Source organism: Spodoptera frugiperda, chromosome 25 (genome assembly GCF_023101765.2).
Source record: "Spodoptera frugiperda isolate SF20-4 chromosome 25, AGI-APGP_CSIRO_Sfru_2.0, whole genome shotgun sequence".
Taxonomy (NCBI): domain Eukaryota; kingdom Metazoa; phylum Arthropoda; class Insecta; order Lepidoptera; family Noctuidae; genus Spodoptera; species Spodoptera frugiperda.
In genome coordinates, this window is record NC_064236.1 from 20,683,170 (window position 1) to 20,827,348 (window position 144,179).

At 36.9% G+C, this 144,179-nt stretch overlaps 2 protein-coding genes, 2 long non-coding RNA genes and 2 pseudogenes across 4 annotated transcripts in view; 1 reads left to right on the forward strand and 5 right to left on the reverse strand.

Annotated features, from left to right (window-relative positions):
- Positions 1-12,586: 12,586 nt before the first annotated feature.
- On the reverse strand, positions 12,587-23,087 carry LOC126912441 (uncharacterized). Its single transcript, XR_007707161.1, has 3 exons — positions 13,902-23,087; positions 13,292-13,483; positions 12,587-13,000 (listed from the first exon to the last, which is right to left on the reverse strand). It is a non-coding gene; the product is annotated as an uncharacterized LOC126912441 (long non-coding RNA).
- A 17,663-nt stretch (positions 23,088-40,750) lies between these two features.
- Positions 40,751-44,631, reverse strand: LOC118268526 (uncharacterized). Its single transcript, XR_004783036.2, has 3 exons — positions 43,365-44,631; positions 43,131-43,263; positions 40,751-40,925 (listed from the first exon to the last, which is right to left on the reverse strand). It is a non-coding gene; the product is annotated as an uncharacterized LOC118268526 (long non-coding RNA).
- Positions 44,632-57,534: 12,903 nt separating this feature from the next.
- Positions 57,535-120,247, forward strand: LOC118268408 (alanine aminotransferase 2-like; annotated as a pseudogene).
- Positions 94,970-97,450, reverse strand: LOC126912436 (uncharacterized). The gene has a single exon (XM_050704555.1). The coding sequence runs from the start codon at positions 97,288-97,290 to the stop codon at positions 96,520-96,522; it is 771 nt and encodes a 256-aa protein (XP_050560512.1). The 5' UTR covers positions 97,291-97,450; the 3' UTR covers positions 94,970-96,519.
- A 14,166-nt stretch (positions 120,248-134,413) lies between the features above and the next one.
- LOC118281374 (uncharacterized) lies at positions 134,414-135,288 on the reverse strand (annotated as a pseudogene).
- Positions 135,289-139,921: 4,633 nt separating this feature from the next.
- Positions 139,922-144,179, reverse strand: part of LOC126912434 (uncharacterized) — an 8,159-nt gene continuing 3,901 nt past the window's right edge. The window contains exon 2 of the mRNA XM_050704543.1: positions 139,922-144,179. This exon is cut by the window's right edge and continues 2,559 nt beyond it. Within this exon, the coding sequence (XP_050560500.1) occupies positions 141,217-142,194 (978 nt within the window). The 5' untranslated portion in view covers positions 142,195-144,179 and the 3' untranslated portion in view covers positions 139,922-141,216.

The following is a 144,179-nucleotide window of genomic DNA, read 5'->3' on the forward strand; positions in this document are numbered from 1 at the left end:
GTAGTTGCTTCTCAGTTCATCCTTTGCATTAGATAGTGGTACAAACGTGATGACTGACAAGAAAATTATTGCCAGAAAGATACATCTCTAGTTCAATTCGCTATTACAAAATACTATGGACGTCTTTTTATAGGTATTTCCAATCTATATCTTGCAGGCTGATTGTATAATCCGCCATATTACATTACGGATAGCCATTTAGAAAAGCAGGGAAAGTTAGGGATACGGCGGCTGAATGATTAGCCGGATTTGTCGATGCGAAACGTTTTACAATATGGCGCACAGCTTTATTGGTATTATTTTCAACGAATGGTCTGAGTGACCATGAGCATGAGCTGGCATGCTTTGGCGTTATATATATTCACTATAATTGGCCCATCGTCAGTGTTAAGTGCAGATCTAGTGTTTTTTAAAAAATCTTTGTTTTTAGTTGACGCTTTGAAATCTACAGTATTTTTTTTATTTATAAAATTCAGTTGCAAGATTCCACTTCACACACATAATATGTAGGTACTGTACATTCATGTATATAATTATATTCTGTATACCTATATGTATACTTAGGTACATACATACATACATTGCATTCAACATAAGAGCTTTTAAAAATAAAATTTCCATTAATTGAAATTATCGTATTTTATTATTCGTTTGTACATTTTCTTTTCATATTTTCAACGGAGTGATTTTTCTTATAAATATAAGCGCCCTAAACACTGACATACTAAGTAGATAGGTGCATGTTTGAATTTCTTATATTGGGTAACTTAAAGGTATTTAGTAGGTAAACCATTACACACGCACACATTAATACACCGTCCTTGGTGTAATCACATTTTCTGAATGAGTTGAAATACTAATTTTTAAATAGTAGTAATGTAATTAGATCAATTTTTTAATTAAATTTATCTTGTAGTTTTTGGGGTTTAATTTAATATTTTTAGTTTTCTACAGTTTATTTATGGCACATCTACAGTTTAGTTCGATGCTGTGGTTGGCAACACTGGCCATCACTGGCCTTAGCAACATGGCATAGAGTATAAAGTTTAACGTATCGATCGACCACTGTTTGATTGTGACGGATTAATCGGATTATTGATTAGTCTTGGTAATCTTGAGAATTGTTGATATAAAACTTAGTATCTCTATCAATTGTTGGCATGGCGGGTGGAGCATCGGAAATGTTGTGTTCAACAAGTTTTATCTATTTAGTTTTAGATCCTTTTTGGCTACTTGTATACCAACCCTGGCAAGAAATAAATTTGTAATTGGAATGTGTGTTGTCAGGTAAATATACACAGGAAAAAAATGGAGACAAGGTTTGAAGGTTCAAAAGAAAGGAACATTTTAAACAATATCTTGTGACGATAAAAGTTTGTTACTGCATCGCGGAAAAGCCTCTAAGAGTTCACTACGATAGGCATTGTTGGCTAGGTGTCTGTCTTTGTGTCTCTGTCTACTGCGTCTTGTTCAGAAAATATTGTGCTGCGGCCCTGCGTCTTAAGCCCTATTCAAAATCAGAACATTAAACATCTGCATTTAATTATGCTCTGATCACAATACTTATGTATGTTTGTGGTTGTGCTGAGGACTTGAAGGGTTAAAACTAATTGTGTTTTACTTTGATTTGGAATGTATTTCCCATGTCCCTAATGCATTGTTGTCTGGTAGGTATCTCAGGAAGCTCAAGGCATTTCCACTGGACCATTTATTTTTTATGCATGACGTCAGTTTGTCTATTCCTCTGTTGTTCATCTATTTCTGAAAGATTAAGCATACTCAGTGGAGACATTAAGTGCTTAAAATTTTCAGGTTACATAATTGTAATAGGGTAATTTGTGTGGGAACAAACACTAATGTTCAGCTAAATCTTTGCCTTCTCAATATTTGCCAACAGTTATAGAAATGAAACATATGGTTAGTGTTAAGTAAATTTTTATATCAGGTATTAGTTACGTACAACATTTGGCAGCCAAAAACTACTACTTAATACACACAAAATTAACTTAAATTAAAAATAAAAATAATTGAAAGAAATAATAAACAAAATGCCATTACATAAAGTCTCTTGCAATACTACGGGCAATCTGATAAAATCTATCCAACACTTGAACAGGTCTTTTGTCTGATTAGAATTCAAGAAATACCTAATTGCAGCTAGAAAGCGAAAGTATTGGTAACTTATTAAAGTGTTATATGTATATAAATTATAATAAAAGTACTAACTACAATACAATAAGTATAGGTAATATTTTTATTTACATTGTAAATGAAAGTGTTAATTTATTTAATTATGTATTTATTGTAAATGTATGGGATAGTAAGCTAAGATGTATTTTTTTTGTATTGATATTTTTGTGATGTGTTTGTCCATGTAAGATACCATTTGTTTATGTGAGTATAAATCTGTCCATGAGTATAAGTCAGTCTGAATTTACTGTGATAGACATAGTTGGATATATGTTAAGTCGTCAGCAGTGTCTTGTTGTATTGAAGGAATCTATTGAGTCTTGTGTGCAATAAAATTCTTTGTTGTGGTCTGTCTTGCTTGTTGTAGAAGTGTTGACATTGTCAAAATATGACAAGAAACATTGTCTTTTTACTTGCAAAATGTTGAATCATATTATAGAGTAAGATCCCAGAGCCGTCAGACATATTATAATATTTTTATAAGCATATAACCTTCGGCTTACAGTAGTCTTGTATATACTTTTTAATGCCTGAATGTTTGTAGAGCTTGCCATTAGACTCACTTAACATAAATTTTTATGTCTGATTTTTATATTATATGTGTTTTATAGAATATTACTCTGAAATCATATTAAAAAAATCAGACACTTTCCATTGACCAAAGCATTTATCAGACGCTTTAAAGCTCTAAAAAATAGTGCGCCTTACAAAATTGTAATAGCAATATATGGTGCCCCTGTAATACAGAACAGTAGTACAAATCATCATAGTTTTACCAAATGATTTGTATGAACGTGGTTACCTTCGTGAATGTTATAAAACTAATTATTTGTCAAATCAAACATGAGCTAAGTGTTACTATTCACGAAATAAGCACTAGTTGAAAAAGAAAACGTTAAATGGCGGACCCTGTATTTACAATTGTTTTGTATATTATTAATGTTGCCTAAAAAAGTTCCATGTGTTATTGTCTTACTGTCCTGTTTCAGCCCTGTAATCTCCAGAATAAATAAAAAGTAAGCGGAAACTGCTTCTCTTTTTTCTTATGATATATATTTCTGCGTTTCTTCATTGTATTGTTGTATATAATAGTCATCGACAGATATAATACATTACATACAATTAACAAAATCATACACAGGTAGATGAAAATTAAAACCTGAAACAAAAAATGAAAATAGCAAAGATTAAAAAATCAAACACCTATTTTTGATAGCACAAGAGTGAAATGTCAAAAATTATATCAATCTAAATTTTTATTTAATTATTTATTCATTTAATGCACAATGTAAATACATAGAGGCATTATATGCTACTAGTACAGTACCCTGTTAGGGTGTAGAAATTAATCTGGTAACTAAATAATTATCTAATTTAGGTATTACATATTATACTAACTGTTAACTTACTTACTATAAGTTTATTATCAAGCCAATGCTGCCATGAAATGCAATTTTTTGAAATAGCGAGTTAAGATATTTGCTTTAGACAAAACAAGGTTTTGTTGTAATGGCATTATTAAATAAATACATATAATAATAAATAAATCAGTTTGCACAGACATTCTAATTGTTGTTGATGGTTTAGTTTGTTTGATTTCTTGTTTTAGTAACAGACATTTTCCATTTTCTTAGAAGCTTTGGACCCTCTTTAAAGATGGTTTTGTTGTGTTATGCCAATTTTCGTTTCTTTTTATGGACAAACATATTGCATAATAATATTGAAGGATATTTCCTTCAATATTATGCAAACAGTTTTCATGTATTCACCCTAGTTCAAGAGAAATATTTAGGTTGTTGAAATTGAGGTTATAAAAATGTGATTCTCCAAAAGGTTACTTCTTCTAAATATGTATTCATTTACCATTCTAATGGTATATGGTATTGCGGTAAATGTTACTGGTTGGTGCCTTCAATACACTTTTACAAACATTTTAACGTAATACCACCACCTCGTAAGTGGATGGGGACAGGGCTGGGCAAAATACTTGCATTGCTTTAATTGAAATACAAATAAAAAAAAAATAACTTTTCTTTATTTTTATTAACATTAACAACCTATGGTAACTATTCAAATAAAAATTATTCAAAATAACATATATAATAACGTATTAACATCTGTTACACTTAGAAAGTACTATGTTTTAAGTAATCAACGATAACAATAACCATTTGGGTAACATATTATGGTTTATGAAAAACAACATAACAATTATAACAACAATCATTTGCATTATCTTCAGAGTAATAAAAAAGTATCAACTATTTTCTAATATAATAAATGATAAGACGAGTAAAATCAATCGGGAAATTGTAGAATGGCCTAGAAAACGTACCGACTAATGTAGGCTTTGGAAGAATATATTTTATATCATTTTCCTTCACAAGGGAAAGATCCGGTTTAACAGGCATATGGAACTTATAAGTACTAGCCTTGCGTTTCAAAAATGATACATAATATTCAAGATCATTATTTCTTTCTTCTATTACCTTCCCAATAAATAAAAACCTCTGCGAATAGGATAATAGGAGAATATGTTATAGTATTCTCTTTACTTGGGTGGATGAGGTAATGAATTCTTTGAATCTTTTTCTCTTAGAATATTCTCATTACTATCTTGATATGCTGGTGATTCAAGCCATCCACCGTCATTGTCGGATTCTGCTAATTGAACTTCATCAAGGCCCTCTGTTTCGTCGTCGCTATCTAATATTATTAGTATGATTTTACTTTTCTTTGCATCGGTCTTCCTTTTAACCGCATTTTTTTGCTCTCAAAGTTTTCTCCGGCGTGTTGGTAAGTATCAAACTACGTCCAGGCTTCCTTCGTTTCCTGTTAGTGTTTCTTGGACCAGCTTTTATTAGTCCGGTCAAATTAGACATTCGGTGCTACATAAATTCGCAACAAGCTGAATTTCGGTACAATTGTTCAAAACACGATTATAAACAATAGCTGAAAGTTCCCCATCATTCCCGTGTGTGGAAAAAAAATTATTCAAAGTCAAATGTCAAGAAAATGAGTTTTTCGCGATTTTCAGCAAAACGGTAAGATTTATCAGAAAAATACCTTAGACTAAAAAATTTGGAGATCATTAAATTATCTATAAAAATATATCAATACTTTTTTCTTTTACAATATCTATACAACGTGTAACAAAATACCCATATACATCAAGAAGCACTGAAGAATACAGGTTTAATAGAATTTCTACGCAGTTTCAGCTTAAAATACATTAAAAAAAAACTTGGTACCAAATTCTTGGTGTCGTATGATTCTTCATTTTAAATCATACAAACGTGTCACAACACTACGGGGGTCAATGACATTCTATGACACTCGCTTGTTTACGAAATATTTTATCTGTAAATCTGATCGCCTAGTACCTGTCTACCTAATTTTGATATAAGTGAGAGCGAGATTGCGTGTGTACATGAGACGCTTTGTTTGCCTAGTACCTGTAAAAATTTTGCCATGTAAATATTAAAATGAAAAATAAATTTAACTTCCTTTTTTAAAGATGTGGTTCGATGTGAATGCACAAGTCAAAGTCAAAGCATTTATTTCAATTAATCCTAAATTAGGCACTTTTGAAACGTCAAGGTGGCTCGCTTGTGCATAGACAGCTGCACATTGCGTAACATGTCTGGTGTTACTGTCCTGAAAGCAGCTTCGATGCGCTCTTTCATTTGCACCACTGTATCACACGGCGTTGCATACACAATGTTTTTTATGTACCCTCACAAAAAATAAATCTAGAGGCGTTAAGCTACGTAGCTTGGCCGCCGCGATCCCCAGACCTAACCCCAGTCTGCTACCACGCCCGATCCACTGACGAAAGCGCATATCGAGATGATCCCGAACATCTCGTGCGTAGTAGTGTGCTGGTGCGCCGTGTGTTGGATTGGAATACCAAATTATTATCCATTACAAGATTGGCGTAACCTATAATGGATAACTCTGTGAGCGCATCATCCAAATAATTTCTTAAGAAATTTAAATAATTTTGAGCGTTTAAACTATGCGGCAAAAAAATTGGTCCTATGACAACATCTCCCACGATACCAGCCCACACGTTTAATCGCCATTGGTGTTGAAATGACGATTCCGTTGAAGCATGAGCATTGGCTCTCGTGAATGACGCTTCGTCTGTCCACAGCACCCGTGAACCAAAATCTGGCGAAGCTTCTACCTGACTGCTGTACCACAGTACCATTCGCAAAAGGTCACGCGAGGCAAAAAATCTGCTGGTGTCAGCTCCTGAGTACGGCGAAAGTGGGTGCGGGTGCTGACCGTCGTTGTGCAACACTCGCCATACTTGCATGTGGTGGTTAGATACACCCAATGCTAATGCAGCTCGAGAGCTGGTACGTGGGTTAGTTTCAAAATGCTGCAGTACGGCTTCCTCAAATTCTGGATTCCTAAACCATAAGCGTGTAACGAACCAGTTTGGTGCAGACGATGTATCATACGATGAAAATATGCCACGCAAGGAAGCTGCCGACGCTCAGCTTCTGGCCTACCGTCGATAAATCGGCGACGATAAAGTTCGCGAGCAGCTCGCACATTACCGTCTTCTCTACCGACACACGACATCATCTCATAATATACACTATTATTAAAGGCCAACACACACGATTGTCACAATCACAATAAATTGAAATCACAAGCACCGAAATGGAATAGGCTATTAGGAATAAGTGTTTTATAAGCTGCATACGTAAATTATGAGTTTAAAAAGCATTACGGAGTAAAAAAAAAACTTCAATATTTATAATGATTCAATTAAAAAACCCTAATTAGTAATGGTTATTTTTATACCCCAACCACGTGACACAAAACAGTCAGGATCGGTCGAATCGATTGTGACGTAACCTGCCTATTTCCTGTCATGATCTTGTTATTGTTTTGGTATTTATTTTCGTCGGAAACTGCTTTAAAGGCGCATTAATAATACAAAATCCAATTATTATTTTATTTTAAATCGCAGAATAATACATTTATCAACATGAAAACTTGATGTTGGTTTACTTGTTGATAGGGATGTGACATCACTTGCTTATGTGGCGCTATCCTGCACGAAGAAATGTTTGCGCGGGTTATTCAAATAATCAATCTTGAATTCGAATTTTTAAGGCCAAATTTTATCAGATGTGAAAATAACTCATGTTATTGGGTTCTGTAGTAACTATTAGGTAATATGAAACAGTTTTTTAAATCTTGTCAAATAGCCTATTATGCAATTGCAATGTTAGCAAAGCAAAGGTTACTAATAGTATAGGATCCCGGTATAGAACGACCTTCACCGAGATGTTTATTTAATGAAACATGTTTTTTTATTAAAGTTAACATCTCAATAAAGATATTGAAAATGGGTTGCATAACAAATTTCAGTCCAGACTAAGATTAATTCATTATTGAAAAAATAAATGTTTTAGAACATTTCACCAGTGTGATTTATTAAACAAATTCTATACATATCGAAAGTATGAAGTCCATAGAATATGCAAACGTTAGGTTGTCTATTCTTTTCCGGTCACAACTATTGGGTTGCCTAGTATAAACCAGGGGTAAATCGATACTACAAGCATTTTGCACAGGTCTGTTAATCAAATAAAATTTTTTCGTGATATGTTCCTCTGGGTACGTTGGACTTCATAATTTCCCGTTTCTCCGGCAACTTGCACGACTTTCCAAGCCTGTTTCTCTGTACTGTTCCAAGACAATAGATACCTTCGTTGGTCAAGTAATGTAGCAGAGGAATATTCGTATAAAAATTGTTAAAATCTATACTAATATTATAAAGCTGAAGAGTTTGTTTGTTTGATTGTTTGTTTGTTTGAACGCGCTAATCTCCGGAACTACTGATCCGAATAAAACATCACGCTATGACCAATAGGAGCCGAGCAGAGCGGGTGAAACCGCGCGGAAGAAGCAATCGAATAACTGTATTCGATACAGCTCCGAGGTCTGGTTCGCCAGGCAAACGGTCTATGTCTTTAGCTCCTGAGTAAATCTCAAAACTGTAGGCATACCCAGACAGAGAGCATAAAACATATAATTTGAATCCCCAATTATGGGGCTTGTTGGGTAAGTATTGTTTGTTTTATAAAATGTTAATTTTTGTTGAACACATTTGCTCGTCTAGTAATAGACGCTGCTCAAATGGTATATATGTATAGTAATAAATTTATTTTTCAAATAGTCTATCACTGGTTTCATTTATGCAGTCGGCCGTGCTGGGGATGATCAATGGGCAAATATTTAGAGTTGTCATTCATGTGAAAAAGGTCAATGGGCAAATAGTATGGGAAAAATACCCACGGAGCGGCGGACAGAAATGAAATTGTGCGACGGTTTAATATTCGACCGCACTGGTCGGCTGCTGCACGACAAGTGATCAACACGCCGCTCAGCCGACTTGTTCTTGGTGCCTAGCCCAGGATTAAAAATAAACGATGCTGGCAATATGCGCGCAGCTCCCGACGGTACGGCGGCCGTGTATACAGGAACAGTAATAGTTAGTCTTCAACAATTTGTCTTCCTTGTATTGCTGTGGGTTTATTAAAATATAAGTATAGTATTGTCGTGCTCTGACATGTCGCGACTGAATTCGTCCTCTTAATAATATTTTATTGTTTAATAACTCTCGTTACCGATAGAGCTCTATCAAGTAAACACCATTTGGTCTAATGTGCTCATTACAGTAAGACCTAGCCAGTCTTAAATGATAGCTGTCCAAGGTGAATAATGTTTGGCTGGGCAACACTTTCATCCCAGCGCCTTGAGATTGTGGGCCCTGTGAGTTGGTGTGCCTCAGTTTTTGTAAAAAATCGCTGTTGCGTACCGCCGATCCGCTCGACGTCGCCACGCGCTTCTCCACAGATCTTCTAAAGTCAATTGTAGGAAGTCTTTATAATCTGGATAGTCCATCTAATGGGAGGAAAGCATTTTTTTTTGTCGATTCATGTTGTTTTCTATAACGGATTGCGCCATTCCGTTTTCTACCCATTATATCATTGGTAAAATTTGGTGAAATTTGCCACTACTAGCGCCATACATAATTTATTCAGTCAGTCACTTAAAGTAAGGTTAAATTTTATGCAGAGTATTTGTTTCGTTTAAAACTGACAATGTTTTCCAATCTAAAGCACTCGGCTAAGAATTTATGATTCCATATTACTGAAGCACTATTCAGGATAATGTAAGGAAGACTAAAGAGGAAAAAATAAACATTTGTAGCAACAAGAGTCGAAAGACTGGCACAGGGTGTACTTTTTCGTGGATGACACATAAGTCACTGTAATTTAAAAACTGTAGGACCTACAAAAAGGACCATGCCCATATTAGTATGGAGCTAAAAGTCAGCACTGTCATGCGATGCCCAAATTGCAGCCCTATGTCATATGATAGCCTTTTAATAGTATTTTTATAATATCTAGATTTTATGTCATTTAAAGCACCGATTCACAAGTAATTCTATATTAAACATGATAACTTACTACTGATATTTTATATGCATTGTATCGTTTACGGACAGCAATGCTATTAGTTTTTTATTAGGAACTTCATGATCATCACTTATATTTAAGTATAAAAGGACACTGATCTGGCCTACGTCTACCTACTAGTCTGGTTTCCATAGTATAGTGTCAATATAAATGTGAAAACGATTAGGTTCGATGCAAAACTTGTATTCGAGTAAACAGAACTCAATATGGAAAGAGACTAATGACTCACAACAAATGGGTATTTTTGATGAGATTATAAAAGCATATTGTGATAAAATAGAACGGGTTGTATTAAACTATATTTGTATATTTGACATCAATTAACTGCTTGACTTAAAGGCAAATAGAAATACCAACATTTGTATTAGGTAGGTACTGTCTGATCTGTAAGCATTTACAATAATTATTTTATTAACAGATCTAATACTTAGGTTGTTTCAATTAAATGGGGTAAAATAATGTTCTCTGACTGATAAAATACTGATCTATTGCTGCATTCAAGGTTTGTGGCGATTGAGTACAAGTTTCGAATAAAATAAAAAAGCAGTATAAGTGTTAAATGTTTTATTCTTCAATTACAAGTAATATATTGTCTAAGAATGATGCTGGCGGCGATATATTGTCTTGGTGTCTAGCCCAACCCAAATACCATATTATGGCCATAACGTGGCAACAGCATCCCACTGTTCTGTTACCCACGAGACATTTGCAACAGTAACCTAATATTGCATCTAAGCAATTACTACTCGAGGGCTGAGTGTCAATTAAAATATACGTAAAATATTTACGCCGACCAACATGGCGCGACTGGATTCGACCCCTTAATAAATAAGGTCTATTTCCTCCAACGGCCGCAACCATTTCTTCAGAGTGTTCCAGCTCAGGACATATTTCAATTTCATACAAGCCATTTTGTCGAACATGTTCGCCATAATATGATCGTGCTTGTTTTACCTGATATGGGCCCAATGCGAAAATAATCAATTCTGAGTAACTTAATACGGGAAATATATTTAATTGAGGAAACCTGCCGTCTATGCGTCTAAACATAACCGATCGCCTGTTTAAATTATAATTTGTTACAAATTCTGCTAAGTAATTAGGAGTATGTTGATACCTCAAGGCTCTTTCTATAATAAGAGAAGCATCTGGCCGATCTTGAAGCGTGGGGTGAAATCTGTTAATTAATGAAGCTGCAATTTTAAAATCACTCATTAAATGTGCATGAGCTCTATTAAAAAAATCCTGGCGAAATAATTTAAAGTCCCTTTTAAATCGTCCGTTGACTACTTCCACTACCCATCGACATACTGTCACTAATCGACTTTTGTTTGCCTGAATAGTTGTTAGTTGTCGTTCTCCCTCATTTAACGACTCAGGCTTCTGCACATTATAATTACAGGCCTCCAACAGTGGGATCGCATCTCTGAATCCTCGGTCGAGTATAAATACATCTCCCTCTCTGTAAAATGATCGCATGGGTCCAGATTCATCAGTAAATAAATCTTTCATTATTTCTGCATCGGTTTGAGTGGCAGCATAAGGGCCGATCACATCAATAATGTGCCCGTCTGTACACACACAAAGAAATGGTTTAACGAGGTTCACATATTTGTGTAAACTATAAGTTTCCTTTTGATAGAAATAATTGGAACTCTTTTCAATATATATGTAAGTGCCATCACATATTGTGATTGCAGGTCTGGTTTGATCAGAGCCATTTGGATTGCCAAACAAAGCATTTGGAATACTCAGATTTCTTCTTATGACATCTTCTCTATTAAGATGCTGCAATCCAATATGTAATGGTACAAAATGTTCCATAAAACATAAGCGTACAATGTTCATGTGCCTCTCCATAGTTGATCGAGGTATATTAAATAATGAAGACAATCTCTTGTTACTGTCCCCTGTCCTCATTTTAATTAAAAAGATAGCCATAGCAGATTTTGGTGATGGTACCTGATTAGCTAAAGGTAACTCATTAAATAAAATAATGAATTCAGACACTTCCAGTCCAGTCCAATAATGGCATATGTGGTTGGGCATTTCTTCAACACATTCAAAATTAAATGTGACAGTTTTTTGTTTTGCCATATTAACTAAATCTTCTATTTGATTTATACTAAAACTTGATATTGAAGATCGACACCAGCAATTTATACTGCGCTAACTCAAAAAGCGTACTTTACAGTAGAGGCGTTTAAAGGGAAAAACGTGATAACTTTTACATTAATTAAGATACTTTTTTGAAATTTGGTATGCTTAATATTTAATTTATTCATTGTAATATCTCATATTTATATTTCCTTAATTATTTCTATTTTTTGATTTAGTGCAAGTTAGCCGTATATAAACGTAATTCATCAAAAAAAATTACATCTTATACACGTCTAACTTATGTTAGCGTAGTGTAGTACGGGACGTCGTAGTGCATGATCAATCATCTGATGCATATTTCAATATTTTTATAAAGAACATGTACTTACTTACAAAAAAAATAGTCAACGTACCATTAATAAACTAATTAATACGTTAACACATAAGTATTTACTATGTAAAAGTCGCTAAGTCGTTCATTTTACAAACGAACAAGTATACACACGAACGCACAAAACTACGCTAACTATGAGTTAGTGCAGTGTTGCACGGACTTTGACCAAAGTGATCCTCGCGCACACTCGCTAATAATAGTTGGCGTAATATAAATCGAGTGATTTCAAAAAGTACCTTTACTTAGCGTTTTATAGATTTGTAACTTTCTTATTTTTGCATATTTCATCTCAATTTTTTTATGACGTATGTAAACACACATTTTAAGCAACTTGGCATAAAAAAAGATTTTTCCAAATTTCGAGTTAGCGTAGTATAAATTGCTGGTGTCGAGATGATTGTTCTGGTAATTCACGCCAAGTATTAGAATACAAATGGTGATGGCAAACACGTGAATACCGGGGCACATAATAGTTGTAATCTACAATTAACATATTTTTAATAAATGTTGGTATTAAATGCATAGGTACATAACCGCAGTCGGAATAAATGCAGTGTCTTGATGTACTAGCAGCTCTCTTGTAATGAGGTAAATTGACCATTCCAACTGATCTCTGGCCCAGCTGAGAGGCAGAAGCAGGTGCAGGTGCCGGGACAGGGGCAGGTGCCGGAGCAGGGGCAGGTGCTGGAGCAGGAGCAGGTACAGGTGGCAATTGTGGTATAGCCATTTCTCATTGAGAATCTTGTTCAAATTGTCGGCTAGCTCGCCGCCAACAATTATGACAAACAGCATAGCTATCTCTTCCATTCTGAAAATATTTATCATTGTTAAAAATAAAGCAGTGTTAAAAAATATAAAATACACAATCTCTTGATTTACTAAGTTGAATAAACAATATAATGCAAATTAAGAGAGCTCTGACATTTATCATACTTGAATATATTAAAAAAATGCATAAAATGATTGTCATTGTAAAAACTATTACCACTGATATAGTTATAAGGATTATTTTCCAAATTGTTATAATTATGTGTCATTACCATTAATCATATTCAATGTAAGTAGTACTTAATAGGTGTTTAAGGATTTAGATAAATACCTGTACTGATCTAATCCATGGAAAAAAATCATATAATGGTCCATTTTCTTCGAGAGAATGAAGTCTAGCTTCATTCAAAGAACAGCCACAGCCAGCACAGATATTAGTATGACCTAATATTCTAGGTGTGTTTACATCAGCATTTTGTAAGAATACATAACATGCATGACATATTACATCTTCCATAGGGAGCTGAAAACAAAACAGTCGGTGTTAGTAGGTCTCACATACCATAAGAAATGATTAACTAAGAAAACAAAAAAAATATTTTACACGTCCACGATAAGAGTTGAAGTTCGACTGTATTAAGTAATATATTTTTCTCGCAGTCACGTTTCAAGTTATCGTGCATGCATATTCTATACAAGGTATAGTTTTGAAGTTGCACGATATTTCAGAAGGTAATTATGTTAGTTATTCTGAAAATCAGTTAAAATTAGAAAAATAAAATAACAAGTATTATAAAGTATTATTGATTTTTGACGAAGTATCGTATTTTTACATAATTATTTATGAGTTTTATTACAATCTTCTGATATATTGTAGTTTCAAAACTACACCGTGTATAACCGTCCTGCAGATTCTAAATGTATATAATAATGATACTTACATATTCAATTCTAAGCCAAATAGACAAGATAATTAGCAACTCTTGAGGCAAAGTTGTAACAACATGCCTCTGTATGCGTTGAACGCGTAACCCACAGTTCAAGCAACGCAACATTTTGTGTCACAAACGAAAAGTCCAAATCACAAAACACAACGAAGTCCGTATAAGAAAAGCCGAAGTCACTGAATAAAACGACACTATCAATATCCATAAAACGTAGCCGAAGTAGATTTTAAATTGAACGGAAAAGCACAATCGGAGTAAACGTAAACACAGCAGCAGACGCAGAGTGAATGAATGAATCAGTGTTGCCAGTCTTAAAAGATGTTAAAAAAAATAACGTTTCATATTTTTTACTAGTAAGATAATTTACATGCGGTTACTTATTATGAAGTTAATCTTACCGATAGTATCATTAATATACAAATAAAACAGCAACACTATAATACTAGTTTATCATTATTCAAAATAATTTGTAAAAACACAACGAGTGAATAAACCGGCCAAAAGACATGATTCCAGACCGTGATAAATGCAAAAAGCATGAATGAAACATTATTCTGTCAAAAGCCCCGATCGGTGGTCAACAAAAAGTCGTATTTTTTTTATTTTTTATCCAGTGCTTCTTAGGACTTAAAATTAACAATTTAATTCAAATTTTTATTTATTACCTCAATCTTGTAATTTACTTTATCTGGGCGTTTCTGGGGCAAAAATGGGCATGGTCCTTTTTTCTGATAATAGTTGGAACCTTCCATATCATCTGGTGCCTATTGGACGTCGACTTCAGGTACACCCTGTATAGTAAAAATTCTTGGATCTAATGTGTGATTCTGAACCATATTATATTAGACAGAATCTGCCATTCGATCCAAGAATTTCAAATTAGAAGATCATCAACAAATACTAGAATATATACTGGATCTTTGCTTGTACTATTTACAAACAAACAGTAATCATAGTTACTTCTTACAAAGTTTAATTTTTCAATAAATTTATTAAAACAATCATACCATACCCTCGGGTTTTCTCTGAGACCATAGAGAGCCTTTTTCAATTAGTAAACTTTATTATCATCAGTTTCATAATGTTTATGTTGAATAATTAAAACTCTTGATTACGATTATCCAAGATGAGTTTAATTACGTATTAGATTACAAGTTAGAATTATAAGAAAACGTTAGCTACAATTATTACAAAATGTTTGGTTTATGACAGCGCTGTCATGGCCGCCGGCATAGGGACGGGGGATGGTCGATGATAGTGTTGTGTTGTGTTGGCGTTAACATCCTCCCGCGCCTTGAAACCTCCCGTTTCAATAGTCTTCAAGAAGTGGGCAGATGCGGTTCACTGCTCGCCGCAAACAAAGAATAGGTATCGGAATCGGAAATGTCTAGAAGGTAGGATTAAGGAACGGGCACACCTTTTACTGATGTAGCTTGCTGCCAGGCCCTGGATTCCGCTTCTCCAACCTCGACTGGTCCGTAACTCCGTTGGTTAGGTATATAGCTTCGTTTTCTGCTTCCGCGCTTCCCGCACAGAAGCGTCCTGTCACGGTCGCCAAAATGTTTATGTTGAATAATTAAAACTCTTGATTACGATTATCCAAGATGAGTTTAATTACGTATTAGATTACAAGTTAGAATTATAAGAAAACGTTAGCTACAATTATTACAAAATGTTTGGTTTATGACAGCGCGTGTGGTCGCGTGCGCGCTGGATGGTGGAGTGGCGGTTGGCGGGGCCTCAGCGACGCGGCTAGCTCGCGCGCTGTCATGGCCGCCGGCATAGGGACGGGGGATGGTCGATGATAGTGTTGTGTTGTGTTGGCGTTAACACATAACGTTTTAGTTGATTAATAAACACTTCTGACTTTATATAACTATTTAAAAAAGCCGTTTCAACATCCATTTGTTGCCTACTGGTGAATAAACATTTGTTGATGTTCCTTTTGCTGAAACCCACGTACAACCAATCTATCTTTATATGTATTATTACTTTTCTTTTTAAAAACCCACTTGACATCAATAACCTTTTTATCTTTTGGACGATCTACAATTTGCCATGTACATATTATATTTAGTTATACTATTGATTTCATTTCATCGCTATTTGCCATTGCTTACATTCATTTGAGTTCATCGCCTCCTCAAATGTATTTCATACAATTTAATTCATCAATACAATTTATATAAATAAAATGTGATACTGGGTTACCATATCTAGAATCTGGAGTTATCTTTCTTTTTGACTTTTTTCTATAGCAAGTGTGTCTTGTTTTCCACTTAAATTTTCATCATTTACAAAATCCTGCACAGCATTATTAGAGTTATGATCACTAACAAAATCCTCATCAATGTTAGTTTTAATTACTTTATTGTCTACATCTGGAGTTTCTTTACTTTCCAAATTTCAATCAATTTCATCATCAAGTTTTTCTAAACAAATTAATTTAGTATTTTCTTCGACTACCTCAAAGTCATTTATTTCAAATAGACCAGGAAGGCACTTTTGAACGTCAAAGCAAATATAATAAGATTAATAACGTCTGTCTGTCGGTCAGTCCTCTAGTGAAGCTATTTGCTCGTTCCAAAGTGTAGATTCCTATGGAGAAGAACGAGCAAGAAACTCCATAGGTTACTCTTTTTTCAATCAGATTCACAATACAATTCTTGGTTTGTTGTTTCGATTATTTCAACTATGTGAGAACAATGTAAAAAAACTAATATTCAGTCAAAGCCATAGAAAAAGAAAATAACCTAGAGGACAATTAATGCAGTTATTCTCTACTGTATTTCCGTGGATCGAAACCACGCTCTGCTACCATGTTGAAATAATGTTAAACTAAGTGGTTGTTAATATATTAAGACATTTTATATTTTGCAGTAAATACGTTTATTAATAAAAACGAGAGGCCATGACAAATTATTTGTAATGCAGTATATTTTGTTAAATACATTTTATCGAATTTTGATATCATTTCAAATGCCGTTTTGCACTCACTCACATATTCTAATTGTTTATCTGATATCGTACTCATTATAATAGTTCTTGCTTTTAAATATTTCTTTTTCCAATCCGCTTCTGCTGTTTCAGTTTTAATAGATGCAAATGGCTGCCTTGTGGCATTCTTTATATTCCAATAAAGTGATCAACCTTAACTTCTAACTTGAATAATTTGCGCCATTAAATATAGGTAATATTATATCTTCAATCTTCCCGTTTGGGGTACTTTGTTCCCGTTTTGTCAGTATTTATTGAGATCGATCCGGATCGTCAGTTAAGTTGGTCTCGTCGTAATTAACAATATTACAGGACTCAATATTTGCCAATGAAACTTCTAACTCCCGAAAGTAGGCTCTTATCGTGTCCGGTGAGACTGCTGCCCTATTTTTTTTTTTATATTCTGGCTATTTCTTTGTGAGATGACATCCTTATGTCTCCTAAGAAAGCTCGCTACAAAATCAGGTCCCGGGAAATTATTTTTAAATATTAATACAGTTCTTCCTTGTTTATCTAAATAACTTTTCACTAGGTATCTTAAATCTAAAGAATCTAGCGGGTAGCTCCAATCTAGGGTTCAACTCTTATAACGGAATTACCATCTAATAAAAAAAATACCGTTTCTAAAAAATATTAACAATTGTAACCCTCAAAAGACTGGAGGTCGGGCCAAAAAAACTTTCTTGGTTTTGTCTCCATTCACCCCACGAATTCTATACAACCAGTTTTACGATATTTTTAGTGTGAGATGGAATAAATTAAGCGTGTTGTAAGGTCGTGCATTGCCAAGTGTACAAACGCCTATGCTATAAACGGTACAAACGCCTACGGTTCAAGCCATGGTGCGGAGCGGCTGGGATGCCGTCTCCTCCTGCGAAGTAGTCATGCTAGCTAAGGAGGAGCCGAGGCGCGTGAGGGAACGAAACTCCTTACGCCCCAGCCGTCGCGAGAGACACTCCGGGCGTCGGGGACCGCGCGACGATCTCCGGCCATCAGACCACCACAGATGGGGCCCAGTAGGGCTGATGCCTAATCCGGAGCTGCGGACTACCTAGCGGCTTTACCGGGGCTCCGGCTCGAAAAGCAGGAGTAGGAACGGGGTTGTTTTTTAGTCAGTAAGAATTTGACACTCCCTCTCGCCTCGCCCAAAGCAGGAGAAGACATTGGATGATTTTCCACTCATGTGTATACAACGTGTAACAAAAAGGGGGTATACACATCAAGTGCACGGTTTCTAGATAACATAACAAACTATACGGGAAGGGTTTTTTAAACTCATGTTTGCATGGAACGAAGTTATGAATTTTTCCAATACATAAGATACATGAAATCCTACATTTGGAAATGAAATCATTACATCACTTGCAAGAAATCAGCTGATCGGTGTCAGTGCAAGTGCACTCAATGTACTTAAATAAAATCAAAACCCTTACTCCTGGTATTTCTTCGAATAAATGAAAAAAGGGTTCCGGATATTTATTTTTCGTAACATTTTTTTTCTTCTTAAATATTCTTTTAAGAAGAAAGGTTTTCATAAAAAACAAAGAATATGTTTGTAGACAAACTAAGTCAAAACCTGTTTTTCTCATTAAGACTAAACTAACTGCTGAGCTTTTCGTGAACTTCTGTCAATCTCTGTCTCCTATCTCTCTGTTGTGGGTACACCTACTCTTACCTAACTTACCTAGTCTTAATGAGAAAAACTTGCAAAAGTACCAGGAACCCATATGTAACGAGAATTGTTATTACATACATTGAAGACGTTACGAAAAAGGGTTTCATATCATAATATTGTGTTCAACTGAACCCTAAATATCAATTCTATGCAAGATATGTGTGTCCTAGTACAAAAAAACTCAAAAAACCTAAAATCTTGACCTTTGATCCCGAATAACTTTTGAAGCACATATGGGATTGATGGGGACTTTTAATATTTTAATTTTTATAGTAAAATAAAGGTCTATACCAAAATTTAGCTCTGTCGGAATTTTTGATATTTCTATATCGTATATTGACCGGACTATGCATATTCCTTTTTTTTTCCCATGACTTGATATATTTTTGATCATAGTGCCTTTTTCTGACCTTTCGTGGCGGAGTTTCTGACCTTTTACTCGTGTGCACCTTCTCCGCCACTATCATGGGCATCGCTGCTATCAGAATCCATTACTCTTTAAGATAGACTCTATCACTCTAGGTTGCTAGAGGCAGAAGAAGGTCCTAACAACTCACTCACAAGTTGTGAGAGTTGTGAACTTGTGACTCACAACTCTGTATTAAGTAACAAAATAAAATAATAACAAATAATATCACAATTATTACATCAAATTGAACTCAATATTTTGCTGTAATACCAACAAACAGCTCGAATGCTTCAAACGCGCGCGGTTTACGCGGTACTGAAGTGTCAATGTCAAGTTTGTCAACTGTCAATCGTAAGTGTTTTTATTCGCCGTTGAGCTAAGTCACAAAGCCATACTCATCGTTTAGTACGAAAAAAAAGATTTCAATAAATCAATAATGGCGTTGAAAAATTTTTTTTTACTACACATTAGAAAATGTTGAAAAATAGGTAGATTTGAGGCTTAAGTTGGTAGACAGGTAGACTGAGGCCAAAGTTGGTAGATCTACCTAAAAGTTGATAGATGTGGCAACGCTGATAAGAGCCGAAGTTTAGCGTTGGCGATAGAGTTACGCCCAGAAGCTCAAGATGATCCGATATTTGAACGGATACATTTCGGAAAGTAGGAGCCAGCGGAAATTGACTCCGTTTGGCAGAGAATAGACACGCCTGGGTTTTGGTAGCGTTGAACCTGACCAAGTTGGCGTCACCCCAATCGGAGACCGCCTTCAAGGACGAGTGCAACCGTTCGACCATGGATTCTCTTAGAGATTGGATCTGTGTTCCACTAGATAAAGAAAGAGTAAATTATTTCGCGTCGCTTATTCTAAAAATGTAAACATAACCTAAATAAATTGATGTTATTTCAGGAATCCTGGGATTTTCAAAATTTCTTGTGGGAGTGCCATGCTAAGTGTGGGAGAGCCATGCTTCGGCACGAATGGGCAGGCTCGACCGGAGTGATACCACAGCCTCACAGAAAACCGACGTGCAACAACGCTTGCGTTGTTTTTCGTTGTGTGAGTGAGGTTACCGGAGGCCCAAATCCCCCCTTCAAATAGTAAATATATCGTTAGAGGCGTAAAATAAACCACCCATGTCTCTTAGGTCTATTAATTTGTGAAAGATTTGTTTCTCTGTTCTGCACACAAGTTCTTTGTACACTGTTCACACTTTAGTTTTTTTACCAATTTACTGACAACGAATCCCGAAATATATCCTATTATTTGCTGCATAACACAAGAAGATGGATTCTCATCCAATGTAGAAGAAAGTTTATTGCAATTTGTTTGATATTTTTGAAAACTTTCCTGAACGTATGTTATTTAATATTTCAGATTCACTTAAGTTTCTCTCTTCACTAACTTCAAGACGATATCCTATCGAGGTATTATTAATTTTATCGAGTGATTGAGCTCCAGATAGTATTGGTATATTATCAAGTGGAAGACAATTGCCAGTAAATTTTGAACTCAGTTCCAAATGAGACAAAAGTTTTTTAAAGCTTGCTTTGAATTGTCGACTGTTCGGGTTATTATTATGCCTACCTTGACTTCTAATAGCGCCAAAAAAGAGCTCAACATGATCCTGACTGAATTTTTAGGCCAATAAAAATAAAAGTATGTCAGTTTCAATTAAAGTCATATATAAATATGTCAAGCTACTAATGCACGTCAGTAATCCCAGCAAACCAGTATTATTTTGCGTTTTAATTAACGGTAGGTACTAATTTATTCGAGAACACTGTTCTTGATTCATTCCCAATTTTAACAGTTTTTTTTTTGTATTGAACTTTAATGGACAACGATAGCAAATACTCTTTTGCTTTTGAAAAAAATGACAACACTTGCAAAGAATTTCTTTTACTAATGGGCTTTTTAAAACCATAGTCTTTCAAATTCCGTGAGTTTAAAATATCAAATAGATTATTCAAAATAGTTATGAATTCATTCAAACGATTGATTTTGACGAAAAATGGTTTTAGGAACCATGACGTATTTTTAATGTCCTATCCATAGACACCCATCACGGATAGGTTAAATGAAAAAAAAATTTTTTCGAAGAGATGCAGTGACCGCGCGCTCTTCGCCCTATATCTCGAAAACGGTTCACCGTATAAAAAAAAAAATTACACAAAAGTTGTAGAGAATTTTGTATTCTACAATTTTGGTATTAAATGCAAATACCAAAAACCCATAGGAAATGAGATATTTCCAAAAAACCGCAAAAAAACTATTTTTGGCACCTTTGACCCTGAATTTTAAGGGTTGCTTACACCCTACCATATGTAGGTTTTGAGACAAGTTTTAGGTGTCAATATATAAGTATATACAAAATTACAGCTGGGTATCTCGCATTCCGAGATTCTTACCTAATTTAACCTTATTTGACTGGACTAAAGGAAAATGTACAACTTTGTAGAAATAGCTCATATTATAAGATGTTATCTCTAGGTGTACTCACCGGCGTAATATCCATTTCAGACAATAACTTCTTTTCAAACGAAGTCGTAAACAATAACACTCAATCATCAACTCTTATTTAATGACCTTTACGAAAAAGACAATTTTGCCAATAACACGTGCGAATTCATAAACTATCAAACGCTGAAGCGTATTTAGCATGAATTACCAGTAATAGAATATTATTTAGCTTCAACTCTTATTTTCAAATCTGCACTCACGAATCGCATCCTCCGAAGCACTCCTCAGTCGTTCATTGCACTGAGTACTTACTTGTCCAACCCTGTCGTTCTCCACTCCAGCGGCAGAAGCGGTCGGTGTCACAAAATGTGACACCGTAAGTGTTTGTGCCACCTCTTGTGGTGAGGCGGAGACGACACGGTTGCGCAGTGCTTCTGAGCGTAGCCGATCAAGTGCAGCCTCGTCCAATCTATGATTGCGTTGGATGACCCGCACCTGATCCGAGAGTCGTTGAGCCGAAACGTTGACGGATGGTTCGAGTACCTGAAACATCGACAGCATCCTTTCAGGGTACGCAGTGAGGTCAGTTCCTCCCTCTGTAGCACCGTAGTACGCGCGCATGACGTTCTCATTTACAGTTTGAGACCATTTCATGCGCCGCGCACAACCACCGGTAGCGGGGACCCGTCCCGGGGTCTGTTGACCCCTGGCTCCCAAGCCCGTCGGTGGCCGGCCTCTCCACGGCCGACGTACAGGTGGTGGCGACGTCCGTGGGGAGAAATAGTCGTCGCTCGAGCTCGACGCTACTACTGTCACCGGTTCGTGGTTGGGTTCCGGCGACGGCGAGGCGGAGCTGAGCGACGAGTCCGGGGATGGTGGGGGTGCGCCCCGTGTCCTCCTGGCTCTCGTCAACATGTTTTTAGTTATAGTTCTCAAACGGTGTTGATCCTTATTTGATTTTAAAAACAATATGAGATATATATAATATTTAGATTGGTTCTTTAAGCAATTAAACAAATATGTGATTCATCTAAAACATAAAAGAGAATCAACAATATAATGTTCATGCTTTCCTTGCCCTGAATCAACATAAATTATTTAATTATTTCTTAAAATATAAAAAACGGAGATAATGTTTGCTGTCATTGTCAAAGTCCGTATCAAAGAGTATAATAAGTATAGGTCAGTATAGATGACAATCTATGCTTTCATATATATATATCTTTATATATATAATTCTTCTGTGCGTGTGTATGTCACTGAACTTCTCTTAAACGAGTGGACTGATTTTGATGAATTTTTTTGTGTGTGTTCAAGGGGATCTGAGAATGGTTTAGATTCACAATTTTGTCCGCTGGACAATGTTTTTTTTATTAATTTTTAATTTATTAGTAGTTGTTGATTTTGGAATGTTTTACATTGGATCCGGCAGACGGCGCTACCATCGCAGTGTCAAATATAAATGACGTTAGATTTGTCATAACAATTGAATAATAATTTTCATCAAAATGGTCAAGAAGGTTTTAGCTTATTAAAAAAAGATTAAAATTTTCAAATTAAAGACGTGTAGACAGGACAACGTCTGTCGGGTCCGCTAGTAAATTATAAATATAAAAAGCAGACAGAAATTTTCCATGTTGACGTCTTGGTGTTGCCAGGAAGATAATTTATAATTGTGATTATTAGAGTGATTTAATTATAGTTATTAAGTTTCTTGTTTTATTATAAATATAACTTTAATTTTTGTTACTTTTAATTCAAATAAATCCTAATCATTATTTATAAGTTTTTTTACCAATTGTACATTCAGAGAATGCCATTGTTTTCTGCAGTAATATCTCTCTTTATGTTCCTGCGGGCGAATATTATTGCAACATGGGTGCAATCAATACAGCCCAACACACCGGGCATGCCAAATTTACTATAGAATCTGAAAAACAAAGTTTATCTTAAATAAGAACCTGGTTAATACATTTAAAGACTTGAGTCACAGATATCCCCCCAAAAGAAATGATTTTTCATTGTGTCTTGTTTCAGTTGCTTGAGAGGTTATGTGATATCAAATAAAGATTAAAAATTGTTAAAACAGATTATTATCTTATTCTTTTTCTTGCAGTTTTTTGCCACACTTAGGCAGTTTTAGTTAAGGCCTATATGGTCACTATTTTGTAAACATGCTATGAATATGCCTGGTGGTAGTAGTGGAGTACATGATAAAAAAAAGGATGTTTTTTTAAACTTATTTTACAACATTAGCACGGCGTTCTGCTGATGATTGTGGCCACTTAATATATTTTGCCCTTATTTGAGGAAAATTCAATAAAGTTGTAATTTCTTTAATCACAACTGAAACTGTTGGCTGGGAGATGGAGTGTGAGTCAATATCTCTAATGGGACGTTTGGTAAGACCCAGTCGCATAAAAAGATGATGCAACTAAAACCTAAAATGACAAAACAGTTAGTTATGGCCGGATTTGTTTGAATTGGTGTGTAATTGTTTAAATATGAATGTTCAACTAAAGATATTAATTAAACATTATTTTTTTAATGTAAAATAATACCATATATGTAAACACATGGCTCTTTTATTTAGTGCACTAGAAAAATAAGCAGCTTGGTACCAACCTTAGTCTCTACAGACAAATCTGTTGATTTTTTTGGCACAGACATATGAGGTTTAAGCTCATTACAAAGATTCCGTACTAAATCCTTGGTAAGCCTATACCTTTTGATAAATTCCCGGTCTTCGGTCGAGAAAGGATCACATTCTTGGCGTATTTTACGACTTTTGACCATTTGGTGCCTAGGCTCCTCGTCACTACTGTCATCACTGATTAATAATGGTTTATTTATAATCAAAGAAATATAGGGTTAATAACAAACAAATATTTATTCTTTGTTTAATTTAAATAATCTTATCTAATCTAATAATCTTATCTTATAATAATGACACACATGCTTCCACAATTTCCTTTGCATCTGCAGAAAATTAATTTCATGAGATCGGGGGGTGCTGGAGGCTTGGAAGCTTGTTTTGGCATCAAGATCTTTCCATGCTTTTTCCAGTCCCAATCTTCAGGATTTTGATATCTTCCGAGCTACGACTGGACCTGGTGATATACTCGGAGACTGTGAAAACGAGCAGCGTCTTGTGTTGGAGGCAGTGATGATAAATTGAATGAATTTTTAGTCACTGTCTTGGAAAATCGTTTGTATCGGATAGTATTTAAACGCAAATCAAAAAATATCATTTTTCTATGCAATAAAATTCCGAATTCTCATCAAAATTACTGATTGCGCAGCAAATTCAACGCAAAATATAACTAAACACTACAATTTATTTTCGCAGCGTACAGCATTTTTTCCTAAAGCAAAACCTTTTTTAGTAAAGCACAGCTAATAATCTTAATGCACATCATACATGTTAAATATAGCTTCTTCTTTTCAATATAGCTTCTATTTTTATATTATTTACAGCAGTTTTTCTAAATAAAACAGCATTTTAGTAGTCACAGTCGTCTTATTATTTATTTATTATCACATAATGAGATCAGCAAGAAAAATATAAAATTACTAGCTTCCGCCTGCGACTCCGTTCGCGCGGATGTCGGTATTCGCGTGGAAGTTTTATTTCTCAATTTTGAGTAACTCTGACAATGACATCTTATAAATATCTATTGGACCTAAATACGGCGAGGCCCATAATAACTAAGGAGATCCCTCTATTGAGCTACTGCTGTTGAGCTCACGTTCTGTAGAATAAAACTGTAAAATAAAGTTTTTTTTTGCTACGTATTTTTCCAGGATAAAACGTATCCTATTTTAGGTATAGGTATACTTATACCTTATTGGGCATAAGTTTCATCGAAATCGAACCCTTAGTTTTCACGTGATGCCTGAACATACAGACAGACAGCAGACAGACAAAAAATGTTTTAAACACATATTTGGTTTTGGTATCGATCCAGTAACACCCCCTGTTATTTATTCTTTCAATATTTTCTATGTACAGAATTGACCCTTCTATAGATTTATTATAATATAAATAAATAAATAAATGAATGAATGAATGATTAAATGAATGAGAATGTTACAAACGTTAGAGTAGACAAATATAATCAGAAAGCCCCGAACTGCTAAGCTATCGGGAGTTATACGTGTTATTGTGAGTCAACCATAAGAGATAGACATTTGCTGTCATGGAATATTTTTTAAACAATTTTATGGAGAACATTTCTGTCATACATTATTTCTGTGTAGCTTTAACCATTAAGGATGCACACGCGACGGAAGCTTAAAAAATGGAGTAAGTTCTTCTGTTTTCCCAACATTTCCCTTCACTGCTCTGCTCCTATTGATCATAGCGTGATGAAAAGTATACTATAACCTGCCCAGGAGTATGAAGAACAATTGTACCAAGTTTCTTTGAAATCTGTCGAGTGGTTTTTATTTCTATAAAGAACATACAGACAGACAGACAGACAGACAGACAGACAGACAGACAGACAGACAGACAAAAATTTTTCTGATTGCATTTTTGGCGTCAGTATCGATCACTAATCACCCGCTGATAGTTATTTTGGAAATATATTTCATGTACAGAATTGACCTCTCTACAGATTTATTATAAGTATAGATATACAAAATTGTATTATTACTTATCACACAAAAATATATTTATTTTCAATGTTATATTGATGTTTTAAATTTTCTTAAACATTCGTTACTCAAATAGTCGTTAATAAGGATATGCTTAAGTTATTGCGGCATTAGGAGGGGCATGAGGGTGGTTGGGTTAGGTGGAAGGAGCTACTAAGGAACCCCCATTAAAAGAAAAAGACGAAGAAAATTCCTGTTTTCTTTTGTTTTTATTTTGTGGTTAATTTACGACTCGGCGGCCGCAGCCGCGGCACCGCTCGCTACGCTCGCGCGTTGAGTGTCACAGTTCTAACATAACCTAATCTATCCAAGTCGGAGTTGACCAAGTCCCTCTAGCACCGTAAGGGTAACTAGTAGCAATAGGGTATGGGTAGTTCTTCGAAATTTGATTCTTCGACTGATTCATATGGCCAAAATTTAATTTCACTTTAAGATCTTTTTTTTTTTTTTTAAATAAACGTTGCCCCACACTAGGATTTTCTCCTGTGTCGTGGGTGCGTTTACAAACATACAAGTTCACATACACATGACACCCAGACCCGAAACAACAATTTGTGGATCACACAAAGAGTTGCTCCGTGCGGGAATCGAACCCGCTACCCGTTGCACGGCAGCCAGTTGCCCAGCCACCGCACCAACCGTGCGGTCAAATCAGATCTGTAACACGTGTTCATATAAAAATAGGTATACCAAATAACGTATATATGAATGAGGGACTCGTTTTTAAAAAATAGTTTTCGAGATATCGACGTTCGAATATTTTCTGCCCAGATGAATCAGAAATAGAAATTGGTACAGATGAATCAGAACTCAAAATTAAAACGAAAAACTTTATGTAAATGAGCTCTGTATTTATTTTATTATATCATGTTCTTTTAATTTCTTTTTAGTATACCATATTCGAGTACTTCCTCTGCTTTTTTCCTAGCTATTTTTTGTTGTTTGGGTGTCAAATTCTGAAAAAACGTCTTATATATAATCGTCTAACCACCATCTGACACTAACACCGGTTGCTAGGTAAACACTTTTTCACGTTCTAAATATAAATTAGATACTTTAAAACGTTCCCATACCTACATTCGGCCATTCTGCTCTTTTGTCAGTCCTAAAGACATCCTTTTCATCTTCCACAGCTTCCATGCAACCTAAAACGACTTTACAAACACAAGCCAAACAAACATAACGCCTTATTTCCATTAGCAGAAAAACAATCTAAAGAAATGCAAACAAAACACCACTTATTTGTAAATAGTAACAAATCTTACAAAAATAAAATAATAATAACCTAAAATAACACCTTTAAACAATTACAACTATTACACATTTCCTAAACATAAACTCATACTCCATCATACCACATTCACACATCATTTTCATACTTAATACCCACCTGCATCAATCCTTTAATGTCTCATCTCCAACTGGCCATCTTTTCATGTTATCTGCAGAGAGCGACGTACAATTTGGACCCTCAGCTGACCTATCTACCTTCTCCACCTCATAACGATCCTTTGAGCAAACCTTTGTTATCTTGTAAGGGCCTAAAAACTATGGTTTTATCTTTAATCCTGTTCCAAATTGTGTTCTCTTTATCGCCACTAGGTCTCCTATCTCGTACTACTGACTATCTTTTCTCCTCTTATTGTAGTACTTCTTATTTTCCTCTTGAACTGTTACTGTATATTTGTTCTTTGTCTTTCTGACGTAGCACTTCCCTTTCACTATCGTACTGCTTAGCCGCTTCCTCTTGGAGTAATCTCAACATTTCAACATCCTCCTTATTTCTCATCTTAGTACCAATCAACAGGTTAAAAGGTGTAATACCTATGCTTCTCTGAAAGTTACTATTTATTGCTCTTTGCAACTTACGTGTTTAAACCATGAACCAGGGCTTTCAATACACAGCTTTGTAAGCATGGGTATTATAATTTTATGGATTCTTTCGACTTGTCCATTCCCTCTTGGTACTCCTGTCATGATCACCATATGTTGAACATTCTCTTCTTTGCAATATTCTTCAAATTCATGGCTTGTAAATGCTGTTCAACGATCCGTTATCAATCTGCTCGGATTCCCAAAAGTTTGTTGGTGGGTTCTTAACTTATTCAGCGTTTCAGCACTAAGGTGTCGTCTTGGTAGGGAATAGCCATACAAATTTCGTAAACGAATCAATCATAGTCAGGATGTAATTGTATTGCTTTTTGGTACTTGTCATTGGTCCAACGTGATCTAAATGCATCGTGTCCAATGGAATGCTTTCTTTTTCAATAGGGTATAAAAATCCTTCTTGTTTTCCTTCCTTCTTCGTTGCCAGGAGACTAGGAATACACGCTGCAATAAATTCTAACTTTCTGTCCAAATCTTTGATGAAATAATCTTGCTGTATCAGCTCCTTCATTTTCTTCTTAGAAAAATAACCATTAGAATGGATTCTCATGATTATTTCCTTTTCGAAACATCTAGGTATAACCAACAGCTTTCGTGGTCCCTTGTAGAGTATGTCTCCATCTAACGTGTAGTCCTTGTAAGCTTTCTCTGTTAGTATCTCTTTGATCGCTTTAATACCATCGTCTTGATTCTGTGCCTGCTTTATTTGCTCTCGCAGCATGGTTACTGTAGCTACGTAAGGGTTCCGGCTTAGAGCATCAACATGGGACATCTTTTCTCCAGCTCTATGGTCAACTTCAAAGTCATATTCATTCAACATCATCACCTATCTTGCCACTTTTTCTGTTAGATTCTTCTTCATCAGAGTCTGCTGAAAAGCTTTACAATCTGCTACTAACTTGAATCTTATTCCGTACAAGTAATGACGAAACTTCTTTATACCTTCCACAATTGCTAATGCCTCCAGTTCATAACTGGAATACCTGCTTTGAGCTTCGTTAGTCCTGTGACTCATAAACTGAACTGGATGCAAACCAGTCGGATGATGTTGCATGAGAATAGCAGATATTGCAACCTGAGAAGCATCAGTATGTAACTCCGTCTTAAGGTTAGGGTCGAATGTCTTCAAAACCGGATCTGGATATCAAGTTATATTTCAAGTCTTTGAAAGCCTGTCGTTGCTCCTCGTTAAACACAAATGTAAAAAGGATGTAGAATTTGTGTTTTGCTATGGAAGCATAACCTTCTGTGTACTTTTTTAAATATGAAGTTAATCCAAGAAAATTTTTAAGCTGCTTACCAGTTTTCGGTTCTGGAAACTTCATCACTGCATCTGTCTTTTCTGTAGTCGTCGTACCTCACCATCTTTGATTACATGACCCAAGTACTCAATTTCCGTCTGTAGTATTTTAGCTTTCTTCCAGTTGATTTGCAGACCATACTGTGGAGAGAGCTCCAGTACTTGTTTCAGACGTTGCAAACCTTGTCTTTCATCCGCGGCTGGTATGATAATATCATCAATAAAAATCATCATAAACTTTTGAGCTATAAGCTCCCTAAATACCATGTTAACAAATCTCATGAAATATTTCGGACTGACTGAAAGACTAAAGGGTGCTCTCAAAAATTCAAACTGTCCGTGATGCGTCACAAATGAAGTATACGGAACTGACTTGCTGACCCTCAAATGAAAGAAACAGTTCTTCAAATCAAGCACACTGAATACTTTAGCCTGAGATAACCTATCTATGGAAATACATAAAAGACAGACGCGGTGGTTCCAGCGCCTATCCCTTAACTATGTCTAACGGGCACGTAACGACATCCGATCCTCAACCATCTGCGACCTCTTCGCCGATCATTTCTCATCAGTGGCGACTGATGATGAAAATATGATCATCAATTTAGACTCCTCTCTACTGCATTCATTACATATTAATGGTCAATGTTTAACAATTCCAACTATTGATCACGATGGTTTGTGTAAAAAAAGGTAATTTAAAAAACTAAAAACCCGACTGCGTTTCTTTATAATATTAAAATGAAAAAACCCTAAAACAAGAAAGTCATCGTAAAATTGAAGCAGTCGGGACCCATTCTAAATATGGGTACATACGGCTGGCTTTTTCTTGTTTTAGACTTTTTTCATGTTCATATTATATAAAGAAACGGAGTCGGGTTTTTTAGTTTTTAAATTACCTTTTTTTATTTTATTTCTTTTGGTTTTATTATTTTTGTATTTTGATATATTTAGTGTCACTCTCACATTCAATACGAATCAAACGACCCCTATCAAGCGGAAATCCATCCAGGCTAGAGAGTGAGAAATATTCGAATTTGACGCCAAACATCCGCCATTTTGGAATCTAACGACACCTCTCAAGTTAAAATCCATCAAGTTGTTTAGGCTAGAGAATGAGAAATATTCGAATTTGGCGCCAAAAATCCGCCATTTTGTTTTTTTATTATTTTGATATACCCAGTGTCACTCCCCATTTTCGTATCTGCTTGTGCATCAGCTCTTACAACTCCACTGTACTATATTTATAATAAGTCATTAGAATCAGGCCAATTCCCGCGCGAATGGAAGAAGGCAAAAATTGTGCCAATACATAAGTAAAAAAATAATGAACTTATAGCTAATTATAGGCCAATTTCCATTCTTTCTTCTTTTGCTAAAGTCTTTGAGTCTCTGATTTGCCCTTATATACAACAACACACAGGGTTATATCTTAGCAATCGACAACATGGCTTTGTGGCACGTAGATCTACCTCGACGAATTTGACATCGTTCATGGAGTCAATAGTGCAAACACTGGATGTAAATATGCAATATGACGTCATTTACACAGACTTTAGCAAGGCCTTTGACAAGATTTCACACAAAATCCTGCTATATAAACTAGCAGCATACGGTATCACGTGTCCCCTTTTAGAATGGTTGAAATCATATCTAACAGGAAGAGAATTTTTCGTTGTAATTAATGGTTTTCGTTCAACTAATCGAGGTATAAATTCGGGCGCCCCCCAAGGTTCTCACCTCGCTCCTGTCTTATTTAACATTTTTATAAACGATCTGCCGGAATGTTTCCACTTTTCCGAGTGCTTTCTATATGCTGATGACCTGAAGTTCGCTAGAAGAATAGAGTTCCCAAAAGATAGCGAACTATTGCAAGAAGACATGAACCGGGTCATAGAATGGTGCAATAACAATAAAATGCAGCTTAACACTGAAAAATGCTACCATATAAAATTCACCAGGAAAGCTAAGTGTCTCAGTTCAGATTACTTCATAGAAAATAACAAGATCCAAGAAGTAACAACCATTAAGGACTTAGGAGTCACCTTCGATATCAAACTAACCCTCCTGCCCCACATAGAGAACATAATCAAAAGAGCCAGTAGAATGCTAGGTTTTGTCATAAGAAACTCCAGAGAATTTAAGAGTGGCACGAAGATCCTATTGTATAACAGTCTTGTACGAAGTACCCTAGACTACTGTAGTGTTGTGTGGAGACCTCACTACGCGGACCACATACTTCGTATTGAGCGGGTACAAAAAAGGTTCTTGTGGCACCTCGCCTACTCAACGGGTAAAGCTAAGCTTCTTAAATCCTACACTAGCCGACTTCAATACTTCAATACATTCACTATCATCTCGTAGAGAAGCATATGATGCGTTATTTTTGTTTAAACTGATTAGGAACCAAATAGATTGCCCCGATTTGCTCAGTGTCCTAAGGTTTCGCGCTCCCTCGAGATATCCCCGCCAACCAATAACGCCACTGTGCCCACCACTGAGAAGGACAGTGTTGGGTGCAAACCATGTAATACCCAGACTGTGCAGAACTATGAACGGCTATAGTGATGTGACTGATGTGCACAGTGACAGTGTTGGTCAATTCCGTAAAGCTATTTTTACTAATATGCTCTGTAATAGATCATTTTATTTTTTTAGTATTAGTGTTTTTTTGATATTAGTAATTTTTGTAACATATTTTTCTGTCAGTTTGTTTTCTACACCGTTTTTTTGTCACAAATTATCATTTCATAATATTATATCAATAAGTTATTGTTAACTGTTACTATTATGCATGCTGTGTTAGCCTTTAAGTGATTTTATACTCGCACATGTTTATTATCTTTTTAGTTATAGTTATGAATTAGTGTAATAATTGTTGGCTAACCTATTTAAATAAATAAATAAATAAATCAAATCGTCAATTATTGGTAAAGGATATTCATTTTTAGCTATTTTACTATTAAGCTTCCTATAATCTACGCCCACGCGTGTACTGCCGTCCTTCTTCTTCACCAACACCAGAGGGCTACAATATTCTGAATGACTCACCTGAATAATCCCATCTTTAAGCCATTCATCGATTTGCCTTTCCACTACACCTTGCTCCACATAGGATTACCGTCGTGGTCGATGAGTCACTGGCACGTCATCCTTCAAAACAATCTTTAGTTCCAGCGGAGCTTCTTTAACCTGGACTGGGTGGTAAGTATCGATGCACTTATTCGCCTCCTGCTTGACCACTGGATCCTTAAGGACGCGTTCTCAAATCTGACGTAAATAAGCTATTTTTCGGTACATATTACGACCAAAAGAAACCTAACTGAACATAACTAACAATTACAATAGATAGATCACTTCTTTATCTCCAAAAATATTGATTTGTAATGTGAAAAATATATATTTTATTATTGCAAATACGATTTTTCTTTACCTCTTCACACAAAATTGACAAAAAAGGGTTGAGTTTAGGAACATTTTACTGCTACTACACGCATAATTCTGAATCTCAAAAAATATCCCGGGGAAGCAGACATAATCAAAAATTATACTATTGGAAAAAAATACGAAAATATTACAAATTGAAGGTCTCAGCACACATATGGGATCGGAAAGGGATCGTAACCGTAACGCCTTTCGCCTCGCTGTCAACCAGGCGTCAACCTTACCCTATGCACGTAACAAAAGCGTATCAGCAGCGCCTGTACGTCAACTCGGCTACGGCTAGGCGACACCGACTAGACTAACACGATAGTTAGTCGGTACGGAGAGACGTAAGCGCGGGGACGGAGAAACGTAAGCGTGGGGACGATGAGCCGTAAGCGCGGGAATTCAAGTTCGGAGCCTGTTCCGAGGCGAGGCGATTACGTTATTATTCCGATTAGTGTGCGTTGCAGTAGGGAGTTTAATACAAACCATTCTGAACGGCTCGAGGCGATACGGTGACGATCCCTTTCCGATCCCATATGTGTGCTGAGACCCTGACTCGGAAAAAAATAAAAGTTCCCGTTTAATTTTTTCTCTTACTATTTAGATTTATTGGATAGAAAATGTCTAATGAAATTTCAGTCTGCGCTCGAGCGCTGTCGTGAGTGTACGCTGTGTCGCCTGTATACAGAAAATCGCCTTGAAAAAGATCGCTGTACGAGTACAAAATATTTGATATTATACTTCACAAACCAATCTTGATATTTTACACATTCTGTACGAGCTGTAATAAAAAATATCTTACCTTGTAACTTGACAAGGTAAGATATTTTTTATTTTACTGAATATAGAATGTTTCGTTATATTATTTTGAAAATGAGGTTAAATCAAAATTCAAGATGGCGCCGGCAAGATTTGCCAACTTTACATCATGGGTGTCGTTATCAAGGTTTTCGGGGACGCTTATAGCGAATATGGAGTCAAAATCAAAATCCAAGATGGCGCCGACAAGAATTGCCAACTTTCCATCATGGGTGTCATTTTCATGGTTTTCGGGGTCGCTTATAGCGAATATGAAGTCAAAATTAAAATCCAAGATGGCGCCGACAAGATTTGCCAACATTCCATCATGGGTGTCATTTTCATGGTTTTCGGGGTCGCTTATAGCGAATATGAAGTCAAAATTAAAATCCAAGATGGCGCCGACAAGATTTGCCAACTTTCCATCATGGGTGTCATTTTCATGGTTTTTGGGGTCGCTTATAGCGAATATGGAGTCAAAATTAAAATCCAAGATGGCGCCGACAAGATTTGCCAACTTTCCATCATGAGTGTCATTTTCATGGTGATTGGGTCCTTTATAGCGAATATAAAGTGAAAATCAAGTTCAAGATGGCGCCGACATAAATATATAAATTTTTCGACATGAGTGTCATTGTTGTGATTTTTGGGGTCGCTAATATCGAATACGGAGTGAAAATTAAATTCCTAGATAGCGCCAAAAAAGTTTTTTTGACAGTTTTTTATGGTTTTCGGGTCCGTAATATTAATACTAACAATAATTTTAATATTAATACTAACAGTGGGCGGAAAATTTAGTATTGTTATGATAATAAATAGTATAAAAGATATGGCGAAAAAGTGCTCATCACGCTGAATATCTTTTCTTAAGAAAGTATATTCAAATCTCTTGAGGTTCGGCTGGGTTGTTAGGAGTCCATGTCAGGGATTCTAGATCCTTGATTTTCGCATGTCGCTAAAAAGTGCTCATCACGCTGAACATCTTTTCTTAAGATAGTATATTCATATCTCTTCAGGTTCATCTGGGCTGTTAAGTGTCCACGTCAGGGAATCTAGATCCTCGATTAATTTCTACGAGGTATTAATTTGCCACCAGTCCTTGATAAGTCTACAAAGTTTGACCGAAATCGGTCCGTTTAAAATGGGTAAATATCGAGTTGGAAGAGGTTGGTTACATAGAAACATACAAACAAACAAGCACACATACATACATTCTTCACATATGAAGCTAAATAAAAGCATGTAAAAAGTTAGTTTTCCGTTGGCACCATTTGATTTTTGATTTCGAACGCTAACGACGAAAACTATGAAAATGACACCAATCGAATAATCCGAGCCCAAACGATATATCGAATCGCGACATAGTCCGGGAATTTCGCCCTTTTACCTAACTCCTTCATTGACAACATATATTGTAAAAAACTTTCATCCTTTGTTTTCTTTCTGGATGCCATTAACTCGTGCATTTCCTTGGTGTTACAGGCCTCTGGAAATTCTTTTTGTAAAGCTGTTTTCAATTCTTCATAGGTCTTGAACACTTTTTCCGACCTTAACCAAAGCGCCGCCGTACCGCACAAGGATTTCTGTGCTATTATTAATTTTTGCTGGGCGCTCCAGCCAAATACCTCTGCGTTATCTTCTATATCTTGTGCCCACTTCGTAGAAGAATACGTTTTGTCTTTACCGTCGAATGGCACAATACTTCCATCTAGGAATGATGCCATCGGCACCATTGCTGATACGTCGTTCGTAGTCATCGTGAGGCGAACCTCGTAGCTCTCGTCGTCGTAGATACGTCTTACGTCGTTTAAATTTTGCTTAAGTCTTGTAGTTGCTGGAACGTCGTCTTATCGTCGTTTTATCACCGTCCCAACCCAGCACATCCCGGACGAGCCCCCAAAATTGTGGGAAAATGGGCTGCAGAGGAGAACGCGTGATAATTTTCAGAAATCTTTATTAGTCTCAGCAAAACGTCTTATATAAAATCGTCTAACATCTGACACAAAAACCGGTTGCTAGGTAAACACTTTTTCACGTTCTAAATATAAATTAGATACTCTAAAAGTTCCCATACCTACATTATTTTACTATTCTCAAAAAATATTATTTTAAGATTAAATGTTAAAATAATTTTAAACTCCACTGAAAATATTCATTTTGACAGCATTTAGTTCAGGGATAAGGGATTTAGATGGAGTAGACGGTACGATTTTTGTATCTATGCGCTGTACTAAGTGTGACGGGCCAGCGGCCAAGTTTGTTTTGTTTGACATTTGTTGTAGTGTTGCTGTTGCATACAAAAATAAATTCAGTCACTAATACTTTATATTTTAATGGAATTCTAAATAATATGTTATTACATAGAATTGTTTAGAATACGTAACTTTATCGAGATTATATTACTCATATAAATTTGAGCGAAGGCTGGTCATACCAAACAGTCAAATGCATGACTGTTTGCACGCCATCTTGCGTACTTAGTAGAACTACGTAGTCACAAATCTTGAAACACTGCCATCTCTTAGAGAGTTTTGTAATAATACCTCTATAAAATGTAACCAAATGAAGATGTCAGATTCATGTGCAAGCCGGTAGTGAGTGCTTCTGGTGTTCAATCTTATTTTGCATACTTAAACTAATCGCACATTTACCCGCACCGTACGCGCCGCATTTTGTAAAGTGCGGTAGGCATCAGAATTTCGAAGGAAGCATTCTGATGACGTCATATAACGCGGTGCATACGGCGCGTGCGGCGCGTGCTGATAGTTAGTTTTGCCTCATTCGGGCACGTAGAACTGAACGACTTGCACGTACCGAACGTATACGCACGAAATGGACGAAGTGGCGTTAATATCGTTTGTACAACAATACGACAAAAATTGTTGGCAATACTCTCAAGATACGAGTACGGCGCGTACGGCGCGCACGCGAATGTGCGAGGCTATCAAGAAATGCGGCGCGTTCGGCGCGTGCGGCGCGTACGTTGCTGACAAATGTGCTATCAGCTTTATATGAGAACGGTTACCCGTTTCCCAGTATTAAGATTGTCAACCCTGAAAAACTTCCTTGGTTTATTAGCTACCCAGAAACGTCAAATTATTTATAAAATTCAAAAAAACAATAAATTCATTGATAATATGTAGTGTATGATAAATATTAAAAGTCTCTCACAATAGAAATATATATAATTTATTTTTATACACAGAAGTTGTCACAAGAGTTCAACGCAACACCAGTATAGTTTGTAGAAGGAGTGAAAGATTAGTCGAGAACAGATATAATAGAAGCGATAGTTGGATAGCACGGCATTACTTACTCGTATATAGAAGCGCGGCGAAATTATATCGGATCAAAGTTAGTTCATTAAATCAGAGTAAACAGAAGCCTAAAGCAAACGCGACTCGCCGATGGTCTACGTGCGACCCTTGAAATTTATTAAGTCACTTGACAGGAGTCGCCACTCCAAAGAGTATAACAAGTGTAGGTCACCACAGTAGAATGAAAAAAGAAAAGGAAAATTACAAAAACATCTCAATTTGCATTTGCAAATTTTGTTCAAAGTGACCTCCCCTACGACGAATACATGCCCGAATATGCTTCATTCTCTTTATGACGGTCACCTTTGGACTGAATGTGCGTCTTTTTCGTCACTATCTTCAAATATGTTTCGGAGAAGAATTTCGATACACGGCCAATTCCGTCCGCATAAACAAGGGATTTCATGTAAAAATCCACCGTCGTCAGATTCTGTCGTCACTTCCCGAATTCGGATGGAGCGGTATTTAATTTTTTTCTATTTTTAGCATATTCTCTTCCATTTCCAATAGGTTTCATTCTACTATATTTTTTTTTGTTCAAAACTTATTTGCACTGGCCTAATACGGTACCTCATCTGCACCCACCCTACCTCAGTACAAGATGTTTAGTCGAGTTGAGTCAAGAATATGATGATCCAGAAATTAAAGAAATAATATCACATGATTGGTATGTTGATGACCTAATCTCAGGATGCAATGATGAGGCAAAGCTCATTCAAATTTATTAGAAAATAGTAGACAAACTTGACTCAGCTTGTATGTCTCTCAGAAAAATCAAAAGTAATTCCACTCTATTTCTCAATTTTATTTCAGTTAAAGTTAACTGTAATCAAGATAATTTAAAAATAATTTCTTCACCAAGTCATGCATTAGGAATAGAATGGAATCCTAATACTGATAACATACTTATAGTTTCTTCTAAATTGCAGGATTGCAACAGTGGAATGCCATTCACTAAGCGTTCCATTCTATCTATTATTTCTAGTTTTTTTGATCCATTTGGTTTAATTAGCTGTTGTATTATTTCATGCTAAATTATTTTACAATCACTATGGTCTCTGAAATTAGGCTGGGATGATGAAATACCTGTAGAAGTACAAACATTATGGAACAAATTCATTGATAATGTTCATCACTTGCAAACTACATATTAAGATTCCGCGGCATGCTCGTTGTAATAATTCTGTAAGAATAGAATTTTATTCTTTTTCTGATGCTAGTTTAAAGGCTTATGGTGGCTGTGTATACTTGAAGTCTACTGATGCTTTAGGTAATTGTACTGTTCTACTATTATGCGCTAGAGCCAAGGCAACACCACTGAAGACTACAACTAAACCCAGACTAGAGTTAAGCGGTTCTCTGTTAGTCGCAATACTATGTAACAAAGTTGCAAAATCATTTGTTGTGAATAGCTTGTAAAACATTTTGGACAGATTCTAAAATTGTAGTAAGTTGGTTGTGTACCGCTTCATTAAAGTTAGAGACGTTTGTTGCACACAGAGTAGCATCAATTCAGGAACTATCTATTAATTATAAGTGGCTGTATGTCCCCACATCACAAAACCCTGCTGATCTAACATCTCGAGGTGTAAATCCCAATGAATTACAATTTTTAACATTGTGGTGGCAGGGACCTACCTTCATACAAAAGGGGGTGGAACATTGGTCATTGCAAAGTACTTATGTAGCTCAACCAACAATGCCTGAAGTACTTGTTAACAGTTCATGTGTTGACACATCACAATCACACAATTTAGTAATTGATATTACTAAATATTCCAGTTTTCTGAAATTGCGTCGCATTGTAGCTTACATATTCCGTTTTTATAATAATACTAAAAACACTAGCGGACCCGACAGACGTTGTCCTGTCTACACGTCTTTAATTTGAAAATTTGTCGGATCCAATGTAAAACATTCCAAAATCAACAACTACTTATAAATTCAAAATTAATTAAAAAAACATTTACAACACAACAAATTTTGTATCTAAACCATTCTCAGATCCCCTTGAACACACACAAAAAATTTCATCAAAATCGGTCCAGTCATTTAAGAGAAGTTCAGTGACATACACACTTACAGAAGAATTATATATATAAAGATTAGCAATCAAATTAAAGGCAATTTAACTGTAGAAGAATTAGCAATGGCTGAAAGTAAGTTAGTATACCTTGCTCAAAGAGAAAGCTTCCCAACTTCGAAACACAATGTAAACCAGCTCCCCTATTAAGTTTGACTCCATTTGTTGATGATAAGGGACTAATAAGGGTTGGTGGCCGTCTGGAAAACTCAATGTTTATTTATATTAATAATTTTAGAGTCTAAGCACCACTTGTCAAGACTAAATTTTCATTATTTTCATGTAAAACATTTGCATGCAAGTCCTCAACTACTTCTTTCTCTAATACGAGAAACTTACTGGCCCATAAGAGACAGAGCTTTAGCGAGGCAGACATTTAGAAAATGTACTGTTTGTACTCGTATGAATGGAGTTGTGGCTAAACAACTAATGGGAAATTTGCCATCTGGTAGGTTAACTCCAGGCTATCCCTTCGAAATCACAGGCACAGATTTTGCCGGACCATTCCTGATAAATGATCGAAAGGGACGTGGATCTAGGTTAATTAAATGTTATTTATGTATATTCGTATGTTTTAAAGTTAAGGCTGTTCATTTAGAATTAGTCGGCGACCTCAGCACAGAGGCGTTTATTCTAGCATTACGTAGATTTATAAGTAGAAAAGGTAAACTTCGACAAATTTGGTGCAACAATGGCTCCAACTTTGTCGGAGCTCACCGTCAAATAGGTAATTTTGTAGAATCCAACTGGACTTCTGTGTCAAAGCCTTTTACAGAGGAAGGCATTAAATTCAAATTTTCACCTGTTATATTATTCTCCTAATTCCGGTGGACTCCATCTGTCTCCTCTCACCCAAGGGCACTTCCTGATCGGTAGATCAATGACGTCACTGCCAGCGTCTGGGTGGCCTGCTTTGCCTGGGTCTGGCCTCACCGAAGACAACCGAACCGAACACCGAAGGCAGCCTGCACCGGTACGCCCAAATTGAGCAGGGGCCTTAGACAAAGTAACAATTTAAAAACGATAACGAAGTTAGAAAAGACTAAAATGTATGGAGGTGCGTTAAGTCACGTGGTCAATCGTCATCGTTATCGCAATTTGGTAGACAATGTTACATTTCATAACGAAACCATAAAATAACGAATCGTTATCGTGTTTATTCCATACAAATGCGTAGACAAGCAGCACTTTCAGTGTTCGTCTTCGCCTCGTTCGTGATCGCCATTAAGGATAACGAAACGAACGCTAAAACGTTGTAGTTATCGACTAATATCGACACAATTTGGCCGGATTTCATTCTACAGCTGATTTTTGACCTTGGTTGATGACATACTCTTGAGTATTTATTTTATGTTAGAGGCATTACTGCAGGTTAAATAAATTATAAAATGCATTCTCTTCGTTTATTGTGGGCTGTGCACAATGTGAACGCCTGGGAGAGGCGTCAAAACCGATTAAATCAGCGACGGCTATTGGAAACAATTGGAGAAATGCCTGAATTGTTGTTCATCTAACATTTCAGACTTAATAAAAGAGAATTTAGGAAATTATGCAAGGACCTAGAAGCTCATGCACGATTAAAATATTCTTTTGAGATTCCCCTGGAACTAAAGGTAAGAAATATTACATTAATTAAACAATATAATTATAGGTATATTGCAGGCAACCAGATACTTATGTTGTTGGTTGTTGATCCTAATAACTTGAGTTGAAGCATTATTCGTCTGGTTAGTTTTATATATTATAGGTACTATATAACAAAAATATTGTGGTACGACACAATACTTTATTAACTGCTGTAGAGGTAAGTAAAAATAAAACCACATAATCTAAATCTGTATTATTATAATTTTCAGGTGCTGTGTGCTCTTAGCTTTTTAGCTACTCGCTTGCCGCTGTCTCGAAGGGGGTCGGTGCATCAACGGCGGCGGGCGCTCAAACGAGGGCGGTCGGGAGAAACAGCAGACTGCGGTGTCGCTGGCGATCTCAACCGCGGACGACGCCTGGTGGATGGAGAAATATTATTTATATTAAATATTTATGTATAAGAATATTTATAAATACTAATTCATCATTTATATGTATAATAGGTAATATTTATAAATAATAATTCATAATCAGATTAACCAAGTTAAAAACTAATTTATCAAAAAATTAAAAGGTGTCTTTCATGTAAGTCAAGTTACTTGGTTGACCAATGTTAATAAGAATATTTTATACTAGCTTTTGCCCGCGACTTCGTCCGCGTGGTTGTGTTAGTGCTTGGTGGTCAAAATTAAAACGTCTTCTACCCCTTTTATTCGCTATTACTCATAGATCTAAACACCCCTCTCCCGCACGCGCACCCCTGGCCTTGGCGACGTCCACATCGCAACGGGCCGTGCAGCATATTTTAATTTCACCACAACTTCAAAACCAAACGTCCAATTTTAATCATTTAAAGACCAAATATTATCAACATAAACTGTACTTATTGATGGAATAATTTATTTTGATAAAGATTAATAGCATGAGTAAAATAAACGCATTTAAATGTAGTCCAAAAAAATTCAAGATTTTTAAATAAAAATGTGGTTGTTGTGCCTCACTCGACATAGATAGGTATAGTGTGTCGCGGACTTTTTTGTAGATATTTATAAGATCTACAATTAATTGTAACATTTTATTGTTCTATCTTTTGTAGTTTAGGCAGCGTACGCAAAATAAGTAACTTCTTTGGTTGATTTTTTTCAGTTTGTGTCCGAAAAATTCAAATATCTTACGGAACCCTATTTTTTTCCAAAATAAAATATAGCCTATGTTACTCGTGGATAATGTAGCTTTCGAATGGTGAAAGAATTTTTAAAATCGGTCCAGTAGTTTTTGAGCCTATTCATTACAACCAAACAAACAAAGTTTTCCTCTTTATAATATTAGTGTAGAAAACATTTTGATTTATTTATTTGCCATCTACCTGCTAGAGACAATTAAGTAGCTCATTTTTGAGCAAGACCTTTGAAGGTGTATATCTAGTACTTACATTAAATCCTAGCTTTTCTATAGTCTTGTTCATAGTTATAAGTATGTGTGTATATGTTATAAGTGTAAATGAGATTAAAAAGCCAATTTGGCAAGAACTTTTGAAAATAACATATCCCACCCAAAACATAAATGTGAAAGGCTGCCAAGTTCGATAATATTGGAATGCTTCGCCTATAAAAGAAGTGAGATCTAAATAAGTACCAAGTTCCATACACAGACTTCAGTTAAAAATGATATAACTTGGCAAGGATTTCATTTATTTTTGTAAGGTTTATTTTCTTTTTTTACTTTACTTTGACCAAATACAAACCTTCGTAACGAATTTTAGGTCGGTACAACCATTGGAAGATATAGATAATTTTTTTGTTTTACTTCCTTAGGGGTATGAATTTACACCTTCATTATTTTTAAAACCGACTCACACTTGGCCATTTTCAGATTTTTTCCTTTACCTTGACCTAAAGACCTACCTCCATGCCAAATTTCAAGTCAATACGACCATTGGAAGTGGTCTAGGTTTTTGATGAGTGAGTGAGTCAGTCAGTCAGTGAGTGTATAGTAAAAATAGCGATTTTCTGACGTCGATATCTCAAGACCTACAATAGGCACATTTATGAAATTTTGTATTTTAGATAAGTAAGTAGATCTCGACAGATACTAGAAATTTCATATGCGTAGATAAAATAGATTTTGAGTTATAGGTGGGTCGAACTTGGCCCGAAATGGTTCGTGTAATATAACCCACGGCCGGTGTGTCGGTTTTTTGCTCGAACTTGGCGGACACACTGCCGTGTGTCTAGATGCATGTTATTGTTCACCAAAGTATAGCTTGTACTATATATGTACTTGTTTGACTTTTTGTAGTAAGAAGGTTAATGTTTAGTTGTTAGTTTTCTTTTAAATATTTACTTAAAAGCAAGCAAATCTTAAAAGAATGCAAATATTTTATGGTATATACCAATAAACATATCTTGTTTCTTTCTTACTATGGGTGTCAGAGATTAATCATCATCATCATCATCATAATTATAAAAAGTCCCCAGTCTAGTTATAACAGAGAAAATGATTACAAGCCAATTTTCATAACCACAAGGGTGTGTCCACTTATCCAAAACCCTTTAGAAATTAGCTTACCGCACTCTACACTTTCACACCAGACTTTCCAAAAATGTTCATTAGATCCTTACTTTTTATCACTTGTCTGTAGTCTTGCTGCCACCACCACCAACAGCATTCAATATGTTTGTCAGTTCAGTCCACAGTCAGTCTGACCGTACCCAACCTAGTGATGCAGCAAGAGGCCTCGCCGGGTCACCATGACTATAACAAAAACAAACAACGATTCAGTATAAGTACTTCATTGTTAAGATTGCATCATTGTGTACATTGCATACTAGTGAATACAACTTGGATTTACTTACTTTGCCATATCCTTAAGCAGCGTTGACAATTGTTGGGACTTGTTCGCACTCTTGATTCCATGGAATCATTCCCATTTGTCCCCACCGTCCATGTCACCACTGGTGACAAATGGGAATTTTTTTTTTAAATATTCCCATTTGTCCCCAGTGGGGACGCTCCAGTGGTGACAAATGGGAATGACTATTACTTTTATTCCCAGTTGTCCCCAGTGGTGGCAGACGGGAAAAATAAATTGATTTGTCCCCACTAGTGACGTAGTTTGCTCAGATATAAAGCGAAGTTGTATCCGTTCAAGGGAAAACATATTTTCATGTTTTTTACTCACATCGAAAATAAGACAAATAAAACATTTACAAGTATCTTAAAAGACATATATATTTTCACAAATCACACTGAGTCAAGTAATTGAGATCAAAACAAGGTACTTAGGTTACAGTTACTAGTAATAATATTATTAAAGATCGTCTGATTATTTACTGTTAACAACTTAGGTAGATATCATAGATTAACACAATATTACCTAACAATAGTACCTAACGATAGTACCTAACGATTTTTTTTACAGAATAATCAATGCCTTATTTACAATAATATACATTTCTTTGTTTTATTACAGATCAACATATTTACAATAATTTACTTTTTAAACTTAAGGTTTATAATATTGTTATTATTCCTATCTTTTTAGGTTTCTATCACAGAATCAATCTCTAAGACAAGTGCATGTTTGCATACTAAATTATTTTGAATAATTTAGTATGCAATATGCAATACGCTATACCTAAAACCACATACATAAATAATATAAAAAATCACAATAGTAGCTAGAACTTATACCTGTCTTTTTAGGTTTCTATCACAGAATCAATCTGTGAGACAATAATTTACTGTCTTTTTATCACATATTAACATATAGCTTTTGCCCGCGACTTCGTTCGCGTGGAATAGTGACTTCCGGCAAATTTTTGCTTTTAACCACATAGTTCCCGATCTCGCGGAATCTCTTCAAAAATGAGATGTAGAAGATATTCCAGGGAACTCTTCAAAAATCAACATAATGAGCTCTGCGTTTGAATTTAATAGATGTATACTCACTTAGGGCATTGAAAAAAATAGTTTAAAAACGGACTTAAACTAAAGAAATATTATAATCTTTCCGAACTTAAGATGAAAACTAACTTAAAACTAAAGAAAGCTACGAATTACGAATTTATAACAATTAAAAAAGAAATTATATTACAACCTATCCTCTATGCTTATAATAACTAAGCTTAAACTAAATAATTTAAAAGAAACGACTTAAATCTAATCTATCTAATTAATTTAATGAATTAGACTTACAATTTTATTAAAAAAACTAACTACAGTAACTACTAATAATCGATATCAAACTAAACCTACGTTAAATAATTTAACCAGAAAACCAGGAAAACCCAACAAATAAACTTATTAATTGACAAATACAACGAAACCAATTTATTTAGAATATACGAAACAGCAGGACCACTACAGACAAATAATCATACGACTGATAATACACTGCACGCTGCGCACTCTGACTGCACGGTTGGTGCGGTGGCTGGGCAACTGGCTGCCGAGCAACGGGTAGCGGGCTCGGTTCCGCATGGAGCAACACTTTGTGTGATCCACAAATTGTTGTTTCGGGTCTGGGTGTCATGTGTATGTGAACTTGTATGTTTGTAAACGCACCCACGACACAGGAGAAAATCCTAATGCGGGGCAACGTTTAAAAAAAAAAAAAAACTTCTTCTACGATAGTACCGAAGCGCTCGGCCGATACCCAACCAAATGAATGTAACGAAACCATAGCGCGATCTATTTCGATCCCAACGCCATCTATCGAGGATAAAGACAACTTGGATTATTTATTTATACTCTTAGTACTATTGTAAGTCTAATTCTAAACTATATCTGTACCAAATTTCAAATAGTTGCGGAGATTAATGGTATAAGCATAGAATAGTGTTCGACGTGATTCTTTAATTTGACATAACTTTTTTATTTATGAACCGATTGACATGAAACAAACACTAAATGTAAATTGAAGCATACCACAATATATTCGTGAAAACCGCATCCAACTCGGATCAGCCGTTTCTGAGATTAGCGCGCATAGACACACAGACAAACAGACAAACAGACAAAAAAAAGTTAATTACATTTTTGGGTTCGACATCGACATAACAATAACCCCTGCTATTTTTTTATTTTTATTTTCAATGTACAGACAGCACTTTTCTACGATTTTATTATATGTATAAGATTATTCAGAATAACGGATGTTTTGAAATTTCTTAAATTTCAGGTACCGGTAATCAGTACCGCCTTAAAGTTTCTAAACAATGACCCACTGTAATAATTCCATGCAAGAGCTCCATTTGGGTTTCTTGAATGAACTCATCATTGAGCACATATTTTTTCTTCCTTTTTTTAATGGTTTCATTTTGTTTGTAATCATATTATTACATACACTGTAATAGGCCGCATCTTTGACTAAGGTTTTTAAAAAATGTATGATGTTAGGATTTTTTTTTCCTATATCCTGATTTAATTTATGATGCCATGATTCTGAAAAATTCGTTGTTCGATGCTGCTCACCGTAAACACACCAAACTTTGATGTACTCGTCTGTCAGCCACTGTTTTTCCATATACGCTCTAAATTTTCTAATATCATCGTCTTGTTTATTCTTGCGTGTAATATACATCCAGCCATTTAAGATTTCATTGGGTGGCAATAGTGGCAACACGGCGCTTAAAGCCACTTCTCTTATCTTATTTATATCATTGGATTTAGTAATTCCGAGCTTACGACCCTTATCCCAAATTGATTTTTTAAAATGATAATAACAACCTGAGATACTCGCAGATGGAAACATTGCAGTTATAGCATTCATTGCCGCTTTTTCATAATCCGTTTTATACTTCTTTGGATTCCACTCAGGTATTTGAGATTTTATTAAAGAAAATAAAATTTTATAAGATTTCGTCTTCCGATCGTTCATAAGTGCGTATACAAGCGGTATTATGTTTGTGTTATTCACAGTACTACCCAAATCTCCGTGAATAGTATACAGTTGAGTAAAAGGCGAGGGACAACTTTTAAAAGTTCCATCACTATAAAAAGAATTCACTTCACTCATAGCCTTTCTTGCCTCTTTGGTGCAAAACGCTATGATGCGGTTGTCACCGTCTGAATAGTCGGCCAAAACAAAATCTTCAAACTCTGGAGGGACTTGTACATCATTTGCTTTTTTGGAATTTAGATGATTTACTCCGGCTGCTGCATTTCTAAATCTATATAATGATGATTTTACACTATTGAAGCTCGGCACTTCGCAAATTAAGTCTAATCCGCTATTTTGGAATGATCCAACCATATCATTGTATAATGTTGGCACCGCTGGGTAATTTCCTTCTATTAATTGTTTTTTACAATTGTACAGTCGCTCTTCAATTTCGTTTTTTGAAAAATCAGGTGTACATAAATGTGCAGTTTCTTGAAGGACATTGTTATCCTAAAACAAAGAAATACTTGCAGAATATGTACAATATTTACATACCTGCATTAGGTATATGCAAAATACCACCATTTTAATTAGAATCAGACATATTTCAATTGGAATGCGAGACATATCTCAATCAAACAAAATGGCCGCCAAACTAGCGGCCATTTTGTCTTTCATATCGATATTTTATTTTAAATTAACGTTTGAACCGTTAAAAAGATTTTATCAAAACTTTAATGAGTGAATTCATGAAGAAATAAATATTAAAATAATAATAGATTACAAACATATTTAAAGCAATAAATCAATAGATTATCAAAATAGAAACTTACTTGAATCTTTACTATTCCTTTACACTTGTTTCTTCGTTTGGTGCATTCCCATACAACTAAACCACTTTTATGTTTCCTTTTAATATGGTATTGGAATCCTGCACGTAGCAGAATAGTACCTCGACGTCTTTTTATATAAACTAATGAAACTGCACCAGAACTACACGACGCACTTGACCCTGACATTGTTGGGAATGCACTGATAACGACATAAAGGGATCAGTGGTGCCTGTTGGAAATTAATGTGGTAAATGAAAAATATTGTGGATATTTCAGCAGATTTAATTATACTTCAACCGATCATAGAAAATCTCATCCCATCAAAAACATCCTGTAAAAAACCCAAGTCTCGCAGCTCAGTCTTTCTACCGTCAAAAGTTGTGAGATCCATGTAATACCAAGTCGGTTAATCTATTTAGTGTCTACTTGAAGGACCTTCTGTCTTAAGTTATTACATAAGTTATTATCATGCCAATATTAAAAATATTTAACGTTTTAAACAAATAGATCGACTTGGACATCGCTTGATTTGATTATTAGTATGTATCACACTACACAGCACGACGGGCCAGCGACCAACAGGAACGAGAGTTTCAATCGCGTGAGGCGCGAGAGACTAAAGAATCTAATATAATATTGTAATATTCATTTTGTTTTCATGCGATGTCCAAGTCGATCTATTTGTTTAAAACGTTAAATATTTTTAATATTGGCATGATAATAACTTATGTAATAACTTAAGACAGAAGGTCCTTCAAGTAGACACTAAATAGATTAACCGACTTGGTATTACATGGATCTCACAACTTTTGACGGTAGAAAGACTGAGCTGCGAGACTTGGGTTTTTTACAGGATGTTTTTGATGGGATCTCACTTATTTTTGTAGAGCCTTTCTTTTTGATACCATCTACTTCTAACGAATTTTGTTAAAGGTCTTATGATATTTTCTTATTTTTATATGTAGTCTTCCTCTTTTTCTTTTCCGGTACTACTTCTTGAGCTTCAGCCACAGTTTTTCTCAAAGCCCACTCCCTGTCTCATAATATATTGTTTTATTAGATTTTCGTACTTCAAGACATGTCCAATCATGTGTTTTTCATTACGTCGACCATTTTACAAGTAATAATGTTGTTCAGTTTCATGGGCTAAACACACCCTTACCCACCCTATACCCCCTCCCTTGCCTCATATGGTAGGTACCTATCTACACCTATTAAATTTATAACCACCACCAACCACCAACTGCATAAATAACTTTGTAATCCCATATATTTATATGGGATTACAAAGTTATTGATGCAGTTGGTGTATTTGGAAAACTGGACTGAAATTACAAAATATTTAAGTTTTCCCATGATTAAGACACTAAACTCTATATGTATTCCAAATATGAAGCTTCTAAGTCTGCTAGAAGTGCCTTGGACTTTTGATGATCGGTGAGTCAGTGAGTGACAAAATTTAGAAACTTTAACAAGTTGTCATTCTTAAACTACTGGTTCAAATTGACTGAAATTTTAAATATTCCGTGTTTATACAATGCCGGATTAGTTACTGAAGATTCAGGTTTCTTGCTTTATCCACAACCGAATTATAGGGGGTCGAAAAAGGCCCGAATTGCTTCGAGAAAAGGATGGTACGGCCGTGCCGCTTTTTTTGCTCGACTTGGCGGGGGCACTGCCGTGCCCCCAGATACGAGAGACACGAGAGCAAACAAAGGAAGAGAGCCGGCTGTCAAAGATGACAATTAACTTTTTCTACATAGTGACCAGTTATACTTTATAATAAATATAGGTTGTGTTTACAAACCAGAAAAACAATCTTTCCAACAGTGCCCACCGGCACCGCACCCCGCGCGCCCCCCTAGATTACCGCCATCGGGGTGCAGACAGACAGAAAACACGGAAGTTATTATTTATCATATTTATCTACTGTGATTTTTTATATTATTTATGTATATGGTTTTAGGTATAGTAACTGCAACCTAAGTACCTTGTTTTAATCTCAGTGTGATTTGTGAAAATATATATGTCTTTTAAGATACTTGTAAATGTTTTATTTGTCTTATTTTCGATGTGAGTAAAAAACATGAAAATATGTTTTCCCTTGAACGGATACAACTTCGCTTTATATCTGAGCAAACTACGTCACTAGTGGGGACAAATCAATTTATTTTTCCCGTCTGCCACCACTGGGGACAACTGGGAATAAAAGTAATAGTCATTCCCATTTGTCACCACTGGAGCGTCCCCAATGGGGACAAATGGGAATATTTAAAAAAAAAATTCCCATTTGTCACCAGTGGTGACATGGACGGTGGGGACAAATGGGAATGATTCATTCCATGTTTCATCACTATCACTAAAAAATATAATAGATTAGAACACCAGTCATTTATAAAAATGAGTCTCAACGTCAATGTCAAACGAGCGTGTTTGTTGAGGTTATTTTTATGAAAGTAAAATCTCAAAATATTTAATAGTTAATGAAATCAATTTGGAAGGCGTATTTCTTATTTTGTGCTAATTAGCTGACGTCGGTATTGTGTTCGTTGCGCCCGGTGATCTTGGGGCTTGGTCGACGAGTACATTACTATGAGTAATCTTGTAACTCATATTATAAACGATGGCGGATAATAATAAACAAATAAGTAGTGAAAGTATATGCCTTACCAACGGATCGAGCTACAATTCACTTAGTGAGAATGATATTAACGAAAGTATAGAACAATATCATGAAGAGGAGGAGATGAACTTTGAGATGAGTAACGATACAAAATCCGGGAAGCGAGTTAGATCCGATACAGAAGAAGAGACTGATACAGAATGGCGAGTACAAAGAAAGGGAAAGAAGATGAAAGAACAAGATAAAATTGAATTGTATATTTCATGGAATGAACAGTTACCTAAACAATTCGCGTTAGCGAAACTCTTTAAACAGGAAGACATAAAAGATATTATAAAAGTTAAGTATATAAACCAGTTCAAGGTACGAGTTGAATTTAGTAATGAGTTGAGCGCAATAAAGTTTGAGCAGTGTAAAACTTTTATTGAGAAAGGATGGAGAATTCATAGGGCTATGGAGAAAAGTTACTCATACGGAGTAATAAAAGATGTCGATATGGATATTTCTGAAGCCGAAATACTAAAAAGTATTACTTGTCCGAATGACATACAGTTGGTGTCAGCTCTTCGACTTAACAGACGTAATAGAATCAAGGATTCGGATGAGCGATGGTTACAGAGCGAAGCTGTTCGACTTTGTTTTAAAGGAACGAATATTCCCGCTTACATTTACGTCGATGAACTAAGAATAAAGGTGGATCCTTACATATTCCCAGTTACACAATGTACAAGATGTTGGAAATTCGGACACTCAGTAAAAACATGTTCGTCGAAAATAGTTTGTCCGAAATATGGCGATAATCATGAGAATTGTGTTACTGAAAATTTTAAATGTGTAAATTGCAAAGGAAAGCATATGGCTATGACGAAAATATGCCCTGGTTTCTTGAAGGAAAAGAGGATCAGAGAACTTATGGCTGAATTTAATTGTACTTATCGAAGAGCCCTTACAATGTACGTGCCTCCTGTCAGACCGACCATGTCAGTCATGAAAGAAAAGGAACCAGATAATGTAGACATTCAAACTGTATCAAATACTCAGCAAAATTTTCAACTTGATTACCGCAGTACACTATCATTTGCGGATGTTGTTAAATCTAAAGCAATTGTTGAAATTCATTAAGAAGAATCTCCAAAATACATAGCCAAAAGTTCTAAAAAGCCGGTTAAATCAGAGATACCAGAATTTAATTTTCAAGAGGAGTCTCCTGTAAATAATCAAAAACCCGTCAACCCCCTAAAGATACAACTAAAGAAGAAAAACATAGAGAAATACATTTTCATGAATTATTGTTTAGACTAAAGGAGATTTTATTTTTAAAAAGTGATTCATATCAAACTAAGTTTTTTAGGATGATTAAATGTTGTGTTGAATGGGTAATTTTAGTTGTTGCGGATAACATTGCAGACTGGCCTATAGTTAAAAATCTTTTTGAATTTGTTAATGGCTAAAAGTCATCAAAAGTTAAAGATCAATATTATCCAATGGAATTGTCAAAGTTTAAGGCCTAAAGTGTTGCTATTTGAAAATCTATTGTTACAAGAAAAGATCCACATTGCTGCGTTAAGTGAAACATGGTTAGAACCGGAGAGTTTGCTTAAGGTAAGTGGTTACAATGTATTTCGTAAAGATAGGGATGATGGTTATGGAGGCGTAGCTATACTCACTCATATGTCAATAAAAGCCCAGTTACAAAGTCTTCAAATTAGAAACTCAGGGATAGAAATTATTAGTGTCAAATTATTTAACTGTCAAGATATCACCAATGTAGTTTCAGTTTATTGTCCTCCGTCAGTGTCTACCAGTCAGAATGACTGGGATGAAATATTCTCTATTATGCCTAAGAACACATTAGTATTGGGTGATTTCAACGGACATCATAGAAACTGGTCGTCTAAATCGGATAGTAGGGGTAATCAGATTTTCGACGCATTAATAGACCACCCATTTATTATTCTGAACAACGGAGCACCTACCCGCGTGAAATTAGTTAATAGTGTACTCCAACAATCTTCTCCAGATTTATCATTAGCATCTTCTGACATAGCATTACAATTTGATTGGACCTCCTTCAATGAAACGTTAGGCAGCGACCATAATGTGATTAAAATGTCTTCCTATATTGAATGCTTAGCGAAAAGTACGTTACGTAGAAATTTCAAAAACGCGGAATGGGATGCGTATAAATACATACTATTAAATCTTTTTAATGAATTTAAATATTCGGAAAGTTTACAACTTAGTTATGATCTTTTCATTGAGAATATTAATATGGCAGCAGACATATGTATCCCTTTTATCAAAATTTGCGAAAACCCGAACTCAACCTTTTCTCCCAAACCGTACTGGAATGCAAACTTGTCGAAATGTGTAGCTGAACGCCGGTTAGCTTTATCAAACTTTAGGAGGAACCCAACTCCGCGGAATCTTGAAGTATTGCAACGAAATATTAGTATCTCACAAAAATTAATTCGTAATGCTAAAAACAAAGCGTGGCAATCCTTTTGTTCCGCTTTAGACGAAGCAACTTCTCCAAAGGTAGTTTGGTCAAAAATGAAATGGTTGAAAGGATACAAATCTCGAAAAGAATATGTAGATACATATAAAGTCAATCAGTTGCTTCATAGTTTAGCGCCGGATTTTGTAAATCCATTAGATCCGTCTTTTTATTCTCGGAATCCTACATTAGATGTTATTATTACAAAACAGGAGCTAGATAAAGCCATTAGATCTAAAGATACTTCACCAGGTCATGATAATATTTCATACTCAATGATTAAAAATCTTCCAGATAATGGAAAACAAATATTACTCTATTTTTATAATCAAATCTATTTGACAGGTTTTGTGCCTAAACAATGGCGTGATGTTACGGTGGTGCCAATACCAAAACCCGGCCGCGATCCCAACAGTCTTTCTTCGTTGCGACCAATCTCGATGATCTCTTGCATCTGTAAAGTTTTTCATACCATTCTAATGAGAAGGTTAGAGTGGTTTATTGAAAAACACAGCATTTTATCTGATGACACAACCGGATTTAGAAAGTGTCGCTCAACAATAGATAATTTAAGCAAACTATTAGTAAAAATACAAATAGGTTTTGCAAGAAAACAGTCAACGATTGGATGTTTTATAGACATTAAGGACGCATACAATAACATCGACATTACCTCCCTGTTACAAATAATGGATCGACTAGGCGTAGGAGATAAAATGTGTAGATATATTTGGAACTATTTAAAAGAAAGAAATCTTAAGATTAATGTAAACAATGTGTTGTTGGGCCGTAGGGCGGGTCGGGGATTGGCACAGGGTGACCCACTGTCGCCTCTATTGTTTAACATTGCCACATTTTCTTTGTGCAAGGATATAAGTCTTGTAAATATATCACAATATGCTGATGATTTTGTTTTGTATATCACTGGCAGTAATATTTCAGAAACAGCTTGTAATTTACAATTAGCCTTAGATCAGTTTACAAATATACTTTCAGGTCTAGGATTAGAAATTTCTACGTCAAAAAGTAATATTTGCATTTTTAGAAGGGGTTTTAAGAAAGAATTAGCAGAAATTAAAGTTAAAAATATGTTATTGCCAGTGGTAGACAATATAAAATACTTAGGCCTGTGGCTTGACCGATCTCTAAGATGGTCTAGACACATTAATGAAATTAAAGACAAAATTTTGAAACATGTTAATATTTTCAAATTTCTTGTAGGTTCTAATTGGGGAGTACATCCGGTGCATTTAAGACGCTTATATATATCTCTAATACGAAGTAGGATAGATTACGCTAGTTTCCTTTATGACGATGCTAGTGATACGCATTTAAGTAAATTGATTAATGTGCAAAACGTAATCATGAGACTTATCGGTGGTTTCGTTAAAACCACTCCTATACATATCATGGAAAATGAACTTTATCTTCAACCATTGCACATCCGTAGGTATTATTTAGCAGGAAAGTATTGGCTTAAATCAAAATCTTACACCCGTGATGCAGTCATTTCTTTGTTAGATAATTTGAGTGATATTATTAATGATAATAATTCATATTGGTATCGGAAGAAAAAACCTTTGTTGATAACTGTTCATCAATTCCTTAAGACGAAGGCGATTTATGTAAGTCCAAAATTAGAAATGTTTTCTTTAAACACTTGGGTCAGCAATGTGGATTTATCTAATATTATTAGACTAAAGATTGAATCTGTAGACAAATCAAAAAGATGTTATAATGCCTATAATCTTCATCGAATGTGTATGCAGTATATTAATCAAAATTATATTAATTATGGTATGATCTTTACTGATGGTTCAAAAGATAGAAGTGGAGTAGGAGCAGCGTTCTTTGATCCGCATTCGAATACCCACGTTAAGCTTAAAATAAAATGTAACATTAATATTATGTACGCTGAACTTATTGCAATAGCAGAAGCTTTGTCATATATTAACTCCCTTGAAAGCGGTAATTACGTCGTGTTCACGGATTCGAAGAGCGCACTCCAACATCTAGCTCGATGTACCTCGAACTTTCGAGGTGCACCACCTTTGTGTGAACTTGTGGATAGGAATAAAAATTCTGTCGGAATGTGTTCGGGGCGAAGTCGAAAGAAAGCTAATTTTTCCTAAATTAAATTATAATGTTGGCAAATTTAATAGTATTTTGTCTGTACCTTTATCAGACATAGCTAAAAAAGTATATTTACTAGTTAAAAATATTTTTATTAATAGAAATTAAGTTATATATTTTGTTAAAGTTCCTATGAGGGTGACATAATCATTGTGTGATTAAACCCTCCAACATATGTATTTAATAAAGATTAAAAAAAAAAAAAAAAATGAGTCTATTTTAATTATCTTTAAGTCTAAAACTTAATATCAAATTTAACGATAATTAAAACTTAATATAAACAACAATTTAGAATAATAATCCTCTATTCACTTACTTACTACTATAAAGTTTTGTTTTTATTATAATTTACAATACTTTAGCTACTCTTTATTTCTATGATTTCATTGAAGTAAAGCGACTTTACTTATAACAAAGAATATATTACTTACTAGAAATAACGTGGACTGTCTTATGCGAGGGCTAGTTCGAAATTGAACTAATAAAGTCATATTTCTCCTGGGAAGCACTTGAGCCTAGCAGTTTTCGGATATTTACGTCTGGGCTAAGGGCATCGCAGCACAACCACTTGAAACCCACCGGCGCAGCGACCACCGTGCCGATCCCGTGACGTCACCCAGCATTCCAACGTCGCTGACTGTGATAACATCACCCTCACGAAGTACGGCAATCGCCAATAACTCACTTATTCTTATCAGTGAAATTCGAAAACAGTAATAACTCGCGGGAATAATCCGATTTGAACTTCTTGGGTGACACTGACAGCTAAATTTTCGTTACCATAAACAATATTTTTGCTTTTTAGCGAATAATCGATTCGACACAACGATCACGATCGCGATGTTACTTTGGCTAAGAAATGTTTGTCGTTATCGTTGAGACGATGACGAATTTAGATATCGTTTCGCTACTAAGCGATGTTACTTTGTCTAAGGACCCAGGTCCGACAACACTTTTGGCGACGGTGGAACCAAGAGTACATCTGCGAGCTGCAGCAGCGCACAAAATGGCTGAAGCGCCAAGGAGACCTCACACCAGGCCAGCTAGTACTCGTCAAGGAGACGTCGCCACCGTTAAAGTGGCCCTTGGGACGTATCGAAGCCGTGTATCCAGGTTCAAATGGAGCATGCCGAGTTGTTGACGTCAGAACTACAAGAGGCTCCCCACATAGAGCGTACGTAAATCGTACCGCGCGCACGCACACAGCTGCGCGCCCGCCATGACAGCGAGCCGGCGTTCCGAGGCCGCCCGCCGCCAGTCAGTGCGCTTTCCCTATACTATACTCTTTGCAGCGGTTGCGTGTTGTAGCTAGACGCAGAACAAACCTCAAGAATCTAACAACTCTCAAGAATCTCAAATTATAATAAACTCAAGCTTATGTAAAACGCATAATAAATATATTTCTCAAACACGGGATGATTCATCAACTCGTCCCACATACCTACGGCATTTGAGACGACTTGCAGAAAATCAAAATAAATATTATTTTCATTCTGCAACTCGTCCCGCGTTTAGTTTTTGACGTTGAAGTATTTTGTATTTAAATTAAATGAGGCTTCAAAATACGTTTTAAAATTTAAATACATTTAACTTCATTTCGAAAGATCACTTTTTTTTTCAAAAACCTTTAGAGTTAGAGTACACAGTAAGAACTTTTTTCCTGGAACCTGTTTTGTGAAATATTCAAGTAAATCACGGAATTACTGAATGCCTCTTTTTTGAGGGGGGAAAATCATCCAATGACTTCTCCCACCTTGAGCGAGGCGAGATGGAGTGCCAGACTCTTACTGACCGCCAGATTAGTGCGTGGCGGAATGAGCTCCGGTGCGATCTCATGGCGGAATGGAAGCAGCGACTGTCGCAATCGAGGGCTGGGCTCGCTGTTATTGCAACGGTAAGTCCCCTCTTTGAGGAGTGGCTAGAGAGGCGTCACGGCGTCCTCACCTACCGCCTGACGCAGGTGCTTACCGGACACGGAAGTTTCGGTAGGTTCCTGTTTGTGATTGGGCGGGAGGAAATGACCGGGTGTCATCACTGCGAAGACCGCCCGGAGGACACGGTGGAACATACGCTTGCGGTCTGCCCTGCGTGGGCTGAGCACCGCCGTGTCCTAAGGGATGTGGTCGACGACGGCGCCCTCTCGCGTCCGGCACTGATACAAGCCATGGTGCGGAGTGAGGGGAACTGGGATGCCGTCTCCTCCTTCTGCGAAGCAGTCATGCTAGCTAAGGAGGAGGCGGGGCGCGTGAGAGAACGAATCTCCTCACGCCCCAGCCGTCGCAAGAGACACTCCGGGCGTCGGGGATCGCGCGACGATCTCCGGCCACCGAAAGTGCGGGTCTGCGGACGGCGAGCAAGGGTAGCTCGCCGCCCGACCAGAACCAGACCCGTGCGTGCGGCGCGTCGCGTTCTGCGCGCGCTTCAAAGACCCATGAGCCCCAGTTAACCCGCTAGGTAGTCCGCAGCTCCGGATCAGGCATCAGCCCTACTGGGCCCCATCTGTGGTGGTCTGATGACTGTTTGAGGTGCGCGCAGAACGCGACGCGCCTCACGCACGCATCTGGTTCTTGTCGAGAGACGAGCTACCCTTGCTTGCCGTCCGCAGACCCGCAGTTACGGTAGCCTCGGAGATCGTCTCGCAATCCCTGACGCCCTGAGTGTCTCTCGCGACGGCTGGGGCGTGAGGAGGTTTGTTCTCTCACGCGCCCCGCCTCGTCCTTCGTCGCCGACCACATCCCTGAGGACACGGCGGTACTCAGCTCATGCAAGGCACACTGCCACCGCATGCTCCACCGTGCCCTCGGGGCGGTCCTCGCAATGATGACATCTGGGCGTTTCCTCCCGCACAATCCGAAACAGGAACCTACCAAAGCTCCCATGTCTCGGTAAGCACCTGCATCAGGCGGTATGTGGGGCCACCGGGGCGCCTCTCAAGCCACTCCTCAAAGAGGGGACTAGTGCTGCAATTATAGCGAGCCCAGTCTTCGGTTGCGACAGTCGTTGCTGCTATTCCGCCATGACATGGCGCCAGAGCTCGTCCTGCCACGTACTAATGTGAAGCGGCAGTTTCACCCCGGCGATGCGCGTCGGCGCGCAAACTAAAACACGCACGAGCACCTTCGCCTCCAAATCCCACGGCGTTAATTGTAGCAGCACTTGTGTTAACATATTTTCAAAACTCTTTTGATTATAGCAGCACTGGCCACTTGAGCCAAAGAGTATAATAAGTATAGACTCGAGCTTTGACACGTTTGTCAGCTCTCTTCTTTTATTTTTCAAATAATTTTATCTTATTCTAAAATCACTAAAATAGTTTGTATTGTATGATTTTCTTCTAAATATAATATCATATAATATCAAAAAGTATAATTAGTATAGGGGAAGTATATAAGTAAGTATATATAACTTTTTTTTATGGACCACATGTAGATACCACAGGGAAATTAAGAACAAATTTTATATTAATACACACATACATCCTAAAGTATATTGAATTTGCAGTTCAGTGAAACTCACAATACGACTGTGATCTTTGTTTAAAATAAATTGTCGTCGAGCGCACGTATCGATTGAGTTCTCGGTCCTCGGCAAAATAGCGATAAATAATATTATCTCCCAGTGATCAGTGTTCATTTGCGTTTGTGAGTTGTAATATATGTGTAAACCATTTGATTTTTAAAGTTTTTGTTATAAATTAATTTGTGTACTCTATTTTTGCGGTGCGCAGAACCAGTGACGTAAGAGTAGTCCGATTGATTGCCGACCATGTCGCAGATAAAGTTGATAAGCCGCGCTAGTCGCGGGTTGTCCGTGTCCGGAGCAGCTGTGCGGACAGAGTTAAGCGGAACGGTTCTACAGTCACAAGGAAATCATACTAGCATTAGAACCATGGCGAGCGACCAGAAAAAAGCTCTTACTTTGGAAACGATGAACCCACACATTAAAAAATTACAATATGCCGTACGTGGACCTCTAGTCGCCGCTGAATTACAAAAGGAGATTGATAACGTATGTTCTGAATATTTTTTGTTTATTAAAGTAATGACAATATTCATAAATTAATTTCTTTTGATATATTGATAATTTTATTAAGCACCGGTAAACTGTGGCAACTTTACCAAACCCTTGGCAACTTTACCATACTATAGGTATTCGGTATAAACTCATTTACCTGAAAAATCTACCCACTAGAATTATGTTTTGTAATATAAAATTCTGTCAGCAATTGCTTCTTTAATTTATTCATAAGTAATCGCTTGGTGTTGCTGTTGCATGTTTCTTCAGGTTAGGTAAAGTTGCCACTGACTGCTTTGTAGCAACTTTACCTGCAGCTAGGGTTGGCACTAAATCAAGCATACATGTTTGTTTCTTGTTTGTGTGTATGTAACCATTTTCGAATACTTAAATTTCACAGCATAATGAATACATAATATCCTGGATGATAAGTTATATTGGGTCTGTGCGCATGTGAGCTTTAGTTAATACCTTTTGTTTCACAGCCAATATGGTTCAAAACTCCATGAAACAAAACCGCAGAAAACTCGGAGCTAGGCAATATAATAATTATACGGAAAAGATGTTAAATTTGGCTATGGAGATCGTGAAGTAAAACAATTAAAAATTCAAAAGATTTGAACAGAACTTAGAGGGTCGGCTTCAGAGAGATATTATACACAAACACAAACACCACTGTTACTGCACTCACTTATTTATTGATACCACTTTTTCCCGCTAGGGGGTTTGTTTGTACTCACCGGACGTCAGATTGACGCCGGACCTAACTAAATTGAGGTAACGAAACCATAGCGCGATCTATCTCGATCCAAACTCCATCTATCGAGCCTCCTGACAACTTTAAATAATAATAATATTTTAATACATATTTTGATCGCGCTATGATTCCGTTACTGCTCTGAACATACCGCCCACCAAGGACATATTCATTAAATGTCCTTAAAAATGTACCGCCCACCATGCCATATGTGCTATATCCCCGATGACAATGTTATACGTCCTTGACGATATCGATATGTATACAGTAACAAAACCCCAACAACCAATACAAATATAAACAACCCATAAAATTAGTTACATATAAACTAATAACAAAATATAATAAAATGCTTCTAAATTACAGTTAACAACCTCAAAACACATAATATATAGATACCTATTGCATGTTACAATATTCTTGGTAAATAGGACTTTCTTAATATATGGTTTTCGACCCTAGAATGCATAACTGTAATATTAGATACAGGATTAGTATCTACGTCAACCATCCCCGACAAAATCCACCCCAAAGCAGTGTTCTGCGCCAAAAGTGTCCCGCTTTCGTTTTTCTTTAACCCGTGCCGAATAAAGGTCTCAGCACACATATGGGATCGGAAAGGGATCGTCACCGTATCGCCTCGAGCCGTTCAGAATGGTTGGTATTAAACTCCCTACTGCAACGCACACTAATCGGAATAATAACGTAATCGCCTCGCCTCGGAACAGGCTCCGAACTTGAATTCCCGCGCTTACGGCTCATCGTCCCCGCGCTTACGTTTCTCCGTCCCCACGCTTACGTCTCTCCGTACCCGCGCTTACGTCTCTCCGTACCCGAGCTCACATCTCTTCGTCCACCCTTTCCCCTTTCCCCTCCCGCGACGGGACTGCGAGGCGTAAGCGCGGTGTCGCCTAGCCGTAGCCGAGTTGACGTACAGGCGCTGCTGATACGCTTTCGTTACGTGCATACGGTAGGTTGACGCCTGGTTGACAGCGAGGCAAAAGGCGTTACGGTTACGATCCCTTTCCGATCCCATATGTGTGCTGAGACCTTAACCTGACTATACACTTCAGCTCCCAATAACATGTCGATGTTATTCGGCCTAAAATATTCGGGATCAGCCAACTCGCTGTCGCGCACTTCTAACCCCTGAACCCTGGTGACTCTAACAGCCGGAATAAACGCAGTAACTGATTTTAAAACATAAGCAGTTACTCTAAGTTTTAAATTTGGATTTATTCTAGACCCGATCCTGACAACTAACCCAAACCGTATACCACATTTTTTAACGGAATTTTCCTTAACCCCAATGACTGGACCAAGGATTCCGATATAAAGGAACCTTGTGATCCCTGGTCTAGTAATGCCCGAACCGCCTGGTATTTCCCATGTCTCGATTCAGCCTTTAACAAGGCTGTGGTTAAAAGCACCGTTTGCTTATTACCTGTCGAAGGACATGAGACCAGTGGTTTATTATCCGCTGGTACGGACCCGCCTACCTCATTGACCGATGAGGTTCCCTTTAGAGCAGCCGTTCTGCTCTTCCCAACAGCCGACCCAGAAACACCCGAGGGGTGTATCAAAGAATGATGGCGGCGTTTACACACCTTACACCTGAGAGTATTTTTGCAAAACCTAACCGAGTGACTACTACTGAGACAAATATAACATAAATTCTTTTCTCGTACGATATTTCTACGACCTTCTGCTGACTCTCGACAAAACGTAGGGCACGAAGAAATCCTATGACCCGCGCAACAGTACTCACATGTAATAGTTTTATTTTTAACACCCTTTATTGCATGAAACGATTGAGTACCTTTAGGAATTCTTTCACCTTTACTATCTAGATTTTCTAGACCACGAAAGCGACTTATCAGAAACTCGTTCAATTGATCGAATGTTGGCAAGTCGTCTCTCGAGTCAGAAGCAACCTGCAAATCCCATGCTTTGCGAGTCTCCCGGTCTAACTTGGAAGTAACTATGTGTACGATTATTACGTCCCATGATGACACATCGATACCTATATTTTCCAACGAACTTAAGCAGTCAGATGTTGTACTGATCAGTTTCTTAATATCCGTAGCTCATTCAAATAACAACGTCTTTTGCCCCAACAGTCGTTTTAAAATACAATTGGCCAGAAATCTTTTGTTACTATACATAGAATCTAATTTTTCCCAGCTTGCCTTGTAGTTGTCAGCAGTTACATTAACATTTTTTAGTAATACCTCTGGTTCCCCGGATAAGTATCCTTTAAGATAATACATTTTTTGTGCGTCGTCTAACTTGTTGTTGTTATTAATTAGACCGACAAACAAATCCCGAAACGTTGGCCATTCGTGATACTTACCCGAGAATATAGGTATTTTCACATTAGGTAACTTAAAACTACATCCTTCATTATTACTTCCCGAATTATTAGATATATTATTGCATTTTAATTTTGTTAGAATTTCTTTTAAATCACTTTTGAATTGGACATATATTTCCTCTACTTCATCGTACACGCCATCTTTGTGATAGCTGGAATTGAACAGCTCGGACCGTTTTACTTCCCCAATAATTTTGGCGTGTGTATTATAAAACATATGCCAATTTTGTTTCAAATTTTCTAAACATGTCTCAATATAAGACACGTTTAGTCGATCTTTAGGACATTTTTTCACTAATGACCGCGCCTTTATAATTTTAGACTTAACGTCCTCTTGTATCATACTATACCCTTCCATTGTAAAAAAGAAGTACCCAAAAATAAACTATATTATAAATAACTACTAATCACTTAGTCTCTAAACTTAAAGTCTCTAACCCGGTTTTCACTTTAGTAGCACTGATTCACTCACAATTCACTCACGATTCACTCACACTAAGTTGATAGATCTTAGCTGCCTCAGCTCCAAGAGGCAGCTCCAGATCCCCGCTGTCGTCTGGCTGCCTCAGCACCAAGAGGCAGTTCCAGATCCCCACTGTCGTCTGGCTGCCTCAGCACCAAGAGGCAGTTCCAGATCCCCGCTGTCGTCTGGCTGCCTCAGCTCCAAGAGGCAGTTCCAGATCCCCGCTGTCGTCTGGCTGCCTCAGCTCCAAGAGGCAGTTCCAGATCCCCGCTGTCGTCTGGCTGCCTCAGCACCAAGAGGCAGTTCCAGATCCCCGCTGTCGTCTGGCTGCCTCAGCACCAAGAGGCAGTTCCAGATCCCCGCTGTCGTCTGGCTGCCTCAGCTCCAAGAGGCAGTTCCAGATCCCCGCTGTCGTCTGGCTGCCTCAGCTCCAAGAGGCAGTTCCAGATCCCCGCTGTCGTCTGGCTGCCTCAGCTCCAAGAGGCAGTTCCAGATCCCCGCTGTCGTCTGGCTGCCTCAGCACCAAGAGGCAGTTCCAGATCCCCGCTGTCGTCTGGCTGCCTCAGCACCAAGAGGCAGTTCCAGATCCCCGCTGTCGTCTGGCTGCCTCAGCTCCAAGAGGCAGTTCCAGGCCCCAACTCCCCGGCTCCGCCTCCAACTCTTGTTGAAGTGGCAGATTGTTAGACACTGGACAGCGGTCCGCCCGCCGCCGTCCAGCCTTTTAGGATGCGGTCACTCCCGACACTAGTGACCGCGCAAAAAACTCTCGGGAGTACGATGTATCCAGCTCTCTAAGGACCATGAACAGAACTCAGAGGGTCGGCTTCAGAGGGATATTATACACAAACACAAACACCACTGTTACTGCACTCACTTATTTATTGATACCACTTTTTCCTGCTAGGGGGTTTGTTCGTACTCACCGGACGTCAGATTGACGCCGGACCTAACTAAATTGAGGTAACGAAACCATAGCGCGATCTATCTCGATCCAAACTCCATCTATCGAGCCTCCTGACAACTTTAAATAATAATAATATTTTAATACATATTTTGATCGCGCTATGATTCCGTTACTGCTCTGAACAAGATTAAATATTATTTTGTAGCCTTTTTACAATATTAAACATAAAAACTTACCCTTTTAGATTTTGAATTGAATTTAATTTGAAACGGAACAAAATTTATGTAAAAAAATTGTGCGTTTATTTTTTATTTTGGGTATAAGGTTCATAAAATTTTATAAAATATATATTTAATAAAAAAATCTTCGTTTTTTACAACCCTAAGCGTTACAAATTATTTGTATGTAGATTACCATGAAACCCATGGCAACTTATAACCTGCTATCTGTGTACCTTTATTGATTTCCTCATATTCTTTTCATTTTAAAAAGAAGTAATCCTGGGTTGGGTACACGCTACCCAACTGCTCGAGTAGTCAACAACCGACGGCTCAAGCAGTCCACGCCGACCGCTCGAGCGGTCCGTGTATGTCGCTCAGCCGCTAACTGCTCGAGCAGTCCGTGTACGGCCGCCCTTAGTGTCACTATCTCTTTCTGAGTGCAGTCGGTAACAAAACTTTTCGTATATTTCGTTATTACTGTTGTTAATTTTTATTGATAAGTTTTTAAGTATTTTGTTAGTTTTTGTTTAGTGTTTAAGTTTGCAATTAATTTGTGCAAATGTCAGTTGGCACTTATCTATATATTAATACGTGATGCAAAAACTTTGGACCACTTTTTACGATAATAGCGCGGACGTAGGAGCATAAAATTTGGTACACTTATAGTTTATGTGTAGGAGAAGTGCATAGCGCTAATATTTTTCAAAAATAATGCTTATAAAGTACATTAAATCAATAAATAAAACATTACACACACATGCATAGTATCTGATCGTATTTGACAAAACGTCAAAATCGATAGACATTGCGATGATATTCTCACGTCTCATATGAAAAGAGTTTTATAAAAGAGTTTGAATTAAATAAAAATTATCCTTCAACGTACGTTAAGTGGTATTGTAAATTAAATCATATATGGTCGAATTTCGGCCACTAGGCGACCACTAGTATTATTAAATATGCCACCAAAATACAATAGAGTTTTAAATCGCCAAGCGAGAAAACTCATTTATGATTTAACACAGTTTATGAAAAAATATTATATTTTTGTTTTTTTGTACTTCATCACTGATTAGGGAATTTTATTAGTACATTAGGTTTATAAAAAATAATATTGCAGTAATAGTTTTCTTCACGAATGTACCTGCGCGAAAGTTCGCAAAGCCTAACTTCAGACCTGCCAGGTCTCGTTGACAGCACTGTACTTACCTAAGTATTGATCAATTTCTCCTGAAAGTGTTGTGTCCCTTAGTCTGTGTTTGTATGGTAATAGTAATATATTTAAATTGTGCTCATATTAGGCAGTTCTAGGCACTAGGTTTCATGTCATTTAGCAATTTCCTGAGAATTGGTAATTGCCATAGGTTTGTTGTAAACAATTAATGTGTGTCACACCAGTGTATCATCTCAACATTATATTCTTACTCGTATATTCATACAGAGTATGACAAAATAGTTATGTGGTCATTATTTATTAAACATAAATAGGTTTGTATTATATTTGTATGAGTAATATCAGCTCTTTACTCGAAAATAACTTGAAGTGTATTTTTTTTTTATGAAACATTAATCGTTCAGACTTATTACCTGATGGTAAGCAATCGCCGCCGCCAATGGACACTTGAAACACCAGAGGCATTACAAGTGCGTTGCCGGCTTTTTGGGAGTTAGGAATTTAAGGTTGTTGTTCGGGAATCGGGGATGGGGAAGATTGGGAAGGGGGGAATTGGGCCTCCGGTAACCTCACTCACACAACTAAACACAACGCAAGCGTTGTTTCACGTCGGTTTTCTGTGAGGCCGTGGTATGACTCCGGTCGAGCCGGCCCATTCGTGCCGAAGCATGGCTCTCCCACACTTAATATTATAGTTTTATCTGATAACCGTGGCAAATCTTATGTGTAATAACAAAATAAAACATATTTTTAAATACTCTATCATTTTTTTTATAATAGTTTGCTTTGTAACGGTAGTCATGAATAGGACAAATAATTATGTAATAATTCGAGGTCGATGCTATAGTAGGATTATATTTGACTAACTACTGATGATTAAATTGAACTATAAATTTATTTAGTTGGGTAATCTTCCTTTCTACTACAGTAATTATTCACAGCTTTCATCAAAATAATATTTTGGGAAATATTCCGCGTGGAAGGACAAACTTTGATGTCAAAATAGTCATTATAAATGATTTTCACCTTTATAGGATGAACATATACATATTGTGAATGTCCTTAAAATAGATACGCAAAGGAGTTGCCGCAACTGGTACTTTGTATGCGAGAATTAGTATCGGGCGAGTATCAGGCGCTGGGCCAGTGCAGTCAAGTTGCACAATATTTAGAGTTCCATCAAAGTAACTATTGGGGCGCGTACTCTGTCCAATTTACAATCAAGAGTACTACCGACTGTGTCTCTTGCAAGTTACAATTGTGTTTTAAGTCATTCATTACTTTTATCAACAACGACGTTTGCTATCAATAGCATACAAGACAAAAATTGCACAATCCATGCGTAGTAACAGAAGCATACGTTGGAGATCTTTAGGCAATTAAGTAATTTAGGTAGGTTAGGTAGTCGTCCATTGCAAAATGTTATTAAATTGACATTAATTTACAATTGTGGTTATTGTATGTCGGCAGGGAGCACAGAAACCGTTCAAGCGAGTGATCAAAGCAAACATCGGAGATGCTCACGCCATGGGACAGAAACCGATCACCTTCATCAGACAGGTAAGTGGACATCTGCCGCAACTTGTCAAGGCCAGCAAAACATAGGTACCGTGTCAAATTAATTAACGAGTTTTACCTAATCAAGCAAGAGTAGCTAGTTTTTTTAGGCTTAGTTCATAATGTATGATCGCGTGAAGCCGCGCTGAACTTTCGACCGCGCTGTACAAGAACGAAGTAAACAGCTAGTATTGTCTACATCACCTCGCGGTACACGCGATACCGCTCGTCGCGCTCCGACCCGCGCGCTAGTTCTTGAACCGCGAGAAACCGCGCGGTAATTACAATTTCTACAAACTTGTACCGACCTGGGGCAATTGTAATAGCAGATTAACGGCGCATTCCAATAACCTACTTATCGAGAGGTAGAATTTTGACACATTTTGTATGGAGCTTATGTCAAAATTCTACCTCTGGTAGGCAAATCTACCGATAGGTAGGTTATTGGAATGCGCCGTAAGGCCCCTGTTATGTTGATACGGATAGACATGTAGGGTCACAAATGCTTCACTGCGAGGACCGCCCGGAGGACACCGTAGAACATACGGTGGCGGTGTGTCCTGCGTGGGCTGAGCACCGCCAAGTCCTCAGGGATGTGGTCGGCGACGGCGATCTCTCGCGCCCGGCACTGGTTCAAGCCATGGTGCGAAGCGAGAGGGACTGGGATGCCGTCTCCTCCTTCTGCGAAGCAGTCATGCTAGCTAAGGAGGAGGCGGGGCGCGAGAGGGAACAAGCCTCCCCAGCCGTCGTGAGAGATACTCCTGGCGTCGGGGATCGCGAGACGATCTCCGGCTACCGTAAGTGCGGGCCTGCGGACGGCGAGCAAAGGTAGCTCATCGCCCGAACAGAACCAGACCCGTGCGTGCGGCGCGTCGCGTTCCGCGCGCGTCTTAACCCTTAAATTGGCACTGTACTCCACTAATACCATAAACTTTAAAAAAATGTAATGACCCAAATATTTAAAAAAACCTAAATTTTTTATATTAAATAAGTAGCAATAATTGTCAATCTTGGTAGAAATTTATTGTAAATTGTGATAAAATCGAAAATAATTTGTCAAATTCAAAATTTTTTCGAAAGGGTCTGGTGTCTCTGCGACTCTGGTAAGGTTTTTATTGTTTTCTTTACTTTTTCGTTAGGGAGTTCTGGGTTTTTGGCTTTGAGGCACAAGGGGGCCTAACAAGTAACATAAAATATTCGATATTATTGCTCTAATTTACGTAATAACAATATTATAAGCTAGAATCAAAGTATGTACTCCGTGAATACCGTTGCCAGATCAGTACGAAATAGACTTTGGTATACACGAAGTACATTGCCAAATGCATAGTGTTAATCAATATGTATTTTATTTCTATATTTTATATATTATAATAACAAAAGTTGAGTTTTTTTTTATGTTTGATGGGTTGACGTTTTGCTGCTATCTCGTCTGTTCGTACGCGATGATGCGGCCTACGATGGAGCACGTCTGCCCATAAGCAACCTATTCACTCGGGCTTTGAAGACACCCAGGTTATACCCATCAGGAAACACAGATTTCGGCAAAGAATTTCACTCCCTAGCAGTGAGCATAAGGAAGCATGAAACAAAGCGCTTGGTGCGAGTGGGTGGGATATCTACCATGAAGCGGTGGTGCTTCGCAGATTGTCTTGTGATTCGATGATTTAAAGGACTAGGGGGAATCAAATTGTGCAATTCCACCTCGCACTTTCCGAAATAATCTTGCAGAGTATGAACGTGACTGATGACGTCAATTTCATACTAAATAATGTTTGTTTGTGATGATTTTTTTATAAATAAAGTAATAAATTAACAAAATGAGCATTAGTGATATATTGGCAGTGTGCTACACGTAGTACAAACGTAGTTTACACTATAATTGGCAATGTACTCTCTGAAGTACACAGGTTTTCGCGAAAACTGTAATATACAGATTTTTTCTATAATTTTTTTCACTCCTCTGGGATCATAATAAATACAAAAATAACATTAAAATGACAAATTTAAGAAATTAAAGTGCTTGCCAGTTTAAGGGTTAAAGAGCCATCAGACCACCACAGATGGGGCCCAGCAGGGCTGATGCCTGATCCGGAGCGGCGGACTACCTAGCGGGTTTCCCGGGGCTCCGGCTCGAAAAGCAGGAGAAGGAACGGGGTGGTTTTTAGTCAGTAAGAGTCTGACACTCCCTCTCGCCTCGCCCAAGGCGAAAGAAGTCATAGGAAAATGTGACTTATAACCTACTCATTGGCAAATATATAAATAAGTAGTTTATCATTGAGGAGGACGTGAATGACCCGGTGTCAATAGCCATACAAGTGATTTCAGGCCAGACTACCATAGTTTGATAATATTTATTCCTTTGCCATGCAAAGAACTTTCAAAGTAAACAGGTTATAATTTAATTATTGTTTATCGCTCCTACGCGACTTTAAATTTACACTCTAGGGGTTTTGTAGCAATTCAGTTCTGTCACTTAATTTTTTACACAGCATATTCAATTTTTAACCAACATTATTATTTAATTTTTACAGGCACTATAGCAAATTAGTTTGATTTGAATTATGTATAGGGCACTACAAGTTCACCACCACCATTTCCTACATAAGTCATTAGGCCTACTAACGTCAACATTTTAAATCATACAAACTTATCACAACACTACAGGGGTCACTCGCTAATATTACGAAACATTTCTTCTGTAAATCTGATCGCCTAGTACCAGTATCTACCTAATTTTGATGTTCGGTTTCTGGAATTTTATGTATTGGAAAAATTCATAACTTCATTCCATGAAAACATGAGTTTAAAAAACCCTTCCCGTATCGTTTGTTATGTTATCTAGAAACCGTGCACTTGGTGTGTATACCCCCCTTTTTGTTACACCGGTATATGACCAGTCATTAAGTATAATAGCTATTTAATCAGTAGACTGTAACATATCGATCGTTCATTCAAACTTTTCTGTGCACAGGTCGTCGCTTGCGTGTTGGATCCAACCCTGCTGGAGTACGACCTGTACCCATCGGACGTGAAACAGAGGGCCAAAAGAATACTGGCTGCTTGCGCGTTAGTGTTTTCTACCAACTACCTACATGTATATCTAGGCGTTTACTTACGGTACCAATTAGGCAGCACATGGGTAACGGTTATAATTCACTGTTACAGTGGCCAGTCAGTGGGTGCGTACACAATGTCGTACGGCATCGAGCTGATCCGGCGCCACGTGGCGGAGTACATCGAGCAGCGCGACGGGCACAAGGCCAACTGGCAGGACATCTGCCTCTTCGGCGGAGGTACCGGCGCTATCAGGAGCTGCCTGCAGCTACTGTGCAACCACAAAGTCGACGGCAAAGACACCGGTTAGTTGCTGTCACACTGTCCTATACCTTTTGCCTTGATTGGGCGGGAGGAATTGCCCGGGTGTCATCACTGCGAAGACCGCTTGGAGGACACGTTGGAACATATAACTTATAGCGCACAGGGTATAACATATATAACATCAGAAACATGAACTCCCATGTATGTACAACACACATTGTTTGTACACGTGGTGGTGCAGATGAATAATACTTTGCGGCGCTCGTACGCCAAAAACTATTGATTTTATGAAAAAGTTATTAATACATAAATTGTAGGATTTTTTTTCTAGTTTAATTTTGTAGATAAATATATTTTCGTAAAATGCGTCGGAACGGACTGCACGGTTGGCGCGGTGCACAGTGTTTTTTAGACCCAAAAAAAATTCTCTACTCAGATTATCGCAGTAATCGATCAATCTAACCATTCTAAATACCCGACGAGAACACCCGAGTGACAGTTCTAAATAATTTATTTTATAAAAAATTGCAAAGTTGACGTGACCTTGCTAGGGGTACCATACAATAATTCATAGAAAAAAAACACAAGTTATCTATTTCAATTAAATATGTTCAGATAGAACATACTTAGGCGCATATTTTCAATATTTGATTATTCCAATCCGCCGCCAAAATTGGGCGTAAAAAATATTTTAACGATTTTCTTTTTTATTGTTTTTCTCCATAATAACAATAAAAGGCAACATGGGACTAGCACAGAAAAAATGTGTTTATTAAGGACGCGTTCTCATAATTGACAGGTATCGAATCGCATCACTACATTGACACGACTCTCGACAATACACACATACGCACGGATAGCTGCGGAAATTATGACAAAATGAACTTGATACTCGTACTTTGAAGGTTTGAATATATTTTCTTACTTTCTTTTTTAATATTTTTATTTTGTTTAGTGCGTGCGTAGACTCAAATGTTTTGTGTTATCTGTTGTTCAATTCCGTTCAGTGCCGAATTTGGGCTCGGATTATTCGATTGGTGTCATTTTCATAGTTTTCGGAAAGTAAGCGTTCGAAATCAAAAATCAAATGGTGCCAACGCAAAACTAACTTTTTACATGCTTTTATTTAGTTTCATATGTAAAGGATGTATGTATGTGTGTTTGTTTGTATGTTTCTATATAACCGACCTCTTCCAACTCGATTTTTACCCATTTTAAACGGACCGATTTCGTTCAAACTTTGTAGACTTATCAAGGACCGGTGGCAAATTAATACCTCGTAGAAATTAATCAAGGGTCAGGAATCCCTGACGTGGACACTTAACAGCCCAGATGAACCTGAAGAGATATGAATATACTATCTTAAGAAAAGTTGTTCAGCGTGATGAGCACATTTTAGCGCCATACGAAAATCGAGGATGTAGAATCCCTGACATGGACTCCAGCCCAGCCGAACCTGAAGAGATTTGAATATACTTTCAACAAAAGATATTTAGCGTGATGAGCATTTTATATGAATATACTATCTTAAGAAAAGTTGTTCAGCGTGATGAGCACATTTTAGCGCCATACGAAAATCGAGGATGTAGAATCCCTGACATGGACTCCAGCCCAGCCGAACCTGAAGAGATTTGAATATACTTTCAAGAAAAGATATTTAGCGTGATGAGCACTTTTTCGCCATATCTTTTATACTAATTATTCTCATAACAATACTAAATTTTCCGCCTACTGTTAGTATTAATATTAAAATTATTTTGTTCGGTTCATCACAAAAACATGTTTTTAAGTTTTTTTAATCTACAATGTGATAGGGGTGGGACTTCTAACCCGTTAAGGCTGAGTACTACATCTAATTTTATCGACAAAAAAAATAATATGGGGGGTTGAACCCCTAATTGAAAATATTGAAAAATTGTGATTTTTTCGGTTAAAATAATTCATAAGTGATTTTTTTTCTCACCAAAACATTATCAAACATATGGAAAAAGTAATGAATTAGTTAGCCAAAGTAGCGTAAGCTACCGTTTGTCGTTTTTTTTCTGTTTCTACGACGCATACAACCTTTGATATCAAAAAAAGTAAAAAAAATATTAAAATTGCCATAATTTTAAGAGGGAGGGGATTCGACCCCTTCGACCCCCGACTTTTGTCGATAAAATGTAGAACTCAGCCTTAACGGGTTAGAAGTCTCACCCCTATCACATTGTATATTTTATTATGGTTTTATATCAATGGTTTTCGGGGTCGCCAAGATAAAAAAACAATTATGGTAACGAACGTGACAAGACCTGGGTGGAACAAACAAAGAAAATACATAAAATAAATTAAACATCAATTCTTTATTTTCACGATATTTGTTTGAATATGCGAGGAATGAGCCCGTAAATTCATATTTCTTGCCTGTCTTGGGTCAATTAACACGTTGGCTGCCATGGGGGTCAAAATGACCGGCGCTAGCGGAGGATTCGCCTTCAACAGATTTTTGTTGGCAGCCAAAGTGTTAATTCCGGAAGAAGACAATTTTTATAAAATCGAATGATTCACTCCGTATTCGATATTAGCGACCCCAAAAACCACAACAATGACACTCATGTCGAAAAATGACAATGCCAGAATCTCTATAGAGCTTTGTCCCACCAAAAAATATAGTGTACAGACATGCCAAATGTAGCATTCTATTGCTGCTCTATTAGTGATAACTAAAAACATGATTAAAAGCCTTTAGATCTTGCGGTTTCTATATGAATCTAAGTACAAAATATTACATTTAGGTTAGGTTAATTGCAGTTATAATGGTAGAAATAATTAAATTACAATGCTATCATAGGGTGTTTAGCTATGAAAGGAAGGAATGTCATCACTCATCACCAATTTAGTAATCCTACTTTAATTCATAATCATAACGAAACAACAATGTAAACAGAACAGACAGAGCGAATGTCAAATAATGACTTTTTGGACATAATGACACACGCACGCCAATGAGGTTTCGTTACATCTAATCACTAACGTTCAAACACGAAATCATAATTATAATATGCATTCATTATAATATACAGGGTGCAGATTTGAAACCTAGACAGAACTCGGGAGCATGTCACGGAAGTAAAAAATGTTCAATTTAAAATAAGGTTTCTGGCCAATAGTTAAAAACACAGCTATAATAAATTATTTAAGTTTGGCCGTCTTTGTAATTTGTCACCAATATTCAGAATCGCCCAGCATGTCACGCACACAGCGTAACAAGACAGCGTCGAAGGTCAGTGGGCGGGGCCACGCGAGACGCCGTCGAGTAGGCAGTCGAACCCAAGAAAAATAATTAACATTCATTCATTACTGATTTGATCTGTTAACACATTTGTCAATAATCTTAGAGTGCAGAAACAATCAATAAAAAAGTAGTACTCGTATCTGTCAAAGAAAACGTAGGTATCGCGCTGATTCATAACACTACGTGATCCTAGTTGATGCGGTTTTCACGTTTTATTGCAATTGTGGGATACTTATAATTTAACACTTAGTTGTTTAAGGTTTTATGAATACAATCGCTACGAATAGGTAAATCTAATCGAAAAGCTGTTTGCGAGCAAATTAGGTACCTAGTAAATAGAGCAACGTCGTACCGTACAATTCGTTGCTCTATGCCTAACTAATATCAACAAACGCATTGTAGGTAGGTAAGTTCAGCCCAAAGTTTTACGTGTTTTAAATCGAAATGTAAAATTTTGTTTCCTATTTGAATAAAATCGTTTGGAACCATTTAGTAAGTGACCATAGGTACGGTACTTATCAGTTGATTCATAATAGCTGATAAATTATGATTTATTAATAAAATTTTATAAACATAAAATGAATACGTAAAACAAACAATCAAAATAGAATCGTAAGATCTGGATAATAAACACAATAGGTAAGTACGTAGGTAGTCCAAGCGCTCAGCTGTTTGCGGGCGTGAAAATAGATAGTTTACTAACGTATTCTGTCTACCTAGATAGTTCTTCAGTTCAAAGTTTTGGTAGATGGTATTAAAACTGTTAATATGAAATTACTTTTGGTATTAAATAAAAATAAGTATGATCTAAATCTGAAAATGGTAAAATCCGCATAACCTACGTACTACGTACCTATCACCTACTTTATTGTTAGTTTGTTATTGCCTAACTAATTTCTAACGATTAGTGTACTACTTACCTACTTATTATCCCTACACGTAGGTTCCTAAAACTTAAGCTGTTTCATAGTAGGTACTAGTTAAGTAATGATTTACTTATTATTGTTAGTTTGTTATTGCCTAACTAATTTCTAACGATTAGTATACTACTTAGCTACTTATTATCACTTCACGTAGGTTCCTGCGGTAAAAATCAGCTGTTTCATAGTAGGTACTAGTTAAGTAATGATTTACTTATTACGTCTTATTGCAATCCTGCTGAATATCGCTCAGCTGCTTGTTTTATTTTTGTGTGTTAGAACAATTTCTTTAAAATCATCGATCTTTTTAATGCAATCTTAATCCGATCTAAAATAAACAAGTTTCTGCTAAAATAGCTATTTAATCAGAATAGCGCAGTGGCGGGCAACAACATAACATAATGAGTCGCGGGTTCGATTCCAGCATGGAATAACTGTGTATAATCCACAAATTGTTGTATCGGGTCTGGGTGAGATGTAGTTATGTTAATTCAGTAGTTATAAAAATTGATATTTAGAGAGCCAAAACTACGGGCTGTAATTTGAAAGTTTGATGCATTACAGACCTTAATTGCCTACATGTTCTAAAATTCGAAAACGAAAAGTTATTGACAATATTGGCATGTTTGTTAGTGTAATAAATTTCGTCTGTAATTTAGAATGTATTTAAAATTGTTATGAATGAATATTATCTAAATCAAAGCAGACTGGGTGCGTCGCTTTGTTTGCAGGCAGGTGTAGGTTAATTCTTACAAAGTTTTTGTTAGGTAGTAAGATTCGAAAGATAGTCTTAGAGTGGATTTATGTATTGAACTACATAAGCTCATTACATCTTACCGCTCTAATTAAGTAGGTATGTGATAGTTAGACGTATCTGTTCTTTACACATTCATAACAAAGTAGGCATTTACAACAAATAAATAAATGACGTACCTAAGTTAAGTGGAGATACTGTTCGAAGTTTCCACCTTCGCAATCTATGCAAAGTTTACGTCGCTGGTTCTCCTTAACTTACGCAACACTAACACATTTGTTCTCACTGTATCGAAGGCAATCACTTTCACGCGTAATTGGTCAACATCAATCTCGTCCGTGTATACCAATCTTTTGATGTCTCCCCACAAGTAAAAGTCCAGAGGTGTCAAGTCCGGCGACCGCTAGGTCGCCACAGGTCCACCACGGCCGATCCACTGTTGCCAAATCTTTCTTTAGGTACTCACGTACTTGTCGACCATAGTGTGGGGGAGCAAATCCTGCTGATAGAACAGGTTGCGATGGAGTGCTAAAGGAATGTCATCCAACATATCCTCGACTACGTGTCGCAACAGTTCTAAATAGGTGACGCTATTAAGGTGCCCATTTATAAAATAAGGTCCAAGTACGTGGTTGCCTATTATGCCAGCCCACACATTGAGACCAAATCGTACTTGAAATGCATGCGGTTTTGTGACATGCGGGTTATGGTCGCGATGCCCACCAGTGTTCGTTGTGAACATTGTATAACTCGAGTGAACAAACACTCGTCTGTCCACAAAATGTTGGCCTCTTGATTATCGAGCAACCAGCGGCAGAATGCAACCCGTACGGCGTTGTCACTCGCGTGTAGGTCTTGCACCTTTTGAAAATGGAAGGGATGTTGTTCTTCCCGTTTCAATAGGCGCCACACCGTAAGTGGTGTACTCCAAATCGACCTGCCTTACTTGCCCGTACTGGAAGAACTCCAGGATATCTTCCTGCAAGGCAACAGGCAGGCCTTGGCTGCCGCGACCTTCCGCATGCCAAGGAACGTCGAACTGCCGAAAATTAGCCTCTGGGTTTAGCATGACGGCCGGTGTCGGGGGTTGGCGGTTCGGAAACATTTATTTGGATGGCACGACGCACTTGTTTCCACTGATGGCGTAAAGACGGTTCTCAACTAATTCAACATTCGTAAAATTGTCTGTCATAGTGAAAACACTAATTTTAGGTACTTATTAGCAACTGAATTTAATGTCACGCGGAACTAATTCGCAACTACATCTCACGGCAGTGACAAGCATTATAATATGCGTGTGCATTATGTGCGTGTGCGTATGCGCTATAGGGATGAAGCGCTAGGGGGCGGGGCCAGTAGTTCGCGGTTTCTTATTGGTAATTTGGAAATTGGTAATAATATCGAAAACGTGTTAGCATTTGTGTGTGTAATGCCGCGTTTTAAGCTAGTTACATAACGTTCGAAATGTGATAGGCGGAGTTCTCACTTACGGATTTCCGTATTTTACAAAAAAAATAAAAAAAAAATCTTTTCATTTTTTTTATTGATTTGGACTCAGAATCGATAGCCTAGTCACCTATTGAATGCGTTTCGTTTTCAGAAATACACCCTGTATATTATAAAAAAAAATTAACTAGCAGTATGTATTAAAACCAAATTCATATTAAAATTCGTACACATTACATTAATAAATCTTTTTTTTTATTGAATTACTAGTTTTGTTCCTTGTGCAAGCGTACTAAGAAACGCAGAGGGTCGCGATAAATACAGGAAATAGGCCTTGGGTTTTTAAAATTCTTTTTATTTCCTAATTTTTATCCGCAAGTTTATCAGAATAATAATTAAGTAACCAAGGGTCTTATTTTCATTGCATAATTTTGATTAATTTACATTTTTTGTACATTGATGAAATTAAGTGGGGCAGGATCTGGCATGGTCATTTATATATTTATGTCGGCGCCATCTTGAACTTAGATTTTCACTTTATATTCGTTATAAGCGACCCCAAAAACCATGAAAATGACACCCATGATGGAAAGTTGGCAAATCTAGTCGGCGCCATCTTGGATTTTGATTTTGACTCCATATTCGCTATAAGCGACCCCAAAAACCATGAAAATGACACCCATGATGGAAAGTTGGCAAATCTTGTCGGCGCCATCTTGGATTTTGATTTTGACTCCATATTCGCTATAAGCGACCCCAAAAACCACGAAAATGACACCCATGATGGAAAGTTGGCAAATCTAATCGGCGCCATCTTGGATTTTGATTTTGACTCCATATTCGCTATAAGCGACCCCAAAAACCATGAAAATGACACCCATGGTGGAAAGTTGGCAAATCTTGTCGGCGCTATCTTGGATTTTGATTTTGACTCCATATTCGCTATAAGCGACCCCAAAAACCATGAAAATGACACCCATGTTGGAAAGTTGGCAAATCTTGTCGGCGCCATCTTGGATTTTGATTTTGACTCCATATTCGCTATAAGCGACCCCAAAAACCACGAAAATGACACCCATGATGGAAAGTTGGCAAATCTAGTCGGCGCCATCTTGGATTTTGATTTTGACTCCATATTCGCTATAAGCGACCCCAAAAACCATGAAAATGACACCCATGTTGGAAAGTTGGCAAATCTTGTCGGCGCCATCTTGGATTTTGATTTTGACTCCATATTCGCTATAAGCGACCCCAAAAACCATGAAAATGACACCCATGTTGGAAAGTTGGCAAATCTTGTCGGCGCCATCTTGGATTTTGATTTTGACTCCATATTCGCTATAAGCGACCCCAAAAACCATGAAAATGACACCCATGTTGGAAAGTTGGCAAATCTTGTCGGCGCCATCTTGGATTTTGATTTTGACTCCATATTCGCTATAAGCGACCCCAAAAACCATGAAAATGACACCCATGGTGGAAAGTTGGCAAATCTTGTCGGCGCCATCTTGGATTTTGATTTTGACTCCATATTCGCTATAAGCGACCCCAAAAACCATGAAAATGACACCCATGATGGAAAGTTGGCAAATCTTGTCGGCGCCATCTTGGATTTTGATTTAACCTCATGTTCAAAATAATATAACGAAACATTTTATATTCAGTAAAGTGTTGCTCGTACAGAATGTGTAAAAAAAAACATACAAACAGCCGAACATAGTACCTCCTCCTTTTTGTGAAGTCGGTAAAAATATCAAGATTGGTTTGTGAAGTATAATATCAAATATTTTGTACTCGTACAGCGATCTTTTTCAAGGCCATTTTTTGTAACAGGCGACGCAGCGTCCACCCACGACAGCGCTCGAGCGCAGACTGTAATTTATTTCATTTGACATTTTCTATCCAATAAATCTAAATAGTAAACAAATAAAATAACCCTTATTGCTACGCTTTAAAGTTGATGTCTGACAGCAAAATAGGAGAAAAAATTAAACGGGAACTTTTATTTATTTCCGAGACAATTTGAAATATTTTCGTAATTTTTTCCCATAGTATAATATTTAAATTATTTTTGATTATGTCTGCTTCCCCGGGATATTTTTTTGAAATTCAGAATTATGCGTGTAGTAGCAGTAAAATGTTCCTAAACTCAACCCTTTTTTGTCAATTTTGTGTGAAGAGGTAAAGAAAAATCGTGTTTGCAATAATAAAATATAACTTTTTTCACATTACCAATCAATATTTTGGAGATAAAGAAGTGATCTATCTATTGTAATTGTTAGTTATGTTCAGTTAAGTTTCTTTTGGTCGTAATATGTACTGAAAAATAGCTTATTTACGTCAGATTTGAGAACGCGTCCTTAATGATGAAATAATAAAAGATTAGAACTCTGAACTATAGAATATTATTTATTAAACAAACTAATTATTATTGACATTGCACTGTCTTTTAAAATCAAACGTAGAAGAAGTATAAAACTACAATTGTCAAAGCACGAATAAGGTTTATGCGTATTTCTATTTACTTCTATTAGGCACTAGGCATGTCTGCGTTCTATCTCCAACATTCTCCCCTGAACGCAGACCCATCGCTCTACTAAAAGCTACATGCTTTGGTCTGTGCAGTCCTTTGGTTAAAATATCCGCAGTCATATCTTGACTTCTTAGATATTTTATTACAATTTGTTCAGCAGCAATCCTTTCTTTAATGAAATGATATCTGACATCAATATGTTTAGTGCGCTGCTGATAACCTTCATTCACTGAAATGCGAATGGCACTTTGATTGTCGCAGTAAATGACGATAGGAGTTGCTGATGATTCAGGCCAAAATTGTTCATCGAATTGTTTCAGCCAAATTGCTTCCTGTACAGCAGTGGCGAGAGACATGTACTCAGCCTCAGTACTTGACAGGGCTATAGTGAGTTGTTTCTTAGAACACCAACTTATTGCAGCACCCTGAAGAGTAAAAATATATCCAGTACAGGATCTGCGGTCCTCAGAATGACTGGCCCAATCAGCATCACAATAGCCTGTAATGTTACCTTCTGAGTTTCCATCAAATGTCAATTTATAATCAACAGTGGCTTTTAAATATCTTAAGACTCTCTTCAGTGAAGTCCAATGCTCTGCAGTGGGCTGACCATTGTACCGACTTAACAAATTAACAATATATATTATATCAGATCTTGTCCCTTGTGACAAATATAATAAGCACCCAATAGCTTCTTGATAAGGTATGTTTCGCAAAATATCTTTCTCACTTTCGGCTCTCTTTAATTGAATGTTTGGATCACATGGAGTCCAGACTGGCTTACAATCGTCCATACCAAAACGAGTAAGTACCTTTTTAATATACATTGATTGATCCAGTGATATTTTATTTTCATCTTCATGTATTATTCTGAATCCAATACATTGCTTTGCTTTTCCCATATCTTTCATACTAAAGTTTTCTTTGAGCTTTTTCTTGGTTTCTTCACCAGTTTCCGGACGATTAAAAAATAAAAGTAAATCGTCAACATAAACAGAGATAAATAAAATATCGCTTTTGCTCAATATACGAAAATAAACGCAAGGATCAAGTTTTGATCGTTTCATGCCAATCTCTAACAAAACGGAGTTTAACTTTTTGTTCCACTGTCTACTAGCTTGCTTGAGACCATAAATTGCTTTATTTAAATGACATACTTTCTCCCCTCGATCAAAAGTTGCAGGAAAGCAGTAATGGCATCCATTTGATGAATTTCTAGCTTATATTTTGCAGCAAGGCCAATGAGATATCTAATCGACGTGTATCGTACAACAGGTGCGTATATCTCATTGTAATCTATTCCTTTCTTTTGCTTGTAACCCTTAATTACAAGTCTAGCCTTATAGCGACTGATTGCTCCAGTATGATCAAATTTTCGTTTGAAAACCCATTTACATGGAATAGCTTTCTTCCCACTAGGTAGATCCACTAAAGACCAAGTATTGTTGTGAATGAGAGACTCATACTCTTCTTTCATTGCCTGTTTCCATTCTTTAGATTCATTACTTTGAAGAGCTTCTTCTAAGCTCTGGGGATCATTGTTAATAAGATGTAGACTCACCATTCATACAAATATATAAAGATGAACTTTCATCATTTGCTTGCAACATTCTTTGCCGACGGGTTTTAATACCAATTTCATTTGCAGGCGATATGTCAACACACTGACTTGGTAAGTATGTTATATCTAGTGGATCATGATAATCTGTATTACTTGAAGTGTCCGTCAAGCTATTACTCAGATTATTTGAAGAAGACTGCTCTTCCTCATCAATATTTTCATCATCTTGAGTAATTGATTCTGATTTTTCTTCATTCAATGGTAAGTACATTTGTGTTAATTTTTGTTCTTTATTATTATTCTTCTCTTCATTAACATTTTTATCTTTCAAGTTTTGTATTCCGTGTACTTCATTATTCATGTTATTCATTTTTGTTTCAGGTGCTGAAAAAGAAGATTCTACTATTTTACTTTTAATATTTTCTTCCAGAAAATGTACATCCCGACTAATCAATGCTTTATTAGTCTTCGGGTCTATAAACCGATAGCCTTTTGTACATTCACTGTACCCAACAAATATTAGTTGACGAGATTTCGTATCTAATTTTTGACGCTTTTCTTTGGGTATGTGTACCATGGCAGGACAACCAAAGATTCTAATATTGCTCAAATCTGGCTTTTGTCCAGTCCAAACTTCATGAGGCGTAATATCTGATAAAGCGTGTGTGGGCGAGCGATTGACTATATATGCTGCAGTTGTTACAGCTTCAGCCCAATAATTCTTTGGTAAATCAGCATTAAGCATCATGCATTTTGCTCGTTCAACCAATGTCCGGTTCATTCTCTCGCTCAAACCGTTCTGTTGTGGTGTGTATGGAGTGGAAGTCTGATGTAGTATTCCATTTTTCTTTAGATAATTAGCAAAGTTTTTATTAGTATATTCCAATCCATTATCGCTACGTAAAATCTTAGTTTTCTTATTTAACTCATTTTCTACCCGGTTTTGTATTCAATAAACTTTTCAAATACTTCCATTTTGCTTTTTATTACGTATACATAGACCTTTCTTGAGAAATCATCAATAAAAGTTGTAAAATACCTGGCACCGCCAATCGAAGCAACTTGTATCGGTCCACATACATCTGTGTGAACTAGCTCTAGCAACCCGTTTGCCCTGGAGCCATTGCTTGGAAATGATTGCCTTGTTTGCTTACCCTCTAGGCAGCTTATACATACATACTTTTCTTTCTGTGATGACAGTTGTACACCAGTCCTGCAGTTAGGTAACTTGTGAACATCATTATAATTCAGATGGCCCATACGTTGATGCCATAGATGTGTTGTTGAGTGTCCATGGCGAATATTTTGCTATAATCGGTGTTTAGTTTATATGTATCGTTAATTAAATTCGCTGTGGCCACTTTTTTATTGAGTGCATTATACAGGGTGTCCCTGAAGTCGACGTCCAACAGGCACCAGATGATCGGCAAGGTTCCAAATGTTATCAGAAAAATATAAAAAAATTCTAAGTCCTACAGTTTTTAAATTACAGTGACTTATGTGTTATCCACGAAAAAGTACACCCTGTGCCAGTCTTTTGACTCTTGTTGTTACAAATCTTTATTTTTTCGTCTGCAGTCTTCCTTACATTATCCTGAATAGTGCTCCAGTAATATGGAATCATAAATTCTTAGCCAACTGGTTTAGATTGGAAAATATTGTTAGTTTTAGAGGAACCAAATACTCTGAATAAATTTTTCACCTTACTTTAAGTGACTGTACTGAATAAATTATGTATGGCGCTAGTAGTGGCAAATTTCACCAAAGTTGGCGCATTTAATAAGGATTCTAAAATGGTGTAGCACTTTGCACATAATTTCTTAAATACGACACAAAAAAAGATTTTTCAACGAAACTCGGTTTCGATGAATTTATTTGAACTTACTAAAAATTCTTCTAGTGTACTCAAATCATACGTTATAACCTCGTATGCACTAGACAGTACTTTGCACGCTATTTGTTATCATCATGTTGAAAATCAGCGAGGATCTCTTGTCAAACAACATTGTCTGTTTACCCGTGATTTCGCTTGCAGCATTCGTCGGCAATATTATCGCTAGAAGAACTGGTGTTGTGCATCTCGAGCCATCGTACCCGGGCTTCGGCATTTTAGCTGAGCACTGGCTTTTATGCGCCGTGTTGATTATTTCTTTTTAAATTATTTTTTGCTTTATTTGCAATTCCTTGCAACGGTGCAAATAACTCTTTCTCGACAAACTAAAGAATATTTGATGCTTCATCCCGCATTTGATCACAAGGCATGAACACGTAACTTAATCGGAGGATTCACCCATTTTTTTTTTTTTTTTTTTTTTTTTGATGGGGATATGACGAGTAATTGTGCGTAAGGGCTCATGTACACCATACCACTACCGCGTCGATATGCTGTGTACATGAATCTGCCGCGTCCGTTCCTTTTGATTTTACTACACATTTGATAATGTGTTTGATGCACTATGAACATCATATTGCAATCATGCAATATTTTTTAGTGAAACATGATACACAACATCGGTTCCTCTAGTAAGTCTATTAATATTGCCAACGAAAGCTACAAGCGAAATCATGAGTAGACAGACAATATTGTTTGACAAGAGATCCTCGCTGATTATCAACATGATGATAACAAATCGCGTGCAAAGTATTGTCTAGTGCATACGAGGTTATAACGTATGATTTGAGTACTCTAGAAGAAATATTAGTACGTTCAAATAAATTCATCGAAACGGAGTTTCGTTGAAAAATTGTTTTTTGTGTCGAATTTAAGAAATAATGTGCAAAGTGCTATACCATTTTAGAATCCTTATTAAATGCGCCAACTTTGGTGAAATTTGCCACTACTAGCGCCATACATAATTTAATCAGTACAGTCACTTAAAGTAAGGTGAAAAATTTATTCAGAGTATTTGGTTCCTCTAAAACTAACAATGTTTTCCAATCTAAAGCAGTTGGCTAAGAATTTATGATTCCATATTACTGGAGCACTATTCAGGATAATGTAAGGAAGACTGCAGACGAAAAAATAAAGATTTGTAGCAACAAGAGTCAAAAGACTGGCACAGGGTGTACTTTTTCGTGGATAACACATAAGTCACTGTAATTTAAAAACTGTAGGACTTAGAATTTTTTAATATTTTTCTGATAACAGTTGGAACCTTACTGATCATCCAGTGCCCGTTGGACGTCGATTTCAGGGACACCCTGTATACCGAGCAGCCAGTTTTGTCAAATTCTACTTTACATCCAGATTTTATAATTTTGTTGACTGACAACAAATTGGTTGATAGCTTTGGCACATATAAAACATTTTTAACCAATATTTCGCTGCTACCGCCATCTTCATTATGGTGCTCCCACACAGCAGTTATATAACGTTATACAACAATGTGTAACAATAACATTTGTGTTTAAACAAATTATAACAGTGGTTGTAGAGTATGTTACATGCTGTTATAAATGTTACACAATGTTGTATAACGTTATATAACTGCTGTGTGGGAGCACCATTAGGTACATGTAGTATCACATTACCACAGCTTTCAATGCAATACTTTATTGTTTGCAATTTTGATGCTTGATATCGGTGGTATTGTTTCATTCTCTAATAAAGCTTTTAGTCCATTGAAATGTTACAATTTGAGGGCCGAATAATGCATTTTTTAGAGGACGCAATTTTATTTTTTGAACATGTAGGGGGGGTCAATAGAAGCTTAACTTGAAGTTTGTGGGGTCGCCACCCTTGTCCCTCGGCCGCCATCTTGGAAAAAGGGATGGAAACACTTTTTTTGCTATATCTCGGAAACTATGCATCGAAATAAAAAAATTAAAATCATAATTTGTAGAAAATTATTTTGCCTACAAATATGTTCATATACCTTTTTGCCCTAAATTAACTATTAAAGCAGTTATAAGTAAAAAAGTGAAAATTTTTTAATAATATTTTCTTTTTTGCTTTATAACTTTTTTTTACATTTTATAAATAAATGACTTCTATGGGTCAATAGAAGCTTAACTTGAAGTTTGTGGGGTCGCCACCCTTGTCCCTCGGCCGCCATCTTGGAAAAAGGGATGGAAACACTTTTTTTGCTATATCTCGGAAACTATGCATCGAAATAAAAAAATTAAAATCATAATTTGTAGAAAATGTTCCCCTACATGTTCAAAAAATAAAATTGCGTCCTCTAAAAAATGTAAAGCTCATGTAACATTTCAATGGACTATTTATGCATTGTCATATGCATCGAAGCACCTGAATCTACATACCAGTTCACACTATCATTCAGTTGCATAGCCGAAAAAGCTGCTACAAAACCTTTATTATTTTCTTTGGTTTGTGTTTTATTTTTCAGAAACCAACAATTTTCACGAAGGTGTCCATATTTATTACAATTAAAGCATCTTGGACCCTTTGACTTTGACTGATGCTGAGTGTTTTTGAACTTAGCTTGAGTATTTTTATTACTTGTGTACAGAGCTGAATTACTTGGAGTAGCTTTTACTTCTTGCAAAAGTTTAGTTTTAATTAGATCTGCACTTATTTTCACTTTCAATACCCATAATCATTGGTTTGTATTCATCGGGCAAACCTGCCAGCATCAAAGTCCCGAGCCATTCATCGTCAACACTGAATCCGATATTTCTGAGCTTATGATCCGAGCTCATGATTTTGTTGACGTATTCTTCTATACTAGTGCATGTTTCTAAATTAGTGTTAATCAAATCTCGTAATAATCCAACTTTTCTCAGTAGACTAGAGTCTTGAAATGCTTTTGATAAATTTTCCCAAATTTGTTTTGACGTTGTCGCATCCTGTATATGTATGTAATTTATCGGATCGACTAATAATATTAGTTTTGATTCTGCCTTTCTTTCTTTCTTTGGATCAGTATCTGTACCTTGGACACATTCCCACAAATCATCGAGTTCCAGGTATGCTTGCACTGCGAAACTCCAGCTTGTCCAATTATCTCGGCCAGTAAGTTTTTCAATTTGTATCGAAGATCCGCTTGATGACATTTTATCAAGAAATTATTTCAGAAATATGAAAATCTTCGGCGACCTGGTCCTGGTATCCTGGTCAAAATCAACTAATTTATTTAAAAAATTTCACTGTACTACACCATACAGGCAGGGAGGGGCCCATAACCTGATGAAATAATAAAAGATTAGAACTCTGAACTATAGAATATTATTTATTAAACGAACTAATTATTATTGACATTGCACTGTCTTTTAAAATCAAACGTAGAAGAAGTATAAAACTACAATTGTCAAAGCACAAATAAGGTTTATGCGTATTTCTATTTACTTCTATTAGGCACTAGGCATGTCTGCGTTCTATCTCCAACAATTAAAGTCTACTAAACCTGAAAATACCAAGTCTTACTATGGCTGCTTTTACGAGAAAAATATTATGTCTTAAGGTTAAATAATCCAATATAGGGTTGCCACTAAAAGGTCAAAAACTTTATGAAGGCATGTAATCTAAATTTTATATTGTGAATGTGTAGAGTACGTATATAAGATGCTTGTTTCTACGTTTTAGTAGAGTATGCAAGTATGCGCCCGATCCAGTTCTCGAAAGCGGCCATATCACGTTGTACTGGGATCGATCTATCATCACTGACAGGACTATTGTAGCCAATAAACCTGATATAGTGGTGATAGACCGACAAGCGCGCCGCACGATGATAATCGATACCACCATCCCTCATGACGAGAACCTCGTGAAAGCTGAAAAAGATAAACAAAATATCTTGACTTAGCTCACGAGGTTGTCGACATGTGGAATGTGGATTCGGCTATCGTTGTGCCGATTGTCGTGTCGGCCAATGGATTAATTCCCAACAGCCTCGACAACCACCTTAGGAGGCTGGGGTTGGGCGGATGGATCAAGGGCCTGATGCAGAAGGCAGTACTCCTCGAAACGGCACGTATTGTGAGGAGGTTTCTTTCTCTGGAGCCCTAACCACCGGTGGCTTGGACCATGCTCCCGCTACTGGTCGGCTCCTATTTTTATATTTTTAAATATTATTTTATTTTGTATGTATAGTATTTAAAAATGTAAATTTAGAGAATTTTAAACAAATAAAAAACTATAATAATTATAGATGACATTTTACCGATTGGAAAATGTTAAATAAAATAATTTAATTAAATATCTACTCGTATGTATACTGAAAATATGTTGTAATTATCAGAAATTCATTTCTTATTTTCTAGTCACTGGTAAATAAAATGATGTAAATATGAAAGTAAAAAATATAAAATAGAAAAGTGTGGTGTTTTTACGTTTTAAGGTTTCGGAACACTTCTCAAAATGTTACCAGCGGTTAGTGTTATAACAATTAAATAGTTACTCAAGGCTTATATACTGTTTATTAGTAAAGTACTGTATATCTAGCTATTCACGCCTTAAACATTGAATAAGTAATTAGACGTTAAACAGTTGTTTTATATATTTTTATTAGTAAGACCGTATGTATATTGATATTCTATAGCTTTCGCGAACAGAAGATATATCTATACTATAATTAGTATAATACAATTATGCAGAAGTATCTTTGTAAACTTGGTATTCGTTACTAATACTTACTTGAAAAGGTAATTCTTTCAGTATTTATCTACCATTCATTTTATGTTCTAGACAATTCTCTATTTTAACTACAACATTGAAAGGTGGAATACATCATAACCATTTTGATTCTGTTTACCTTTAAGTTTAACATTGTATGATCGGCATATCCAATTATGGATGGTATTGGCTGGTTTTATATTAATATATCATGGAAACCACCAATCAATGGCCTGGGATAATAATAAATGCAATCACAACGCCCATAATTGTAACTATTATCTAAAGCAAATATTTTTCGTAAAAATTAATAATGTTTGTTTTTTTGGACATATTTACATTAGAAATGTCAGATATCAATTACCACAGTAGGTACTTATATTCATCTATGTCAATTACCTAAGTTTTCTTTTACCAAAAACAACTCGACCCGTGATATTTTAGAATTTTCTCCAATTCTTCATATATTTACACAAAGAAAATAAATAATTAGTTTTACTCCATTCTATGGGAATAATGTTAGTATTTCATATTGTCAAATAAAATAGATTACAAATCACATTATTAATGCAGTTGATTTTATCTAGAAAACTGAACCAAATTTATAAAATATTACATCTTTCCCCTAGTGTTGGTGTGTAATTTTATTGTATTCAAAATTTGAAGCTTCTATGTCTGCTAGAAGTGCCTTAAACTTTTGATGATCCGTCAGTCAGTCAGTGTGAGCCAATGGCCGTCTGTTTCAATAATTAAAAATTTTGACAAAACCATTTTTGTAATTTGATGAATGAATATGTAATGTTTCCTAGAAGGAGAAAATCAGACGATTCCACATAACTCACTATGCTTAATAAAAGAGTTTTAATGTAAAGTAATGAAATGAATGGAATTTGCAGCGGTGTTGATCCCGATCCCTCAGTACCCGCTGTACTCGGCGTCGCTGGCGGAGTACGGGCTGGAGCAGGTCGGCTACTACCTGGACGAGGACCACAACTGGGCGCTCGACATCAACGAGCTCGAGCGCGCCTTCACCGACGGCAGCAAGACGCACGCCGTGCGGGCCATCGTCGTCATCAACCCCGGCAACCCCATCGGACAGGTATTGAACCATACTCGCACTTGTAATGTCTGCCACACGGTCCACTGTTGCTTGGGATTGAGCTACTTAGGTATATTATGACTTTCTGATCCGATCTTCGCGAGGAAAAGTTATCTTGTCATTGATTCCATACTATTTTATCATAAAAGAGTTCTAGTTAAACGAAGATAATAATTATGTTAATCGCGCTATGATTCCGTTGCTGATCCAAAAATATACATGGTGACTTTGAATTCGACGTATTTCTCTCGGGAGGTGATAATACAACTAATTTCCTACAAAATTAGCCCTGAGGTCCTTGGGCGGAAAGTGGCTATACCTTGTGCGCTGTATCATGGTGCGGCTGACAGATGCCTGTATGACGTTGACGTCTCTCTTTATACCCTTTGCGACTGTAACAAGGTGCGGCTGACAGACTCCCTCAGTAACGTTTCGTATCACTCTTGAAAGTTGCTGCAATTTAAAAATTATGCCTTAGTGTTTTAACTAAAATAACATTCGTATTATGTTAAATCATTCGGAATCGTGTAGTTAATTAAAATTAAATCCAACCGAGGAATGTTCTAGTCTTTAAATAAAATCTAATGAAATCTAAAATAAAGTAAAGTGATATCCGTATAACGTAAAGCCATAGTCGTGATTTAGTGATGAGAATGTACTGCTACGATAGATAGACAAGTCGATTTTTTTTTAGAATATAAAACGAAAATCATGCGTCGTTCAATTATCACTCTTAAAAAACCTTTAATTATGCGGGTAAATTTACTGTAGACGCGGTACTCTCTGCCCGAACCACAGTGACTTTATCTGAGCACAAATATATAGTAGACATTTCCGGCGCCTTTGATAAAGCGTGGTGCGGGTACTTAATCTGAAAGATCGTGGTTGCTTTAGTAACATATACAAACTAATATACAACCGGTTTTCTTCACGGTATTGTAATACTGAAACTCTGAAACACCTCAGGGCTTCGGATTCATAAAATATTATACTTTCTGATCAAGTATATACACGTAGTTACACTGCACAAATAAATAACACACACATTTATTAAAATAAATAAATTAAGAGAATTAAATGTATGCTGCGAGTATCAATAGCGATAATAAAAGATTTTTCTAATGTCCATCCCTAAAGAGAGACGTCAACGTCATACAGACATCTGTCAGCCGCACCTTGTTATAGCGCACAGGGTATAGTGATGGACATTAGAAAAATCTTTTTTTATCGCTATCGATACTCGCAGCATACATTTAATTCTCTTTTTTTTTTTAAATAAATGTGTGTGTTATTTAGTTGTGCAGTGTGACTACGTGTATATACTTGTCAAAATAAATATTTTATAACCGAGCCCTGAGGTGTTTCAGAGTTTCAGTTTTACAATACCGTGAAGAAAACAAGTGTATATTAGTTAGTGTATGTTACTAAAGCAACCGCGGTCTTTCAGATTAAGTACCACCATGCATTATCAAATGCGCCGGTAATGTCTAGAAAAATGCCTACTACATATTTGTGCTCAAATAAAGTCGCTGTGGTTTGGGCAGAGAAAGCCGCGTCTACAGTAGATTTACCTACATAATTAAAGGTTTTTTAAGAGTGATAATTGAACGACATTCACGATTTTCGTTTTTTATTCTAACCGTAACGTCTTTCGCCTCGCTGTCAACCAAAAAACATCGACTACCTATCCATCGTAGCCGTACATCCCATCGAGGCGATTACGTTATTATTCCGATTAGTGTGCGTTGCAGTAGGGAGTTTAATACAAACCATTCTGAACGGCTCGAGGCGATACGGTGACGATCCCTTTCCGATCCCATATGTGTGCTGAGACCCTAACACTTTACTTTATTTTTCATTTCATTAGATTTTATTTAAAGACAGAAACAGACAGAAAGAAACATTCCGGTTGGTTTTAATTTAATTAACTACGCTTCCGAATGATTTAATATAATACGAATGTGATACAGCTAAAATACTAAGGCATAATTTTTAAATCGCATCAACTTTCAAGCTTGATACGAAACGTTACTGAATCTGTCAGCCGCACCATGTTACAGCGAACAAGGTATAGTTTCTGAGATATTCAACATTTTTGGTTTTGGTAAAAAAACCCCGAATTGATTACAAAAAAATCAATAAATAAAAAATACTGGTTGGATTTTTGTTATTTTAGTTATAATATGTTTTTTTTTAAGAAAACGTTCGTAAAGAAATCAGTTATCAATACATCAGTTATCTTTTATAAATACTAACTAGCAAACCCGGCGAACTCCGTTTCGCCACCGATAATTTTCCCTGTTTTCCTGCTTTTCTCTTAAATTTTCTTTGCTATAAACCTTACGGAGCTCAAGACTTTTCCAACGAATGCAAAACCGTGGAAATCGGTTCGTGCGTTCTGGAGTTATAGCGTCAGGAAGGAAAACCCGACTTATTTTTATATAATAGATAACGGCAGAATTATCATTCGTTTTAAAATAGCAAGTAATTTCTTATCAAATTTTGTTTTGTGTGACTAATTTGGTCAATAGAAAACTGAATTTAATTAAAAAATATATATATGACACTAACCGTACAAACTATTAGAAAAACTTCCTTGGTTTATTAGCTACCCAGAAACGTAAAATTATTTGCAAAATTCTCAAAAATAAATGAAATAAATGATGATAAGTAGAGTGTAAAGAGAAAAGGGCAATTTCAAAAACATCTTAATTTGTAAAATTTTGTTCAAAGTGATCTCCTCTACGACGAATACATGCCCGAACATGCTTCCTTATCTCTATGACCGCTATGACGTTCCCTTTTGGGCTGAATATGCGTCTTATTTCGTCACTATGTTCAAATATGTTTCGGAGAAGAAGCAAGGGTGACGCGGTGGTGGTATCGTTTACACTTATCCTTACGCAAGTTTGTTTGTCCTTTACCTATCAAAAAAAAAAATCTGAGTTGGGTGAATCCTCTGATCAGGATACGTGATCGTGCCTCATGATGCCTGCCTGCATGCGATGTGATGCACGACATGTTAACTGTTTACGTGCAACATGGTACTTGAGCATAAAATGTTGTTTAGTGTAACGAGACGACCCTTGCACCGCCACCGCGCCGATATGCTGTATACACGACGCTGCCTTTTCAAAATTCGACAACCGGGGTTCTGGACTGATTTTTCGCAGGCAACCCTATACCACCGTGTTCGTAATCAAATAATCTTTATTTTCATATAAATTTTATTTGATAAACAGACCGGTGCAAATTGCTTGTAGTATCGATTTACCTGTTTATACGAGGCAACCCAATAATTGTGACCGGAAAAGAATAGGCAACCTAACGTCTGCATATTCTATGGGCTTCATACTTTCGATTGGTATAGAATTTGTTTAATAAATCACACCAGTGTTCCTAGTAATATTATAAATGGGATGTTCAAAAATAATTATCTTTTCAATAATTAAATAATCTTAGTCTGGACTGTTTGTTTATTGAGATGTCAACTTTAATATAAAACATGTTTCATTAAATAAACATCTCGGTGAAGGTCGTTCTATACCGGGATCCTATACTATATAGCATTCGTCATGTCTGTCTGTCCGTCCGTCCATCAGTATGTCACAGCCATTTATTTCCGAAACTGTTGGGCCTACACAATTTAAACTTTATAGGTTGATGTATTCTGGCAACTGCTATCTGAATTTCGAATATAAAATTGATAAATTTAAAAATTATAGGGCAAAAAAAAATAATAAGCTTTCAAAATAAGAGTGAGAAAACAAAAAAAAAATGCTGTAGATTTCAATGGAAATTTTCAACGACAATTGGTTTGAAGGTTTGGATTGGTTCGAAAAATGGTTTGAGATATCATTATTATACCTTATGCGCCGTAACAAGGTGCGGCTGACAGATTCAGTAACGTTTCGTATCACTCTTGAAAGTTGCTGCGATTTAAAAATTACGCCTTAATATTTTAGCTGTATCACATTCGTATTATGTTAAATCATTCGGAAGCGTAGTTAATTAAATTAAAACCAACCGGAATGTTCTAGTATTTAATTAAAATCTAATGAAATGAAAAATAAAGTAAAGTATTATGCGTATAACGTAAAGCCATAGTCGTGTTTAGTGATGGGATGTACGGCTACGATGGATAGGTAGTCGATGTTTTTTTAGAATAAAAAACGAAAATCGTGCGTCGTTCAATTATCATTCTTAAAAAACCTTTAATTATGTGGGTAAATCCACTGTAGACGCGGCTCTCTCTGCCCAAACCACAGTGACATTATCTGAGCAGAAATATGTAGTAGGCATTTTTCTACACATTACCCGGCGCCATTGATAATGCGTGGTGGTACTTAATCTAACATATACAAACTAATATACCCTTGTTTTCTTCACGGTTCTGTAAAATTGAAACTCTGAAACACCTCAGGGCTCGGTCATAAAATATTTATTTTGACAAGTATATACACGTAGTTAGACTGCACAACTAAATAACACACACATTTAATAAAAAAATTAAAGAGAATTAAATGTATGTTGCGAGTATCGATAGCGATAAAAAAAGATTTTTCTAATGTCCATCCCTAGAGAGAGACGTCAACGTCATACTGGCATCTGTCAGCCGCACCTTGTTACAGCGCATAAGGTATAGTGTTCATACAAACACTTTGTAAAACCAAGTTATTTTATAACTATTATATCATGTCATCTACTTGCTGCTACGGAACCCTTCGTGGGCGAGTCCGACTCGTACTTGGCCGGTTTTTTAGAAACTCACTGTAAAACATTGTGTATTTTCTTTTATTATATTATTATGCCCATGAATGAAGTCGGGATGGGCTGCTAGTACCTATTAAATGTGTTCGGCAAAACATGAAAGATTCTGAATGTGTCAGGTGCTGACCCGCAGTAACATCGAGGACATAATAAAGTTCGCCCACAAGCACGCTCTGTTCGTGTTCGCGGACGAGGTCTACCAGGACAACGTGTACGACAAGGACAGCAAGTTCTACTCCTTCAAGAAGGTGGGTCGCACTCTTCACACACATAATGGAGAATATTAATATTACGTTAATTAAAAAAATGCCTACACATTCTTATATTTAAACTAGCTTTTGCCCGCGCCTTCGTTCGCGTGGTTGTGTTAGTGGTTGGTGATCGAAATGCTGGCGTATGTCATGTAAAATGTGAATTACTTGAGAATATGTTACTATTAGCATTTTTAAAGATATGTATTCCATAGAAACCACGACCGCCGATTCATCATTTTATAGTCATGGTGAAAAGTAGCCAAGGTTATCTACACTCGCGAGCAACCAAATCGACTCAACCTAAAGTAACCGTCACGAGAAGCTATAAATTATGTAAACAAACATCTTTTACTAAGTAAACATTTTATACTGCGAGATAATAATAACTTGAACATATTCAATCGACATGAAATATAGACGGGTTATATGAAAGTAACAACCTATTTAATTTAGTCGAATTATATTTTAACGACGCAAAGCGCTATCGTTTGTGTTTCTTGGTACCGGAACGCGTCAGTCGCAGGGACTGTAAACTATGGGGACGTCATTTTGAAAAAACAGTCATTCGAGTTTCGAATGCTTACGAGTTTGTTTCATTGCTTGCATATATCGCGGATCTGGTTGTTATTGATAATTTTGTTATTGTTTCGTTATCACTTTTTACTTTTACGTTGTGAACTCCTGAACACTTGTTTACAAAATTTATAGCTTCTCGTGACGGGGACTTTACAAGTGCGCATTCGTAGATGTTTTCTTAAAAAAATACTGAATTGTTTTTAAAACCGATATACCATTAGAAAGCTTACAACTTCAGCTTTATATTGGTACTTTATTACTTTATATTTATTTAAAATTCTCTAAATTAACATTTTTAAATACTATACATACAAAATAAAATAATATTTAAAAATATAAAAATAGGAGCCGACTAGTAGCGGGAGCATGGTCCTAGCTACCGGTGGTTAGGGCTCCAGAGACAGAAACCTCCTCACAATACGTGCCGTTTCGAGGAGTACTGCCTGCCCAACCCTAGCCTCCTAAGGTGGTTGTCGAGGCTGTTGGGTATTAATCCGTTGGCCGACACGACTATCGGCACAACGATAGCCGAATCCACATTCCACATGTCGACAACCTCATGAGCCAAGTCAAGATATTTTATTTGTTTATCTTTTTCAGCTTTCACGAGGTTCTCGTCATGAGGGATGGTGATATCGATTATCATCGTGCGGCGCGCTTGTCGGTCTATCACCACTATATCAGGTTTATTGGCTACAATAGTCCTGTCAGTGATGATAGATCGATCCCAGTACAACATGATATGGCCGCTTTCGAGAACTGGATCGGGCGCATACTTGTAGTATGGAACCTCAAACTCAACAAGTTGGTAGTGCAAAGCAAGTTGCTGGTGGATAATCTTGGCCACCTGATTATGTCTATGCAAATATTCACCATTAGCCAAACGACCACAACCAGAAATTATATGTCTTATGGATTCACCAGGACTATGACATGCCCGACATATGTCAACGGTCTCATCCTTAATAATATATTTCCGGTAGTTATTCGTAAGGATAACTTCGTCCATAATTGCACAGACAAATCCTTCAGTTTCTCCAAAGAGATTACTGAATCGTAGCCAAGATACGGACACCAGAAAATCTACACTGGGTCCATGAAGGGCCCGGAAGAAGCGTCCGTGGAGCTCCTCCGTCCGTGGAGGTATGGCATAGCATATGCCATACCTCCTTGCGGTCATTGACGCTTAGTACCACAGGTTTGCGCCAGTTCTCTTTGGCTAAAGATAGTGGAGTGAATCCATTGTCCACTGCTGATACTTCTCGATGCATACCCTCGTTTACATTTGCGATTTATTGCGAGTGTATCTACTCTCCAATGAGAGCCTTCTAGCAGCTCGAAGGCTTTATGAAAGGGAGAGTATTCCTCGAATGCGAGCTCAGGGCATACGCAATCCCACAGTCCCTACTAGGAGGACTATTTTAGCAGCGAACCAAAGGCTACTGGATCACGGCCAGCGGTAAGCATGCTTAATGTCTATCGTAGTTTATTTATTTTTTTTACTAATCCCGGATAATTCGTGTAGGCATTTCATGTATTATGTAAGTAATAAACTAAATTTAATGATAGGTACCTACTTGCCTACTTTTTGCATTTTGAAGGTCCTAAGCCCTACAAAGTATGAAGGGAAAATTGGATTTAATACCTTAAAGATAACTAAACACTAAACTAGCTACTTGTAGGCTTTAGCGGTCAGTCGCCGTGTGTTGTAGGTACGGCACGCGGTCGCCACTACTACGCGGCAAACAACGGCCGCACGGCGCGCGCCACACTCATTGATAACCGAGCGTACGACCATAAATCATGTTTTGCATTGGATATCTTTCATCGGTCATAACTTTAGCTTTTTGTACTGAACGTAACAAAAAGAAAAAATACGTGTTTGTTAAATTTGCTTAATGAATAACATATTAAAAAATTGCCACACCAAAAAAAATGTTCCTGTATATTATATAAGTAGGTGCGACTGCACTCGCCACACACAAGAACGACAGTGGTCGTTGACCTCGGACATTAGTGACGGGGTAACACAAACTAATGTTACTAAATAGTGATGTAACATCCCCCTTCTTAAATTGAAATTAATCTATTTCATCTATTAACCTTTGTGTTGGTCTCACAACACGACCTGACTTTGTTTTATACAATTGTGGGAATTTTGGATTCTCCGGCTCCTGTCTGTCACCCTCATCTCTCCCCTGCGAAGAATTGGACCTCATAGGATTAGGGTTGTCACTGTCATTACAATATTTATGCCTTAAGTGTACCCTATTTCTCCTATATCTGACTTTATTTATATCTTCTACTATGTATGACCTATTATCTGGATATCTTTCCTTCACAGTGGCATGTTCCCAATTACTCTTAGGATTTGTCTTAAAATATACATGATCATTTGGTTGTAACATAGACAATGGTTTAGTATTCCTATTAAAATACTTTGACTTATTTAAATTATTTTTGACAACAAACTTTTCCTATTCTTTAAATCTTACACCTTATCTTAGGCTTTAACCTTTTATATGACACTGGTATGTTATCTCTTAAAGTTCTAGACATTAACAATTGAGCGGGTGACGACAGATTATTCTTAGGTGTGTTTCTATAATGCAATAATGCTATGTATGGATCTGATCCATTTTCCTTACATTTTCTTAGCATATTTTTGACAATTTTGACTGAGCTTTCTGCTTGACCATTTGACTGACTGTGAATGATATGGGCTAGTGACTACATGTTCTATGTCCCATTCATTTAGAAATTTTTTAAATTCTACTGACTGAAATTGTGGACCACCATCAGACACTAAAGATAATGGTATCCCATGACGTGCAAAAATTGACTTTGAATGTGTGATTACGTTGCTTGAACGACTGTCTTTATTTAACAAAGCAATTTCTATAAATTTGAGTAGTAATCAGTGACAATTAGATAAGTTAAATTGTCAAGATACATTAAATCTATACCGACTTGTTGCCATGGATACTTACAAATTTCAAAATTTTGTAGTGGTTCCTTTTGGTTACATGGTTTGAATTTAGCACATATTAAACATTGTTCTACTATGTTTTTTATATCTGTAGACATATTTGGCCAATGCAAAGATTCTCTAGCTAATTTCAAACATTTATTTATACCTTGGTGACCTTTATGTATTTTATCTAACATTTCTTTATACATTGACTTATAGTCCAGTCATTTGGTAGTTTTACCTGGAATGTTTTCCGGGAGTTTTGAAAATTGGTGAATTTATAGATTTGGGTATGCTCTTTTCGAATTTCAACTTTGCCACCTCGTACAACCGCCACTCGCGCCGCCATATTGAAAAAATGGCGCCTAAAAACGGTTTTTTATTAATATCTCCGTTCCGACGCATTTTACGAAAAAAAAATTATCTACAAAATTAAACTAGAAAAAATTTCCTACAATTTATGTCTTGATAACTTTTTCATAAAATCAATAGTTTTTAGCGTACGAGCGCCGCAAAGTTTTATTCATCTGCACCACCACGTGTACAAACAATGTGTGTAGGTTCGGTAGGTTCCTGTTTCTGATATTATATGTTTTATGTTATATGTTCCACCGTGTCCTCCGGGCGGTCTTCGCAGTGATGACACGCTGACTCGTCGACCGCCGCTTCTTTGACGCAGTAGCATCACCCTCTCGCCGTCTTCGACGATGGACTTCTTTACCATCTTGTCTGCATCCTGCTGTGCGACAATTAGGGTTTTCGCCAACTCTCGCATCCTCTCATATGTGAGGTTAGGCTCTTGCAACAGCCTTTGACGGATGTGTGACAGATCCATGTGCAGATTGGCGATAAAAATATCCCGAATCATGGATTCGCGCAGGGTTCCGAACTCGCAATCCTGGCTCTTTATCTCCAGATCGGTGATAAAATCGTCGATGCTCTCGGATTGAGCTTGCCTCCTTGTGAAAAACACATACCTGCACATGGTCAAGTTCTTCCGTGGCTCAAAGTATAGGTCGAATTTGGCCTTGACGTCCTTTATTTTAGCTTCATCCAGGCTGATGTTGAATGTGTTGAATATTTCCAGACCTTTAGGACCAATGCTGTGAAGCAGAATCGCCACCTTCCGCTTCTCCTCCGATCTATCCAGACCTGATGCCAGCAGATAGAGTTCCAGTCGTTGCCACCATTTTCTCCAAGCCTCCGCGTTGTTCGCGGTTGCCTCCGACGATATTTCTAGACATTTCAGTCCGGCCACATGGCACCTCGTGTCGCCGACGCCTTCGGTAGACATTTTGTTTTAAAATTTTTCCGTTAACACGGTTCTTCTATATTTGGTTTTTACGGTTCTTCTTTCACTTCTGACACCATGTATTGTTGTTGTGTTTTAAATTAAACGACTTTAAATAGGATGACTTGTATTTTACTTAATATATTACATTATTAATTATACAGGGTGACTTTGAATTCGACGTATTCCTCTCGGGAGGTGATAATACAACTAATTTCCTACAAAATTAGCCCTGAGGTCCTTTGGCGGAAAGTGGCTACTGAGATATTCAACATTTTTTGTTTTGGTAAAAAAATCCGAAATGATTATAAAAACATCATTAAATAAAAAAATACTGGTTGGATTTTAGTAGTTTTAGTTTTAATCAGTTGCCAATACATCAGTTATCAATTATAAATACTAATAATGGCAGAAATATCATTCGTTTTAAAATAGCAAGTAATTTCGTATCAAATTTTGTTTTGTGTCACTAATTTGGTCGATAGAAAACTGGATTTATTTCAAAAAAAATATATGACACTAAGCGTACAAACTATTAGAAAAACTTCCTTGGTTTATTAGCTACCCAGAAACATAAAATTATTTACAACATTCTCAAAAATAAATGAATTAATTGATGATAAGTAGAGTGTAAAGAGAAAAGGGCAATTTCAAAAACATCTTTATTTGCAAAAAATTGTTCAAAGTAACCTTCCCTACGACGAGTACATGCCCGAACACGCTTCCTTATATCTATGACGGTTACTCTTGGACTGAATGTCTAATTTCGTCATTATCTTCAAATATGTTTTGGAGAAGAATTTCGATACACGGCCTATTCCGTCTGTAAAAACAAGGGACTTCACGTAATCAACGGTTCTGGTCATTATGCATGCCAGTCATGTAGTGGGACCGCCCTGTCAATATAACACGTGGGAACCGAGACATTACGCACAGTAGATCGATAGTTCTCTGATCAAACTATCACATCCCTAGCCCCAAAAAAGTCAACGAAATCTAAAAAAGCAAAACCAACAGGTCCACGGATACGGTTTTATTGTTTGGATAGGTATCATTAATAATGACTTAATTGGGTTTTAAATTTTTAAACGACTTTAAATTTAGGATGACTTGCACTATCGAACTACTGTGCGGCAGTGGTTGGATACATCGGTTTTCAGGCGTTAGATTGACAGGGCGGTCCCACTACATGACTATTGCACAATGACCAGAACCTAACGCCGGTTGATTTTTACGTGAAGTCCCTTGTTAATATATTACATTATTAATTATATATTATATAAGTAGGTGCGACTGCACTCGCCACACACAAGAACGACAGTGGTCGTTGACCTCGGACACTAGTGACGGGGTAACACAAACTAATGTTACTAAATAGTGATGTAACAGTTGTTAGTTTTTATTGTTAAGTTTTAAGTATTTTGTTAGTTTTTGTTTAGTGTTTAAGTTTCCAATTAATTTGTGCAAATGTCAATTGGCACTTATATTATTAAATACTAGCTTCCGCCCGCGACTACGCCCGCGCGGATCTCGGTCTTCGCGTGGAAATTTTATTTCTCCATTTTGAGTAACTCTGACAAATACGGCGAGGCCCATAATAATTAAGGAGATTCCTCTATTGAGCTACTGCTGTTGAGTTCGCATTCTGTAGAATAAAACTGAAACATAAAGATTTTTCTACGTATTTTTCTAGGATAAAATGTATCCTATTTTATGCCAAGTTTCATCGAAATCGAACCGTTAGTTTTCACGTGATGCTTGAACATACAGACAGACAAAAAAAATTTTAATCACATATTTATTCTTTCAATATTTTCAATGTACAGAATTTACCCTTCTACAGATTTATTATAATATGAATGAATGAATGAATGAGAGTGTTATAAACGTAAGAGTAGACAAATATAATCAGAAAGCTCCGAACTGCTAAGCTATCGGGAGTTATACGTGATATTGTGAGTCAACCATAAGAGATAGACATTTGCTGTCGTGGAATATTTTTTAAATCATTTTAAGGAGAACATTTCAGTCATACATGATTTCTGTGTAGCTTTAACCATTAAGGCTGCACACGCGACGGAAGCTTAAAAAATGGAGTAAGTTCTCCTAATTTCCCAACGTTCACTGCTCTGCTCCTATTGATCGTAGCGTGATGAAAAGTATCCTATTTTATGCCCGGGATGATAAGGTATAATTATACCAAGTTTCATCGAAATCGAACCGTTAGTTTTCACGTGATGCCTGAACATACAGACAGACAGACAGACAAAAAAAATTTTAATCACATATTTGGGTTTGGTATCGATCCAGTAACACCCCCTGCTATTTAATTTTTCAATATTTTCAATGTACATAATTGACCCTTCTACAGATTTATTATATGTATAGATGCCACCAAAATACAATAGAGTTTTAAATCGCCAAGCGAGAAAACTCATTTATGATTTAACGCAGTTTATGAAAAAATAATATATTTGGTTTATTTGTACTTCGTCACTGATTAGGGAATTTTATTAGTACATTAGGTTTATAAAAAATAATATTGCAGTAATAGTTTTCTTCACGAATGTACCTCCACGAAAGTTCGCAAAGCCTAACTTCAGACCTGCCAGGTCTCGTTCACAGTACAGTACAGTGAATATTCTTACGTTTCCTAGTGTTGTTTAATGTCAAAAGCATTTCTGTGATTTTCATTTTTACATTGAACATCTACAAAAGAAGTAAAAAAGTAAAATATTTTTAATTGGAGCTTATGTTTATATATTGAAGAACTTAATATCAAAATAAATACTTATTAAAGTGATTTCTTTTTCGAGATGTTCTCGTAAAGCACTAAATATTTTTTTATAAGTTGGTATTTTATATTGAAATTATTGGAGGTAGAAACTTTGTGTACGCGTGAGTTTAGTTTTAAAAGTTGTGTAAGCCGAAATCCGTCATTCTCCTTTACTAATAAATCTCATTTTAATCTTTGTTATCTTTTAAAAGTACATTTTAAAATGTTGTGTGGATTGCTATTGCACGGAGAAACTCTAATAAATCCATGTTGTTTTTATTATTTAATATTTTTTCAATCGCATTATCATCCCTTTTGCCTCTTTTTCGTGGAGTAGATCTTCCCAATCCCGCGTTTGCCTTTTCAATTGTCCTATTTGTTATAGCTTGCTCTTTAACTAAGAATGGTAGCATAAAGACCCCGTTTCTGCTTATCAAGCAACGTGTTCCATCTTCTGTGCTATCCTTCAATGTTGTTTTGAGTTCTAGGAAAACCCAGTGTATTATTTTGAAACACAGACCATAGTGAAGGTGGAAACGTAGGTGATGGGCGTGCTATAAGTAATTTATTATTTCTTGTCTCATGAGAATAAATATTTCCCCAAACATAATATTTCCCAAACCAGTTGGCGATATCATTTGCCTCATTGGGTAATACTTCTCTCAAGTTATCGAAAGCATCTTCAGGGGGTTAATATGCAAGTGCGATCATGTGTCTCAACTTGACAGCAAACTCAGTATCCTGGCCATATTTACTTTGCAAACCATTTTGTTGAATTTGACGCCATACATTTTAACCTAAGTGGAATAGACAGCATTTGTGTTGCGCATCAGGAAATTCTTGTTTTACACCATTAATGACTGCCATCTCGAAATCTATCATTATTACTCGTGGGTTCAATTCGATATCATATTCTAGAGCATATGCCTTTAGTGCTTGAAAAAATACAAGTAACAATTTAGCGTCTTCTTCGTTAGAAACGCATATACTAGAGGTACGAAATAACGATCTGGTACCGGTGTACACCAAACCATGTACACTATACATTTGTCTGAAAAGTGTAGGACATGTTTCGAATGTACCAGTCATCAGCCAAAGTTGAGATTTATTTAATAGATTGAATTTGATTTAGTTTACCTTTAAAAAAAGATAACAATTAAAGATTAAAATGTGTTTTATTAGTAAATTTAGTTTTTCTTATATTTTTAAAAAAATATATTGGTCTTTCGATAGAATGAATGCGATGCGTTGAATGCAGCTTAGACAAATGGAATATATCCAGGCTTTCAAATTTGTCTATGTACAAGCGAGGTAGTCGAGTCATAACAGCATTACTCCCATAATTAGACCGATGTGACGGTACACTAAACAAGTGGGTGTGTCTTGTACGAGACCTTTGTGTGCAAAATTCTATGCACGACAAAAGTTCGCCGCTGTCAATCTTACCACGTAGAATATCAAACAGGAGAAGCATATCCATATATAGCAAGTGATAATGACTACAATCCACGTGATACGAAGCATGACGCTTGTTGCTTTTAAAGTTTAAAAATTTTATAAATATTTTTTGAAGACCTTTTAATCTAGAATTATAAACCTTATATTGAGGTGACCAGATTGGACTACAGTGCTCTAGAATGCTACGGACATAGGCATAATATACGATCTTAAGGCTGTAGAGGTTTCTGAACGGTTTACAGGTGCGCAATATTAGGAGAAGCTTTATTAACTATGCTATCGACATGTTGAGAGAAAAGTAATTAGGACTCGAGCATTACACCAAGATCTCTGACTGCATCGACTCTTTAAATTATTTTGTTATCAAAACTGTACATGTAATTTATTGGCTTTTTGCAACGAGTAAAACTAATACATTGACATTTCGAGATATTGATATTGTTTTGTGAAATCAGATCTGTAACCTCCAACAACAACGGCCTGAGATCGCCTAGACAAATAAGATCTGACCCATCTGAGCAGGTCACCATGGATGCCAAGATTTAGCTTTGAAAGCAGGATAACATGACCCACGCGATCGAATGCTTTTCCAAAATCCGTGTAGATCACGTCAACCTGCCCACCAGCTTCCATATTACAGATAACATAGTTACTGAAGGTAGCCAAGTTAGATGTAGTAGAGCGTCGCTTAATAAAACCATGTTGATACGGACCTATGCCATTGACTATCGCAGAGTAAATGCTACTATGGACGATTTTCTCAAACACCTTACTGATTGTATTAAGAATCGATATTGGGCGATAATTTTTAATATCCGATTTCGAGCCTTTCTTATGTACAGGAACAATAAGCGCAGCCTTCCACAAAGAAGGGAAGACACCTTCGGCTAAAGACTTTTTAAACAACAGCGCTATAGGACGTGCTAGACCATCTAGACATTATTATTATTATTATCAGCACAACCACGCAGAAATACTGCATGTAAACCGTCAGTCCCGGGACCTTTAGTTTTGTCTAACGTGCGTAAGATGCTAAGTACAGAGTCCTCAGTGATAGTAAGTGTAGATATTACATCACTCGAACCTTCTACTAATTCACTAGTGGTACATGTAGACCCCACACTTGTGGAAAGGTGTGCAGATGGTCCAGCAAAAACACTATGGAAATATTCACCGAACGCGGTACAGATACTATTATCCTATCATATCCGGCTGCTTTACCTACTTTCAAACTCTTAATGGCACTCATAATGTCATCTATCTGTATATCTCCAATACTAGCACATCCATTATCATCGTTTCCTTCGTCATCTTTCGAATAATTAATAATAATTACTTACCTATATATACGTAATTTTATTATGAATAATGTATGAATGTGCAGGTGATGATGGAGATGGGCGCCCCGTACAATACAGTGGAGCTAGCGTCGTTCATGTCCATCAGTAAGGGATACGTGGGCGAGTGTGGACTCAGGGGAGCCTGGATGGAACTCTGTAACCTGGACCCCGAGGTACAGGCCCATCTCTACAAGGCCATATCCACCATGCTCTGTTCCATTACGCTCGGACAGATTGCCCTCGACTGCGTCGTGAGTACACTACACTACAATACATGACATTTCAACACTCATTACAGCGATATAATAAATCGACACTGACTGTAGGCCAGTACAGATAGGTTTTGAAACAAAATAAATTTATAGTAGAATGAAACCTATTGAAAATGGAAGAGAATATGCTAAATATAGAAAAAAATAAAAATTCCACTCCATCTGAGTTCGGGAAGTGGGGGGAGGTTTTATGAGTAAAAATCGGTTTATCGCAATTTTCGGCGAAACTACAAGTCCTATGAAAAAAAGTTAAATGGCAAAGTTGTAGGTAATAAGAACATCTACAACTTTTGTATTTACACTTTATTTATATTATCTCAAAATTTTGTGAAAAATTAAATAACTATGATTTCGGTTTTTTATTCTTATCTTCGATATTATAGTAGAATGTTTTAATTTATATATATATTTTTAATTGTACATGTACCATTAAATCTTACGCTACATGAGTTAATTGTAATAAATAGCTCAAAATTGTGCATAATGATGAAAATCATTTTTTTCGTTCCGATTTTTTTTAGTTTATTGTGTTTTTTCAGAACATTTTCCGTAGTAACGTTTATTTTTTTTACACTATCGAGTAGAGTTTTACACTAAAGTAGAGATTTCAATAAATAAAAACCCACCGAATTTTATAATAAATAAAGGAATATTAATCGTGGTTGTGGTAAATAATTAAAACGTATTTAACATTTTAAATGGAAGTTTATTTTCACTTGAGAAAAAACGTGGCAAAAACAAAAGACAGTTTTAACATGACATAGACAAAAAAAAAATTACATGTGGACAGCGCCACAGACACAAAATACCAATAAGGTTGCGTTCCTATTTACTAACACCCTCCCTAGGGACGCAACCCCATCATCTTTACACAAAACAAATGTTTGTCGGCAGTAGTGCCCTTAGTTAAATTGTCAGCAATCATCTCCTCACCACTAACATAACTAAACTTTATATTTAAATTGTTGACATGATCTTTGAGAAAATGATAGCGGATGTCAATGTGTCGTGACCTAGGTAAATAACAGTCATTATTGGACAATTTAATTGCGCTCTGGTTATCACTAAATATGACGAGTGGATTGCTCTGTTCTTGACCGAGTTCAGCATGAAGTTGTTGGAGCCATAGCGCCTCCTGTGCTGCCGAAGACATCGACATGTATTCGGCCTCAGCAGTAGATAGTGCCACAGTCTGCTGCTTTTGTGACCGCCAAGATATTGCACCACCCTGTAACAAAAAAATGTAACCCGTGCACGACTTCCTATCGCGCTTATCGCTTGCCCAATCGGCATCACAATATCCTGTGATTTTCTCATTACCATCTTTGGTGTAAATCAACTTCAAGTCTTTGGTACCCTGCAGATATCTGAAAATTCTTTTCACTGCAGCCCAGTGTGCGGTTGTAGGATGTTTGTTAAATCTGCTCAGTGTGTTTACTGCAAACGATATATCAGGTCGGGTACCTTGGGCTACATACAGTAAGGAGCCAATGGCCTGTTGGTATGGGCAATCAGTAATTTCATCTTCTTCACTTTTATCGCCAAGTTTCATGCCAGCTTCAAATGGTGTTTTCACAGATTTACAGTCCGACATTCTGAACCGAGCTAATATTTCATTTATATACTTTTCTTGATCTAGTAGTACATTGTCCCCATCCCTGGTAATATGTAAACCAACACATTGACTTGCTGGACCAATGTCTTTCATTTCAAGCTGTTGCTTCAGTTTCTCCTTGAAAATCATTTTTGTATTTTCTTCAGCAGTGAATAAAATTAAATCATCCACCCAGATGGCTATAAAAGTATTCTTCTCTTTATTGTAATAGACACAAGGATCTGTTTTTGATTGTGTCATTCCTAACTCATGCAGGACAGAATTTAATTTTAAGTTCCAGAGTCTGCTGGCCTGCTTGAGCCCATAAATAGATTTATGTAGCATGCATACCTGAGATCCAACTTTATACTCTTCAAGCTGTTGCATGTAAATCACTCTGTCGATCTCTCCTTGTAGAAAAGCAGATACAGCATCCATTTGATCGATTTCCAACCCATACCTGGCTGCTAAGGCAAATAGATAGCGGATAGTTGTGTACCTGACAACCGGTGAATATATTTCTTCATAGTCAGTACCCCATCTTTGTGCATATCCCTTTATCACAAGCCTTGCCTTGTATCTCACAGCATTCCCACTCTGGTCTGTTTTAGTCTTAAACACCCACTTATTCGGAAGAGCCTTTTTGCCTGGAGGAAGATCTGTCAAAGTCCATGTTTTGTTTTTCATTAGAGAAGTATACTCCTCGTCCATGGCCCTCTTCCATTCTGTAGCTTGTGGTGATGTAAGAGCTTGCTCAACAGTCTGTGGATCAGTGAAATCGGTAAACAAACACAATAGGCCCGTCTTACCATTTTGTGTTTCATCTCGTTTAGCCTGTGATCTTGCTGACCTTAATGTTACATTACTATTGCCATCATGTCTAATTGGATATGGAGGATGGTAAGTTTCATCAAGTTCTTCGGTGTCAGTGTCATACTCACTTGAGTCCTCACTATTAATTAGAGTATCTGAGTCTCTGTTCGATGTCATGGGTGCAGATGAGGATGAAGACTCCTGAGTGTGTATTTCCTTATTCTCACTGCCTGAGTTTGCATCTTCTAATGAACCGGAACTTGCAGTGGCTGTTGGGCTGTCCTTTACTGGAATATAAGTTTCACAACGAATTGGTACACTGACATTTTCAATATATTTTTCAATAAATGAAACATCTCTACTTTTAACAACTTTATGTGTCTTAGGGTCCATAAAACGATACCCCTTTGTATTTTCACAATAGCCCACTAGTATCATCTTTAAGGATTTTCTATCCCACTTTTGGCGTTTTTCTTTTGGTACATAAACCATAGCTTCGGAGCCAAATACTTTCATGTGAGATAAATTAGGTTTCTTACCTTTCCACATTTCATATGGAGTTTTACCTTGTAATGACTTTGTTGGGGAACGATTGATAACATATGCAGCAGTTGCCACAGCTTCAGCCCAGTAGTTCTTCTCCAGGTTGGCATAGAACAACATGCATCGTGCTCGTTCCACTAAAGTCCTGTTCATTCTCTCGGCCATGCCATTTTGCTGGGGAGTGTACGGAGTAGAAGTCTGATGAATTATACCATGGTTAGATAAGAACTTTTCAAAGTTTTGGTTACAGTATTCTCTACCATTATCTGTGCGTAGCTTTGTTATCTTACATTTCAATTCATTCTCCACTTTAAACTTGAAATCTTTAAATGTATCCAAAATGTTTAATTTATCTTTCAGAAAATATACTTGAACCTTTCGTGTGTAGTCATCAATGTAAGTAATAAAGTATTTCATACCTCCAAATGATGAATTTTCCATGGGGCCACACAAGTCTGAATGTATAAGTTCCAGTGGCCTTGTCGCTCTAGAACCAACATTTTTGAATGGCGTCCTTGCTTGCTTACCTTCCATACAATAAGTGCATGTGACATTACATTCTTCCTGAGACAGAGTCACACCATCAGTACAACTGGGCAGCTTCTTCACATCTGGTATATTCAAATGTCCCATTCGCAGGTGCCATAGGTAAGTACTATTACAATTCTGAGAACTTGAGGTTAAATGTGCTACTTCTTTACTGGTATCCATAATATATAACTTGTTGCTCAACGTTGCTGTGCATATCACCTCACCTTTCAAGTTTTTAATTTCACATCCCTTCTTGTTAAAGATAACCTTATGTCCATTATTTACAATAGTACTGACTGAAAGTAAATTAGCAGCTAGCCCAGGGACATACAAAACATTACTGACTTGTATCACTTTATTTTGACTTACATGTACTTCTACACAACCAACTCCCTTCACAGCTAATGGCTCTTTGTTGGCTTCAGTAATTTTACTCACAGATGGTTCAGTGACTTTGTACATCCAATCCTTTCTGCATGTCATGTGCATGGATGCACCGGAGTCTAGAAACCATTTATCATCTCTAATGTTTTCTTTGACGGTTGCTGAAAAAGCTGCTATAAAACTGGAGCTCTCTCCTTTGCTTGCTGATTGTTTCTTTGGCTGTTTACAATATTTGGCAAAAAGTCCACTCTTATTACAATTGTAACATCTGGGTCCCTTTGGTTTCACTGAGTGCACATTTCCTGTTTTCTTTGAGTTCGTGTAGAAAGCAGATGACTTTGATGTGTTGATCTCTTGTATGAGTTTGGTTTTTACTGAATCAGCACTAATTTGGACACCAGAACTCTCTAAGCCCATAATCATAGGCTTGTATTCCTCAGGTAAGCCAGCCAACATCAATGTGCCAAGCCACTCATCGTTGACATCAAATCCTATGTTTCGCAATTTGTGCGCAGTGTTCATTATCTTGCTAACATAGTCTTCAACACTATTACTTGACTCCAGTGAAGTATTTATCAGATCTTTGAGTAGACCTACTCTTCTGGTTAAACCATTGTCATCAAAAGCCCTTTGTAAATTCTCCCATACTTGTTTTGCAGTTTTGCATTCCTGAACATGTACGTAATTCTGAGGGTCCAACAACAGTATCAGCTTTGACTTTGCCTTTATGTCTTTACTTGAATCTACAGGTTTATCATCAGGGTGTTCAACACAACACCATAAATCCTCGTGCTCCAAGTAAGTCTTCACACTAAACTTCCAGGTTGCAAAATTTTCTCTTCCGATCAATTTCTCCAAATTGAACATATTATTAGGACTCATCTTGCTTTGATTTCACCCAAAATATGTAATTTATAACTGTGATCGTAGATTTTCTTAACTTCAAATTCAAATCGCAACAACAATTTTTCGGATTGAAGTTAGTCCACTTTCGCACTGTACCACTACAGAACCACGCTCTGCTACCATAAAGGAATATTAATCGTGGTTGTGGTAAATAATTAAAACGTATTTAACATTTTAAATGGAAGTTTATTTTCACTTGAGAAAAAACGTGGCAAAAACAAAAGACAGTTTTAACATGACATAGACAAAAAAAAAATATTACATGTGGACAGCGCCACAGACACAAAATACCAATAAGGTTGCGTTCCTATTTACTAACAATAAAGCTGATATTTTGACGCGTGAATTTTCGATTGAAAATTAGGATAATTTTTCGGTATTTAATCAATATCTGGTAAAAAAATAATTTTATCTATTCCAAAAAATTACAGTGAGTTTGGTACATATAAAGGCACGTTTTCACAAAATTTCGTTAAAAAATAAATATTTTTGTCGAAGATAAGAATAAAAAACCGAAATCGTAGTTTTTTTAATTTTTCACAAAATTTTGAGATAATATAAATAAAGTGTAAATACAAAAGTTGTAGATGTTTTTATTACCTACAACTTTGCCATTTAACTTTTTTTCATAGGACTTGTAGTTTCGCCAAAAATTGCGATAAACCGATTTTTACTCTGAAAACCTCCCTCCCCCCCCCATTTCCCGAGCTCGGATGGAGTGGAATTTTTATTTTTTTCCATATTTAGCATATTCTCTTCCATTTCCAATAGGTTTCATTCTACTATAAATTTCTTTTACTTTTTACCTTTATTAAAGGTATCTGCACTGGCCTACTGAGCGATTATCCAAAAATAAATCATACATTCACATTATCACTTAAAATTTGACAGTCTGTTAAGTTCCAAAAGCAAGCAATTCAATCTTTATTGATGGTTATATCCAGGTGAAGCCCCCGAAGCCAGGCGAGCCTTCTTACGAACTCTGGCACAAGGAGAAGACGGCCATAATGGAGTGCCTGAAGAAACAAGCCCAAATGATCGCAACATTCAACCCTACGAAGAATCTCCTGTAACGTAGTACAGGTCGGTGATCTACTAGTCGCGCTATGGTACTTGTGATACACACAATAATATCACAAGTATATGTATACATACATATACCTGACTATACCTTGTCCAGGGTGCGATGTATGCCTTCACCCGGATCCAGCTGCCCCCTAAAGCCACGGCGGCGGCGGCCGCTGCCAAGAAGCTGCCCGACGACTTCTACGCATTCAAACTGCTCGAGGAAACCGGTCAGTTTTTACAGACTTGATATACGTGACAGTAACAGACGATGGATATACGTGCGGGGGCTCGGGCGTCCCCGCAGTCTCCAGGCTGGCCTCCCAATGATGTAGCCAACTGCGGTGCGCGTCTGGGGGTCGCCTGTGTGGGGAAACATTTCACTACCGTTCTCTCAGCAACTTATTTACTACTATTAAAACGAGATCTAAAAAAAGGGTTCTTCAACAACGGCTGCACTCCCTCTCCCTCAAAGTGCACCTCTCTAAAGGTGCTCCCACACAGCGGTTATATAACGTTATACAACAATGTGTAACAATAACATTTGTGTTTAAACAAATTATAACAGTGGTTGTAGAGTATGTTACATGCTATTATAAATGTTACACAATGTTGTATAACGTTATATAACTGCTGTGTGGGAGCACCTTTACATCCGAGATCCAAATGTCAATGCGGTCCATCACCATCTAGAGACCGAGAACCCTACGCTCTTGTTTCTCTCGGAGACCCAGATCTTTTTTTGCATCCTATCCTTGGCGGCCTGTCTGCTTCTCTACTAGTGACCCGTCAGCTTGTGCGGATGCCATAACGGGGGTGTTGCGTCAGGGCATGGAATACTACATTCCATTCTCGGACGCGACATCTTTCGGTGGGACTCGTCCATGGTTCGATGCCGACTGCGGACGTGCTGAAGCGCGAAAGCATGCGGCATACTTGGCATGGGCGGATGCCAGGCGTCGTAAGGCTGACGACACTCTTCAGAGGAAGAGAGCCTATAACCGGGCTGCCAAGTCATGCAAAAAGGCATTACGGATGGCTCGGTTCAACCACATTGGCCGAATAGGGAACAAACTGGCTTCTTACCCAGCGGGTAGTAAAGCATTCTGGTCCCTGGCCAAGGCGGTTGAATTGAACTTCTGCCGCCCTTCACTCCCACCTCTCCTGGGGCCTAACGGGACGCTGGCACACACCGCAGTAGAGAAAGCAAACCTGTTTGCTTCTCTATTTGCGGAATCTTCACGTCTTGATACTAAAAGCGCTTTGCCTCCTTCTCTCCATAGAGTTTGCGAGACGAATATGTCAAAAATTCGCATACGACAGAAGGAGGTATATAAGACGTTGCGTAATCTCGACGTGAACAAGGCCAGTGGCCCCGACGGAATCCCAGCCGTGGTTTTAAAAACCTGTGCGCCTGAGTTGTCTCCAATCCTGATACGCCTGTTTCGACTTTCTTTGAATACTGGTCAAGAGCCGGTTGCGTGGAAGCTGGCCAACGTGCAGCCTGTGCCCAAAAAAGGTAGTCATGCCGACCCTAACAATTACCGACCAATCTCAGTCACATCCATACTCTGTAAGAGTATGGAACGTGTGCTTAACAACAGGCTCCTGGCATACCTTGAAGGTAACGACCTCCTCAGCGATCAGCAGTATGGGTTTCGCTGCAACTGTTCCACTGGGGACCTTCTTGCGTATGCCATCCACATTTGGAGCGAGGCCATCGAGATGCACGGGGAGGCAATAGCGGTCTCACTCGATATATCGAAGGCCTTTGACAGGGTTTGGCACGACAGCCTTATCGGCAAGCTTCCTGCATATGGACTTCCCGCTGATCTGTGCAGATGGATTGCAGACTTCCTGAAGGATCGGTCAATCCGAGTAGTCATTGATGGCTGCTCGTCTGACCAATTTGGTATCAACGCCGGAGCCTTTAGGGGTCAGTACTTTCAGCAACGCTCTTTTTGCTGCACATCAACGACCTGCTTAAGCCCGGTATCTTTGGGTATGCAGATGACAGCACAGTTGTTGAAAGGTATGTGTCCGATGCGCGGACTAGCGGAACACAGATCCAGTCTTTAAGAAAATCCATGGTCGAACGGTTGAACTCGTCTTTGAAGGCGATCTCCGATGGCTAAACGTCGGCCCATTTAATATAAAAAAAAAAAAATGACGATGCGCTTGTGGAGGCCCGGCTTCAAAGCCTTGAACACAGGCGCAAGGTCGCAAGCCTTTCCGTTTTTTACCGGATAAATTTCGGAGAGTGTGCGGGGGAATTGCACAACTTGATTTCCCCTAGTCCTTTTCATCATGGAACCACAATACAATCGGCGGGGCGTCACCGCTTCATGGTAGATATCCCACCCACTCACACGAAGCGCTTCGCTTCATATTTATTTATGTCAATGAGTTTCCGATATTTCGGCACTGTCTTTTTACAAGTTTATTTACATTTGTTCTCCACGGACTCTTTGTCCGTGCCCTTGTCATACAATAAATTGTTTGTTTTTCTTTTTACATTAAATTTTATCAATATGATATCTACCTTACACACTACAATTAACCACAACGATTAAATTATAACTACAATAATACTTACGCATTAACATATTTGTTTTTTTTTACTCAACCCCTGTCGGGTGGGCTGACTTCAACAGAGCTTACAGAAGTCAAAGAATTAACAATTATATAATTATGTATATAGCAATTATGTTCTTATTGACGCTTTCCGCATACACATTACCTCCTGCTATATAAATTTTTATTTTAAAAGCGCCCCCACAACTACGGCGTCTCTGTGTTTGATGGCCATTTTCAAGTTGTAGTCCATAATCCTATGGTCGCTCTTAAGGGATTCCTTTTCTGCCTGGGTATAAGGTATATGTACCAGGTATAAGGTGTCAGGGAGTGATTTTGGGATCATCGCTCCCGAGAATCTTTTTGTCTTGAGGGATCTCACGCCCGACCTGGACGAGTATGCCACTGTAAACTGTGTTGAGAGCATACGCCACGTCCATTGGATTCCTGTCATCCTGTGGGTACACAGCAACTCCTGACTTATGGGTGTGATATGTGTAGGGTGGCCGTAGTGGAGAGGTTGTCACGATCAATGAATGGAAGCTGATTTATTTCGGCACTGTTGTAAGTGCCATAATCACGGATGAACTGCAGTATAGGTATGTAGGTGGATGTTTATGAGTAAACATGGTAAATATCCCTCATTGGTCGTGGTACACCTCGATAGTTCACCTAGGTGGACCACGAACAATTTCATTTGTTGGTGGTCTATCTTTCCTTTCTATTAAAAATAATCGCAAAAACGAATGGTTGGTGGTCCACCTTCGAAAAAAATCTTATTATAATACTTGTAATAAAAATTCATCTCTTTTTCGAAATGTTTTATATACGACCCTCAATAAGTTAATGCACTACTGAGTTTACGCAAAACCAAAACCTTAACTTCTAAAAAGGTATCTAGTGAATAAAAAGGTTTATTTATCTCTCATTTTTAACGTAGTTTTTTTATGCTGAGGCCACACTACCGTGGTATGCCAATAATTATTGCCATAACTTAAACCACGATTTATGGTCATAATTTTACAATGCCAATCAATATGGCAAATGGTGGTAGGCAATAGCTCCGGCGGCGGTCTTTTTCGCACATCAAAGAAGATTACCGCAGTATTTAATGCGTTAGTGGCCACACTACCGTTGGTCCAGTATGCAATATGAGTTCACCGGCGACGCGCGTTTCTACCGACATGGAGTGGTCAAATGAAAAAGTGCTCGAGTTTTTGGAATTATTCCAATCCGAACCATCTCTTTGGGATACCCGACAGAAGAATTATTATAATCGCAGGGTACAAAATGATGCCTGGCTTCGGATCAAATCATTTTCAATCATCCACGGTGGCCGGAGATGGTCACGCGATCGGAGTGTCTTCTGCGGCGGCTGGGACGTGAGGAGGATCGTTCCCTCACGCGCTCCGCCTCCTCCTTAGCTAGCATGACTGCTTCGCAGAAGCATTCCCCCTCGCTCCGCACCATGGCCTGAACCAGGGCCGGACGAGGGAGGTCACCGTCGCCGATCACATCCCTAAGGACACGGCGGTGCTCAGCCCATGCAGGGCACACCGCTACTGTATGCTCCACCGTGTCCTCCGGGTGGTCCTCGCAATGACGACACCCGGGCGTTTCCTCCCGCCGAATCCGAAACAGGTACCTACCGAAACTTCCGTGTCCGGTAAGCACCTGCGTGTAGCGGTAGGTGAGGACGCCGTGACGCCTCTCTAGCCACTCCTCAAAGAGGGGACTTACCGCTGCAATAACAGCGAGCCTAGCCCTCGGTTGCGACAGTCGCTGCTTCCATTCCGCCATGAGATCGCGCCAGAGCTCATCCCGCCACGCACTAATCTGACGCGGCAGTGGGGTTTCGCCCCGGCGATGCGCCTCCGCACGTAAGTTGTATACGTGCGCGAGCACTTTCGCCTCCAGATCCCACGGCGGTGATCCCGCAAGGAGGTTAGCCGCCTCCCCGGAGATCGTGCGGTACCCACGGATCATCCGTATGGCCATGACCCTCTGGGATGAAACCAGCGCGCGAGCTGGTCGTCGCCTTAGATTTGGCGCCCACACCGGGGCCCCATAGAGGGCCATGGACCGCACGATCCCCGCGTACAACCTCCGGCAGGAGGCGTTTGGTCCCCCGAGGTTGGGTAGGAGCCGCTTTAGGGCAGCCCCCGTCCGTTCCAACTTGGGAGCCAAACGTCGGGGTCTGGGCGTGATGTGTATGTGAACTTGTATGTTTGTAAACGCACCCACGACACAGGAGAAAATCCTAATGTGGGGCAACGTTTTTTTTTTTTTTTTAGTACGTACGTAGTTTATACGATGAAACCATTTTTAGATTAAGACACAGAATAATAAGTAAACAGAAGCACCACTCCCCGTAACAATTCAAACTTATAAGAGACTCTTGGTTCTGAGCAATAAAGTTCAATTCAGCTCGCATAAGCGCTTTTTACCTACCGAGATATTCACCTATTGTAGTAGTAGTATTGCCGCAGTTTGCCGCTCTCTTCAAACACGTAGCTCTGTCGCTGTCTGGCGCTGAGTGACGTAATACGTATTCGTACTCGTTTCGCTAGGGTTGTGGGCTCGCCGATGCGTTGCGTCTTGCGTTACATTACTTATTATTCTGTGGTACTGTACTGTAGTGTAGTACTACGTGGTACTAATACTACTAACTACTATAATATTCATCGTCTATCTATCTACCTATTTCGACACCAGCAATTTATACTACGATAACTCGAATTTTGATAAAAACTTTTTTTATGCCAAGTTGCTTAAAATGTGTTTTTACATACGTCATAAAAAAATTGAGAAGAAATATGCAAAAATAAGAAAGTTACAAATCTTATAAAACGCTAAGTAAAGGTACTTTTTGAAATCACTCGATTTATATTACGCCAACTATTATTAGCGGAGTGTGCGCGGGGATGAACTTTGGTCAAAATCTGTGCAACACTGCGCTAACTCATAGTTAGCGTAGTTTAGTGCGTTCGTGTGTATACTTGTTCGTTTGTAAAATGAACTACTTAGCGACTTTTACATAGTAAATACTTATGTGTTAACGTATTAATTAGTTTATTAATGGTACGTTGACTATTTTCTTTTGTAAGTAAGAACATGTTCTTTATAAAAATATTGAAATATGCATCAGATGATTAATCATGCACTACGACCTCCCGTACTACACTACGCTAACATTAGTTAGACGTGTATAAGATGTAAAAATTTTTTGATGAATTACGTTTATATACGGCTAACTTGCGCTAAATCAAAAAATAGAAATAATTAAGGAAATATAAATATGAGATATTACAATGAATAAATTAAATATTAAGCATACCAAATTTCAAAAAAGTATCTTAATTAATGTAAAAGTTATCACGTTTTTCCCTTTAAACGTCTCTACTGTAAAGTACGCTTTTTTAGCGTAGTATAAATTGCTGGTGTCGATTTGACCACCTATTCTATCTTACGTTTGATGCGTATGATTGATTACTCAGTCAATCAGGTAGATACTAAAACGAATTTTACATCTCATTTGTAATAAAAAAATGAAAACAAACCTTTACTCAACTCAAGTAGAAAGATACTCATTGAAATAAAAATAAGTTTTGAATGAACTTTGTGTAAAGAGAACCTAACTAAATTCTTAGATCATTTAATTCCTATAAAATTTGGCTTTTCACATGGGTAAACAATTGACAACATTTCATATTTTTAACATGCATATATTATTATGTTATATAAAAGTAAATCGAAAACTAGGGCACCCATATTTTTTCATTTTTCGAAATTATGTACTTTTCATTCATGATTTCGAGTTTGAAATTCAGTGTATTCTAAAAAGACGTAAGTGCCAAATTACGGTAGAATGGCGATAATACCTTTGCCTCACTTAGATCTGTAAAAAAACCTAGTAGATGTCAAATGTACTGTCACTGACAGCTTGTCCAGTGTTGCCAATTTAGTGGAATTTCCACTAGATCTGGTGGTTTAGATATGTGTTTCAGCGGGAAAATATTGGTTTTAGTGGCTAGTGGATATTTTAGTGGACTAGATTGTTTCAGTTAGTGGTAAGTTACAAATTAACCACTAACACTACTCGTAAAATGCTGTATGATTTCTAGTTAAAAATACTTAATTGATACACTTGTTGGCAAGATAATATTGCCTACTCAGAAGGTAAATATTTTTACGCACAATATTCATATAGAAAACGTCAGTTTATACAACGTGTAACAAAAAGGGGTATACACATCAAGTGCACGGTTTCTAGAGGACATAACAAACTATACGGGAAGGGTTTTTTAAACTCATGTTTTCATGGAACGAAGTTATGAATTTTTCCAATACATAAGATACATGAAATCCTACATTTGGTAATGAAATCATTACATCACTTGCAAGAAATCAGCTGATGTGTCAGTGCAAGTGCACTCAATGTACTTAAATAAAATCAAAACCCTTACTCCTGGTATTTCTTCGAATAAAGAAAAAAGGGTTCCGGATATTTATTTTTCGTAACATTTTTTTTTCTTCTTAAAAATTGTTTTTGGAAGAAAGGTTTTAATAAAAAGCAAAGAATATGTTGTTTGTAGACAAACTAAGCCAAAACCTCGAGCGAGTACAAGCACCGGACATTTGTAAAGAAAATCTCGTCGGCCGCATACGTGTCCGTTAGCGCGCTGCTTATTATTTTTTTCTAAATAGACACGCTAGCATGCGAATCGTGCGACCCGCACCAATTTTAAATTACGCTAAGTACATAGACAAGGGTATCCGTTAGGATATGAAATAATTAGGTACCTATCTGGTCTTTACGTGATACAAAGAGATACCATTTTTTTTGTTTTACTTGGATAAGATGGTCTCAAATAAACTAACTTGCTGAGCTTTTCGTGAACTTCTGTCAATCTCTGTCTCCTATCTTTCTGTTGTGGGTACCTACTCTTACCTACCTTACCTAGTCTTAATGAGAAAAACATGCAAAAGTACCAGGAACCCATAAGAAACGAGAATTGTTATTACATACATTGAAGACGTTACGAAAAAGGGTTTCATATCATAATATTGTGTTCAAATGAACCCTAAATATCAATTCTATGCAAGTTATGTGTGTCCTAGTACAAAAAACTCCCAGTGGGTTCCGTTTTTGAATAAATTTTTAATGTACATTTTTACTTGGAGGCGTTTAGAGAGATTGACGGAATTTAAAAAAAAAACTTAGCAAATTAAGTTAGTCTTAATGAGAAAAACATGCAAAAATACTAGGAACCCATAAGAAACGAGAATTGTTATTACAATAATTGAAGACGCTACGAAAAAGGATTTCATATCGTAATATTTTGTTCAAATGAACTCTAAACATCAATTCTAAGCAAATTATGTGTTTCCTAGTACAAATAAACTCACAGGGGGTTCCGTTCGTCATTTTAATTAAATTACCGACAGAATTTACAGATAGATAGACCAAATTTCACGAAAACTCAGCAGCTTAGTTTAGTTAACATGCAAAAGTACTAGGAAACCATAAGAAACGAGAATTGTCATTACATAAATTGAACAACGGTTGCGCACTCACAGATCCCTAATTTCATATTAAATACGATAAAATCTTGTTTCCCAGTCGCACGCGTTGCTTGAGTGTATTATGTGAGAGAGATGGAAATGTTGTCATCGTCTCTTTGGATGTCTCTCTCTCTCTCTCTCTCTCTCTCTGTACATAGTAATTGTCATTGAGGATGGGGGAATCGCTCCGAAAGAAACCGATTTAAAGAAAATACGATTAATCTTTCTTGGTTCGATGTATTTCATAATAGTTAAAAGGACACTGTAAAAATCAAATATTATTTGTAACTACAATAGTTACTTGTAAACTAAGGCTAAGTTGTTAACTCTTTCAGGGCTAATAAGAGTATGTAGTTAAATTCGACGTTTATTTCTAAAATACGTATTTGATTAAATTAATAGACAAAACACACATGTTGTATTTTAATTGGCTACTATTTAATACATTTCTTTACAGTATAATACATAGAAATATCATTCCTAATCTAATTTACATAACCGATTCAATAATAATGTGAACCGATTTAAAATAGGTATCAACCTTTTTGGTTCGCGGCAAGAAGATCTCAGATCGCCAGCCCTAATTGTCAGTGTTGACATAATATTGTCATCATGAACGTTTCAGTTATCTCAATATTTCGGAAAAATATTAGAATTTTAGTTTTTACGAAAAAATATTATCAATTTCTTTAACGTGGAGTTGAATTATCTTTCGTTGGTATTGTAACAGTGTTTGTAAGAGAGAAGATTTAACGTAGCATTCAGAAGGTGTTTGTTATTGTTGTGATTGTGATTGAGATTTGTTTTACAAGCAAGCAAAAGTGTGTTGTGTATTCACTATCACGGTAGTCACATCGAACCACATCTTTAAAAATGTAAGTTAAATAAATTTTTCATTTTAATATTTACAAGGCAAATTTTAGCATACAGATACTAGGCAAACAAAGCGTCTAATGTATCTACGCACGCACCGTCGCCGCGCGAATCAAAATTAGGTAGATAGGTACTAGGCGATCAGATTTACCGAAGCATGTCTCGACCCCGGTAGTGTTGTGACACGTTTGTATGATTTAAAATCAAGAATCATACGACACCAAGAATTTGGTACCAATTTTTTTTTTAACGAATTTTAAGCTGAAACTTTGTGTAGAGATTCTATTAAACATGTATTCTTCAGTGCTTCTTGATGTATATGGGTATTTTGTTACACCCTGTATAAAGAATATTTTAAAATATGGATATTATTATGTAGATTATATTAAGCACAAAAATCTAATAATACAATTAAAATAAAACCCTTTGAAATAATGTGCGTAGTTATTGAAAGAGTAAAGGGGGCCATGAAAATAATATTCATAATCCCTTTTTTTAGATTCTGTGATGATCTTGAGGAGTTCTGGTGGTTTGAGAGGCCGCTAAGATTTAGTGGTTTCTGGTGGTTTTCACGGCCTCATTTGGTGGGCTGGTAAAAATAAAGTTGGCAACACTAAGGTTGTCAAACTCGTTGGTGCGATTGTGTTTGTGTGATTTTAGATTTTGTTATTGTTGTTATAATTATATGATTCCTAGTTGCCGATTGCAGAAACTTGCCGAAAGTTGACTATTTAATGCTATTGCAATATATGCACGAAAATGAATGCTACAATTTTGCAGAAATACGTATTGGTAGTGTTGTTTTTGCAGGCTGGTACAAAACAATATTTTGGATCCTTCATTGGCGTATATGTTTCATTGAAATCCATTTTATTGACGAAATAAAGTCAATCAACAGTTGTGAATAATAACAATAAGCAGTGTGTCGATTCGATAGGAAAATATTGTGTAAAATCAATTTCGATTTCGAATGTAAATAAAAGTTACAGCTTCAATTGACATTAAACATTGACATTTGACACTTGATGTTTTCATCTGAAACCATGATTGCTAAGGCAAAGGTAACGACTGCATTCTGCCGTACCTATGACGTCATCACATGTTTTGTGATTTTAATTATTTTTCTCAGAAATAAAAAATAAAAAAAATATGACATAAATATATTTGAACTCAGGATACGAAAATAAAGAAATGGTATTTTTGTTTCCATGTCGTATCAGTTTTGAAATGTTGTCAATTCTCATTTACTTACAATAACAATATATTTAGTAGTAGTATTTACATTTTGCATTAATTAAAAAGTTATGGAACAAAAACATCAAAAATTCTGGTTTGTTTACATTTTTACGATTCTTAATTTCTTATAATTTCGTAACGCGTTGACCCATTTATATGATTCAAAAGGATAAAATAGTTATAGACCTAGGCCTTTCATTTGACATACACATACACATAATCGTTAAAAAATCTCAACAAACAAAAAATCACATTTTCAAATTGCTCTCGTAATTGTTATAAAAAACAAATTCCTTAAATTCAGACATGAGTCCATATTATTAGTACGTATCAACAAAGTAACTAATTAATGTTAGTAATATGAAGAATGTGAAGCTACACAGTTTTAAAATAAATTTAAACTTATATTTTCTTATCTGCAGGTAATGAAAGAAATGACAATCCCTTGTCCTTTTGTCTTGACATACATCCATCAAATGAGGAATACTTTAAGCCACTCATATTTTAAACTAATTTTGTAAGTTAAGTAAGTAATAAATGATAATAATTAAGTTCCACCAAACGTCTGACGTCCGACCTCTACGCGTGAGCACTGCGCATCGACACCCCGTCCGTCGACATGGGAGTTGGCGCCATCCGAATTTGTAAGCATATATCGCTGCAGGTACGGCCGAGTGGCGGTGGCCTGCCATGGCTCTCCTACACATAAAGCTTGCTTACTTAGTAGCTACTCTTTGTTATACTTTAGACACTATATCGGCTTTACTTATAAAAATCCACTAGTCAACAGCTAAGCAACTATACCTTTTGCGCTATAACAAGGTGCGGCTGACACATGCCTGTTTGACGTTGACGTCTCTCATTAGGGATGGATATTAGAAAAATCGTTTTTTTATCGTTATCGATACTCGCAGCATACATTTAATTCTCTGTAATTTTGTTATGAATTAATGAGTGTGTGTTATTTTGTTATGCAATGTAACTACGTGTATATAGGTACTTGTCTAAATAAATATTTTATGACTACTTATCTTTGTTTATTATATAACAATCAGAACCGGGCTTATAATTTTTTTTAATCATGATTATCAGCCTCTTCTCGTCCGTTGCTGGACATAGGCGTCTCCAAAGGCACTGAAACAGCAACCTCGAGAGGAGACCCATTGAGGGTGATCGGATCCGGAAGAACATGTTCATTGAATAAAACCTTGGTTTTATCTTGGTTCATCCGGAGTCCAATGCGAGCTGAAGAATCAGCCGGGCTTGCACGGTTTCAGCCACAATGACGATATCATCTGCAAATCTCACTCCTCGATGCAGGCGCATAGGTTCAGACTGTTGGTTCTGTACTTGAACAACCATAGTTGTAGCATCATACAGATCTCTCAGCACTTGAATATATCGCCAATCGACTTAGCACCGTTCCAAGGACTCCAGAATAGACCAGGGTTCAATAGAGTCAAAGGCTTTCTCGTAGTACACAAACGCTGGAACGGCTGGAACTCATCGAGTCTTCTCGCGAGACGATTCGTGATGACTCGGGTAAACAGCTTATAGACATGGCTCAGGAGGGAAATAGGTCGACAGTTCTTCAAAAGAGTTTTGTCTCCTTTTTTGAAGAACATTATGACCGCACTCCTGCTCCACGCCCTTGGAGTTCAGATGTAGTCACACCTTGTATGTGACACATATTTTGTTCAAATTCATTTTTGTTAAATTGTATTGGGTTATAGTTTATTGATTCTGTTATTTTATTTGTTAAAGTTTGTGGTTATTACCATGCCTAAACATACAAAAAAATTTGTTTTGGGGAGTCAAGCCAGGGAGCTTGTTGTTCGCCTCCGAGACTACTTTGAAAAAGAACAACAGAATAATGGGCCGTTGTTACCATTAAATCAAATTGTTGAACGAGTAGCCGAAGCTCTGGATATTAGCCGCAATACTGTTTCACGTATAACACGTGAAAAAATTGGCCCAGATGGGATGTCTGACAATAAATTATCATCTCCCAAGAAAAAGCGGACCAAGGTAAAACCAATCACGAATTTAGATGGTTTCGCTAAGGTTGCTATTAGGAATCACATTTATAGTTATTATAGAAGAATGGAGTTACCCACATTGAGCAAGCTTCTCAAAACATTAAAAGAAGCCGACTTGTTTAAAGGAAGTATTACATCGTTGCGGCAAGTTTTAAAAGATATTGGCTTTGTTTATAAAAAAATTAACAAAAGGAAAATAATTATGGAGAGGACTGACATTGCTCTAGCCAGGTACACATTTTTAAGGAAGGTTAAAAACATAAATGATTGGAGTAAAGTTGTCTTTCTGGATGAAACGTGGCTAAATGCCAACCACACAGTACGTAAAATTTGGGTGTCCGTTACGCCAGCAAGAAAGTGTCACCTAGAGTGATATGAGTAGAACGTATAATTAGTGCGCAATCTGCTGTAAATGTGCGCCGCATAAAAAAATGTGCGTGTTGTAGTTTTGAAAAAAAAAACGTAAAACGATTCCTGCTGGAGTAACGTTGTTCTAGCAAGAAAATTCTAGACGAATTATCGGAGAGATAAAATACATACATGGGCAGAGAGCTTATATTTGTGCAAGTATGTGCGCCATAAATATAATTTGTGCGTCTTCAGGTTTTCGAGATATTGCGTTTCTCGCTGCAGTAACGTTTTGCGAATTCGTGTATCTCTAATACCATTTTATGTGCGCCTGTAGAATGAACATACACGAATAGCTCTTAATTAGTGCATATTTGTGACATAATTAGATGCCAGATAATATTTATAATTTTCAAGTAATCGCGCTTTATTGAAAACTTAAAAAAATATTGTAGCGCCTAAATGAGAAGACGTATAAGCTCGCTAAAAACTGTATTCGTTCCATCTTGTTGTTTATAATTACCATAAAAAGTTTCAAAACAGAACCTACAAGCGTTAATGAATAATATTACTAAAAGTCAAAACGACGGCATCATAACTTTGACGCCAACAAACAAGAACCTGGCTCAACATAAGATGTGTAGATGTAAACCAAAAATTAGTGCATTTATCAAATAATATATAGTAAAAATATCCAGCTTCAACTGTTTCGTATTAAGTAAATATTAATACTAAACCAAAACAGTTATTCAGCGCAGATTATCCGACCAAATTCGAATGACTACAAAAAAGCGACGGATTCATACGTATCGATGACCTCCTTTATTAAACGTATTACACCTAAACTGTGTTCGTACAGTCACGCTCAAATGTTCGTTGGGAATTATTATTACAATGACCTAATAAAAATATAATATATACCTAGGTATTAAATGTACTTTCTGATCATATGAAATCAAAGAGCTTGTTGGTTTAAAAAAATATTATTTTTATTATCATAATCATGATTCTTAAAGTAATTATGGCAACAAATCACAGATCAAATTTTCTACCTATAAATATTAGAGCAAACATTGTTCAATTAAACTATTTGTACCTTGTATAGTATTTGGTATTATTTAAAATCACAGATCAGTTTTTCATTTACTTAAGTACACAAACAATAAAATCACTTAAAGTGGTTCAGTACCATCATGGCGTGAAATTTAAATATTAAGTAGTTGTTGTTTTGGCCGAGATATAATTATGTTTTGGGTATGATTATATAGTACGCAAACGTAATAAAAACACCTATAGAGCGTTATATTTTGTTATCAATTTATGTTTCTTAAAGAACAGCCGGATTTGAAAACTTCAACTCAAGTTTCACATATCGGGCTGCTTAGGTTTGGGTTTTCAAATTAGGCAATTAATAAAAGGATAAAAAAGAATAATCATTTTAACCGGTCTATACTACGTTCGCGTATCATACCCAAAACTAAATTATATCTCGGCCAACAAATAGGTAACTACTTTATACTTGAATTTCCCGTTATGATGGTACTGAACCTTTATCACAGAAAATCACAGTTTTAAGTATAACATTGTTAATTAAAGCTATATAAACTATGTAAATATTTAACAAATTTTAAATCATAGATAAATAATGAAGGGTAATCAAATGCTAAATTCAGATAAACCATGTTATTCTAACAAGTAGACTATTATCAGGGTGTCCACATTCTGGAAAGTCAGGGAAAGTCAGGGAAAAGTCAGGGAAGCTTAAGGTGGTCAGGGAAAGTCAGTGAAATTGAGGGGAAAGGAGAGAAAGTCAGGGATAGTCAGGGAAAATTGAGATTTTTTCCCAGTGATTGTGAAATGAGGGATTTAATTTTATGCTCTGGTCCGACGCTTAATCCAGGCCATAGAAGCATTTTTTTTCAGATTGAGAGTAAACTATATTATGATTTTATTGTCATAATTAGATTACTCTATTTTACTACAGAAACTGTTGATTTTGGTTTAAGTCTTATAATTTTACTACTGAAACTGTTGATTTTGGTTTAAGTCTTATAATTTTACTACTGAAACTGTTGATTTTGGTTTAAGTATTATAATTTTACTACTGAAACTGTTGATTTTGGTTTAAGTATTATAATTTTACTACTGAAACTGTTGATTTTGTTTTAAGTCTTATGCAGTTTATGCAATGTCTTATGTTATAAAATTGTTAATAAGAAAGAGTTCCTAAGTGATAAATACCGATCTCAATATATTTGCTATCTATACTATCTATACTAATATTATAAAGCTGAAGAGTTTGTTTGTTTGTTTGAACGCGCTAATCTCCGGAACTACTAGTACTAATATTATAAAGCTGAAGAGTTTGTTTGTTTGTTTGTTTGTTTGAACGCGCTAATCTCCGGAACTACTGGTCCGATTTGAATAATTCTTTTTGTGTTGGATAGTCCATTTATCGAGGAAGGCTATAGGCTATAAAACATCACGCTATAACTATTAGGAGCGAAGAAATAAAGGAAAATGTGGACAAAGCGGGGGAAATTATTAATTCTTGAGGGCTTCCGTTGCGTGCGCTGCGAAAATGGTTCAAGATACGAAAATTATATGTATGAAAGAATTATTCCTCTTAAAATAATCTAAAAATAAGTCCGCGACAGTATATGTCTATCTTTTAGGATTTACTTACTAGAATCGTTTTTATGGTAATCAAACTGGGTCGAAATTAATGCATTATTTGTTAAGAGTTGTATTAACGAAAAAAATATTAATCTTTATCGAAATAAATGTGTTGTTCATTAAGAGTATTTAATTGTGAACAAAATTGTCTTTGACATCACTAAACTTCGATAAACATCTTAGAAGATATTACAATTTTAAAATAACTCCGATATAAAATTCACCCGCGCCGCATGATGTGCGAAACACGACGCTGCCAGGAGGAGAGGCATTGTTTGCGAACGACGCGGAGCCTGGTGTAGCTATACTAAAAAAAAATATAGTCTTACTAACGAAGTAAAACATTTTTTGATCATTGACCATCGAAAGCGTTTGTTTACAGCGTAGAAGGGCAAAAAAGCGGTTTACCACACGCCCACATTTTATTGTGGCTGTCTAACAAAGTACAACCAGATTCTACGTATAGTGCAATAATATCGGCTGAAACATTTGACAAACAAAAAAATCCAATTCTTCAATTTATTGTCATAAAAATATGATAGCGTATAAAAATATGGTCCTTAACCTTTTGACCGCCAGAGCATAAACGCTTCGCTGTGCCCTCCACGCCAAGCAACAAATTCAACGAAATAACCCTGAAAATATTAGGGATTCTTGGCATCTATAGATGTCGGTGGCGCACAGGGCACGCTTGCGCATGACATCTATTCATGCCATTGGCGTTCAAAAGGTTAAGGATTTCATAACCTTGCGTCACCATGTATGAAAGAAAACATTTGTTCTAGAAAGTACTTTTTCTTTTTTTTGAGGGGGAAAATCATCCGTTGGCTACGCCTGCCTTGGGTGAAGCGAGAAGGAGTGTAGAAATCACTTCGTTCTGATTTGAGCCCCGACTCAAATAAAAAGATTACCGGGGCCCCGGTACGCACGGGTCTGGTTTTGATCGGGCGACGAGCTACTCTTACTCGCTGTCCGCAGACCCGCACTTACGGTGGCCGGGGATCGTCAAGCAATCCTCAACGCCCGGAGTGTCTTCTGCGGCGGCTGGGGCGTGATGAGGATCGTTCCCTCATGCGCTCCGCCTCCTCCTTAGCTAGGATGACTGCTTCGAGAGGGGGAGACGGCGTCCCTTTCCCCCTCGCTCCGCACCTTGGCCTGAACTAGACACGGACGTGAGAGGTTACCGTCGCCATTCACATCCCTAAGGACATGGCGATGCTCAGCACATGCAATGCACACCGCCACTGTATGCTCCACCATATCTTCCACGCGGTCCTCGCAATGACGACACCCAGACGAAACGCCCGGGTGTTTCCTCCCGCCGAATTCGAAACAGGTACCAACCGAAACTTCCGTGTCCGGTAAGTACCTGCGTCAGGCGGTAGGTGAGGACGCAGTGAGTCTTCTCAAGCCACTCTTCAAAGAGGGGACTTACCACTGCTATAACGCGTATGGAGCGAGCCCATCTAAAAAGTACCCTAGGAATTTTATTTCTGAAACACAAAACGAGTGTGGATTGTGCCTTATAATCATAATACAGTGCTATCACGACTTTTCAATGCACAAATTAACCGTGGGGAACAGCTATAATTTATGAAGCTGAGAAAGTTGTTTGCAAAAATAAATATAATGCCTAAAATAACTATTCCACGCGGACGAAGTCGCGGGCACAGCTAGTATAAAATAAAAGAAATTAAAATATTACCTGTATGCAGTTTTACTCAACTTATAAACTACTTTACAAATAAAACATACCTACTTGAATGATTAGGCCGTGTTCAAACCAAACTAACTGTAAGCCGCCGAATGTGAGCAGGCTTACTATGAGTCCCAGTGTACTAAAGAACATGTAATAACGTATTGTCGGTTATATGTAAACGAAAAACTGAATATGTATGGAAATAAAAGGAGTTACAGTCAGTTTGGTTTGAACACGGCCTAAATTTGGTCAGGGAAATTTAAAAAAATGGTCAGGGAAAGTCAGGGAAAAGTCAGGGAATTATTTTGAACATTAGCTGTGGACACCCTGATTATATGTGGCATAATATTATAGTGCCCGCGCCGTTGGATTTTACTATAAAGGTCATCGTAACATTCAAATAGGCTGATATTCTATTACAGATAGAATTGTGTACTCCTTATTATTTATTTCGATGGTAAGAGCAGATCATCCAACATAGCATACATATCATGAAGTTCAAAAATGATAATGTCTTTAACCTCGTATACAAATGACACATTTCCACCGCGACAAATGTGACACTCTGGTGGACATTCTGTTTTTAAACATGATTGACAAGCTTCTTGCAGGTAATTGATACCTTTAGTAATATTTGCAAACTAATTGATGCCCGCGGCTTCGTTCGCGTGTATTACGGAGTAAGTATATTTATTATATCCATGTTCAACTGCAAATACTTGCAATTGAACAATTTATTTTCATCTTCATAACTTGGGCACATACTATTAGAGCAAACTCTTTGTCTTATAGCTGAAACGAATATGCTACTTGTACATATTTCATCTAATATTTTGGTCGCATTACATGAACAGTCAACTACGTATTGGGTGTTTAAAGTTTTGAAAAGTTTAAGGAGCAATTTCGCTCTCAGATCATATATTTTTTTACAAAAATTTTTCACATTCGATAATTCTGTAATGAATAACAAGAATTCATTAAATTCTCCTTTATTAATATGTATATCTACAGAATCTTTAAAGTGTTGCCTATCTTTGTATGCTATCGCAAACGTTTGTGCAACAGAATCGAATGCACACGTATTTGTTATGATAGTCCTATTTTCAATTTTAGAATTTGCTACGTTGCCGTTTTGTAAAATATAAAGTGGTTTGGGTTTAAAAGTTCTATGTGTGGATACCGCTAGCCCCCTCCAATTCTCAATTTTTATCGGGTTATCTTGAAAGACTGACTGTGCCTCAAAATCGTTATTTTCGCACTTCAAAGGCTTAGAGGTAAGATTTGCTCGTTTATTTTCTGTTCGTTTTGTTAGCAGAGTTCGATGAGCTCGTTTTCTTGGCTCTATTCTATGCAAAACGTCACTGGAACTAAGTTTTACACTTCCATTTATAAAACCATGGTGCTGTACTAAAAACTCGTCTAATCTCACGCGTTGGTTTCTTGTGTCAAAGTATATAGTTTTTAAATCTTTAAAATGGTTTTAATCCCTGCAGTAGTCTGGCTGCCTCAGCACCAAGAGGCAGTTCCAGATCCCCGCTGTCGCCTGGCAGCCTCAGCTCCAAGAGGCAGTTCCAGGCCCCAACTCCCCGGCTGCTCCTCCAACTCTTCGGTACCTCCCACCAGGCACCAGTCGAAGTGGCAGAGTTTTAGACACTGGACAGCGGTCCGCCCGCCACCGTCCAGCATTTTAGGATGCGGTCACTCCCGACACTAGTGACCGCGCAAAAAACTCTCGGGAGTACGATGTATCCAGCTCTCTAAGGACCATGAACAGAACTCAGAGGGTCGGCTTCAGAGGGATATTATACACAAACACAAACACCACTGTTACTGCACTCACTTATTTATTGATACCACTTTTTCCTGCTAGAGGGGGTTTGTTCGTACTCACCGGACGTCAGATTGACGCCGGACCTAACTAAATTGAGGTAACGAAACCATAGCGCGATCTATTTCGATTTTACTGCCATCTATCGAGCGCCATGACAACTCGAATAATAAATAATATTTTTAATACATATTTTGATCGCGCTATGATTCGAAGAATCCACTTTCTTCCCAGTGCAGCGGGGGGTGGCGCGGGACCAGGTAAACGGAAACGAAGCGAAAAAATTAAATCTATTAATAATCAAAAACTTAAAAGTTGATATATTAGATATATATCAACTAGTTAAAATGTATACACGCTTTGTGTATTTTTTACTGTTGTGGGGTATTTGTAGTATTCATCACATATTTCTTGAACTTAAAAACAAGAACTTATTAAAAAGTTCTTGTTTTTTTCTACTAATATAATAAATGCAAATGGCTAAATTTATTTGTCTAATCAAAAAAAAAATCTGAATGTATTTTAATTAAATTTGAAATGAAGATAACTTACCTATACTTATTATAGGAATAGCGCTTAGGCTAGGTACTTTTTATGATGTACTTACATAATCGTGTGCAAAGTTACCGGAACAGCTAGAATAGAATGATAGAAGAATAGGTATGTTTAATCTAATCAAAAGTTATTTATTTTTAACTATTTTCTACTGCACTGTACTCGGGCACAATACGTTTCAACCAGTTAGCGAGTAAAGTTAAGAAGGTCATCGATACGTATGAATCCGTCGCTTTTTTGTAGTCATTCGAATTTGGTCGGTTAACCTGCGCTGAATAACTGTTTTGACAGTTGAAGCTGGATATTTGTACTATATATTATTTGAGAAATGCACTAATTTTTGGTTTACATCTACACATCTTAGGTTGAGCCAGTTTCTTGTTTGTTGGCGTCAAAGTTATGATGCCGTCGTTTTGACTTTTAGTAATATTATTCATTAACGCTTGTAGGTTCTGTTTTGAAACTTTTTATGGTAATTATAAACAACAAGATGGAACGAATACAGTTTTTAGCGAGCTTATACGTCTTCTCATTTAGGCGCTACAATATTTTTTTAAGTTTTCAATAAAGCGCGATTACTTGAAAATTATAAATATTATCTGGCATCTAATTATGTCACAAATATGCACTAATTAAGAGCTATTCGTGTATGTTCATTCTACAGGCGCACATAAAATGGTATTAGAGATACACGAATTCGCAAAACGTTACTGCAGCGAGAAACGCAATATCTCGAAAACCTGAAGACGCACAAATTATATTTATGGCGCACATACTTGCACAAATATAAGCTCTCTGCCCATGTATGTATTTTATCTCTCCGATAATTCGTCTAGAATTTTCTTGCTAGAACAACGTTACTCCAGCAGGAATCGTTTTACGTTTTTTTTTTTTCAAAACTACAACACGCACAATTTTTTATGCGGCGCACATTTACAGCAGATTGCGCACTAATTATACGTTCTACTCATATCACTCTAGGTGACACTTTCTTGCTGGCGTAACGGACACCCAAATTTTACCTACTGTGTGGTTGGCATTTAGCCACGTTTCATCCAGAAAGACAACTTTACTCCAATCATTTATGTTTTTAACCTTCCTTAAAAATGTGTACCTGGCTAGAGCAATGTCAGTCCTCTCCATAATTATTTTCCTTTTGTTAATTTTTTTATAAACAAAGCCAATATCTTTTAAAACTTGCCGCAACGATGTAATACTTCCTTTAAACAAGTCGGCTTCTTTTAATGTTTTGAGAAGCTTGCTCAATGTGGGTAACTCCATTCTTCTATAATAACTATAAATGTGATTCCTAATAGCAACCTTAGCGAAACCATCTAAATTCGTGATTGGTTTTACCTTGGTCCGCTTTTTCTTGGGAGATGATAATTTATTGTCAGACATCCCATCTGGGCCAATTTTTTCACGTGTTATACGTGAAACAGTATTGCGGCTAATATCCAGAGCTTCGGCTACTCGTTCAACAATTTGATTTGTACACATTCTTGCACAAATATAAGCTCTCTGCCCATGTATGTATTTTATCTCTCCGATAATTCGTCTAGAATTTTCTTGCTAGAACAACGTTACTCCAGCAATCGTTTTACGTATTTTTTTTCAAAACTACAACACGCACATTTTTTTTATGCGGCGCACATTTACAGCAGATTGCGCACTAATTATACGTTCTACTCATATCACTCTAGGTGACACTTTCTTGCTGGCGTAACGGACACAGAAATGTACGATATTCTGAGCCCTTCCAAAAGCCTAAGTGGTCAAGACCTCTGACGGATCGGTGGATTTCCTTGGGCATTTTGCAAGTTATTAAAAAATTTGTGACTATCGTAATATCTTGACTACTCCACTTAGTAGATTTTTTAAATTTTCCATCTTTCCATCCAATAAGAAAACGTTTCATTATCCCTAAATCTAATATATGTAGGGCATCTCCTACTACAAAATCATCTATCATATCTATAGGTAGTTCCAGAAGTGGAGAATCAACTTTATGGTGTAGCCCGTATTTTTTCACTCGAAAATCTTCATCATTTCTTTTCGGACAACCAAATCTGGGGAATATAACGGTATTTGACACGTGCGAATATTCTCCTTCTACCGTACATTTCAAACACCCATGTTTACCTTTGTAATTGCATACTCCTACAAAAAAACAATCAATACAAATATAAAAAATCACTGTATATTTGGCAGCTTTCTTTCAATGTTGGATTCAAAACGATAGTCTTAAAAATAAATAAAATATAGTATTAAATTAAACTCACCTTTGATCATAGCACGAGCTGGAGAGTCACATATAAAAGCCCGTATTTTGATGCCTATTTTTTTCTCATGTCCATTGATACTTATTGATAGGCCATTTTCCAGTAGTTGTTTTATCTCATCCACAAACATTCTTAGGTAATCATCCAAATCCGAAGGTTTGTCATTGCCTGAATAAATGCCGATTACAATGGGTCTTACTGTACGTCTACATTATTCCAGTTATTTAGAAGCCGTTGAAGTGTGAACACTACAGTGACAATGATTTCAAGAAGAGATCAGTTCGAAAATGTTTTAAACGTGCTCAATCACTCTTGCTACAAGAAGTTATTAATGAGGTTGATAAGGAACTAAAAAAAAGGAACGGATTTGGGTGAGAAATTGGATCAGCGAAATCAGAATCAGTTTGACGCATAGCTTTGTTTTTATAATTTTCTGATGTTATGTCCCATAAACACGGATTATCTCTGTATATAGAGACAAACTTTATAGTTTCGTCTTCAGATAACTTAACCATTTTTAAATCCTTTTTCTTCGCAAAAAAAGTCCGCAAAAACAACCAACACGTGTGTACTTCGTCAGCACTGGAATGGCACTGGATTGGCCGTCTACATTATTCCAGTTGCACTGGATTGATCGCACTGGACCGAAAAGTAGACCGCGAATCCAGTTACTGGACTGGAATGCTTACTGGATTCAGTTCATTCCAGTGCTTCTGGAAAAATGTAAACCGGCATTATTGTATTACACTGTATCAAAATGTCAATATTGTTGTAGAAGAGTGATAGAAGTGCTTTTACAAAACGGAATTATAATTTAAAAGCAGTGCTAGCCTACCTTTATACACAATAATAATGTTTTAAAACACATAAGATTTCCGTTATAGTACTGTTGTGTAATAGAGGAACTATAATAGTTACAAAAAAACAATCTTCTTCTAAAAAGTGTATTTGTGATATAGTTTATCACTACAGCTATAATGGGCATTAACAACCCTTTATAAGACAATTAAGCTATATAAATATAATTTGAAACTCAGCTGTATCACCAAATCACTCCGATGTAGACTTTTTGTGCCCACTATATTACTGTGTACTGTAACGATGATCTTAAAACCCTCAATATCGCAATATCGTCTTATTCCTGAGTTGTCATCTCTACTTTCACAAACGACACATAAGAGTTCGTTTCGAACCTTATTGCGCAAATTAGGCGCATTAGGGTGATAGTTAAAACTGTTATGAAGTTCAATCGTTGTATACTGACTGCCTCGTTGGTCGAGTGGTCGCAAGTGCGACTGCCGAACAAGGGGTCTCGGGTTCGATTCCCGGGTCGGGCAAAGTATTGCTGGGTTTTTTCGGATTTTCGAAAATTTCTCAGTAGTAGCACGGAGTCTGGAATTGTGTCCAGGATATGGCAATAGGCTCACCCCCTATTACATGGGACTTATAACAAAAATGGTGAAAAGTGGGTGTACATTGTATAGCGGCATTACGTGCCGTAATGTGCACCTCTGCCTACCCCTTCGGGGATAAAAGGCGTGAAGTTGTGTGTGTGTGTGTGTAATTGAGGTTGCTATAACGCCTGACTATAACAGCTATATAAAGTCGTGAAGTAAACCTTTACATCAACTATTAATAGGTCGTTTTTGCTATATAAACTTATAGAGCCAAACTGTGTTGTCAAACGCTTTTACACAACAATCAGTCACCACCAAAACCTTTATTTATTTATTTATTTATTTATTTATTTAAGGAACATGGAGGACTTACAGCTAAAAAAAAACATATTATGAACAGAAAGTTGGACTGTCAGCCAATAACAAGTCCTCACTTTTAAAATACAGAGTAATAAAATTAAAAATCATATGGACACTAGGTACTTATGCAGTTGTAAAAAAAAAATAACACATAGATAGAAAAAACATATACACTATAGTAATTAAGTCGTACATCAATCACATTGGTATATAAAACTGATTAAATGAAAAAGTGTCGGCTCAAGCACCTCCTAACAGAGGGCACACTACTCAGGAATGGATCTATGTCGCACTGTTTACACAGCTCATTCAAATTTCTGCTTGCACGCACAATGTACGAATTCTGTCGATAATTTGTTGAGGATAATGGCACACGCAGAGGCTGATAAAAACGTTTTGACTTTCTAGGGGTGTTAAAATAAAATTTGGACAAAATTTCGGGGCAGTTTATACTATTATTGAATTTTTTTAACAAACAAGCGCAGTCCGAGATCTCGCGGCGAGTAACTAGGGGTAATATATGATAATTTTTACAGAGGTTTAAGTAATTTTCAGACGGATACGGCATGTTTTGATGGTAACATAGGTATTTAATAAATCTTTTTTGAATACTCTCTATGCGGTTGATATATTTATGATAGCATGGGTTCCATATTTCAGACGCGTACTCCAAGTGGCTTCTTACAAAAGTGCAGTATAGAATTTTTAAGGTTTTGGCTTGAGAGAAGCACTTGGATAACCTCATTATAAAACCTAGTGATCTGGACGCCTTAGCAACTATTGCGTCAACATGCATTTCTAAAGTGAGCTTAGAATCATGGTAAACTCCCAGATCACGGATAGAGTCCAATCTGGGTAAAACTTGATTTCCTAGGGTATATGATGAGGCAATATTTGAACGCTTTCGAGAATACGTAATAACCGAACATTTTGCGGGATTGAGATCCAGTTTACAGTAGTCCTCAAGTCGGCGCAGGTCATCTTGGAGTGCTATTACGTCCATTGGCGATGATATTGTGGCATATATTTTCATATCGTCAGCGAAACACAGTAGTTTGGATGAGGTCAAGCAAGAGTCGATGTCGTTAACACAGATAACAAAGAGCAAAGGACCGAGCAACGAACCCTGCGGCACACCACTAGGAACAGGAACCCAGCTAGAAATGTAGTTGTTGAGTACCACTGCTTGGGACCTGTTCTCCTTGGGACCTCCGCGTATTCCCATACTATTTAACTTTACAATTAGAATATTATGATCGATACGGTCAAATGCCTTGCTATAGTCTGTATAAACGACATCGACCTGCTCACCGTTATCCATGGCGGCTGTGATAAAATCATTCAGAAGAATTAGGTTTGTGACAGTAGACCTTCATTTCAAAAAACTATGTTGGACTGGACTAAATGAGTTTTCAGAGCATTATAAACCTGATTATATATTATTCTTTCAAAAACTTTAGCTATAATACACAATTTAGATATCGGCCTGTAATTAACAATGTCTGTTTTACCCCTTAACCTCTAACGTTCTGGTAATATATATTTACGTTATGGGCCATGAGGAATATGGTCAATAATTGAATATGTACCGTTACAATATATTGTAATAAAACAATTCATTATATTATAATGTTTAATCTTATAAAATAAAACATTAAATATGTTAAGAAGGTAAACTGTAAAAAAGTTTGCGCGAGAACCATATTTATTAGAAATTACGTAGTAAGTTAGTGTGCGAATAAGCAAGCAGTATTGCGTAGTGCGTGCAAGCGAGAGCGAGACAAACGTATTGACATGCGATGATGCTTTAAAGTAAACAGCGCGACAAGAAATATAATGGAATTTTTTAGCTAAACAAAAAAGAGGTGGTAAGCTCATTAGTGTGACTGAGGTGTTAAACATTTGGTAAGCAAATACAAAGATACAATGTATTAGTATAACTATGAGCAATTGAAATGAAATAAAACAGTGAAATAAAATTAAAAAATTACTTAGAAGACATAGGAAACACGTTATACAATCTTGTTTAAATCCGTTTCTTTTCGTATTATAATTACTTTGGAATTAGCATTTTTTAGTACATGAATTTTTCCATGCTTTACCCATACGAACTCATAACACTTCTCCTTGGCCAAGATCTTAACCTTACTTAAAAGCTTCTTATACTCCACGCTCAGATGATCATTAATATATACACGCTGAGATGTACCTTGGAACCCAATATGGGATGTAGATAGGTCCTTAACGGCGCGTGCAGCTGCAATGAAATCTTCTTTCACGTATCGGTTTAAAAACTCACTATTATTAGTTTTTCGTTCGAGTTGAAAATAGGAACCCTTGAAACGTAATTCACCTGGGATTTAGGGCAACTGTAATTAACCTTCCGGCCGATAGTTTCAATAATGGAGAAAAGATTTTCATCTTTTCTTACAGGAACTCCTTTAATTTCAACATTGTTTAGTCGGGATCGTTGTTCGTAGGATGCAAGTTCATATTTCGCCCTCGCCAAGTCGGTCTGCAGATTATTGACTGTTTCCTGAAGGTTACTGAGTCCTGATGCTTTAGCTTCCACCTCCGCGAGCCTGGTGTCGAAGTCATCTAGTCTACCACTCGCGCCTTCCCATGTAATTTTAAGTTCAGCTAGCTCCTCCTTGATTACCCGGAGATCGCCTACCAAGGTTGGCAGATTCTGTAATTGGACCTTCATGTCACGAATTTCACTCAATATGGTTTCAAGTGACGCTGGTTCAGGAGTAAGCATAGCCGGTGACGACGATCGGCAGGTGGGGCACTTCCATTGAGCCATTCTAGTGGTACCAAGCTTCCTGCAGCTCCCACACTGGACTCCATCGCTGAACTGTACGTTACAAGCTGCACACGTTTTCATAATTGATGTACAAGTTAGCACAATTCAAACTAAACGCCAAACCAAGTTATAAAACTGTGAACTTAATGTAATGTAAAAGATACAAAAGGTTGGCGATCTATGTATTATTTCGAGCGACGCGTACTGCACTGACGAGTATCCACAGACGAGTGATATATTATACATCATTTACCCAGCTTTTTTGAGAAATAAGGTTTGGTTATAGGGCAAAATTGTTAGTTGGGCATGTATATAGCTCGTACTATAATATTATGTATAAGCATCGTTATTACTTGTAGCGCACTACTTTTAAAAGCACTAAATAAAAAATCCCTTAAAAACTATTGTTTTATTAAATTGTAAGATAGTCACTTTAATCTCTGAAAGAAATACTTACTATTTCGCGACTTCAAACATGTAAAAATGTGTCAGTATGTGCAAACGTAGGATTAGTTCCTGCTAGATAAATGTTAACTTTGTACGATGTATGCAAGTTGTCTATACGTCGCGCTGGGTCGACATACATGTACAGTACTCCCGACGGATCTTGGCAGGTCTGAGCCTTTAGCCAAATGGCATTTAGCGCATGTCTACTTGTAGAATAGAAAACTATATTGTACAGGATTGACATAAATTTTGACACTTGTCAGTGTCATCCCCATACATTGAGTTTTCTACTCTCTCTGTCGACGAACGCTAAAGAGACATTTGGCTAGAGGCACTGAACAACGTGCAGAAGGCTGCGCAATAAGTCTTTTTTAGAACCAAATGGTGGCATGAGGCGAGCCATTTCTAAATACAATTGACCCTTTATCGATCAAATATCGCAATCGATATTTTTATTTAGAGTTTATTGTTTTTTTTTTATATGATATATTAAACGAAATAAAATTTAGAAATATAGTTAATTTTGTCATTAATAAACAATATTTCGACATGAAAATAAAACTAAAAGAAAGTATATTCTCAATTGAAAGTTATGATTTACTCGAATATCAATTATCATTAACGACTATTTGAGTAACGACTGTTTAAGAAAATTTAATACATCAATATAGCATTGAAAATAAATATATTTTTGTGTGATAAGTAATTTGTCTCGTAGTAATCGATTTTAAGAAAATCGATTAAAGAACACCCTCACGCACGCCACTTGGACATCCCTTTTTGGTTACTTCGTGAATCTTCGTGCTTATTCGGCAATATTCGGTACCCGGTAATATGTCTCTGTCACACGTTAGGATCGGCGTTGTGTTAGTGTCACTATCTCTGTCTTGAGTCACCTTGACTGCAGTCGGTAACAAAACTTTTCGTATATTTCGTTATTACTGTTGTTAATTTTTATTGTTAAGTTTTTAAGTATTTTGTTAGTTTTTGTTTAGTGTTTAAGTTTGCAATTAATTTGTGCAAATGTCAGTTGGCACTAGAGTTTTAAATCGCCAAGCGAGAAAACTCATTAATGATTTAACTCAGTTTATGAAAAAGTAATATATTTGGTTTATTTGTACTTCGTCACTGATTAGGGAATTTTATTAGTAGGTACATTAGGTTTATAAAAAATAATATTGCAGTAATAGTTTTGTACACGAATGTACCTGCGCGAAAGTTCGTAAAGTCTAACTTCAGACCTGTCAGGCCTCGTTGAGAGCACTGTACCCATGGATAAAATAAAAGACTGGATTGGCCTTGTGGGCGGGCCACGCGCACCGAGTTTGCGAGCGAACGCGCGAAGCGCTCAAATGCTCATACTTACCGGCTAGCAATCGCTGTCATGTTTTGACAGCGTACGTATCTCCGCAAAAATATTATATTATGCCGTCTTGCGTTATTATAACGTGTCGGAAAAGAAGCCAGGTGTGTAGCATAGCACGAGAAGGAATTTCTTTTCACCGGTAAGTCCAAAAACATTAAAATACTTGTGATATTTGTAATTATAACATTAGCATAATGAATTTTATAGACAAAAACGATATAATCGCAAGCAGACTAATAGTAATACATTGCTTGCGATAGATGAGTACAATCTTGCACTACTAGTCCAGTCAAATAAGGTTAAATTAGGTAAGAATCTCGGAATGCGAGGTATCCAGCTGTAATTTTGTATATACTTGTATATTGACCCCCTAAAACTTGTCTCAAAACCTACATATGGTAAGCAACTCTTAAAATTCAGGGTCAAAGATCCCAAAAATCGTTGTTTTTGCGGTTTTTTGGAAATATCTCATTTCCTATGGGTTTTTGGTATTTGCATTTAATACCAATAATGTAGAATACAAAATTCTCTACAACTTTTGTGTAAACTTTTTTTTTATACGGTGAACCGTTTTCGAGATAGAGGGCGGAGAGCGCGCGGTCACTGCATCTCTTCAAAACACTTTTTTTCATCTAAACTATCCTATTATTCATTGGCTCAGTCTTTTCATCATCTGACTCAGAGCTATCTTCAGGAGACTGAGAAGCTTGAAATTGTTTATCTGTATCTACAAAGTCAATGTTGGATAATTTCACACCAAATATTCGGGTTTAAGAAACTTTATTCTCATAAGAATACAACAATTCACTTACATGAGAACATTGATAATAAAAACATTAGTCATAGTTATTGAGAACAAATGTTAAAAGTTAATTTAGCAAGAAACTATACATTTCTATAATTCTTATTTGTGGGTAGAACAAAAAAAATATTAATCATAATCGGACCTACTCAACGTTCACTGGATACATGGGCTCAAAACATCAACTTATAACTTAAGGTAGGTGAACAAAGATCCGTTCAACACAGATAAACGATGGCTGGATGTGGCTTTGAAGTCATTGTGGGGAATGTAAATTTTTTATGATATGCTGTTTGAGTAATTTTTTAAAAGTGGTTATGGATTTGGTCTCTGTGATGTATTTTGGTAATTTATTGTATATTTTGGATCCTTCACACATTATACTTTTTTTTCCATAGTTTGTTCGGGATGGGTATAGCTGTAGTAGGTCTTGTTCACGTCTCAATTTCATTTTGTGTATTTTTTTTCTTTTCGTGAAGGTGATGTTTGAGTGTATATTTTTGTTTAGTATTTTTCGTATGAGTATGCATGTATTATAAATGTATGTCTGTGTAATGTTCATTAATTTTGTTTCTTTGTACAGTTTTAGTGTTGGGGTGAGGTAATCATAATTAAATAACGTTTTGAGTAGTTTGTTTTGTGCAGTTTGTAGGAGGTTTATGTGTGTTTTTGCGGCGGAACCCCATATTTCAGCTAGATAGTCAATGTGTGGCTTAACGAGCGAGGAATAGATCAAATATCTAATTTTCCGTGGTAAGCAACGAGTGATGCCTCGAAGGGTACCCGTTAGTGATTGTAGCTTTGACTTTATTTTTAAGATGTGTGGTAACCATGTCAATTTACTATCTAAAATTAATCCTAAATATTTTTCCTGAACTACTTTATTTATAATTTGATTATTTATTTTTAAGGGGGTGTAGTTGCCAACTTTTTTGTTCTTCGCTGCGAATATTATATAGTTGGTTTTTGTGGTATTTATGGTAAGCAGGTTTTGCTGAAACCACAGGCTAAGTAAATTTAAATCACTTTGTGCTTCATTTATGATTGCATCAATAGAATGACCAAAGTAAAATAGACATGTGTCATCTGCGTAGAGGGTTAGGTTCCCTTTTAGGCCAATTTGGTGGACACTGTTGATGTATAGGAGGAATAGGAGAGGAGCCAAAATTGAGCCTTGGGGCACACCGTACGTTATTATTTTAGGGTTACTCTGAGTGTCTCCAATCTTTACCACTTGGTATCGGTTTGACAGGTAGGATTTAAAGATGTCAAGGGCAGTGCCTCTTATGCCAATTTCATTTAATTTGTGTATCAGCAATTCGTGACTAACTGTGTCGAAAGCCTTTTTTAGGTCAATGAAGACACCTAGACCGATTTTCTTGCTGTCGATATTAAGCTTTATCGTTGTCACTAGGTCTATTGTCGCTGAAAGTGTATTTGACTTTGGTCGGAAGCCGTACTGTTTATCATAGAGGAAGTTTAGTGAGATAAGGTATTTTTCGAGACGGTTGTATAAAACCCTTTCGAATATTTTGGATAACACGGGGAGAACTGAGATGGGACGATAATTTCCAGGCTCCGTTTTAATTCCAGATTTATAGACTGGCGTAACTTTTGCGATTTTAAGACTATTTGGAAATGTACCTGACTCCATACATTTATTTATACAGCTTGTGAGTTCTTCTGCTATTATGTTTGCAACGCATTTTAATGATTTCGTGGTGATACCTTCTAAACCGGCGCTAGTGTTGTTATTTAGGTTATTAATTATTTTGAGTATTTCGTTTGTTGTTGTGGGTTCTAGGTTACTGAGTGTATTTGTGTGAGATCCAGATAAGATTGTCAAGGGTTTACCAGATGGATGGTGTTTTGCAGGAATTTGATTTGCCAGTATCGAGCCAACGTTTGCGAAAAAGTCGTTAAAACATTCACAGATCTCCTTTGGATCACTCACGATGCCACTCAATGATTGGAGTTTTCGCGGGACAGCATTTTCCGTTACTTTGTTGCGTGACAGACTATTTATAAGTTTCCACATTTTCAACGGCTGCTTCTTGCAGTTATCAAAAGCTTTCATATAGTATTTTGACTTCGTTTGTTGTACAGGGTGTCCGGTGGCAGAATTAGGATTTTAAAATTAAATAATAAAAAAACGGCAGAATATTTTTTTTTATTTCAATGACTATAACAAAGAAGGGAATTGCGGATTTTATTTGTAAATTTCTTTTTTGTGTAAATGTTGACCATCGCGTCGGACACACTCTTGGAATCTGGCTTCGGTATTCCGCGCCACTCGCTGAAGAAGGGCCGTCGGGATGTCATTAACCTCGCGAACGATATTTTCTTTTAATGCTGAGATGGTCGGTGGGGTGGTTTCATAAACTTTACTTTTGAGGTACCCCCACAGAAAAAAGTCCATGGGGTAAGATCCGGCGACCTGGGTGGCCAGGGGATGTCAGCAAAACGACTTATTAATTTGTTAGGGAACAAATCACGAAGAAGCGCCATGGTCTCTCTAGCAGTGTGAGGCGTGGCGCCATCTTGATGGAACCATGTCTGTGAACTGTAGGCAGGATGTTCTCTTAATTTTGGCAGAAAAAAATCGGTAAGCATTCGCTGATAAGAAACGGCAGTCACAGTAATGACTTGTCCTTGACGATTTTCAAAAAAATAGGGTCCGATTATTCCTCTTCTTGACAATGCACACCAAACCGTCACTTTGGGACTGTGAAGTGGCTGTTGATGTTTCAATCGTGGGTTCTGTCCTATAGGTGACCAAAAATGACAGTTCCGTTTATTTACACTTCCATTTAAATGAAAATGGGCTTCATTACTTCAAAAGATTGTGTTCACCGTACGAAATCGCTGCAACATTGTTTCGCAGAAACTTTTGCGCAAATTGTAATCACTAGGCTTAAGCGCTAGCACAATTTGAATTTTAAAGGGATGAAGTTTAAGGTCCTTTTTCAATATTTCGTGCACAATCGTTTTTGGGAGCCCTAGAGCAGCCGCTCTCTTACGCACGGACTGTCGCGGGTTATCACGAAAACTGTTTGCGACAAGTGCTGTTGTCATCAGTCCTCGACCTTCGACTAGGTGCCGGCCGCGGATTATTTGCTGCTGAACTGGTTGCTCTGAACCTCCGCACCCACAATCGAATCAAATCTTCGCTTGACGCATCACGTAACCGTCGGATATTGTACCGCGAACAAAATCTTCGACGAGCAATAGCACAGGAATCGTTTGCTTTAAAACAAGCTTCGATTGCGAACGCACGTTGTTCACCCGTCCACTGCGACATCGTGGCTAAGGAATCCGCACGAATGACGAATCGAACGAGACCACCCCATCCGTCCCTCCGCTAACGGTTCGAAAATAGTTTGAAATTTAAATCCTAATTCTGCCACCGGACACCCTGTATATATTCTGAAACTTCATTTCTTTTTTTTATAAATATGTCTTTTATTTGCTTGTCTTTTGGGTATTTCTTGTGTTGATTCCATAAAGTATTTCTATTGTTTATTTCACCTATGATTTGTTTATTTATCCAGTCTTGCCGAGGTGGATTTAATGTTTTTGTTTTGGTAACTTTGCTTGATTCTATACTCTTTCTCAGTTTTTCTTCCAGAAAATCATACACGCAGTCGAGGTTTTGGTCTTGTGATTCCAATATGGTTTTATAAAGTACTTCATAGTTAATAACCTCATAGTGTCTCTTCTTCAGAGGTTCTGGTCGGTAACGTTTCAGTTCTAGGTAAATTTGTTTATGGTCTGACATAGGTGTATCGATAATGACACTATGGAAGTTGTTCTGTTTAAGATTAGAACAGATATGATCGATAATACTCTTTGATGTTGTTGATTCTCTTGTGCAGTGGTCTTCATCTATTTTGTTTAAAAATTCATAACCGTTTTCTTGGACCACTTCTTTGTACATATTAGTAGCACGTTCTGTATTTAATAGGTTGAAGTTAAAGTCGCCAAAAACCAACCCACGTTTTTTTGTTTGTAACTGTTGAGAGTAGGTATCCAGGAAGGTTTTGACATTTGATTGGTCAGGTTTTCTATATACAGCACCTATGTCTAGAGAGTAATTTTCGATACGAATCCACAGATAATGGTTGAAATTTTGACAGATTTCTTCACTCAGGGTATGTTGTAAATTGTTTTTTATAAAAATTGAAACTCCTCCACCTCTCTTATCTGTCCTGTAATTGTAATAATGTGTGTATCCCGGTATTTGAAATCGTTTTCCTTCTTCATCAGACTTAATCCATGTTTCCGTTAGAACTAATGCGTGTAAAGATGATGGAAAAGCTTTTATCACGCATTGTAATTCGTCAAATTTTCCAGGTTTCACAATACTTCGCATGTTGGCATAGAGAAATTTAAAGGATTTGCTTGAGGTGGTAATGCTATCATAGTTATCGACGACTTGATAGGTTATTTTTTCTTCATTAGGGTCAGTGACTTTGCTTGTAGTAGTAGTATTTAGTTTTTTGATGGTTTCTCCATAATTTTCGGTATGCCGTTTATGTATTTTATAGTGAGATCTTTGTGTTCAATGAGTGAACGTCGGTTAAGTTCCTCTTTAAGATTTTGCAGAAACGTACGCTGTTTTGGAGTCTGATCAGAGTAGATTTTAATATTATCTCGCTTAGAGTTGTTTTGGTTTCGTAGAATGGACTTTGCAATTTCATGCGATTTGAAGTATGCTTTTATTAGGCGTGTTTTGTTTATGTCATATTTTCCCAATCGCATGATCTTTTCTGGCTCGGGATAATCATTATCGATTGATTTTAGTAAATTTACTACTTCCTGTTTATCCATGCTTATGCGTTGGTCTTTGTTCAAGGATGTGGATTCCGGAATACCGCTAATAACAATATTTTTGCTTCGGAGTTCACGTTCGTTGATTTCTGCTATGATGTCTTCCTGGGTTTCATTTGATGAAAATGCTTGTGCTTGCTCTGATTTTAATAGCTGTACTGTATGACTTATCTCATTAATCTTTTTCTCTGCTATTTCATTTGCATTCCGTAGCGACATGACATCAGATTTGATATTATTTTGTTCAATGGTGAGGTTGTCGGTAGTGGATTTAATACCATCGATTCGCTCTTTTATAGTTGTTATGTCTTTTGTGATTTTTTTGTAAATTCATTTTGCGTAGTGGTGAGATTTTTTAGCATTGTCATCATTTCAGACATTTGCTTGCGCATTTCACTGAATTCCGTTCGAATGTATTCATTATCATCAAGTTGTTTCCGTTTATTATTACGATGGGTTACTGTCGAAGTGTCTGAGAATTCGGGTTGTGAAACGCCTGATAGTAAATTTGGTTGCGAGTCACTACGTCCGACGCCAGGGCCACTTCTAGTTGGTGAGCGTACTTTATTCATGGTATCTTTGTATCGGGCACTCGCTACGTCGATCGAACTAAACGAAGTTAAGAGCCTGTCTCTTTCTTGCGGGGGTGAAGAGCTACTCACGCGCCGGTGTATCGTTGACGTTGGTAGTATTCTTAGGAGAATAGCGTCGTAAGCACTTGTATGCGGGACACTTTATTTTGATACTTTAGTAAGTGTTATTTAGGCACAAGTTTGATTACCGTAAGTTTTATATTTTAAAGAATATTTATGCGACACGTCTACTTTGTACATCGTCTCAACGTCGAAACAAAAATATTTGAAATGCTTTTACAAAATTTATCGGTCACCGATGCAACAATTTTGTTTGAGTTTAGATTGTAATCTGCATTTATTTCTTGTATGATTTCCGATAAACGATCGTAACTGTGGATGCCTTTAAATCTCTGACAGGCTAACGCCACTGAAGCTCTGCGCAAGTCGTCTTTGATCCAGTGCACTGTGACGCCAATGAAACTTCTTTTCTTACTAGACCAAATATCCAATGTTGTGCATACATACTCCACTTCACTTAGTTCGGTTTTTGATTGTCGTCACTTGTTTTTCGTAGTAATTTGATATGCGTCGCCCTAGAGTACGTCGACTCATAAGTGTGATGTCCATTTCAGAAGTCCGAAAAAATCTTTAAAAAGTATGGGTCTTCTATTGCACGTAATGGAATCATAGAATGGATAAAATATTTCAAAACATTTTCGTCGAACTGATCTTGGGTCGGCTTATTTTTATCAGATTTCTTTATTTTGCTTACTTTAGTTTTGGCAATATTTTCAGTTTTTTCTTTTTCATTTATTTTTTTTTTCTTTACGTATGTTTTGTACTCCTCGATACATTGTTGTCCATGCTTTCTTTTCAAATGGCTTAGAAAATTAGATGTACAATTGGTATATCCTTTAACTTTTGTCATTATATCTTCAGGACATTTCATGCA

What these genes read in the sequence shown, in the direction of transcription:
- LOC126912436 (XM_050704555.1), bottom strand. Translation starts at nt 97,290, where the DNA reads ATGTCTACCGAAGGCGTCGGCGACACGAGGTGCCATGTGGCCGGACTG.